This window comes from Eschrichtius robustus, chromosome 9 (assembly GCF_028021215.1).
Source record: "Eschrichtius robustus isolate mEscRob2 chromosome 9, mEscRob2.pri, whole genome shotgun sequence".
In the NCBI taxonomy this organism is placed as follows: domain Eukaryota; kingdom Metazoa; phylum Chordata; class Mammalia; order Artiodactyla; family Eschrichtiidae; genus Eschrichtius; species Eschrichtius robustus.
In genome coordinates, this window is record NC_090832.1 from 70,386,201 (window position 1) to 70,503,919 (window position 117,719).

Genomic DNA, 117,719 nt, shown 5'->3' on the forward strand with positions numbered 1-117,719 from the left:
AGAAGCCCGCGCACCACAACGAAGAGTAGCCTCTGCCCAAAAATAAATTTAAAAAACCCCACAAAACTGCAGATGTAAGAATCTTATTCTTTTGCTTGGAACCCAAATGTGAACCCAGGATAAAGTCCAATACAATTAGGTCTTTCTAAGACACAGTGTGATGTGGTCCTTGCTTACCTTTCCTTGCTCACTTCAAACGCTATCAGTTTTGTTTTGTTTTTTTTACCATTTCCTCAAAAGTTATTCCTACCAGTTCTTCAGTTTCCCCTTAGTCTGAAGCTTTCTCTGCCTTCCTTCCTCCAATACCTCCTTCTTTAGTGAAGTCTTCATTAACTGCTTCCCCTCACTACAGACCATGCAGTATCATATTCTCACCCTATTATATATTCTTACAGTACCCCTAGAACTAGTAATGATAGTAATTGTGTACTTCTGAGCTCCATGAGAGTTTGAGTCAAGTTTTCTTCAACTTCCATTTAAGCATTCAATAAAATTTTACTACTGCTAAGTACCTATTATGTTTAAGGTACTGGACTAGGTGCTTGGCATAAAGCAGTAGGTGATCTAACTAGAAAGATTTCTGCCCTTGTGCAACCTATAGGTTGGTTTTGCTGCAGTGGTGGTGGTGGCGTGAGATTTAAACACAGCAGAAAAAAAGCCATTACAACTCAAGATGAATGTTATCAAGGAAGTTGAGTGCTGTAATGGAGTAACTGGCCATGGGGCTAGAGAACCTAACTTGAGAAGCCTAGGTAGTGACTTCAGACAGAGTACTGGGAAAGGAATAGGTTGAAGGCGGGGTGGGGAAAATGACTTTGATATGACATGATATGCCTAACTATGAGGTAGGCAGCTGAACATGAAAGCCTGGAACTATAAAAAGTTTGGTCCTAGGGTTACGTGTTCAGGTATGACAGGTACACTGATAAAACTAAGCTCCACAGAATGGAGACCATCCAAAGAGACTGTAGAGTCACACAAGGAGCCAAAGGTCCAGGTCCTGGAAGAGCAACTAGGATTGGAGTCAGTGATGGAGCAGCCAGAAACGGTAAGGATAAGGAGAAAGCCAAGAGACAATGCCAAGAAAACCAAGAGAAAATACTTCAAAGAGGAAGTCATCAACCCTACTGAATGCTCCTGAGGCAGTAAGTGAGGGCAGAAAAAGAACCTACAGGTATGACAGCATGGAAGAGACTGGTGATCCTGATGAAAGCAATTTCAGCAAAGTTGTAGGGACACACAAAGTGGTAGTAAATGAAAAATGGAGGCAATTCAGATTAGTTATGATGGGAACTAAATTAAAGGGGTTATAGTTGGATGGGATCAAATGACCACTCTCCCCACCCCTTTCTTTCAAGAACAGTAGCTATTAGGGACATATTATGAGCTGTTGGAAAGGATCTAGTAAAAGACTGATGAAACAAGAGTAGTTAATTCCAAGTTTTTGAGAAGGTGAGGAGGGATTGGCTTCCAACAAGTAGAAGAAAGTGCAGATATAGATGGGTTTGTAAATTTAGTGATGAAATTTGAGAAAGTTCCTGTCAAATTTTTGTATTTTCTCAGCAGAAAAAAAAGTACATAAATCATTTAAGTTTGTGGAAACACGTTGTTACAATAAAACTGCAGAAAAATTGCCAGTTTTGAGCCTATTGAAGTTTTGAGATTATAAACCTGCCTGTTGTAACAATTTTCTCCCATTCAACTGCTCAAGAGTAGACAGAAAACTGCGATTTTTCCAGATCATGACATAAAGGGAGGTGCAGGGGTATGGTCTGAGGATATTTGCAAAGTGGGATCTAGTCTCTAAGCCAGACAAGTTGAGGACAGGGAGTGAACTGATGAATAGTGAGCAAGTGGTAGCATTAACTGTTAGTCGTGATGAGGTAGAAATACCTTTTAATGGAGGTATCTCGAGCAGATGAGCTGGAGAAAGATTGTGGTTGGAGAAAGGGAATCTGAATTCCAGATTTGGAAGTGATACAGGTTTCGATTATGTCAAAGCGTAGGGCTCCCATTTATGGAGCGATCACTGAAATGAGAGGTACCTCTAATGAGCAAGGTCATCAGGAAATAAAACAAATTTTGTTCACTGAGTGGTAGTGATGGGCGGCATAGATAGTGACAAATATAAAAATTAAAAACACTGGTATGGAGAATGAACATGTGACACTTCATTACAGAGTGATCCGGGTGGCTCTCTGATGAGGTGACATTTAAGCTTTACTATACAAATAGAGGAATAAGCATTCCAGACAGAGGAGTAAATATGTGTAAAGGCCTTGAAGTGGTGGTGGTGGTGGTGGTGGGGAAGCTTAGTATGTGCTCCAGGAGATGGAAGCATCTGGAAAATGGGAAGTAGCATAAGAATGTCTGGAGAGGTTGGCAGGGACTTTGAGTAAGGAGACTGGATTTTAATCAAAGTGCACTTAATGTTCAATAAATATTATTTGGATGTAGGGTGATGAAACATTAACAACCAATACAGCAGGGGAATCAATCCAATTGGAATGGATAAACTGACCAATCAGAATATAATCACCACGTGTAAACAGCTGGTACAGGTGCACTGGTGCACACCTGCTGATCAGCTCTGGCTGAATGAATGACATTTTAGATGGCTGTTTCCCAAAGCATGTTCCTTAGATCACTAACTTAGTGGGATATACCTAAGTATTAACATTAAAAAAATTTTTTTAATGTTCACGGTCATTTAAGTCTGAAAAATTCCCACTTTAACAGTTAACATCTTTTCTGTACAGCAGAACCTCTCAGTCTTCAATATGCTGATGTGCACTGGATTCTTTAAGGGGAGCTACAGCATGCAGTTTAGAAAACGTCTTTCATCACTGCCATCACCTTCCCACCCACTGATATCACACTACACTAAACATTTTGAAAAAGGCTGCCTTACTCCTCCACTTCTTAACACCTCTCACATTCATTAATCTCTTTCTCAACTCCAGTAACATTCTTTTTTCTGGCACCCATCAATTTTTGCACGGGCTATTTCAAGTCTCCCTGCTTTTAACCTCCAACTTATCCAACCTATCCTCTATACAGTGCCAATTATCTTTCTAAAATCGGTACCTGATCAAACTGTTCAACTGAAACGCATTCAGTAACCACTTAAAAAACAAAACATGATAAAGACTAAATGTGGCAAACAAGAACCTTCACGACCTGGCCCATCAGCCTCCTCAGCTTCAGCTTCTCCAACTCCCTATCCTTCCACACAGAGCACCTGCAATACTGCAAACGCACTATGCCGCTTCCTACCTCCTGCCTAGAATTCCCCTTTCCCCTCTGAGCAGCCGCCGACCACTCATTGATCTTTCAAGACCCATCTTTCTAGAAACACTCATAACCACCTATCTCTTTTTCCCTGAAAAACAGAGCATTCTCTCCTTGATGTCTCTAGCTTCCATGTACTTTTGTCTTAATAACTATAGCAACTGTTTGCTTACCTGATGATCAAAATTTGCCTTTGTAAAACTCTGTCCAGCCATTTAAAATAATTAATTATGCTGAATTTAACATTGCTGAAAATTTCTCAAACTGTTATATTTCACTTAATGATGTATTCTGAATAACATGTTCTGATCTGTAAGATTCAAATTCTCTGCATTTAGAAGAGGGAAAAAAATCCACGTTTCAAATGATGAAAACTTAGGCAAATTTACACTGTAGGAAGAAAATATCTCAAAGACAAGAGATTGCGGAAAATTATACCATGAAAAATACATACTTTTTGATACTTTTTTAATACTTAGGCATTACATTCTGTATCAAATTTTACCAACATGCTGTTGTTCTATAAATTCATTATTTATTTTATACCATAATTTGATTTTTCTGTTCCATGCTAAAAAGCCCACTATTCCATAATTACTTTTAGCATACAGTACCTGGAATATAAAAAAATTAACTCAATGTTGGCAAACTGCCCCCCCCCCCCACGACATGTAGGAGAACAATTACAGAAGTTCTAGTGGTTAATTTTCTTAAGCTATGAGCAAAAGAAAAGCCCCAGTACACTGGCATTTTCCTTTAACAGGCTCTTCACGACATTCATCAGAAATAAACCTACTTACTGCTGTACTACACAGGGCAGTTTGCCAAATGCCTACCTTTAAGATCTAGGTCAACTTCTAAGAAAACTGTACGGAAACATTCAGTTGTTAACAAAAATTTAATATTAAAATGACTCAAAGTTAAGTTATTATTAATTTAGAAAAAAACATGTATTAATCACCCATAAGAACAACTTTTATTTTAATAAATAACAGTGGGCTTACCAAAGGACAGGGATTTTAATGTGTCAAGTTTTATGCATATTGGTAATAAACCTTAAGGAGGTGAAACCAACTATTCAATATAACCCATTCGGCCCTAAAAATAAAACTATAATACTTTAATAATAAAACTTAAAAAAATATTTTCCAAAAGAAAATAATTCACTCCTTGACCATGCTTATTTATTCAGAGTACCAGCAATTTCAGTTAATGTTAAGTGCTTCATTTTTCCTGCAAGTCTGATGTTGCACAGAGAATATACACATTTTCATATCACAATATCTCAGGCTAATAATATTGTGAATGCAACTGGTTTATAACAAAGTCAAAAATCAATGCTACTATTTATGGCAAACAGAAACAAAAGTAAATTTGAAAGGATGTTTTCTTTTGTTTCCAGTACTGATTTTAATTGGAATTCAAAGGAAGGTCATAAACTCTCCTGAAATAACCTCTATCTCTGGCCGTAAATCCACAGTATAAATATGGTGAATAAAGCTAATCTATAAGAGCTAACTATATACTGAATAACCAAAATAATCAATTATAACAACTAATACTGCTCTGGAAGACCAATCTAATGAAAAAAGTATCATTAGATATGGTGGGAAAATACAGACAAATCTGTACAATCTAACATCTATAAACAGTAAAATCAAAACATCCAACTTCCTTATAGAAAGTGTTTCATCTATGTAATTATAAATGTTTAAGGACTCTTGCATTTTATAAACACAAGATGGGCTCACTTTGATGATACCAATTTTAAGATTTATAAAAATGTTTAAAAAAATCTTTCCACAAAAGTTTATACAGTTTAAAGCTATACACCAATCTATAAATCTCAGAAAATGGGGGGAAAAAAAACAAATAAAACCCAAAAACCTTTATAAGATCACATGTATAAAACAAGAAATGAAATGTGATTTTATTTAAGGCAATACTGGGCTACTTCACAAATCACCACCTCAAATATTTACACTGCTCCACACTACTAGTTTCTATCACATTCACAAAGGATTTTTTTTTAAATACCAAATGTTTAAAATCTTTGATGTAGTAAATTCTTTATTCACATTTCCATTATATTTCATGGAATCATAGTAACTATATCCAATTAGAAGCACTGGAAAGAAAACTGCAGCTATAGGAAATTGCTAAAGAATCTGCTTTAATTTCACATGAGTACCACCCAAAAAATCCTGGAGGGTAAATTTACAAAGCAGAGCAAGGTGTTGATATAATGTGCCTACTTCGTGAAAAGTAATTTTTTGAGATAGTCTTGTAAATAAATGTTTTATGTAAAAATCAATGAACTATGGCAGAGTTTCTAGTTTTAGTTAAAAAAATTCTTAATTTAAAACAATAAAAGAACAGTTTTAAAAACTTGATCACTTAGTTAAAAATTAAAATTCCAAATATAAATGTGTCATTTAATAGTTTAGACTTACCCACTGCTGGTGGCAGCAAATGATTTACAATAATAAATATATACAAAAAAGGTATCTACAAACAGAGTACTGTTACACATGAGCAGTGACCCGGTGAAACATATCAATCACACAGACAATTCAGTTTAGTTCATGGAAAGGGCAACTGGCTGATAGAAATTTGAGGTTTAGCTCAACTATTTACAGTAACTGAAATACTGATTCTGTTCCTCAAGTCCCATAGGGATAAAAAAAAGTTTTACATGACAAATGTCATGTTGATTTTTTTTCCTTTTCTTTTTTTCTTTTTTGGCCAGGTTAATTCATGTCAGCAACAACAAAAGAAAAACAAAAAAGTTACACAATTCTAGCATGCTTGATGGCTTCCTATTTAAAATAAAACTGTAAATAATGTATTAATAGCACATGAGTTATCAGTTCTGCCCTCTCCCCGTGGCTTTGCCCATACTGATTTCTTTCATAACAGACACATCTGGATCATTTGAATGCACTTCAAGTTTTTTCAGACTGACGGTAGGTTTCATTTCCTGAAGTTGCTTTAAGACAAGCTCAGTGCAATCTTTAAGAGTCTTGTCTAAAACAATTTTTACATTATCACTGCACTGAAGCTGTGATGGATTGGCAAACTGTACAAAGGTTTCACTTTCTTTACAAGAACATATATGATTTCCACTAGTCACAGCAGTCTTGTCAACATTTTTTCTTGCATTTGAATGGGATCCTTTTTTATTCCCACTATTTGGATGGTCTTTGTCAGTATTTTTCTTCTGCTTCACTGCAGACTCCTCAAGAAACTTCAGAAATGATACTTCGAATCCCATTGGTTTAAATGAGCTCCAGTCAAAAGATGCAGGATGCTCCTCAGTGGTTTGTATTGCAACAGCGGTTTCTTCTTCCTTGTGCATACTACTCAACTCAACTGCCAGTGCTGGTTCAGCTTTTTCAACTTTCCTCTTTTTATTTTGGGAGACATTTTTTTCTTTATTAACTCTCTTCAAATTACTTGCTTTTTGTTTTTCTGACTGGCAGGGGTTATCTTCCTGAAAATCTTTACTAACATTTGAAGAGGTCTGAGCTTGGGTCTCCACACTTGTGTTGTCTTCATTTATTAATTTGGTAATAAATAATTCTGTTAGCTCATCCACTTCATCTTTTTCATTTTTTTCAACTTCCTTCTGTGGAACTACAGTTGTTCTTGAGTTATCATTGCTCTCTGATATACCTGTGTCAGAATCTTTCACATCACCCTTTTCAACTTCTTGCTCAGAAGTTTCCTTTAATTGTGAGTTACAACACCGTTTGAAGACAATGAGAAGATTGCGGTGTTGTGATGTAAATGCCTTAGATAATTTATGGCATTTATAATGTCTAATTATATTGCTTTCGCTTGTAACAACTGATGTACACCCCTTTATCATACATGGATACTGGGTGACAAATCTGCTCGTACACTCAGATAAGGCATCATTTCTAGCCTTTATAGAATATACATGCTTTCCACGTTTCAGAGAATAAGGCTTATTTTCTTCAATCTGCACAATCTTTGCAGTCTTGTTTTCCAAATTATTTTTTTTCTTTCGTTTGGTCTTAGGCATTTTGGTTCCTTCCCTTCCAGATCTGTACTTTGTCCCGCGATGTTTAGACTTTGTCTTTTCTTGGTTTGCCTTGCTTGATATATTTTCCTGACCAGGTGTTAATCTTCTTGGCCGAATCAGATGAGCTTTATGTTTGTCATTATGCTTATTAAAAATGTGTCGGAGGAGATTAGACCGGGTTGCATATATTCGGTCACAGCCTTCACAATCACACTTGTATATGCCATCTTCTTCAGTTTTACTTACCCTTGCCCCAATTCCATGATCTGCCTCAAGATGAACAACATAGTTCAAATATGTGGTAAATGAAGATTTACACTCTGACTGATCACATGGAAATTTCCCAACATCCACCGAAGCAGTCATACTTTCAATTTCCTCAGGAGACATCTCGTGAAGTTTCATGTAGTGTTGTATTAGGCCAGTAATTGCTTGGAAAATTCGAGAGCAGTCACTCACCTGACATCGAAATTCTTTCACAGTTTGTTTAGTTTCAATTTCTTCACTTTCTTTACCAGCTTCGCTTTCCTCTTCAACCTCTGCAGAAAATGCAGGTAGATCTGATTTGTGCACAGCCTGGTAATGCAGAATTAAGTTTTGCTGTATTGTAAAGGCGGCAAAGCAACCCTGATGAACACATCGATAAGGTCTGTAGGGACTGTATCTTGTGGGAAACTCAAGAGATTGAGAAACTGGCTTCTTGCGTTTTCTCTCCTCCTTTTCTTTTTTATGTCTCCTAACTTTCCGTACTTTGGTTTGTACATTTGTGAGAGAATTTGTATTACATTGTTCTGAAGTAACTGTAATCACTTGTGAAGAACTTTCTGTTTTTTCAGGATTTTTTTTTTCTAAAAGTTGTTTTTCTGGGATCACTGCTATATTACTGAGGGTATTTTCTTTCATTGCTCCCAATTCTAAAGCAGGCTGGAATTCCCTTTTATTTTCCTCTGTCGTAGCTAGCTGTCTTTTTACTTGTGTAATTCGTGGGGCTGACGAATTTTCACTCTGAGATTTTCTTCCATAAGGCCTTTTTATTTTTAACTTTACCATTTCTTCTGTTGTAAAATGATGTACCAACTGACAGTGTGCCCGGAGATTCGAATTTCTTGTAAATGTCTTTGTACATGTAGGTACTACACATCTAAATGGAGCAAATTTCAACTGATTCTTCTTAATTTCAAGAATCATCTCTGGAGTGTATTGATGAATTTTACCATAGTGCTTAAATAGTGCATCTTTTGTCATAGCACTGTAATTACAGCCTTGGTTTTGACACACAAAGGGTTTATTAACTCTGTCATTAAACTGAATGTTGCTTATCATTTCAGAAACTGGCTGAACAAGTGTGACATTTGGAATTGATTTAACAGGAGTGGGAGTCAGTGTCACTGATGTATTTATCAGTACACACTGGGGTGCTGGAGAGGACAGGTCGTTTTCTAATTTTAATTTCTGTAAGCCTTCTAAAATCTCCTGTACTTGATCCTCCTTATGTAATATTTCAGACTGAGGAATGTTACTTTTTGTCGGCATGACACCTATGAAGGAGGAAAACTGAGAAGAATCAGATAATTTGTTATTTTGTACAGTGTTTACTGAAGGAAGCTGAATGTTATAATTTATTTGAGCATTCTGTGATGTTTCACCAATACCCTGAGATCCACTTTTTACCTCAAGTATTTGAGAATTCATAGCACTTTTAATAATTTCAAGAGTCTTTTCAAAGTTTTGTATAACATTGTCTTCAGAAATCTGCAAATCAGAAGTTATTGAAGGTGTGCATGAATTCAAAGCCATCATTTGGGAATCACCATTTTCAGTTTTTAATGTTAAGGGAGCTAACACTGTATGGGACTCAAGACTGGTTTTAAAGTTTTCTTTCACATCAGTTATAAACAACTGATTGTCAACATTATTTAATTTCTGTGTTAGATTTTCCACCAAACCCTGAGGTTCACAACTGGGAATTACAGTTGAATGAAGGTTAGTAGTTGGTATCTCAATCCTCTTTGCTATAAGTCCCATTGCCGTTAAGTCACTTGTTACCAAGTTTTGGGGAGCATTAGGGGCAATTAGTGGAGGAGCAACTTTCTTTCTTCTCTTAGAAGCACTGTTTCCCTTTTTATTTAAATGACTAGACCTTGTGTTCTGAGGACCACTTATAACGGAAACTCGTGAACTGTTACTGATAAAATTTTGTGATGGCCCACTAGAATTAGGGAATGAACTAGAGCACAGACCATTTTCAACAGTCTTCAGTAGTAAGTCATTTGCTGGAAAAACAGGCAAACTGTTGCATTCCTCAATGGAGGAAGTTTTGGAGTTTCGTGTCCTATTCTGGTCTGTCAGCAGGGGGTTTGCGTGGCATACAGTCTGCAGCAGGGATGGCACAGGTGGATTTGGCATCACCGTTGCATTTACTGGTGCTGGGTCTGAAACACAACCTGGGGGGACATGAGAGAGCACATCAGCACCCTCAAATGTACTGGGAATGCCGGCAGTTTCCAAAGCCTGTTTAATAATTTCACTTCCCTCTTGACTAACACTTGTATTAAAGTTAGTCACACCACTCCGAGGAAATGTATTTGGTAAAAATGCTGAGGAGCGATTTTCAGCAGCAAGAAGTTGCAGGAATGATGGATCTTTAAAACATGCTCCTGGACCGAAGGCAGACTGCTGCGGCTGCTGTGAGTTTACTGCATTTGTGGAGAGAATCATGCTGGCAAGAAGAGAAGGCTGCCCGTTACTCTGCAGAAGTTCTTGAGCAATTTCTGCCCCATCCAGTGGTTTACAGTAAGATCGCTTAGACAAGTGTCCACCCAGAGATCTGGGGTTAGTAAAAGCCCTGTAACACCTGCTGCAAATAAATTTCCCGTCTCTGATAATTGCCGGCCACTTAGCCCTTTTGTTGTGCTTGGGTTTTCTTTCCTTCCCATTTGGGCCCTGCCCACGGTCTTTTTTCACTTTTTCCAGTGCAGACTGTTGGGCACTGGTGCCACTGAAGGCATCTGCAACATTGACTTGTGAAGGAAAAACTGCATTCTCACCATTACCTCCCTTTAGAAAAGGGGAATTAGTGTTTCCTTCAATCTGTGAGGAAAAATGATTTGTATTATTTTCCAGCTGGGAAAAAACAGAATTAGTCCCACTATCTGCTGGTGAAGGGAAGAGAGACATTGAACTACTTTCTGCAGGTAACGGAAGGAAAGGATCTGAGCCACTGTCGATATTCAAAGGCAAAACTGTTTTGGTTAGATCTTCCATTTGTGCTGGCAAGGTAGTACTAGATAAATTTTCCATTTGGGAACATAACATACCACCTTGTTCATTTTTATCCTGAGAAGGTATATTTGGATTTATGACACTTTCCACTGAGGGCAACAGTGGAGCTGACACATTTGCTAAATGAGCTGGGAAAATGGAAGGTGAGACGTGCTGCAACTGATTAGAACAAGTAGGATTCCCATTGGCTTTGGTCTGTGGTGTAAAAAATGCATTATTAGAGCTGCTCACCTGTGATGGCAAAAAATAAACAAACTTTCCATTATTTGGTGTACTTAAGTTGTTAGCTTTCTGACCCCTTTTGCTTTTGCGCTGCATTTTGAATGCTGCATACTGGTCGGGGTGTGCTGTCTTCATGTGTTTCCCAATACTCTGTGAAGAGTTATAGGTTCGAGTACATCCCTCAACCTGGCAACTGAATTTCTGAACTGGTGCTTTTGGAGGCACTGATGGAGTTCCTAAAGAATTACTGAGGTTGGGCTGTGGTGGAACAAATGTGATACTTTCTAATGTCTTCAGAGGTAAATTATAAAGATTGGACGATGTTTTAACATTACCTCCACATTCAAACTTGGCAGTTGGTAAATTGTTTTGAAATCCTGCCTGATTTTGCACAGAAAAGGTCATCAGGTTGTTCACTTGTCTTTCTAAGTTTTGTGGAGTAAGGTCATCTATTTTGAGGGCTTCCGAATCTACTAAAGAATTCTGAGTAATCTGGGCTTCATTAAAACAATCCTGTTCTTTTCTCTCTTGGAAACCTGTATGACACAAATCATTACAAGGATCTTCAACTGGTGTATGTAAGTTTGTGACCAGTGATTCACCAGTGCCTTGCACAGCTGAGTTTTCTTGCTTTCCAAAGTTATCCTCGATCCCCTGATTGAGGGATACCTTAATGGACACAGCGACCTCATTGGCCTGAAGCAGAGGAGCAGGAGCAGGGTTTTCCAAACCATCTGGCAATGGTCCATCAGCTTGCCTGAGCTCTGAAGCAGAAATCCGGTCTTGTCTGGTCACAGGTGATTCTGCCTTGCTTTTATCCCAAGCATCACTTCTATCTGCTGGGAAGGTGTTTTCAATGTTATTTTCTGAAGGAAGCACAGATCCTCCTTTCTCAGTGTTCCCTTCTGCGTTCTGATTCACTCTGGAAGGCTGAACAGAATCTCCAGATGAATTAAGTTGGTCTTCAGGAGGCAGCACTTTTTCAGGAGTACTGTGATCATCCAGATGCTTTTCTAGTTCACTCTGAGAACGATAAACTTTACCACAACCTGTGAACTTACAAGTATAGGTATTATAATGTTGCGCTTCATGATCATATAGTAAATAAGCTTCTGAAAAAATTCTGCCACATTTAGGAAACATGCACTTTGCTCTAAAGACTTGATGTTCCTTTCGGTGGGTTAAGAGCTCTGCGTAACTATTAAAACCGGCCTTACATTTCATTTGTATACAGATATATGGTTTACTGCCACAGTGCATTTGTAAGTGATCATTGAGATGAGTAACACTTACAAAATGCCGTCTACAGTACTGGCAAATAACTTTTTTGCTTTGCATTTCAAGAAAGCGCTTGGCATCTTCATTATCCTTATGTCCCTTTACATGAGCAATTAAATTTTTAAAGTACTTAAAGCCCTTTTTACAAAAAGTTACAGGGCAATTGAATTCATTAACAGGTACTGGTTTCTGGACTGGGATCACCTCTGGCTCATAAGATTTGTCTTTGTCATCAGTTTCATCATCTGAACCATCATTATCATTAAACACTATGAAGTCTGTTGAATAGAGACTATTCTTCTTGATAGGCCGCTGTTCCTGCTTGGCCACAGCATTAGTCTTCTGATTCTCGTTGGTAGTTGTGATCTTAGGAGGCCTTCCCAACCTCCTTAATGGTTTCATAGCTGCTAGTCTCTCTTTACTAGATTGTTTAACATGCAATGTGACGTGAGGGACAAAAGTTTCTTTAGAATTAAAGTTCTTTGCACATATGGGGCAACTGTAAATCCCATCTTTGTAATGTTTTTGAGCATGTCGTACTATTCGATGACCAAGGAATTCTTTGTCACACAGCACACAATACTGCATGTAGGCTTGCCAGTTCCTGAACCTAGCAGATATAAATCCCCTCTCTCTTAGTTGTTTTATCTCTCTCTTTTTCTGCTTTTCATCACAAATGTCTCTAAGAAGGCCAGAATTAGCACCAATTCCACCATTCATGGAAGTTTCTTTACTCTCTTCCTGATAGTCCGCTACTTTCTCATAAACCTCACTGTCATTTAGTTCATCTATTGAAGACACAATGGATGCTTCTTCTCCCATTAATGCAAGACACTGTCGTTTTAAGGTTTTCCAATCCCAGAATTCTGGATCAAAGGGCCACTGAGTTTTCAATACAAGTAAGAGCTCACAGCGTAGAGAATTTGGTATTGGAAGATTCTCTTCATCATATTTCTGGTCTGGTTGGTTATACAACATTTCCACAGCATAATATGCATCTACTGTAGGCTCAATAAGAAATTCACTCAGTTGACAAGCACGTTTAACTTCCAGATCATCAGGCAACAAGCACGAAATGGTCTTGCAAATAGATATTTTCACTTCAGTATTTTCTGTAGATTCCAGGCGAAGAGCTTTTACACATAGTTCTATACAAGTGGCAAGTCCAGCCCCTTCAGTCTGTGAAAAAGCAAGTGAGAAATGTTATCTTAATTTACACTCATCAACACAGATTTGAGAATTTAGTAATTTTAAAACTGAGGTTTGCTTTTCTCAAATTTTGCAATAGCCAATATATGCAGATACCCCTTCCAAAGCATTGTAGCTTTGTGTGTGTGTGTGTGTGTGTGTGTCTATGTGTGTAATGAACTGTAGAGAATAGCAGAAAAAGCATAAACTTCGGGAGCTAAGTTAAGACATGAGTATAAAATCATCTAACGGCTAGGCAAACTTGGACATTATTTAACTTCTCTGACCTTTCATATCACAATATAAAATAGAGATCAAAACAACACAAACTTCATGAAACTGCTGTGAGCATTAATAGATATCGTGTATCTAAAGTAGTTGGTATAGTTTAGTATCATGTCTGGCACACAGTAAGTGATCAATAAATATCATTAACTTTATCACAAATTTCATTTCCTAAGTTTATATTTACAATCCTTCTGAAACAAAACCCTTAGTCCAATTACAAAACTGAGAATGTCCCCATAATTCCTAACTCATTAGTAATGAAAGGAGATTTTCACATTTAAGAGAATAAAGTTATTTGTTCCTTAATATTAGGAATTCTAGTTCTATCATAAATTTGAATGCCAAATCACCTACCTCATGGCTGGACCATCTTTTTTTTTTTTTAAGATTTTTTTTGATGTGGACCATTTTTAAAGTCTTTATTGAATTTGTTACAATATTTCTTCTGTTTTGTGTTTTGGTTTTTTGGCTGCGAGGCATGTGGGATCTTAGCTCCCTGACCAGGGATCGAACCCACGCCCCCTGCACTGGAAGGCGAAGTCTTAACCACTGGACCACCAGGGAAGTCCCTGGACCATCTTAAGAATTAGTAGTAGCAGGAGACACAATAAACTTTTTTCCTTTTGAATTAGCATCTTGAACTATTATTATAATATAGCAGTAATAAAGGTAAGACTCATTTGAAAGATACATGTAATGAAGAAATAAAAATGGGTTTTAAAAGGCTAAAAGAGAACAAATATATGAAAAATAAGCCAGTCACAAGATGTGGCCACATTCATGGGAATGAAATATGTGTGACATAAGATCAAAGGGCAAGAAAGTCAAAAAAAGTCCAAAAAAGCTGAGAGGATCTGTATTTTTACAGGTTAAGAAGGAAATAAAATATTTTACTAAAACAGAAGCTTAGATTTGTGGGCCAAAAGGAAAATGAGTAAAAGAGGCTGAGATGCTGAACTGGCCATCTTAATGTTATAAATACATTTGAAACCTTAAGAAATAAGGCTAACAAAACAAACTATGTTAAAATTTTTATTCTTCTGAGTTTTCATCTTTGTGTGTGTGTGATTGAAAATTAAGTTTATAGGTAATATTCAGATCATAAACTGGTTATGTAACAACTGTTTTTAAGAGTTGAGTTTGAATTCACAATTTCCCATAAGTACAATGTGATTAAACAAGTAATTAGCCCATAAAAACCTATTTAATAGTATCAGTTAATAAAAGTACTGATAGCACCAGCTTGAATTTATGAGTCACTGGAGCAGAAACCTAAGTGAGATCCATTCAGAGAAGGAATAGAGACTCATCCCCCTCTCTAGCACAGGCACAGCAGCAGGCAATCTTCTGAAAAATGCAAGGTTTTATCTTTGGTACCCCCCTTTTCTATTCCTTTCCTCTGGGCTGCCTAATATCCTTGACCCAAAGCTACCCAAGGCTTACATGCTGATATTCCTTCCCCATTAACATCCCATTCAGCTCTTCCCTATCCACCCACAGCATCATGGCTTACCCTGCTTTAAAATTCTTAAATGGTTATTACCCGTGTCTTTCAGAATTAAATATAAACTTCTTAGCACAGAATGAATACAAAAGGGCCCTCACAATCTGACCTATGCCTCATCTGGTCTAGCCTCATCTTTTATCTTTTCCCTACCCAAATAGCCTACACTCCAGGCAATGTGAACTGTAGTTCCCCAACTACGCCATTCTCTCACGTCTTGATACAACTTGTGATATTGTAATATACTGCTAAGAAATATTTTGGTCTTCCCCCCCACAGTTCCCACATAGCTCCTAAAACCTTTGTAATTTCCTAAGTAATAATAGCTATAGGGGCATCTTTTGTTCCCAGCTTTTGAAATAGGTGAAATGAGTGTTTTTTGGTTATTCATAATAAGGCCCTTTCGATCACACTGGAGTTTATTAATGAGATGATTTCTGAAAGCCCCTAGATAACCACAGGCTGGGGGCTGGCTGTCAGGGGAACCAACCTGTGATCAGAGGGTTGAAACTTTCAGTCCCCCTCCTCTCCCTCCAAGGAGGAGAGAGAGGATGGAGGCTGAATCTATTACCAATGGCCAAAGAAGTCTCTATAAAAACCCATAAAGAACTCGGTTCAGGGAGCTTCTGGGTTTGTGAACAAGTAGAGGTGGGGGAGAGTAGCTCACTCTCTCCCCCATACCTTGCCCTGTGCATCTCTACCATCTGGCTTTTCCTGAGTTGAATCCTTTTAAAATAAACCAGTAATCTAGCTGGTAAGCTGTCTTCCTGAGTTCTGTGAGCCACTCTAGTAAATTAATCAAATCTGACCAAAAGTTGTGGAAACCTCTAATTTATAGCCAGTTGGTCAGAAGCACAGGTGACACCCTGGACTCAAGACTGGTAGTTGACGTTGGGGGAGGAGGGCAGTCTTGTAAGACTGAGCCCTTAACCTGCGGATTCTATGCTATCTCTAGGTGAACAGTGTCAGAGTTGAGTTAAATTGTAGGACACCCAGCTGGTGTTCGGAGAATCAGAGGACTGCCTGGTGCGGAAAAAAGTCTCCACACACTTGGTGATCAGGAAGTATTCAGTGAGTAGTGAATAGAGGAGAAAACAGTTTTTTCTTTACACTACCTTTCATTCTTTTTCTGTTACTAGGAACACTCTCCCTCTCCAGCTTTGTTTGGCCATCACTATTTGAGAGTCTGAACAGACCAGTGGGTTAGAGGGCCCTCTTCTTTTATTCAATCAGCACCTACTTTATACCAGGCACTATGCTCAGCAATGTGCTCTCCCTCTCAGGAGTCTCGATATTCCACTATATTTGAGAGACCCATATTACATAGCAACTGTTAGTGTGTCTCCATCAATAAATATGAGATCCTTAAGGGCAGGGCTGTATTTTTCAACTCTCTGACTTCAGGGGTCTAGGAAAAAGCATAAATAAAATGATGAACCAAGCTATCTGCTCCATTTCCTTTGCAGATCTCAATTAGAGTTTAAGAAGGAAACAATTATTTTAGGTAATATGTGAGTAGCTAGGCAATAATTTTCAACAACTCCTGGAGTTTTGGGGAGAAAAGTGGGGGGGGGGGCACCAGTTAACTCAAATCATCAACCTTGAGGCTAAATTTCATCATGTTAAAAAATGAGGAGTTACACTAGAATGCAGTCACTACAACATAACTTTAAGGTCTCTTTCATAGTCCTAAAACAATAATCATCTATGATTCTACTTTTAAGATAAAACCTCTGTTTGATCAGATTTCAGAAAATAAAAACAAAGGGAGACATTTCATGCAACGGGAACCAAGATTTTGGGGCAGAGCAATTACCACATTGCACATGATCCTGCTCCCCTGGACAACTTTCCCAAGCTATTCACGCTTTAAGTGCTTTCTTATGTGCTTTACTTCTGAGCCCAAAGTCTCTCTAGAAAAGCACTACTCAATAGAACTGTCTGCAGTGATGGACATGTTCTTTACCTGTGCTGTTCAATATGGTAGCCACTAGTCACATGGAGCTACTGAGCACCTACAATGTGGCTACTGTAGCTGAAGAACGGAATTTTATATTTTACTTAGATTAACTAGCCATAAGTGTCTGATGGCTACCATAATGAACAGTGTAGCTCTTGTCCAAGATTTTTCCCCCCTCTCCAACAAGGTCTCCTTGTGAGCAGGGTGTAAGGTTGAGGGAGGAGAGTCCCTTTTACCTAACCTCCTCAATTCCACTGATTAAGAAATGAAATCCAAAGTGGTTAAGGTTACCAGGTGGTCAACAGCAAGTCAAGATTTATACCCAGTTTGTCCGGCTTCTAGTTTCAAGTTCCATCTACTTTGCCATGCTGCTCTTTAAGTTAGATACAAAGTAGTGGCACAACCTATATTTTAAAATTACATAGTAATTTTCTAAGAAACTTATTGTTAAGTTTATTTTTTAACTGCAGCGCTACGACATATAAAATGAAAAAGCAGGATGAGTTAACAAGGTCAATAAAGAAAAACTGGAAAGCAGAAGGATTCATTCCTGTTCTTTACTCCTGAAAATGAAGAGAAATTATTTCAGGAGAAAAAAAGCAAAGATGCATATAATATTTTCTGACCAGCTATAGATCTTAAAAGACATTTTTTAAAAAGAATAAGAATGTCTTTTGGTTCCTACTTTCAAAACAAAATTCAAGGATTCCTAAGACCTGTCTGGCATACCATTCCATGCAGTGCTAGCAACTTTGGAAAGTGACTTCCGTGTACATTTAAAGGGGAAACCAAGTGCATCCTACAAGGGTTACTATAAGAAAAATTAATTTTGTAAAAGTTGGATTCTAATTTTTGCTAATAGATAAATGGAAACACGCAATCTCTGCTCATCACTTCCCTTTTGAATTGTGTCTAATCTACTGTTTAATCCATCTATTAAGTGTTTTCATTTCTATGACTATGTTTTTATATTTCTAAAAGTTCTTTTGATTCTTTTAAAAATCTGCTTGGTCATTTTTATAGGACCTCTCTTTCTTATACTTCAATTCCTTATTTTATATCTTTAAATATATGTTTTATAATTTATCCATAACTGTATTATTTAAAGTATTAGGCAAATAATTCTATCATTCTTTCTGTCTACTGAAATTCATTCATGTCAGATTGTTTCATATGTTTAATAGAGCTTGAGGTTAACTTATTTATGTCTTTAAATATATGTAATTTATCGTTTTTATCCTTGCATGTTTAATCCTATTGTTAGTTCTCTCTGTTAAAATTCCCTCATGGCAGACTGTTCTATGTTTTGTAAATCTTGATGGTGAACCCATCTTAAGAAGGGTTTTATCTAAGAATCCTGTACTGAAGGTATGTCCCTCCAAAGCAGTTCTTCATTTGCTTCTGCCAGGGATCCCAGGCATTACCAGCCCAGGACTCCATCCTTACCTTCTTAAATACCACTTACGTAAGGGAGCAAAATCTGCCACCACCAAATGCATCTCTTTGACGTGAGGATTATGTTAGGCTGATTACTTTTAAGAAACAGAAGACTAAGGAAGTTCTTCCTGTTACCCACCACCCCTATCCGTTACTGCCTAAAAGAATTTAGACAGAGGGCCTGTTCCTGGAATAGAGCTGTCACCAGAGATCTCTGCAAAGAATATGGACTAGGGGTGGTGGGGAGAAACTCTGCAGGGCCGAGAGATCAGAGTCCACTGTGTTCGGTAGTCTCTGCATGGCCCAGCACACCACTGGTTTACCAAACATTGCTTTTCCATCTTCATGTGAATTGCCTTCCTCCCCTCTGAAGTCCTAAACCACTACCCCCAACATCCTCTTGTCTTTAGCTAAAGATGGTATTTAAGGTGAGAGTTTCGGCCATTTTGACGAGTTACTCAATTTTCCTGGGTCTCTCCCATGTATACATGTTATTAAACTTTTGCCTGATCTTCTCTTGTTAATCTGTCCTGTGTCAGTTTAATTCTTAGACCAGCCAACATAACTAAGAAGAAAAGGGAGAGGAAAAGGTCTTCCTCCCTGACACTCACTTGGTGTGGGGATTCCTGGTTATATGGAAGGGTAAATGTGGACCCCAAATCGTGTGAGGGCAGACCTATGGTTACAATTTATTAGGGAAAACATTTTCCTCCTCTGACCCACAGTCCAGTCGGACATGCACACGGTTCCCTATCATCATCTGTGTTACACAGTATAATATTTTTCTAGTCCACTTTTCAATGAAATTATAGTACTTCAAAAGTTGGTGGAGGGAAGAAGGGGAACACGGAACTCAGTTCTAACTCCCCAACTTGAAAGGGCCCAAGATCCCATCTCTTACCTTATCCCTGTGTGGATATAAAAACTCAACCCCCTTAGTAACATACCCCAATCCTCACCAGGTTAGGAGAATCCTAGCATCAGCTCAAATTTCTACTCCAGTTTTTAGGTTTCTCTTCTTTTTGAGCCTAGGGATTTCCCCAATATTCTTGCAATCTCAGCTGCTATACATTAAGAACAATGTTTGTTTTATTTTATCAAGTATTTTTGGGTCTTTTGTAGAAGGATTTTTAGATACCGTAATCTGCCAGCCTGCTAGCAAAGGAAGCTATCTCTATATTTCTCTTTACACTTTCTAAATTTCTATAGAGCCAAATTATCAAAATAGTATAACACCTGGCAGTAAAAATTGTGGAATGATAAAATGCAAGTATTAGGTATATTGCTTTTCTTCAGGCTAAGAGCAAGCCCCTGGCTCTCATTTGCATTTTTAAGTTTCTCTGTATCAAGTATCATCAGGACTAATAAGAAAATCAATGTTCAAAGCACTAAATGAAATAAACAAAAATCACTGGAAGAGGTGCCAAAATAATAAAGTTAAAGTCTTTTATTAAAGGTAATTTATGTATTTGAAATTAAGATACCTTGATCATTCTTACCTCCGAATTAATAACTTTAATCAGGAAGAAAATGTGATATACCGTCTTGGTTAACAAAGAAAGTTGACGACATCTTTCTAGGTACACCTGTATAGATGGTTCTACTCTTTGCTGTAATTTACTCCAAAAGAGAGTGAGTTCCCTTAAAAACAAAAAAAAAAAGTAAAAAAGTAAGCTGGAGCTATAATGTAAAATCACGAACATGTCAGGCTAGTAATTACATGTGAAATTAAAACTGGTTATAGATTCCAATTCTATATGTGGAATGAGGTTTAAAAGAAAAAAAAATCTCAAATTTCTGAAGACTTATTAAATAAAAATCAAGATATGACTTATCATTTTACTGATTAAGATTTCTGAATCTCAGAGAAGCACTCACTACCTTTTACTAGGAAAGCACCTGACATTTAAACAAGTTATACAAATGGTAACTTTGGGCCACATCTGAACTTTAAAGTAATAAGAAAGTGCAACATGTGTGTGTATATATAAAAAGCTTCAATGGCATAATGATTTTTAAAAAGCATTTAATTTTTACCTTCTAACTTAAATTTAAATTATTAGATAATGTTAAGAATCAAGGATGACACAGAACCCAGAAGAAAATAACTAATCTGTGCCACAGCAGTGGAAAAAAAAAGAAACTTTGAAAAATAAACTTTGAAATTTATTTCAAATGCAATTACACTATATTTTCTTAGAAAGTAATCCTACTGAACTGATGAACTTTCCTCCCTTTTACCTATTGTCCTATTTCTCTTCTGTCCTCCATAGTTAACTTCCACAAAATCTTCTTCCTTGCTTCAACTTCCCCCCTCAAGTATTCTCCTCCATACAGGCCTTTCCTATTAATTCCTCAGGTTCCACTCCTAGAAACTGTGCCCTTTCCACCATCAACTTGAATAACTTGCTCATTTACTGGATTTTAACCTTCATACTGAGGACTTCAAAATCTGTCTCTCCAGTCTTGGCCACTTTCACCTCTCTAGTTCTTTATAAGACTTCCCCACTTTGATCTCTTCTGAAACCTGAAACTTAATATATGAAAAAGATGATTAACATTCTCTCCAGCTCACCGTTCTTCTAATTTAATGCATCATTATCACTGATCCTATCTATCAGCCTCTGCTTTTTACTATCCTCAAGACTGTTATCTTCATCATTTCTCTCACCCCACCCCACATCCACAGGAAACCTTCATAACTTCCCAGCTGGACTATTTACTGGCTTTCTAGTTGATTTTCCTATCTCAACTCAATTACCTGTACTGCCACTTCCTACCCCCAACTGGCCCTCACTGTTCAGGCTCCAATCCATTCTCAACTGTTAGTCTTAAACAGTGTTTCTTGAACATAAACTTCTATTTTGCCCTCCTTCTACTAAGGGCTTTTAATAGACTGCTTTTGCTTTTCATATAAAACCCAGACTTTGATGCCTTTTGTAAACCGATATAACACATTAATTTCTTAGTCATCATTAATATTTATGTTATATAGAAAACCTACTTGTCCTCAATAAATACATGTTATTTATTCTCCCTTCAGAATCCTTCTACCTGCCTTTTATCTCAATCCTCTCTGTATCGCATATACAATTTTTCCTTCATAACTGAGCTCAACTGTTCAGAAAACCTTTATAATTATGAACTTTAGTCTTTTTGATTATACAACCATTTATTTAGCTTGCCTGTTCTATATTGATTTATATGACGTGTGTCACTTGGTAAATATCCTTAAATATCAGAACGTTGTAAACTAAATTTTCTTTTGTTTTTCCACAATACCAACACAACACTGAAGACTAATAATGCTGTCGACTGACCACATAAATTGTCAGTTTTAGCTAACACTAACTTAAGACAGTTGATCTTAAGTTTTTTGAGTTAACTGAAGTCATCATCTCCGTTAGCTGTGTCCTCCCAAAGGATTATATATAACACGTTTGCCCACTAGGAAATGTACTATGAAGTTAGTGAAGTAGAATGATACCTCACAGAAATGAACTATATTTCTATACATAAATGACTAGCAGCTAGTTATGTAGTAAAAAAGTCTGCAATATGCAGAGGAAAAATACAAACATTAAATCAGAGGTTGCTTACATGTCTGAAAAAATTTTTATTGTGGCATTAGACATAAGCCCTTCTTTCATCTTCCAACATTTAAAAATTAATCATAATTGATCATTATATGATCATTGCTGGTATGCTAAGGAGTTGTGTGGTCCTTAATATAAAGTTTTTAAAGTTACAATATGAACTACTTGATAATCAGTTTGCACAGCATATAATATCTGAAAATAAGCTTTTTGTCTTTGTAACACTAAAAAGATTTTTAAAAATGTGTTCTTAAGCTATCTGCACAACCTATCCTGTAATCTTATTGAACAAACTTCTCTCTTCAAAATAAAATCAACTCACCAAGCACAGTACATATCTCCCTGTTGAAGCTGACGTGATAAAAATGCAGTGCATAAGACAAGAGCATTTTTTTCATCACCCTCAGATTCTAAGTTACAGATCATTTCTAGGGCATCTTTGCAATCAACTTCTGAAATCTACAGGGAAAGGATATAGAAATATGCCATAAAATGGTTTTATGTTAGAATATATAGTAATATACTTTACAATTTTTATTAGATATTTACAGATCATGTTCATCAGTAAAACCTCATTAACTCATACACTATCAATTCACAGTTTGTCATGACTAGGCTGCAGTTTAAAGAAATAATCTTTCTTCAAGTCAGAGAACCAACGATTTTCAAGACCTTTATAAGCATTCATTTACATGTAAATAACTAATGCTAATTATAAGCAACCTCTACCCATTAAATCAGGTCTATAATACTGAAAAAGAAAAGCTGCTACTTGTATTTCTTCCCCTTTACCCAGTAATTTAAAAAGCATTAGAGGGCTTCCCTGGTGGCGCAGTGGTTGAGAATCTGCCTGCTAATGCAGGGGGCACGGGTTCGAGCCCTGGTCTGGGAGGATCCCGCATGCCGCGGAGCAGCTAAGCCCGTGAGCCACAAATACTGAGCCTGTGCGTTTGGAGCCTGTGCTCCGCAACAAGAGAGGCCGCGATAGTGAAGAGGCCCGCGCACCGCGATGAAGAGTGGTCCCTGCTTGCTGCAACTAGAGGAAGCCCTCGCACAGAAACGAAGACCCAACACAGCCAAAAAATAAATAAATAATAATTAAAGGTGCTAATAATTAAAAAAAAAAAAAAAAGCATTAGAATCAGCAAAAAGACAGAAATGTCTACTGGATATAGACTAAAAAAACAAAGTGTCTATTTATTGGAGGGGAAAAAAGTATAATATGAAACATTTTATGTAGCTATACCACTTTTAAATGAAGCTCACCTCAGTTTTCTATAAATCTCCATTATTTTTCTTTTCATATAAATTCATTCCATCTCAAAGCTTGTCAACAGTCATGCATGCATAAGTATAACCTAGATGAAGGCAACTTGCTTCATTTAACTTACATCTTATGCACTTACATCTAATGCTTTTTTTTTAAATTAAAATTTATAACCTCATTACAATGATTTACTACATAAAACAAACAGAATTTACCTATGATCTCTACAAGTATTTGCTGTAAGATAAGGATTTGACAAACAGCAAACAGTCACAAATCACTGGTGTTCCACAGAATTAGAAAGATTAATTCCAACATGGTACAACTGACAAATGGCAAAAAGAATTGAAGATTAATACAGGCCACTAGCACCCATGTACCACAGAGGTAACTATACACCTCCTTGTTGACTTTCTATGTCTCCTCTCATTACTTTTTGAGTACAGGAAAAGTGTGTGTATGTGTAAAATGTAACGTGTTTAGGATTAAACAAGTGTCTGAATGGGAATGAGGGTAATCTTGAGGTTGATCTTTGATAATGAGGATAAAGATTGCATGGGGATAGATTCAGAGGTTCCATTTTTTACATTACACTGAGCTAGAAAACACTAAGATAAGAAAAGACCCAACTCCGAGTCTATGTGTTTAACAACAATGATTTCTTAAAGGAAGTATGAAGTTAGTGTCAGAGTTACGACTGAAACCTAAGTCCTGGAACTCCCTGGCACGGTACTCTTTCCACTACTCCTCTGTCTGCCTCTTTCTTACAAATCTTTATCTCTAAGTGACCCTATGTAAACAAACACAAAAAGGGCTGAACAATATATATTTATACAATTAATATTTTCAAATATCTACAATAAGTTAAATGCATTGTTAGACATTTTATATATGTATGTAATTATTATTTAATCGTAACTTTTCTACTAGGTAGGTATCATTAACATTTTATACATAAGATGTCAATAAACACAGTAAACAGCAGCTACTATTATTCATTTGTGTCAGCTTCTTCAGAAATAGCACTGTTAATCAACATGATAGCTTGCCTGGTAAATACTATTTCTTTTTAGAGATAAGGCGCAGAGAGGTTAAGTTACTTGCTCAAAGTTACATCCTTAATTAGCAGAGTCAAGATTTCAACCCAGGTCTCGCTTCAAAGTCTGTGCTCTTTCTAGAATTCTACATGCACAAGCATATTGAGGGTCTTTCTTGCTAGATATTGATTTTACATGTTCAGGTTTAACAAAAATTCTTACATCTTGTAAGTCTGATTTATTTTGAATCAAATATTTTTTTGTTGTTCTTCTAAAACCTAAGCCATTCTTACTGAATTCTCATATAATGCAAAATGTGTACATTATATATAAGGAAAGAAATTTATTTTCCCAATGATATTACCTACATTAGCTTATACTTAATAGTTAAAAATATATATTTGTATCTATGTAAGGTAGCCTCTATAAATTTATCCACTTATATACAACATACCAACTGAAACATCTGCTATATTCAATAATACAGAAAACCTCACTTTTTATAGGTATACTAAGGAAACAAGTTTTACTATGTGCTATTTGATAGCCTTCATTCCCGATTTGCCACTAGATGGCCCACTTGAAAAAAATAGGACACTAAAGCGAAAATGAAACCTAAACTAATAAATGGCTTAATTAAAATTGTGCAAGTGAAATACAGGTCAAATTTAGCCATCAGTGAGCAAGAATTATTTTTTATAATCCAAGGCAGCATAAAGTAAGGATTACCAATATATTACCTATATAAGAACTATTTATACATTATAGATAGCTATTTTGTATTGCTTTGAAAAATGAGTAAAAATCTAATACCAGAAAATTTAGAAATATGAATAAAATTTTTAAAGCCAATTAAAATGATCTGTTTGTTAAAGATATACTATGCTAAATCCCTTTGTAAAGCATAAAAATCATTTCAAAAATGTGAATAATGACTTCCATGTCTTAATATGGCTCTTTCTGCAAGATATTCAAAAAATAAAGAACACTTCATCAATATTTTACATACATTTACCAAGTGTACTTTTAAAATGTATTAGCTTTAACATATTTTAGGAATAGTCTTTTGCTTATCAAAATGAAATTGCTTTCCGTCTAGAAAAGGACTTAAATGGTAAACCTGTCACATTAAAATAATTAGCTAATGTTTTTTTTTTTATACTCTCAGGGTAGCAAAATCTTAGGCTAGATTTAAAAGACGAATAATCTATAGCGTTAGGAAAGAAAAAAACTTCATATACTGTTTATGGGAGTATACACTGGCATAATCTTTTTTTGGATGGTAGTACGGCCCTATTTATTAATTTAAGATGTGTAGGTTCTTTGATCCAGCAATTCCACTTACAGAAATTTACCCTACCAGTATACCCCCAAGAAGAATGAAAGGATGTATGGACAAGGCAACAATTTAAATGTCCCCTAGTTTGGCTAAGATATTATTACAAATCTATACTATGAAATTATGCAGCCATGAGAAAGAATGAGGTTGATCTATAAGAAATGATATGGAAAGATGTCCAAACTAAGAGGAGGAAAAGTGAACAGCAGCCAGGGTATGTGTAAGTATGTTTAAAGTGTGTGTGTGTATATGTAAAAATATCAGAAATATCAAATTTCACACTTAATGATTAGTCAGAGGAGTATTAAATGGGGAAATAATGGTTAGAGAGACAGAAGGTAGAAGATTTTACTTTTTTAACATCTATGTGTTTATTTTGACGACAAAACCAATAGAAATACTGGATATAAAATAAACAATGCTAACTTCATTTTTACACCTACACCAAGAATCCAGGCCAAAGTCCATTCCTTCTATAGAGAAGCCAGATAAACATTCATCTCAGTCCCATTCCTCTGCTACCTCTATCACACTGAAAGGGTCCTGAGAAATAGTCAATCCCTTGTCTACTGGCTCACTTGGACAAGGATTTCCTCAAAAGGACTACAGATCCAGACCATGGTTGACTCTTTCCAATATCTATTCCTGCCTACTACTCTAAGGAATGGGTAAAAACCTCAAATGTTTACAAGAACCAGACAGGTAAAGTGAATGTTTGAAGTGGGTCATGTAGCACACCTCTTCTGAAGGGGGCAATGTCTGGGCAATTGTTCCAAAGTGATTACCTTTCCTTGGGGCAGAAATAACGAGACAACTTACTCCACTTGCAACAATGAAGAACCAGTTTCTATATGTTTGTAATAGAAACATAAAAGAGTAATCAAACAATCTCTAAGCAAAAAGGGATTTTTAACAAGGAATGTGTAGACTTACACATATCCCATCCCGTTCTACACTATGTGATCTAGTTTTGTTCCTGGGGTGGGAAAGAGGCTTTAGTGAACTCTGCTTAAAGAACATGAAATATCTTAATTCCACCTGCTTAACAAGAGAAGGAAAAAATAATTTCATATGACATCAGAGATACCCAGGGTCCTCAGAGAGAATTTTTCTGAGGCTCTCCCAGAGCAAGCTGGGCTGCTGCTACTTAACTCTGGATAATTAGACCAAAAGGGAATTTAGGTTCAGTATTGCAAGATTTTTTGATTATTCAAGACAGCTAGAAATAAAGATTTTTCCTGGAGATTACAAATTCATAGTCTTCAACTTCAAACAGGACTTTCAAAGTTAACCTAACCACCCTGTCTTTAGATAGATTCCTACTAGAAGGCATGCTTCTTTAGGGTAGGACCTATGCCTTACTTTTAAATCCCCTCAGTGTTTAGACAGCACACATCTAATCTCTTACTTAATAAAATCTGCTGAAGGAAGGATGGACGGATGGACAGATTGACTTAAGGGCTGGGACTGAACTGATAATGAAAACTTTAGTGGAGCTGAAAAATATCTAAGATGCAGCATCACAATAACTAATTTATTTAAAGACTAAAAAACAATGTTACACACATTTCAAAGGCTGTTATCCCAAGAAATTTGATACATCTGCCAATGAACTTGTCTACAAAGTTATCCTGAACTAATACGAAAATTTCAATCTTCTATTTAGCTCCTGTTATACAGCGATTAAAAAGCCATTACCTGAGACAAAAGAGAAATATTAAAGAAAAAAACAGCTAAGGTCTAAACTAATGATATCTCCCCTAAGCTAGAGCCCTTGGCTCTACTCTACCTGGCCTAGAAATTACCAGGCATCACTCTCCCAGTATCCTCATTATCCTCAACATACACAACAGGCTTATTTCTAATCTCAGTCCAAGGCTATCATCTTCCTCTTTATTTTCTATTCTCAAGAAAAGTCAATCACCATTATAATTACAACCTCTAACCTCATGTGGGCATTTAGCTTTCTGTCCGAGGTTATCCTTCTTCTGGACTCTGATTACAATCTCTCTCTGACTACTCAGGGGATCATGCATGCTCTGTTAACTGTCTTCTCTGTTGTTTATCTCAGCTTTTCCCTTTGTATATCCTAAAATCTGTCCCACAATCCCTTTGTTCTCCATTCTCTATTGCTCTGGAATCGAAAGATACTTATATTAGAGATATAAGACACATGTACATTAAATGTTCACACAACACTGTCCAATGTATTATAGTTTATCTATACTCTTTATATACATATTCCCTGTTTTTTGATCAACAGCTTTCAATTCTCCTACCCTGTCTCCAACTTCATTTTGGAATTATGAGTCCTCCAATTGCAAAATTCCCATTTGGATCATGATTCTACTTTTTGAATTCTGTAGTATAAGATACACAAATACATGAATACTATGCTTTATGCCAACTAGAAGTAAAAAAAAAAACCAGAATCACCTGTCTTACAAAGAAAAAGTTTTACATTAAGTATGCAAATAAAATATTTATATATATAGATAGATAAAGAGAGAAAGATATATATAGAGAGAGAAAGAGAGAGAGAAAGTACTCCTAGCGGGAAGTCATATAAATTTTTTAAGTTACTTAAATTAGCCAGTTAGAAAAAAATCTGCAAGTACCCTGAAGTCAGGTAAAACTGAAATTAAGGCCCAAACACTAATAAATATAAACATCCTAACTAAATTAAGCTACCACCATCTTTCCCATAATTTAGCCAAAGCAGTTAAAAGAGCCAAATTATTTAAAATAGAAGCCAGATGAAACGTTTACCTATAACTCTGAAAGCTGCTTAGAATCACTATCTAAGAGCACACCCCAGATTTAAGACTGACAACAACGGCTCTTCACTAAGAGAAAGAGAAGTCAAAGACATTCTAATCTAATTAAAAATTATTTTCTTGACTTTAAAAAATAATTACTAACAAAAAAAAAGATACTCACCTCTTCGATTAACTTTTCATTTGGTGATGATGTACAAAGACAGACAAGGTAAGTTTGCTTAAAACTACCTTTTGTACCAATCTCTGGATGGTCAGAACACAGCTTTGCTAGAGCAGTTGCTTGACTTAACTGATCTGTTTTGATTAGATGTTTAATTCTCATATCCAACAAGATGGGACCCTCAAAAGCTAAAAATTCATTCACTTTAAAAAACAAGACATAATAGATTATTAACATTTGGTAATAGTTCATTTGCAATACAAATACTTATAAGGAATATTTTTTTAAAGCACAGAAACTAAAACTCTTTTTTGTTGTTGTTGCAGTTTCCTATTAGTCTCAGGCTATCACAAAATATTTGACCTTATAAGCAGAAGGAGTTATGCTGCTAACTTTTTAGAGCTGCATTAAATATTTTTGCCCCTGAAAGTACCATTTACAATGAGGTGAGTTAAATTCCTGATTTTAAAAATAATTTTGCATTGAATTCTGAAACTCAGTGTTATTAAAATTGTACTAAATTCTTTTCCCCACAGCATTTATTCTTGAATACCAGGCGTTAGCATTTCTAGAAATTTGCAGAGTTAGGACATTACACACTTACATGGGAAACCACAGAAGGATGTTTGGATATTCAAGAAGATGAAATTCAGCTAATATTGTGTTCAATACTGTTGATGTATTTTTCATTTTACAAAGGTGAAGTCTATCTTGCCTTAATGAGTGTTTCAGAACAAATTTAAATATCTACAGAAAAATAAATAAGGGGGTGGGGGTAGTCTGCTGAAAGTTCTGTGGGTTTTTAAAATACCAATCAACAAACCTCAACACTTGCATAATAAAATTCTATTCTGTTGAAATCTTAAATCTCCTAGTGCTTGTTTGATCAACTACAAATAAAAATTTAACTTTTTTTTTTTGGTGAAGGAGATTTTAAATTTTAACAAATGCAAATTTAAACTTTTCCCTAAGTTTTCTTTACCAGGATGAAAATCGTGTTTAAAAACACGATTTACTTGGTGATGGCTAGCTGGAAACCTTTGGAAGGCTTTCAGTAATAAAATTTTAAATGCCCTATAAATACTATAAAATACACAATTTCTCACTTGTGAACAGACTGGAAGACATGCCTAGTAAGTAAGTTGTGGGTTAGAAGATGGAAAATAAGAGATGTTCTTCCCTTCTTTAAATATCCTTTGCTACCCTCTAGTACCTTTATTATTTAGATCTAACTGTACTCCACTATGAAAATGCTCTTCTATAAAATAGTATAATTACGGCTCCTCAGTATTAAAACCATGAGCATGTAAGCAATTTAACACAGGATCACAAATTTCATCCTTTTCTTGAAGTCTAGACCTTTGTATCTGCTACTCTCTATTCTTTACATATTAAACTAAACCAAAAAGTATAAAGACTGAACACAGATAAATAACACTATCTGCATAACCCTCTGGTGCCTCTGATGATATGTCTGACATATACAGGGCATTACTTTTCTTTTTTTAATATGACACGATCCTGGTTAAGACAGTTATATGGCAAATACCTTTTCACAGTTTAGTTCAATGGCCAAAGTAAAATCTGTAAAGATTTTCAATGACAACTTTAAGGAAAGAAGAGTTAAAACAAAGTTATTCCGGCTATAAGTCACAGACTTTAAAATACAGCTTGAGTTTCCAGGAAACTCTAGCAATAAAAAGTCTGGGAATTATTTCAAATACTCCCACAAAAACTCATAATCAACAAACTCTGAAGATCATGGCAAAGACATTATTTAAAGGTGGCAAGATTTTTAACAAAACTAATGACAATCTTAATAGGAGGAATTTCAAATAGTCCCTAAAATCTCAAAGAGCAGCATGTATAGTTAGAACGACAAATTATACAAAATAATTTCTGTACTAACAAGTATAGTAAAATATATGCTATTATTATACATTCCAAAAACATACTTGTGTGTGTGTTTTTTTAAACAATGGGAAACCTTTGCCACACTTAGGGCAAAATTGATTTCAAAGAAATACAGAATATTAGAGCAGAAGGAACTTGATAGATCATTTTGTCCAGCTCCATCATTTGGCAGATGAGTAAACTGAGGCTCACAGAAGGCAAGTGACCTTCTAGGGTCATAAAGCCAGTTAATGACAGAACGAGGACCAGAATAATGGGGTCTTGCAACTTCCGCCTTAACACATTGGTGTGATGAGAAAAAAAAAAAAAAATCTTATTTAACTAGTGTGTCTACTAGTTATCAGAACAGCACTACACAGCAGTAAAGAGCTGTGAAGTAGCATTAGCTTTTAGAGGAAAGTAATAATGTATTCTGAAGCTCATGTTTCAAACAGATCAAAATTAGATTACATTCAACAACACTCAATTCAGAACTTCTCCCTCAGGGGAGGGAAACTCACTCCCCTCACTCCCCCTCTCTTTTCTCCATTTTTCTTTTACTGCTTTCCTTGTCCCAATTCCTCTGTATCTTTCTCTATTTCTCTCTACTCCAGGACATGTTTTCCTTACAGAGTTATAATAGCACATCAAAGACTACCAGACTTATGAAACAAGTTTTGTTATCTTTATCCTTGAGTACCTAGTCACATAAAATTTCACTCCCTACCCTGCTTTACCCATCCCCAACCCAGAAAACGAAAAAATACTTTGAATTTTACTTGTGTAGCCTTTTTATCTATTTTGTCTGTATTTATGTACTTGGGGGAAAAAAGCAGGTTTTACTACATTCAAGCCTATCGAGAGCTGGATGACATAAAATGGCAATGTAAATGAATGATACCCAGCCAGTTCAATTAAGAAAGTAATAATGGCCTTCTTCCCATAAAATGCTACTTACATAATAGTAAAAAAGAAAAACATGGAAGATAATTTTAAATATATTACAATATATAAGTTGAATATTTGTGATAAATCTTTATCCAAATATTAACTGATCATGTACCATGCACCAAAACTTAGGACTAGGTCCTGGATTCCCCCCCCCAAAGTGGAGTCAACCTGTTTACTGGGTATATATCTCCACACTCAAGATTTGCTCACAATTCCCCTTGCAGTATCTCCGGGTAGCAGTTTCACAAGCACCTCAAACTCTGCATACAAAAATCTCTATACCACAGTATGTGGTATCTCAACCCAGAACTAAGAGTTGGCATTAAAATTGTTCTCTTCTGCCTCCTCCTCATCCTAACCTACAATCCACCATATAATCCTGTCACTTCTAACTCCTAAGTACTCAATCCTATTCATTTTTCTCCATCCCTACGCCAACCACTCACTGACCCCCACCTCCCAGCCCAAATCATTTATCTATCAGACCACTTTGTTGCACTCTACTAGTCTTCTGCAGCCACTCTTCCTCTTTCCATCACATCTCCACTAGGACTGAGGGTGCCTTTTCTTTTTCCTAAAGCACACACTCGACTGTCTTCTCCTAGTTAAAACCCCCAAGTGGCATCCCTCTGCCTTCAAAGGGTAAATTCCAAAATTACCATCATGGCCTACATGAATCTGCATCGCCTATTTCTTTTTAAAAATACAATTTATATTTTCTTTTAAAATTTATTCAGCAAGATTGATTGGGCAAGAAATAAAAGGCATCCAAACTGGAAAGGAAGAAATAAAATCATCTGATTGCAGATGGCATCATCTTATAGGTAGAAAACCCTAAAGATTCTACCCAAAAAACAAAAAACTATTAGGACTAATAAACGAATTTAGCAAAGTTGTAGGATATAAAAATCAAAACACAAAAATAAGTTGCATTTCTATTCACTAACAATGAACAATCTGAAAAGGAAATTCAGAAAACAATTCCATTTATAATAGCAACAAAAAGAATAAAGTACTTAGGAATACACCTAACCAAGAGAGTGAAAGACTCGTACACTAAAACCTACAAAACATTGCTGAAAGAAATTAAAGACGACACAAGTAAATGGAAAGATCCCCATGTTCATGGACTGGAAGACTTAATACTGTTAAGATGTCCAACTACCCAAAGCAATCTACAGATTCTATGTAATCCCAACAAAACTGCAATGGCTATTTTGTAGAGATAGAAAAATTTATCCTAAAATTCATACGGAATCTTAAGGGACCCCAAATAGCCAAAACAATTTTGAAAGAGAACAAAGTTGGAGGTCTCACACTTCCTCACTTCAAATATACTACAAAGCTAATCAAAACTGGCACACAGATAGGCATGTAGGCGATGCAACAGAATAGAAAAAACCCAGAAATAAACCCTCACTATATGATCAAATAATCTTCAATGAGGTGCCAAGACCACTCAATAGGAAAATGATAGTCTTTTCAACAAATGGTGTTGGGAAAACTGGATATCCACATGCAAGGGAATGAAGCTGGACCCTTATCTTACACCATATAAAAAAACAAACCTGAAATGAATTAAAGACCTAAATATAAGACCCAAAACTATAAAATTCCTAGAAGAAAACAATGGGGAAAAGCATCAAGATACTGGATTTGGCAGTGATTTACTGGATATGATAACAAGGTATAAACAACAACAACAACAACAAAAACAAATGAGACTACATCAAGGTTAACTTTTACATATCAAAGGACAGAAGCAACAGAGTGAAAAGGCAACCTACAGAATGGGAGAAAATATATGCAAATCATATATCTGATAAGGGGTTAATGTCCAGAATATATAAGAACTCCTACAACTCAACAACGACAACAAAAATCGAATAATCCAATTGAAAATGGGCAAAGGATTTGAATAGACATTTCTCTGAAGATTATATACAAATGGCCAACAAGCATATGAAAAAATGCTCAACGTCACTAATCACCAGAGAAACACAAAGCAAAGCTACAATGAGATATCACTTCACAGCCAAAAGAATAGCTATTATCAAAAACAAAGCAAAACAAAACAAAAAAACAGAAAATAAGTGTTGGTGAGGATGTGGAGAAATTGGAACCTTTGTACACTATTGACAGGACTATAAAATGATGCAACCTCTAAGGAAAACAGTATAGAAGTTCCTCAGAAAATTAGAAATAGAACTACCATGTGGTACAGCTATCCCACTTCTGGTTATGTACACAAAAGAAGTGAAAGGAGGGTCTCAGAGAGATATCTGCACTCCCATGTTCATAGCAGCACTACTCACAAGGGCCAAGAGGCAGAAGCAATCCAATGTCCATCAACAGATAAATGGATAAACAAATGTGGTATATACATATGATGCAGTATTATTCACCTTTAAAAAAGAAGGAAATCCTGTCACATGCTACAACACAGTTGAATCTCGAGGACATTATGCTAAGTGAAATAAGCCACTCACAAAAAGGTAAATACAGTATGATTCCACTTCTGTGACGTATCTAAAGTAGTCAAAGTCATAGAAACAAAAAGTAGAATGTTGATTAACCAGGGGCTGGGAGTGAAGGATGGGGAAAGGGGGCAGTTGTTGTTTAAAACAGGGCTTAATTTTGCAAGATGAAAAAGTTCTGGAGATCTGTTTCAAAACATTATGAACATACTTAACACTACTGAACTGTACACTTCGAAATGATTAAATGGTACATTTTATGTTGTTTTTTTACCACAAGAAAAAAATGCATTAAAAATCAATTCAGCATTGTTAGACAAAAAATCCAAATTCAGAAATTTAATAAAAACATAACACTTGGGGCTTCCCTGGTGGCGCAGTGGTTGGGACTCTGCCTGCCAATGCAGGGGACACGGGTTCGAGCCCTGGTCTGGGAAAGTCCCACATGCCGCGGAGCAACTAGGCCCGTGAGCCACAACTGCTGAGCCTGCGCGTCTGGAGCCTGGCCTCCGCAACTGGAGAGGCCGCGATAGTGAGAGGCCCGCACACCGCGATGAAGAGTGGCCCCCACTTGCCGCAACTAGAGAAAGCCCTCGCACAGAAACGAAGACCCAACACAGCCAAAAATAAATAAATAAATAAAAATAAATTAAAGTAACTTTCATCTTTAAAAAAACACAAAAAAACACATAACACTTTAAGCTCTACATCAGTGGTTCTTAACCCTGGCTGTACAATTATCTTGACTTCTAAAAAGTACTAATACCAGGGGCTCAAAGCCAGAGACTCTAATTTAATTGGTCTGTGGTAGGCCTCCAGCACAGGTATGTCTAAAAACTCTCCAGGCGATTTAAGCACTGCCAGGATTAAGAACCACTGCTCTAAGGTAAGTATATTTCAGCGTTCAAATTACCAGTTAGGGACAGTCTTAATCTTCACCTGACCTCTCACCTTTTCCTGGAAGAACAAGCTACATACACAAGAAATAGAATTTTCACTTGAAGATTTCAGAATTTCTTAAATCATGTTGCTTGCTTTGTCATTAAGTCTGAAACATTATGATCATAACTGATTCTTTGACATGACTGATATAAATCAGAATTTTTAAACATTAAAAAAAGTTCCATAATATAGATGAACCTAGTAAATATGTAACCCTAAAATTTGTGTGAAATAAGATTGAATTATTACTATTACATTTGATTAAATTCTGACAACTTTATCCATGTAACATCATTATGAAATACACTCATTAGAACAGAAATAATGAATTTTTCTAGGATGTTTAGAAAAGCCAATTAGTGTATGTTTTAAAATCATTTTTAGTAAAAATAAAATCTTGGTGGTCACTATATTATATCTCATTATGTAATAGTAGAATATTATTAAGGTTAACAAAATGCAAAATAAAGCATCAGCCTGAAATGGGAGAGTGAACACTTTCACAATTTTACTGCAGTTAAGTTCTATCAGCTTAATTCTATCCAGAGTCACTGATCCTCAATGATCTAATAAGGGTTATACACAAGTAAAACCTAAACACAAGGCAATCTAATTTAGCAGTGATTTTTAAAAATAAAATCTAAAATGCTCCACTGATTTATTTTTTATAAGAAGGTCAGTTAAGAGCAAAAGGGAGAGACAAGGCAAAAAAAAAAGACAACCAAATAGAAACAAGTTAAGAAAACTGTATTTCTAAGAGTACTAAATGTATATAGTCGATAAGGTGTTCTTTTTAGTGACTTTCTATAAGAAATGTCCTAACACACACAGAAAAAAACCATCAACAGATGTAAGTCTAGGTCTCAGAATCACCCCTTTTGGTATTCTCTACATAGACAGGTAAAGATATAAACACACACATGAAAAATATAGGAAAAGTATCAATGAGCAAAAGAACTGGAGATTTACTATTAGAAAACAAATTCAGCTGCATGGAATCAGATCTGGCCTCACACTATTTACCTGGAAATTATTAGTTATCATTTGTTCTCTCCTCCCATCTCCTCTCCCTTTAAAATATTATTACATTTTACGTATGTTAATATCAGGTAAACCTAGCAGCACTTTTTCCCTGCTCATTTTAAAATGCAAAGTTTATTACTGAAAAGAAGACATTTTCTCACAAAGCTCTGGAGGATTTATAAGTACTGTGGAAAAGCTGAAGCTTTAGAAATTTCCTTTGAAAACCAAGGGGTTCAAAAAAAAAGAGAGAGAACCACAGGGCTTAGGATTCAAGAAAGAACGGGCAAGCTGATAAAAATACAATTTATGCAATTGCAAATTATTCCACAATGGAAGTGGAAGGGAAAGGGCTGAAGGAATTCAGTGTGACTGTTAATAGGGAGCTCTTTCAGAGCTTAGATTTTACAATAATGACATATACAAAAGAAGGAAAAGCAGCAGGCTCAGGACCAAGGATGCGTGCACCATGAGTGTCAGCACCTGGTACTAACCTATGCGAACTGTTATTACAGCTAAAACTCAAGATGACCCCTAGCTCACCAAAAAAGTTGAATGTGATCAAATTGGTGGAGATGGGTAACTTCTTCAGAAGGGCCTGCTCCTTGGGTTTGATTATGTATTATTTATGATGACAGAGAAAAAGAGGATTCCTTTATTCTTATGGTGGTTCTGATAAAAAGCTTTAAATTGAAAAGGTAGAACAAACAATGGAGAAAATGGAAATAGATGGGAAGATGTAATTTTCAAAATGGGGCTTAAGGTACATTTTGCAAACTGTAGACTAGAGGAATAGATATATTCCTAAGAGTCTCAAAATTAATATATTAAAAACATGGCTTGTGAGTGGTCAGGAAAAAAAGCATGACTGTTAAGAGCCAAGACAGATTCATCAAACATAAATTAGGTTACACTTTTATAAAAGTTAATTCAAAATGTATCACAGATCCAAATATAAAATGCAAAACTATAAAACTTCTGGGAGAAAACAGGAGAAAAATCTATATGACCTTGGGTTTGGTAATTATTTTTAGATAAAACACCAAAAGCACAATCCATGAAAGAAAAAAATGATAAGTTGGACTTTATTAAAATTTAAAACTTCTGCTCTCTGAAAGGCACTGTAAAGAAAAAGGACAAGCCACAGAGTAAACTGAATATATCTGCAAAACTCCTATCTGCTAAAGGACTTGTATCAAAATATAACAAAGAACTGTGACTCAACAATAAGAAAACAATGGATGGACCTAGAGATTGTCATACTGAGTGAAGTAAGTCAAATATCGTATGGAGAAAGACAAATATCGTATGGATACGCTTATACGTGGAATCTAAAAAAATGGTACAAATGAACCTATTTACAAGACAGAAACAGAGTCACAGATGTAGAAAACAAACTTATGGTTACCAAGGGGGAAAGGGAGAGCAGGGATAAATTGGGAGATTGGGATTGACATGTACACACTACTATATATAAAACAGATAACTAATAAGAACCTACTGTATAGCACAGGGAACTGTACTCAGTACTCTGTAATGACCTATATGGGAAAAGAATCTAAAAAAGAGTGGATACATGTATATGTATAACTGATTCACTTTGCTGTACAGCAGAAACTAACACAACATTGTAAATCAACTATACTCCAATAAAAATTTTTAAAAAATAAGAATACAACACAATTAAAAAGCAGGCAGAAGATAAATGGATGCCTCTCCCAAGAAGATATACAGATGGCAAATACTCATGTGAAAAGATGTGCAGTATCACTTGCCAGTACAGGAACACAAATTAAAACAACAATGGGATATCACTACACACCCATTAGAATGGCTAAAATTCCCAAAATAGACAACACCAATTGCCAGTGAGAATGTAGAGCAACATGCAGAATGGTAGTTTGGCAGTTTCTTACAAAGCAAAACATAGTCCTACCATATGACCTAGCAATCTTACTCCTAGGTATTTACCCAACTGATGTGAAAGCTTATGTTCACACAAGAACTTGCATGCCAATGTTTATAGCAGTTTTATTCATAAATGCCCCAAACTTATAGCAGTTTTATTCATAAATGCCCCAAACTGGCAGCAAACAAGATGTCCTTTAATAGGTGAATGGATAAACAAACTATGGTACATTCACACAATGGAATACTATTCAGCAATAAAAAGGAACGAGCTATTAAGCCACACAAAGACATAGATGAATGTTACATGCATATTGCTAAGTGAAAGAAGCTAGACTGAAAAGTCTGTAATTATATGACAATCTCGAAAGAGCAATACTATAGAGATAGTAAGTGGATCAGTAGTTGTCAGGTGTTCTGGAGAGGGCTGAGTCGGTGAAGCACAGTTAATTTTTTTTAGGGCAGTGAAACTATTCTGTATGATACGGTAATGGTGGATACATGATACTATGCATTGGTCAAAACCCATAGAACTTTACAGCATGAAGAAGGACTCAAGGTATGCAAATTAAAAAAAATATTTAGGAGGTTGGGAAGCCCAGGATAGAACGTAGAATATGGCAAAAGAATCTGTCTTACAAATGTAATGAAAGAACTTCACTGAAAGAGGTGAGAAAATGGGGTGCTCACCTAACTTTGGATGAGTGGAGTCAGCAAGAATAATGGAAAGAGGAACCGTACCCACAGGGGTAGAGGTTATCAATTCTGAAACCACTATACATGTATACTAGGATTGATTAAGTATATGGATGGCCAATGGTAAGAGAAGTAAGTCTGAAAAGGCTACATACTGTATGATTCCAATTATATGACATTCTATTGAAGTGAGAGGTTACAGGTAAGCAAGAAGAGAAGGCTAGAATGATACATGTGATATAGATTAGAGTTGGAGACATCAGTATAAACTCTCACATTTAGTTTAATATAGATACAGCTGGTTACATATAGAAACATTTATAGATATGTGTACATACACAGATTAGTTATACTTACATATATTTTCTTACTTCGTCTGCCGAGAGGTCCTAGAGGCAATGACATCTCAGCAGCAATGAGCACACCCAATTGCCAGGTCTTGGTTTCTAATATCAATACTATTCTCCAATAAAAGGAACTAGGGTTCCTTGGAGAAATAGCTGATTCTAGGATTAGGGCAGGAAATATGCACGATAAGCCTGGAGCATCTTCTAGTGCCAGAAAACAAGGAAGTACTCAAACAAAAAACATAACTCACAATGATGGGGATATGTCAAAGGGTCACAGAAGTTAACTCAAAGAGTTCTTGGGGGCCAAAGCTGAACTATTTGAGCAACAAAATAAAGTAGTACTGGATTATCACCAAAGTATAAAATAAATATTCATGAGTCCATATTGACTAAACAGATAGATAGACAGATAAGGAAGAAAAGACAAATCTCCTGTGGAGAACTCCAAATAATCTGTGTAGATACTGCCTCCTCGAGGAGGTGGAGCTTAACTCTCCACCTCTTAAGTGTGGGCTGTACAAGGTAAGTTCTTTCCCAAGAGTACAGCATGGAAAGGGGGGGAAAAAAGTAATTTCACAGTGGAGAAACCTGACAAACACACTGCCTCAGCCAGGTGACCAAGGTGAACACCAACAGTGAGAAATCATGTTGATTATATGTACCTTTGGTATGATGTGATGACAATGGCACTTTACCTCTGTGGTCTTTCTCCCCTAGACCCATAAGCCCAGTTCTAATCATGAGAGCAGCATCAGACACATCCCAATTGAGGGGATACAAAATACCTGACCAGTACTCCTCAAAACTGTCAAGGTCATCAAAAACAAGGAAAGTCTGAAAAACTGTCACAGCCAAGAGGAGCCTAAGGAGATATGTCAACTAAATGTAATATGGTATCCTGGGTGGGATCCTGGAACAGAAGAAGGACATTAGGTAAAAACTAAGGAAATGTGAGTAAGGTATGGACTTTAGTCAGTAACAAAGTATTGATATTGGTTTATTAATTGTGACAAATGTATCATGCTAATGTAAGATATTAACAGTTGGGAAAAATGGTTGTGGATTATTTGGAAACTCTTCACAATTTTTCTGTAAATCTAAAACTATTCTAAAATAAAAAGTTAATTTAAAAATTAATTAGGTCAGACTAACCTCAATATTAAACAATCTTACTTTAATACAACTCTAGCCAAATACCTCTTGTGGTCTTTCACCAAATCCTGATAGACAAAAAGGAGAGCCATGGACCAGACATAAGGAAATAGGTTTATTTGATGAAACAACCATAATCAAAGGGCACTGGCTAAAAGACTGAAGGCAAGCAAGAAGATTTCTATAAGTACCCCATAGGGTAGGTTTTTGGATATGACCTTTTTAATGGTTATTATCAAGAACCTGGATGCCAGGCTTCCCTGGTGGCACAGTGGTTAAGAATCCGCCTGCCAATGCAGGGGACACGGGTTCGAGCCCTGGCCCAGGAAGATCCCACATGCCGCGGAGCCACTATGCTCGTGCGTCACAACTACTGAGCCTGAGCACTAGAGCCCGCGTGCCACAACTACTGAAGCCCGCGCTCCGCAATGAGAGAAGCCACCGCAACGAGAAGCCTGTGCACCACAACGAAGAGTAGACCCCGCTCGCCGCAACCAGAGAAAGCCCACACACAGCAACGAAGACCCAACGCAGCCAAAAATAAAAATAAATAAAATGAATTAAAAAAAAAAAAAAGACCTTGGATGCAAACAGAGTGTATGCTAATAAGATCTGCTTAAACAGGGAAGGACAAAAATCTTGAATTAATAAAACCAAGATTTTAAATGATATTGACAAGTTGCAGAGGCAGAATGGATCTAAGACAGTGAAATTAAGAAGAAAAAAAAAGACTACTTTGTGTGCCAAAACACAACATATAAAAATGTAAATAATTTAAGAGCAGTTTTTTTTTTTTAAATTTTTGTGATTTTAGTAACCTCATTGAGTTGTGAGAGTAAGGCCACCCAAAAAGGTAACGTCATCTTAAGTCACACTAAGATGAAGGGGATGAGAGTACCAATGACTTCAGAGCCTGCCAGATAGCATTTGGGGTACACATAAGTTTTGAGAACTACACATGAGTGAGAACAACAAACAAAATGCACTAAAAGGTCAGGAATCATGACTGTAGATTTAAAATCATGCCACACCAGGACGGCTTTTAGTCTTTAGAATAAAAGAAGACTAAGTGTAGACAGGATGACGATCCTTAAGCATCTCAATTGCTATGGCACGAAAGAGGGATTTGTACTTTGTTAGGTATGGCTTTAGGGGTAGCACTAGATCCAAAGGATGGCAACTCTAAGAATGTAGTTTTTCACAATTTACACAGTGAAGATTATCTAATAGCAGGCTATGAATGGACTGAATTACATAGTTACCATTCTCTAGAAGTCTTCAAGCAAAGGCCCATTTATTTATCAGTGATGTTTTAGAAGGGAGTTAAAATTGGGTAAAAAGTAAATGTGCATTCAGTGCCTTTCCAATTCTGAGATAACTAAAGAAAAGCAAAAGTAATATGTAAGCCTAAAGATCCTGTGATATTCAATGGACATCTACTTGAATTATGCTGATTTAGTTACTAGAGTTATCTTATTCTAGGATACTAAAACCTTAAGGTGAAACCAGCATTTTTAATTTAGTCCCACACACCGTCAGTCCCTAAATCAAAGAGCATTTCCTGGTTTATCTGGGCTTTAGTAGTTCTAAAATTAGTCAATAAAAATTAATTATTTAAAACAAATCAAGATTAAGTGGATCATCTACTGTTCAAATAGTACATCAAAACTTCAAAGGCTTTGCTATAAACAAACTAATGAGCACAGCTTATTACGGTGTACTGATTACTGTCTGAGCTCTAGCTCTTCTCATCAAACTTGCTATAGCCTAGTGTAGGTTAAACCAAGGGGCTGGATATATCATATAAAAAGCTAAAAGTTCCACATGCTGTAGAAGCATCCAATTTGAAAATATAAATCAATTAGCATGTATGTGTAAAATGTTAATTCCCTTCAAGTTTTTCAAAGGAGGAAATAAACATACACTTCTAGTCTATGTGATTACCCACAGACTAACTCCCATCAAAGAAGTATTCTAAATAATGGAGGACCAAGTAAAGATTATGGCTGCAGAGTCTCTCAGTCATGTAACATCTCTCTGGTTGCTTCACGAGTTGTATTGAAAGCTGGCTACCTACAATCCATCTGTTATTGTAGAAACTCCTTTTGCCTGCACAGTCCAAATTATTCCAGTAGCTATGCCATGTGAAGACCATGGAATAAAGCAGCACAGAGATAGGCAAAGACATTTGTTAACAGAAACAATGTTAGGCACATTTAAACAAATAAGGAAACTGAGCACATATTCTTTTAAGGTAAATTTTAAATCTCTGCTAAGGTAAAGGTTCCATTTTCCTGCGTTAGCATAATGTGTGAGTTTGGCAAAGACAGTCTTCAGAAACCGACAACAGAAAAAAGGATTTAATTATTTAAGCTAGGTGCAATTTTATTTTATTAGGCTGGGTGCAACGTGGCATAATATAAAAAGGAGAGAAGCTGGGGACCTCACTTCAATTCCTGGCTCTACCTCACATCACTGACAATGTGATGTAGAAATGACAACTAATCTTTCTGGCTCTACCTCACATCACTGACAATGTGATGTAGAAATGACAACTAATCTTTCTGAGCCTCCATTTTCTCACCTGTAAAACAGGGACAGTAAAGATCCCACTTTTTCCCCAGGATCAGTGTGAAGGCTAAATGAAACCATGCACATAAAAGCACATTTCAAACTGTAAGGAACTATACAATGTAATTTGATATTATTATTAATATATTATACGTCCAATATTTCCAAAGCTGGGAAGACTAAAAAGTATAATTTGGTTAAAAGAATAAAAACATGGTGGTGGTAATATATTGTAGATAAAAAACTAATATGCCAAAGGCAAAACAACCTCTAAGATTCTCAACTTTTAAATGTCGTTGTTGTTCTTCTTATTTTAAATAATGAGGGTCTGAGAACAATGTAGCTAATCTGTGGATATACACAAAGGAAGGGAGGTAATAAAAATAAACTTTCGGTGAAAACTAAGAAACAGATAACACTGCTAAAACTATCCAGAAATGCGGAGAAATGTTAAGAGGGGAGTCAGGTAGGAACAACCAGCTTGAAGAGAAGTTTCGAGATTAGCTGAGAAGCCTTTTGGTAAATATCAAAGTACCAGAAGAGTTAACAAACAATGAACCTACACTCCTTTCTCAGAGCCTTCAGAAATTGCTATCATACAGCAAAATACCTAGAGTTTGCCATCAATCAACAAGAAAACATCAATAAACAATGGAAGAAGCTTATTTACTTCTCTAGTTAAATACCTTGGGAAAACTTGGGGTGAAATCTGGGCACTTTCCTAAATAATCTCAAGAAAAGTACCAAAGACAATAATTGTGCTCTTCTTCGTAGCACATACAATTTTTGAATTCTGAACATTAAGTGTTATACATATTAGTGATTTAGCCATCTAATTCTGATAGGCTACCTGCCAGTTTTGAGTTTGACTGGGATCTTTGTTGCCTAAGCTCATACAATAATAACAAAGCAGGATAAAGTAAGTCTGAGAAAAAAGCTGTTTGAGAAAGACTACTAATCTCAGAGACAGAAGACTGGAGAGTTCCCGCATTAATTTCTTATTCTGAGGAAAATCATTTCACTACCCTGTTTCTGCTTCTCCATCTGTCAAATAAGTTAGTTATCAAATATAAGCTGGATTGCCACCTGTCAGGATGTTGCAGAGGGAATTCCTCTGATAAAATAATGTTGAGAAAAAAACTGTTACTCTAAGATTATATAATCCTATAAACACATCTTCCCCCAATAAAAAAAAGGTGAAGGGCCTTAAGCACCTCACATAAAATTTAATTAAATGGTCCTTCTTGGAATATCTTGAGATGAATTATATCAAAACAGTTTTAAGTACTTATTTCTAGTCTAATGATTCTTTTTTTTTCTCTCTGCTCTCTAGAAAATTTACCTTTATCCTTATCCAATGGTTCCTGGGAAAGAATAGTGCACAGTACCGGGTTTTTCCACACCCCAGTCTCTTGAGCTAGAGTAGCTAAAAAATGCAATTCACAGCTGCCATTCTCCATCAGCTTTTCATGAGCTACCTATAAATATTAAATAAACATCCAAAGAATTACAACAGATTTTCAAAAGCAAGCTTATCAGGCTTTAAATATAATACTAAACTTTTGAAAAATAAGACTTTTATCTTAAAATTTTCATGTCACATTACAAAGTGCTGAATCCTTTACTTCTGATTTTTAAAGATGAATCTCAAGGATAAGAATTACATTAATTATAAATTTTAAATAAATAAAATGTATTTCTAGAAATAAGTTCATATTATTTTCTCCCCAAAATCTAAACCAAGAGCAAAGTTATTTCTCAAGGAAGCTATTAGAGTATCCATAGCATGAAAGACCTTACACGTTTTATATCCTCTGTGTTAGTAAAAAATTTTCCAAAAAAACTTCTATCATTAACAAATGACAAATCTGCATCAAGGCCTAAGTGACAACTTGTATACACATATTTCAATAAAAGGGACTTATGAAAAGAAAACAACTAAATGTATGATTTTTCATTTATTCATGATATAGCCTTACAACATCCTATTAAAGCTGACACTGAACCTTGCTTACTTGTTGTTTCCAAGTGTTCATGCAATTAGCATATTCTTCAGGTCACAAAAGACCAACAGTTTTAACTCAATTCAGAAAATGTTTATTGAGAATTTCTATGGGCAAAGTATCAAGGAAGAGAGCAACTAGTCCCTGCGTTTATGGGGCTTGTCCTCTAGTGGGGTAAAGAGATGCTTAAAAACAGTTAAAACACAGGCAAAATAAAACAAATGCTGTTAAGCAGGTAAAAAATAAGCCTGAGGAAGCTCTGAAATGAAAGCAAAGTGTCATGGAAACTCTTAAAGCTGCACGCTGTGTTTGTATAAAAAGTCTATTCCTCAAAACCATAAAAATCTCACTGAACAAGTTCAAGTGCTTTAAGAAATTTTCTCTGAGCAACTGCTGAGAGCTCCATACTGGGATTTAAAGAGTTATTTCCTCCTCATTAAACCATATGAAAAAGCATCAAGTAGTGCTATTGTTTCAAAAAAGAAAGTTGAACAGTTTACCTTATGTTGACAAACAAAATTAATATGAGGAATTCAGTATTATATTTGTATATAAACTATTTATATAACTAATTCTGTGGTAGAGTGTATCTGAGTGCCAAACAATGAAAAAAAGTTCGGAGATAATCATTTACCTAAAAATAATCACTTGCTGGAAAAAAATCCTGAGACACGTTACTGATATGCTGAAGTACAAATTGCATGATCAAAAAAGTAAGCTGCAATGTGACAAACAGGACAAGACACTTTCAACAGTTATTAAGTATCTACTATGTGTAAAACTCTATGTTGAATCTTTTGGAATAAAGATATGAATCCTATCTTCAAGAATTTTGCACTTGATGTAATTTTAATATTTAATATTAAAATAGGAAAGTTGATTTCTCTGCCTAACTATAGTTTATTTCACATGCTTCTAAAATTTGAAACTAATCCTCTTTTACTATCTCTTCTATGGAAGAACATAAGGCCAAAAGATATTTTAAGAACTCTGGCTAGAGGAATAGAGAGACAACTATACTTTTTGAGACTAGCTGGCAGGAACATTCTTTTTAACTAACCAATTAATCAAAATTTACTTGAAGCTATAAAATATCCAGCACAATCTAGTGCTTAACAAAATTTAACATTCTTGAAATACTCCAAAACAACTAAGTGCTAAACTATGTAGTACTTTTATAAGTAGAATAACAGCCCTAAGTAACAGAGATAAAGCATGTGTTTTCAGATATAGGAGAAAAAGTATGGCCTATGGGGCAAAGAATCTTGGTTCAAATAACTACTCTGATATTAGCTATACAAGTTTGGGCAGATAAGTATTTTAGAGTTGAGCCTCAGTTTCCTCACCTTTAAAATGGGAAAAATATACCTACCCCCACAAAGTTTTCATAAGGATTAAATGAGATATGTTAAATTCTTATAAAGCATATTGCAATTTTCAACAATTAGTTAAACTGTTTCTAAATACAAATGAGGGCATTTTCTTTTGTGTTCCCTTACTGCTCTGGCAAAGTTCTAATTATCTGATCTTAAAGAACAGTGCAATATTCAACCAATCTACTTAAATGTACATATTCATTTAGCAAACATCTATTGAGCACTGACTATATGCAAGACATTAATGTTAACAAGAACAGCAATTAATGTTTGTCATTACTTAAATCATTTAAAGTTTAACCAAATAATTTATTAAGAATAAAGAAAATCACCATAAAATATACCTATATTAAATCTAGTAGGTAAATATTCTCACCTGCACCAGTGTCTGAAATTGTTCCCACTGTTTATCAGATAACTCAACAGGCAGACACAGTAAAAGTTCAACACAGCTTCTAAAAAACAAAATGTTGGTAAGGATACAATTAATTACTAAAATTCAAAGTAAAATAAGATGAATAATTCTAATATCATCAGTATACTGTCCATAACTAAACTATTTAAAATTAAACTATCATAAGATCTGAGATACAGAGTTAAAAACAAAAAAGCTAAATCTAATTTTTTATTTACTCAAAGGTCTACTCACAATGCCAAGCGTTCCAGAACCAATGCTACATTTTCACATTCAGAGGTAAGATAAGGTCGGGCTTTAACATAACTTTGGATAGCCACTGTGTATACCTCCAATAAAGGTAAAGGATCTTCTGAAGTTTTCCATTTCTCTGCATATTCAAGGAGTGTCTGTTTGGAAGTAAATAAAAATATATATTGATTAATCAACTGTTTTTCTTTCCTCCCTAAGAAATTTTGAAAAATAACTTTTATTTATAAAAACAAAAAGTAGTTTATACTGATTAAAATATTGAAAGTAATAAAGCCGTAATCTTATTTCCAGCAGCTCTTTGTAGGAGACAAGGTTAGTGTTAATTCATCCAACAATAGCATCTTTTCATGAAGTCTGGTTTTAAATAGTGAAAGCATTATCTCCTCTCTTTCCAAGTCAAAATCCACCCTTTCACCCACAAATTTCTAAGATTTAAAAGTTATTTTAAAAAGAAGACACCTGGGCAAGTAATACTTGACCAGGCATGCAGTGAAGAATTTCATATATTTATGTGTTCTATTTTTCATGCAAGGAACATAAAATTCAACACTTAACAATAAATTAACCACATACGGTCAGAAAAGACATGTAATTTTTTCAGTTAATAAAAAATAATACTACATAGTATATTACTGGTTTTTATGACGAGCTTTATCATTAAAAATATCATCTAAAGATGTTCAACACACATAAAATCACTATTAAAGAATGATTATAAGGTCAAGAAATTTTTGTAATAAAGTGTTTGTTTTTTTGGGTTTTTAAAAATTTGTTTATTTTATTTATTTTCATTTTTGGCTGCGTTGGGTCTTCGTTGCTGCGCGCGGGCTTTCTCTAGTTGTGGCGAGCGGGGGCTACTCTTTGTTGCTGTGCGCGGGCTTCCCACTGCGGTGGCTTCTCTTGTTGCCGAGCACGGGCTCTAGGTGTGTGGGCTTCAGTAGCTGTGGCGCACGGGCTTCAGTAGTTGTGGCTCGTGGGCTCAGCAGTTGTGGCTCGCGGGCTCTAGAGCACAGGCTCAGTAGTTGTGGCGCACAGGCTTAGCTGCTCCGCGACATGTGGGATCTTCCCAGACCAGGCCTGGAACCCGTGTCCCCTGCATTGGCAGGCGGATTCTTAACCACTGCACCACCAGGGAAGCCCCTAAAGTGCTTGTTTTTTACAATAAAAAACTCTTCATCAAGAAAAACAAAATGCTGTTTATCCTACAGAATGAAGAGATAGAAGAAACTGGCAACAGTAGTTAGACACCTATGCGTTCTACAACTACTAACATTGTGAGTTACTAAAAACTATCTAAAAGGTTCTACTATTATGCTAAATGAAGTAGAACTCTAATTAAATGTTTTCAGAATAAAGAAGACTGCCACAATTAGTCTTTCTCACTCTTCAAGGTTTAAGACTCATCAACATGTGGCAAATTCAGGTGTTATTTCCTAGAAAAGAGGTATCCTGAAGGAAAACTCCATAAGGCCTTGCTTGTATCCTCTGGTATACAGAAGCAGCTTTCTACAAATGTGCAGGTAGGAAAGTAGGAAGGGAGGAAGGTAGGAAGGTAGGAATGAAGGAATTATATTCTACTATCAGACACTCAAAAGAAAACACTTATTACCTTCTTCTCTCTACAACCCTCTAACTACTAGAAGTAGTAAGTGATCAAAGAGAATATGGAAGAAAAGAAGGATAGAAAAGGTAATCTGGTAAATTAAAGAGCAACATAGTAACAACTTACTCTCTGAGTAGTCATATATTCACAAACCCTGACTCTCTCCAAGTTGGACTGAAGGCCCAGTACTTCCAACTGGCATCTGAAGTAAGGGCAGTCTTGTGGGACTGAGCCCTTTAACCTGTGGAGTCTGAGCTAACTGAACTGTGGGACACCTATTTGGTGTTGGAGAGTTTGAGAAGTGGTCCTGGAAAAAACACCATGTGTTTGGTGTCAGCAGTACAAATATCTCTCAACAGGACTTAAAGAAAAATCTAAACAAAACCTACCAACTGAAGGGAAAAATCTGCATTCTGGAATTGTTTTGGGATTATCCCTCTACTTCTAGGAATAAAACTGGTGATATGATGGAGGATGACCTCACTCACATCTTCAAGGTTTTTGGAATTAACACCAACTATGCATACAATTCTTACTTTAGCTAGCACCTGTCTTTCTACATAAAATCATTAAATATTATTTTCCTTTTTCTGGAAAAAGAAGTTTAGGTGTCTGGGGAATTTCATGCTTGGCCAATGTACCCAATTTCACGTGGGTTCGACTGAAAGCTTAGGTTTCCCCTATTAGTACTCTTGCAATAATGAATCAATTTCCCATAATAGTTTTAATTTTTCCTGAAAAAGAAAATGTATTGTAGTGATTTCCAAAAAGCTTTGAAATTAGAAGCTTCTTCCTTTCTTGGCTCCCAACACCCCCCAAAAAAAACCCTAAATGTTTTAGATACCTCTTATATACTATTGCAGATCCTCTAGGACTCACTTGTCTCATTTCACCTCTATGCAAACCCTCATGCAGGCATAACCTAGCAGCTTCATCTCCTGTCATTCTGCAAGCCCTTTGCTACCTGCTGCAGGGCTTCCATGTGACCACTGCTCTGGGGTCCACTCAGTGCCCAGACCCACACATTTGCAACCGGGAAGAATAGAGGAGTTAAACGCAAGTGTAGGGGAGTTAGTGCCCTTTGGGGAAAGACTCTGATCAATCCAAGATGAGAACCAGTAGATAAATTCTTCCTCTTCCTTTCCCAGCCTCCCACCCCCGAACCCTAGGGGTGATCCTGAAATGCAGTTCATATAGCTTCTAAGAGGTTCAGTCTGATAGATTTAACAGGTGGCCAGCTTGATGATGCATTGTCATATTGGCTGACATATTCCTGCTTTGCTTTATTCCCCTATTCCCTCATTCCTGCTCATTGTGATTGGATTTCTTATTAAAATAATATTACATGAAAAAAAAATCACATATATCTACATGTATGTACATATATCTACATTTTACCCAAGCTCTACATTTCTTGATATGTCTAGCTCTGCAAAGGGTACTTATACATTACTTCTTTCCTTTATATAATTAAGTTCTACTGTCCTCAGGTGAAAAAGTTTTTTTGTTTTTTCTACTAAATTTATTTATTTATTTAATTTTGGCTGCGTTGGGTCTTCGTTGCTGCACACAGGCTTTCTCTAGTTATAGTGAGCAGGGGCTACTCTTTGTTGTGGTGTGCGGGCTTCTAATTGAGGTGGCTTCTCTTCTTGTGAAGCATGGGCTCTAGGCATGCGGGCTTCAGTAGTTGTGGTGCGAGGGCTCAGTAGTTGTGGCTCGCGGGCTTAGTTGCTCCGCGGCATGTGGGATCTTCCTGGACCAGGGCTCGAACCCGTATCCCCTGCACTGGCAGGTGGATTCTTAACCACTGCGCCACCAGGGAAGTCCGAAAATGTTTTTAAACTTACCTTTAATTATAATCAAAGATGATTTCTTTTGGGTATAACAGAGTCTGAATTGATGAGAAAAATAATTGACAAGTCGCAGAATGTGAGAACCATAAAGCACCTTAAAAATGATATACTTTCACCTCATTTTATAGATGAGGAAAGAGGAGGAGAAAGCAGATTCTAGTGAAAAGCACACCTTTTAGGTGGCTTTTTAACGGTCTGGGAATAATGTAACTAGGGAAAGGGTAGAAGAAAGGGATCACAGCAGATTATAAGAGATGGTAGAAAAAGAAAACTAATGACATGCTCATACTGACTACATATAGGAGAATAAGCTTAAAAGTTGGGTTAAGTATCTATTTTTATAAAGGTATGAGTTGATATTCATAACCAGTAAGTGTATTGATAGTAGAGCTTCCCTTGTTTCTCAAGACACTAAGATTAGTAGAACCATTGTGAAACTGGAAGCATTCCTAACATGACTAGTTAATAAATTATGCTTTCTTCAACTAAAAAAGCTACTTATTTATATCTACTACCTTAATCTATACAAAGGCTTTCAGGCAGGAATTCCAGAACAATCAGACTCATATTTTTTACACAGAATCAGAACAGACCTTAAAGATCACTTAATTCTGTTTTACGAAGTCCAGTGACCTGCAATTCGAATATTAACTGAATTGTTAATCAGCAAAGCCAGGCAGCCTCCTCACTCTCTGTGAAACATTCTGTCCACTACAAATACTGTTTGTGGTAATGTCACAACTATAAATCTGTAGATTACTTTATTACTTCAATTATTCCTCATAACTCTATGAGGTTATGTACTATTTATCTAGTTTGCCAGCCATAGTAGAATTAAATAACTTGACCTCTTTATTGGTTAAGCTTATTTCAGCTGAAAGTAAGAAAATCCAACTCAAAGCAGCAGAAACAGTAAGAAAGGTTTCCCACATAATAAGAGATTAAGAGGAAGAGCAAGTTCTGGGATTGGTTAGTTTAGCGGCTCAACCACGTCCTCAAGGACCACCTCTGCCTTCACTCTGCCGTCCTCAGGTGGTGCCCCACCCAGTCCCTAGGTCTCAGCAATAACCAGAGAAAAGATGAGACTACCACTTCATGTACATCTTTTCAAGCAACAAAGAAACCCTTCCCAGAAACCATAAACCCAATTTCTATCAGTAAATTTCTCCTCAGGTCCCAACGGCCAGAATTTCATCAGACACCTATGTCAAAAATCACACAGCCATAAAGGAACTCCATGGTTGCCCACTCTCCAAGGTTTCTCCGAAGCACAAAGCCATGCTGAAGAACGAAAATGTGTGAATAAAATCAGGGTTCTATTAGGAAGGTGGGGGAGGGGCCTAAGCCTCACACTTTGGTTGCCTCTTCAATGGTTTTTACTCCCACATGTGTTCAAGAATGAGTAAGTTAATGTGTGTGTGTGGGGGGGTGTTTTTATATTTAAATACACATACACAAATGAACAAAAATAAAAGTCGTTGTGATCTGGTTTGGAGAGGGATATGCGAGGGGATGGTATAGAGGATAAGATATAGGAAAAGAAACCTATAAGTCTTCCTATGAGGCACCAGATTGCTTCCATTAATGAGTAAACTGTAAACTAAGTATAGTAAGAAAAGTTAAAACTGTGTTCTATAAAGAATGATTAATGGAACTAAGGACGGGGTGCTTAATCTGGACAATAAATAACATTTACTGAATATTTACTATATGCTAGGCACTGTTCTGCAAGCTTTACAATACCTATTAGCAATTAGATAAATTACAGTAATATGCTTATATTAAAATGGACAAAGGCATAAAATAGTTAAAGTAACAAATAAGCCCCAAGAGCACAGAACTAGAGGCAGAGAGGAGATTCAAACCTTAATAGTCTGACTTCAGAGCCTGAGTTCTTAAATACTATGCTCTACATTTCTAGAGAAATAAAACTTTGATTCACAGCCAAATTAACAAATCTGAAGACTTGTCACATAAAACAAGAGTTAGTCTTACTCTGTGTGCTCTCACAGGACAAACCAGCACCACTAAGTTAAAGTTTTAAGGAGATACATTTCTGCTTCCTATGAGACTGCATCAAGCAATTACAGTTAACCAAAAATTGAACAGGTTGGCCTCCATCACTGAAGTTACTCAAGCAGGCGCAAAATGGCTCTGAGTTCAGAATGCAGTAAAGCAGTCATATTTGGGAGACACATTCCATCCCACCAGAAGAGACTACGCTAGTTGGGGTGGCTCAGAGAGGTTTTGATTGGTGGGCATATTGTTAAAAATTATTTTAATTAGTTTCTAACACTTAAAAATCATAAGTTTACACAGAACTTGTATTTCTGACTTTTTTTTTTTAAATTTGGAAACCTTGGGTCCGTATTCCGGCACTGAAATAACTGGCGGGAGCTGAGGCATGGGCTCTCTGTGTGTGGGAAGCCTTACCTAGCTGCCTCCCTCTTTAAGGGGCCTATTGTATTCCTGCGAGTTATCTGTCATCACCACCTTTCCTATAGTGTGTATTACGATCAGAGAAAGAAATACAAGCAAAAGAAAGGTTAAAAGATCATATTCCAGCAGGATCTCTACAACAGTGTTTCTCAACCTCTTTTTCATTTTCATCCGCTCCTCAGGAAACTTCTGACTTTTTTCCCTAACTGTCCCCCACCCCCAATGAAATTTTAATACCACAGATGTACTGTCTATCTGTTTATGGGTCACAAGCTATTGTAATATCCAAGATTCTTTTTGCTCCTTAAGAACCAATTTTCACCCCCTTGGGAACAAAAATGCACGTTTAATATTCTGGCTGTTAAGCTGATTTCTCATTATCTAAATCAGCAGAGACTAGGACATATATACTCTAGGGAGGAAGACAGTATAGATTAACTTCCAGAAGCTTCCTTTAGTTCCTCTAAGGATTATTAGGAGAGAAAACGAAAGAAGAATAAAAGGGGAATAAAACCACAGGGGTGTTAAATTTAATAAGCATGAGGATTAAATGACATTATTGTCCTACATAAAGGTAAGACTGGAGTGTTTGATATGTTTATACTGTTACACTCATGGTCCAATTCCAATTTATAGCTATGATTCTCTAGACTAGAAGTTCTCAAAAGTTTTGATCTCATGACCCTTTCTTAAAAATTACTGAGAATCCCAAAGCGTTTGTTTATGGGGATTATAACTATTGATTTTCACCATGCGAGAATTAGAAATGAAAACTGAGATGTTTAATTATATACTTATAAATGAATTTAAAATAACAACAAACCCATCACATGTTACTATAAACAGGGTATTTTTAATGAAAAAAATTGTTTTCAAAAAAATTAGTGAGAAGAGTGGCGTTTTTTACATTTTTCAAATCTCTTCAATGTTTGGCTTAATAGAAAAGAGCAGGATTCTCATATCCCTGCATTTAATCTGCTGCAACATCACAGATCATGTAACCTCCAGAAAAACTCCACTGTACAGGAATGAAAGAAGGCGAATAACAGAGTTTTGACTTTTTTGTACCCACTGAGCCTTTGGTGAGTGATACTCTTTTATAATTTCAAAGTTACTAAAATTTATTTTAAGGTTTTGCGTGAAAATGGTGGATTGGACACATACATTTTGCACCTTGTTCTCTCCAAACCTCACTAAACCAACAGTTATTTTTTTTTTTTAAACTGGCATAAACCCACAAGGACTAAGAAAATAGGAACAGAGGAAAGAGAAACAAAATTTTAAACACTGGAAAGCATATGGAAGATTGATTGGCACTCTATGGAAAATGACTCCAAAGTAGGCTTTAGGTAAAGACCTAATTCTGAAGAATCACGGAAGGGCTCAAGAACTGGGAGCACCAGGTGCCTCTGGAAATGGGGGCAAAGGTGAGACTGAGAATGAGAGGATTGGCTGAAAGTCTATTTAAGCAGTTGGCCTCTCTTATTTCTGCATCCCTCTCCACAGCTAGGTGACCAAAGCTGGGCACTACTCCTCTCTTTCCCCAGCAGTTTATTCTGGAGAGAAGTATAGAAAAAAAGGTGTCTGCACAGAGATAAGGGGAGCATTAAGTCAACTTTACATACTGACTATAGAGACAGCTTCCTTTCTCATGTCCTTTTCCCTCCAAAATTGCCAGAACCTCCTTAGCTGAGTCCTTCTCAGGAAATTCAAGAGAAAAGACCCAAAGATTCTGACACCAGGCCTTCCCCCATGAAAAGAAAACAGCTAGGTGCCCCTATAGTGAAGACCACAACAAATCCCACTCATGAGCTTGGAGCTCTCAATCAGTTTTTCAGTGGTATACCTTTAAATATGGACAGCCAAGGACCACTCAAGGACCACAAGGTTGAAACAAATTAGTTACAAAAAAAAAAAAAAAAAGAAAGAAAGAAACTTGGAGCAAGCAGAGACTATACAGGGAGAAGACAAAATTCCAAGAAACTATCATTAATATTCTAGAGGGGGTGTGTGTGTGAGAGAGAGTCTATTAGACCTATGAAAAAAAATACCATATCATAAAAGAATATTTATTTTAAAAAGATTCAAATTAAAAATATAATAGCAGAAATGAAAACCTCAGTTAAAGAGGTGAAAGATAAACTGAGGAAATTTCCCCAGAAAGTAGAGTAAAAGGGAAGGAAAGAAAAGATAAGAAACTTTGGAGAATAGTGCTAGAGGTCTCAAAATCAACAAGATGAATTCCAGGAAGTTAGAGAAATGGAGGGGAACAAATCAAAGAACTAATTCAAGTTAATTTCCTAGAATCTAAGGACACGAATTTTAGAATTGAAAGACCCACTAAGTGCCCAACACAATTACTCAAACTAGACCTATACCAAGGTACTATTTCATAAAATTTCAGAGCTCAAGGACAAAGAGAGGATCAAAACAAGCTTGGGGGGGACCAGGGAGCAGACTTCTCAACAGCAACACTGGAGCCAAAGGAAAATGAAGCACTGCATTAAAAACTGAGGGGCGATTATTTCCATCCAACTATCGTAAGTATTAAGACAGAAAAGTCATTTTCAGACATGCAAGTTCTCGAAAATTTCAACTTTTAGGCATATTTTTTCAGGATGCTACTGAAGAGGGAATTTCACCAAAATGAGGGAATAAACCAGGGAAGGAGTGAAAATGATATCTAGGAAAAAGGGAATCTAACACAAGAGACAGGAAATGAAGAAAGATTCCAAGAAGACAGCTGTGCAATGGGCCTGAAAAATAACTACAGCATATCAGATGGCTCTAGGACAAATTTATTCAAGATGAAATTGACAAGACTACCTAATGTGCCTGAATAAGCTGAGAGGAGATTTATACAACTGAGGGAGAGTTTGGATTGAATTAGTGATATATACATAGAATATTCAGCTAAGGAAATAAGATAATTTAAGTACATTAACCTGCACTCAGCAATTAAAGAATGCACATTCTTTAAAAACACAAAACACAAAAACTGACCATAAACTAGGTCACATAGTCACAAAAAATAACAAAGAATTAATATCATACATTTCACATTCTTTGAACATGATGCAATAAAGTCAGAAACTATTAACAAAATACCCTTACAAAGAAAACTACAAATTTAAAAATTTTTAAGCGTATTTTTAAAAAATTTTTATTTTATATTGGAGTATAGTTGATTAACAATGTTGTGTTAGTTTCAGGTGTAGAGCAAAGTGATTCAGTTATACATATACATGTACCTGTTCTTTTTCAAATTCTTTTCCCATTTAGGTTATTACAGAATATTGAGCAGAGTTCCCTGTGCCATACAGTAGGTCCTTGTTGGTTATCTATTTTAAATATAGTAGTGTAGATTTGTATGGAAACACAAAAGACCCCGAATAGCCAAAGCAATCTTGAGAACAAAAAATGGAGCTGGAGGAATCAGGCTCCCTGACTTCAGACTATACCACAAAGCTACAGTAATCAAGACAGTATGGTACTGGCACAAAAACAGAAATATAGATCAATGGAACAGGATAGAAAGCCCAGAGATAAACTCACGTGCATATGGTCACCTTATCTTTGATAAAGGAGGCAATAATATACAGTGGAGAAAAGACAGCCTCTTCAATAAGTGGTGCTGGGAAAACTGGACAGCTACATGTAAAAGAAGGAAATTAGAACACTCCCTAACACCATACACAAAAATAAACTCAAAATGGATTAAAGACCTAAATGTAAGGCCAGACACTATCAAACTCTTAGAGGAAAACATAGGCAGAACACTCTATGACATAAATCATAGCAAGATCCTTTTTGACCTACCTCCTAGAGAAATGGAAATAAAAACAAAAATAAACAAATGGGACCTAATGAAACGCAAAAGCTTTTGCACAGCAAAGGAAACCATAAATAAGACCAAAAGACAACCCTCAGAATAGGAGAAAATACTTGCAAATGAAGCAACTGACAAAGGATTAATCTCCAAAATTTACAAGCACCTTATGCAGCTCAATATCAAAAAAACAAACAACCCAATCCAAAAATGGGCAGAAGACCTAAATAGACATTTCTCCAAAGAAGATTTACAGATTGCCAACAAACACATGAAAATATGCTCAACATCATTAATCATTAGAGAAATGCAAATCAAAACTACAATGAGATATCATCTCACACCGGTCAGAATGGCCATCATCAAAAAAATCTAGAAACAATAAATGCTGGAGAGGGTGTGGAGGAAAGGGAACCCTCTTGCACTGTTGGTGGGAATGTAAATTGATACAGCCACTATGGAGAACAGTATGGAAGTTCCTTAAAAAACTAAAAATAGAACTACCACACGACCCAGCAATCCCACTACTGGGCATATACCCTGAGAAAACCATAATTCAAAAAGAGTCATGTACCAAAATGTTCAATGCAGCTTTACTTACAATAGCCAGGACATGGAAGCAACCTAAGTGTCCATCAACAGATGAATGGATAAAGAAGATGTGGCACATATATACAATGGAATATTACTTAGCCATAGAAAGAAATAAAACTGAGTTATTTGTAGTGAGGTGGATGGACCTAGAGTCTGTCATACAGAGTGAAGTAAGTCAGAAAGAGAAAAACAAATAGAGTATGCTAACACATATATATGGAATCTAAGAAAAAAAAAAAAAAAAGGTCATGAAGAACCTAGGGGCAAGACGGGAATAAAGACACAGACCTACTAGAGGATGGACTTGCTGATATGGGGAGGGGGAAGGGTAAGCTGTGACAAAGTGAGAGAGTGGCATGGACATATATACACTACCAAACGTAAAATAGCTAGCTAGTGGGAAGCAGCCGCATAGCACAGGGAGATCAGCTCGGTGCTTTGTGACCACCTAGAGGGGTGGGATAGGGAGGGTGGGAGGGAGGGAGACGCAAGAGGGAAGAGATATGGGAACATATGTATATGTATAACTGATTCACTTTGTTATAAAGCAGAAACTAACACACCATTGTAAAGCAATTATACTCCAATAAAGATGTTTAAAATAAATATATATATATATATATATATATATATATATATATAGTAGTGTGGGACTCCCCTGGTGGCACAGTGGTTAAGAATCCGCCTGCCGGGCTTCCCTGGTGGCACAGTGGTTGAGAGTCCGCCTGCTAATGCAGGGGACGCGGGTTCGAGCCCTGGTCTGGGAAGATCCCACATGCCGCGGAGCAACTAGGCCCGTGAGCCACAACTACTGAGCCTGCGCGTCTGGAGCCTGTGCTCCGCAACGAAAGGCCACGATAGTGAGGCCCGCGCACCGCGATGAAGAGTGGCCCCCGCTTGCCACAGCTAGAGGAAGCCCTCGCACAGAAACGAAGACCCAACACAGCCAAAAATAAATAAATAAATAAATAAATAATAATTAAAAAAAGAAAAAAACTTTAAAAAAAAAAAAAGAATCCGCCTGCCAACGCAGGGGACACGGGTTTGATCCCTGGTCTGGGAAGATCCCACATGCCGCAGAGCAACTAAGCCCGTGTGCCACAACTACTGAGCTTGCGTGCCACAACTACTGAAGCCTGTGTGCCTAGAGCCCGTGCTCCGCAACAAAGACAAGCCACTGCAATGACAAGCCCACGCACCAAAACGAAGAGTAGTCCCCACTTGCTACAACTAGAGAAAGCACGCGTGCAGCAACGAAGACCCAACGCAGCCAAAAGTAAATTAATTAATTAATTAATTAATTAATTAATTAATACATACACACAGTAGTGTGTACATGTCAATCCCAAACTCCCAATCTATCCCTCTCCCCCCTTAAGTCTATTTCTAAATCACGGGTGGAAGAAATCATAATAGAAATCGGGGAATACTTAGACTTGAACTATTGCAAAAGCACATCAAAATTTGTAGGACACAGCTAGAACAATCTTAAGAGGAAAATTTATAGATGCAAATGTTTATACTGTTATGCTATAGCTTTGAAAAAAACATGCAAATTTGTTCCAACACAGTATGAGCAAAACATTAATTTCCCATTTGCCTATGTGTGATTTTTTTGGTGAGAAACATTAGGTGAAAGCAGAAAACTATACCCAGCTGAACTAAACGTGCAGGAAAATACAAAATGCACACACCTCAAAAACATGTTATCAGCTACATCAGTTCACCAGGTGTGTGATGAGCCACACCCATCCACACGTGGTTTTACAACCTTCTGTCCAATTTCAGAGAACTCTCCTTCCACCACCTCACAATAACTCACAAACTGCATCCCTTCTGGCACCCACTCCTACAAAGAAAGTACAAGTCTTTTCCAAGGTAAAGCACCACATTTATTTTAATAGTTATGTACGTCTTAACCACTAAAGGGGTATAAAATTGTACTACAGTTTTTATAAGGTTCTGTGTGTGACACTGATGAAGTTTTCGAGTGTTGTGCCTCTAACCCCATTTTCCCCATAAGCCTTGTGATTTTTGTTGTGCAATTTTGCATAGCAAGGTTTTTTGCTAGGGATACTTATGCTGTGATAAAGCAAAACTGGCTGCATTAGAAAAAGACAAAATGAAAAAGTCATAGAGAATATTACTGGGACAAACAGAGAAATCTGAACATATATTGTAATTAGATAATATTATTGTGTCAATGTTAAAATTTCCTGAGTGTGATGCCTGTATTTTTGGACTTAAGTGATAAATACAAGTCCAATTTTTGGACTGAGGCAATGTCATGATGCCTAGCTCTAAAGGATTCACGGAGAAAAAGAGCATTAAAGCATGAGACAAAGCAAATATAGCAAAATGTTAACACCGGTGAATCTTGTAAAAGGTACATGAGTATTCAGTGTACTATTCTTGTACTTTTTCTATAATAAAAAGTTTGGAAGAGCAAAATATTGGGGATGGCAAGTGTGGTAGACTGAATTCCTCACTCCTCCTTGTATCCACGCCGTTTTTCACATGACTTTGGAATACTTCTCATAGTGGTAGAGAATATTTTCCTACCCCATGTGACTTGTTTTGACCAAAAGAATGTGTCAGAAGTGATGGTAGGTCATCTATGAGTTTAAGAATCTTGCTCCTTCGTATGCTTCTACCATCAAAAGGAGAAGATATATCCAGATTAGCCTGCTGTTCCCAGGAAGATGAGAAGATGCCATCCCTGTTGCTCTAGTTGAGGCCAGCCTATACCAGGCAACATCCAGCCAACCTTAAACCTGTGTATGACTGCAGCCAACACCAGCAGATTGCCTAGCCAACCATGCCCTGACTTCAGATGAATGAGCAATACATACTTGCTATTAGATGTCACTAGGGTTTTGTGGTTGTTACACAGAATTTTGTGAAAACAGCTGAGTTAAGTAGCTAACTTAAGTTAGACAAAGAGAATAAATTCAAAGAGAGTTTAAAAATTTTAAAGTAGTAAAAACAAGAGCAGATATATTTATATATGAAATAGAAAATGAAGATACAACAGAGAGGATCAACAAAACCAAACACTGGTCATTTGAAAGACCTAAAAAAAAAACCCAAAAACCTTTGGCAAAAATAATCAAAAAAAAAGAGAAGGCACAAATAAATAGAATTAGGAATGAGAAAGGGACCAAAACTACAGAATACAGATTTTTTAAAAATCTTAAGATAATACATTGAATAACCTTATTCCTTATTTGAAATAGCTTTAAAATCTTTTTTTAACTGTTTACTTGTTTTTTAATGAAACAGCTTAAAAATCTGAATGAAATGGGTAGAAATTGTTACTAAAACTATCTCAAGAACAGAAAAAGTCCTTTACCCACTAAAGAAACTGAAACCAATTTAAAAAAAAAAGAGAATCAAGTTGGTTTTCTACAGGAAAATCCATTAAACGATCTTTGAGGAAACAGACTGTCTATTATAGAAACTTCTGGAAGAAAGGAAGGGAAAAAGGGAGGGAGGAAAACTTCCCCCAATTCATTGTTTGAGGCTACTATAAACTTAAAAACTGGGTAAATGTGATATGAGAAAGGGAAAATCACAGGCCAGTCTCTCTTAATAAACAGATTTTAAAATCCCCAATATTACCAAACCAAATACGGCAATAAACTTTAAAAAAAATTTTAAATATTTTGAAACAATCACAAAGTTACAGAAAGTTGGAAATACAGTATAGAGAAAATTTTTTGCTGAACCATTTGGGAGTTAGTTGCCAACCTGGTGCTCTACTGCCTTCAAATATTTTAATGTGTATTTCCTACAAACAAAGACCTCCTACATGATCAGAGAGTATGACCACGAGAATCAAGAAAAAAATACTGGTACATACGCTACTACCATTTAATCCTCAGACACCACTCAAGTGTGCCAATTATCCCAAAGATGTCTTTCACAAAAAAGGATACAGTTCAGAACCATGCCTTGCATTTAGTTGTCATGTCCCTTCGGTCTCCAAGTCCTAAGTGAAACTTTAAAGACTCATTTAGGACCCTTACAATATCAAAGATTACAGGCCAGTTATTTTGTAGAATAACCCTCAATTTAGGTTTGGTGTTTTCTCATAATTATACCCATGTTATGCATTTTGGCAGGAATACCACAGAAGCAATGATGATTTCTGCTCACTGTATGCTATCAAGCAGTACATGATTTCAATTTGTCCCATTATGGATGTTCATTTTGATCATCTGATTAAGTCAGGGCCTGCCCTCCTCACTCCGCTTGGGCTCAGCATGCTGGAACTGGCTGTCTCTCCAGGTAGTTCCCCCTTCTCCCTCTGCTTAGGCGCTGACATCCTCTGCCAGGCTGCCCCTCTGTGGAAATGCCCCCCTTCTGAAGCCCCACACCAGGCTACTCTCCCCTCCCCCACCCCATGGGCAACCTACTCATCTCACTTGGGCTCTAAATCCCCACATGCAGCCACCCCTGCCAACTCCCTATGGAGCCCTCCTCACCCTAATTGAGCTCTGACTCCTGCACCACAGAGCTGCTACTCATCCAACCTGGGCTTTGACCCTCACTCTGGGCCTATGCAACACTCCTGCTCCCACCATAGACACCTACTTTGTCCCCTCTACATAAGGAATCAAGGACGGAATTATTCAGGAAGGGAAGAGGAAGGGCTGCAATGTATTTTTTTAAATGTATTTTGGACCCAGAAGGATTTATCTTGGCAATATGAAGACAGTAAAAAGATTTCTCTAATTTTAAACTAATTTATCATAGTAACAGATTTAAAGGGGAAGCTATATGATTACCTCAATAATTACCAAAAAAAGGACATGATCAAAATAAAAACCCATTCAACGTAAAGAAAAAAAACAAAACCTTTTTAAAAATTTATTTATTTATTTATTTTTATTTATTTTTGGCTGTGTTGGGTCTTCGTTTCTGTGCGAGGGCTTTCTCCAGTTGTGGCGAGCGGGGGCCACTCTTCATCGTGGTGCGCGGGCCTCTCCCGTTGCGGAGCACAGGCTCCAGACGCAGAGGCTCAGTAGCTGTGGCTCACGGGCCTAGTCGCTCCGCGGCATGTGGGATCTTCCCAGACCAGGGCTCGAACCCGTGTCCCCTGCGTTGGCAGGCAGACTCTCAACCACTGTGCCACCAGGGAAGCCCAAAACAAAACCTTTTTGCAACAATGAATAGAAGGAAAGCTCCTTAACTTGATGAAACATATTCAGTAAAACCCACGGCAAACCTCATACTTAATGGTGAAAAGTTAAAAGCATTTCCCTTTAAAGTCAGAAACAAAACAAAAACATCTGCTATCACTGCTTCTACTCAACACTGTAGGCCTAATCAGCACAATGAGAAAAAGAAATGAACACAATAAAGGCTGCAAAGGAAAAATAAAAATGTCATTACTGCAGAAAATGCATACATAAGTCCAAGAGAATTCAAATTAGCTGCAAGATATAATCAGGATATAAATCAATTCTATTCACAAGCAAGTAGAAAATATAACTGTTAAAAAGATACCACTCACAATAACTAAACCCATGAGGTACCTAAGAGTAAATCTAACGAAATATATATAAAATCTTCAGAAAAAAATTATGAAACTTCACTTAAAGACATAAAAGAAGGCCTGTATTAATGGAGATACTGCATTCATGGATGTTAGAAGACAAATTTTTAAAATGGCAATATGACCCAAATTTGATATATAAAGTCAAAGCAATGCCAAAGAAATTCCCCATAAGGATTTTTCATATAACCTGACAAGTTGACTCTAAAATTCACACAAAAAGCCAAACCAATTTTGAAAGAGCCAGGTGGGAGTACATACCCTAATCAGATAGCAAGACTTAAAGAGACGGAAATTAAAAGAGCATGATATTGGTACAGGCATAGATGACAGAAAAGAATTAGAGAGAGCTTTAAAACAAAGCTAAGTATATATGGGAACCTGGGTATATAACAGATGTGCCGTTAGTAACTAGTGAGAAAAGTACAGACCATTTCATAAATAATGCTTAAACAACCAGCTCTTCAGGAGAAAAAAACTACAACTATTCCCAGCATACAACAAAATCATATTCCATATGGATTAAATATCTAAATATCTAAATGTGAAAAGCAATACTTTAAAACTTTAAGAACACAGGAGGAGAAGATCTCAAGATCTTGAGAATATTTCAAGGGACAATAAAGGATTTCTTAAAACACACAACCATAAAGGAAGACACTGACAACCAAAGCTACATTAGAACTTAATATCTGGTTCACCAAAACCCCACATAAAACCAAATGAAAAGCTACAAACTGGGAAGAAGTATTTGCAACCCATATTCCCAGGAATACATATTAACGTGTCCATAATAAAAGTTTCCTCTGACTAGAATTGGTGAAGGAGGTTACTCCCAACTACCAAGCTAGTCAGAAGCCTGACTTCAAAGAACTGATGTTCATCTGCATCACTTGCACCTCCCAAGTCTGCCTCAGCATCTCAGGTTTGAGCTTGTCCCTTACTGTACTTTCTTCTGGGGCTGCTGCTTTTGTATCATCTTTCTCCCGAACAGTGAGAATTCAATAAGTCTCTCTCACTTGTGATGAAATCCAATATTATTTCATAATCTTACTTCCACATTATTCCAGATACTTTGTTTCCCCATACCTTAGTCTTTTGTCCTTGGCAAATGGCCCACTGTTGTAGTTATTTCAGTGGCACTTCAGCATTTTCAAAGAAAATCAATTATGAATTTGACATAATTTGCACTCTCATACACTCATTCTAGGATGTGAAGTAATCATTCAGAAACTGAGCTTCTGATAGCTTAAAATCCTAAATAATCTCCGATATGGATGCTATAATTCTCCAGAATTTCTCAGAATCCAAGGCCTACTTTCTTTGCAGCATTTTGGTGGCATGAATATCATGACCCCAACATTTTCTCTTCCCTACCTTGACGTGGTGTGGCCCATTAATTTCTCTAGTTCTTATAATATATCCTTTGCTATAAACAAGTTTTACAGAAGCAACCAAATGAGTTCCTTAGTGTAGAGCAGGGGTCCCCAACCCCCGGGTACCCCTGGTACAGTTCCGTGGCCTGTTAGGAACTGGGCCACACAGCAGGAGGTGAGTGGCAGGTGAGCGAGCGAAGGTTCATCTGCCGCTCCCCATCGCTCGCATTACCGCCTGAACCACCACCCAACCACCGCCCCCCCAACGCCCCCCCCCCCCATCCATAGAAAAACTGTCTTCCACGAAACCGGTCCCTGGTGCCAAAAAGGTTGGGAACCGCTCGTGTAGAGGGTCTCAATCTTGGACTAATATGAACATGTTTGACACTAACCTGTTCACAATGCCCACAGGTGATTCTAATTTCCTAAGAAACCTGATGTAATAGAGATAAAAAGTAACAATGTCTAGTACATTGTAACCTAGAGAGGAAGTGTTTTTAGATCCCATCCATTGAACTAATTCTCATAACACTATATAACTGTTTCTGCATACAGGACACCCTAAAAATGACAATTTTTTTTAAAAAAATATTTATTTATTTATTTATTTTTGGCTGTGTTGGGTCTTCGTTTCTGTGCGAGGGCTTTCTCTAGTTGCGGCAAGCGGGGGTCACTCTTCATCGCGGTGCTCGGGCCTCTCACTATCGCGGCCTCTCTTACTGCGGAGCACAGGCTCCAGACGCGCAGGCTCAGTAGTTGCGGCTCACGGGCCCAGTTGCTCCGCGGCATGTGGGATCTGCCCAGACCAGGGCTCGAACCCGTGTTCCCTGCATTGGCAGGCAGACCCTCAAACACTGCGCCACCAAGGAAGCCCCCCAAAAATGACAATTTTGACTTCAGTTTAGTCTCCACAATATTTCTAACTTTGTACGTATACTCTAAAAACCATGACAGCATGTGTCTGGATGACCTGTACCTTTATATTGTGACTCCAAGAGTGAAGCAGTCATAGTGAAGGTAAACACGTGGTTCAAGTCTAGAGTGATAATTTTATTCCAACATACAGCTGAATATCACATGGGAGGTCCAAAATCCTAGAGAGGAAAACCTCCACAAAGACTGTAACCTTAATATCTCCAGGGACCCACACGCACAGTATATATACATAATCATACTCAAATAAGCATAGTCAAAATCCCAGAAAGAATAACAGCATGAGTCTCAATCTCAACTTGCTAGGGTTCAGCAGAAAAGGGTACCATAGTCTACTGGGTATGTCTCTCTATCATGGGCCAACTGCCACAAATACAACATTCCTACTGATATGGACTAAATATGTGTGTGCCCCTCAAAATTCATATGTTGAAATAATAACCCCCAGGTGATGGTATTAGAAGGTGGAGCCTTTGAGAAGTGATTAGGTCATGAGGGCAGAGTCCTCATAAATGGAATTAGTGCCCTTACAGAAGAGGTCCAAGAAAGCTCCCTTGCCTCTTCCATCATGTGAGACATGGTGAAAAGGTGCTGTCTATGAACCAGAAAGTGGGCTCTCAACAGACCAGATTCTGCTAGTGCCTTGATCTTGGACTCGCCAACCTCCAGAACTGTGAGAAATGAATTTCTATTGTTTATAAGCCATACAGTTTATGTTATTTATGTTATAGCAGCTCAAACGAACAAATACATCTACTTTAGACGTGAAATATGACAGCAGGAAGCCCAGCTTAAAAGGTGATCAATTCCCTTCAGTTCTATAATTTACAACTATCTTGGATGGTAATAAAATTCAAAAGAAACTAGTTTTTCCTTGGTCACTTATATCCACTGATCCACAAAAACTTTGATTAAAAGCAAATGAAAAAAATTACTTCTTTTCCTAGGAAAAATGTTAATACAAGCTGAACTATGAGGGGATGTGATCCATTCTCAACATAACAAATGGTACTGGGATAACTGGATATCCACACACATAAAAATGAAATAAGACATTTACCTTATATCACATGCAAAAAGTAACTCAAAATAGACCATATTTAAATAAAGTGCTAAACCTGTAAAACTTCTACAAAAAAAAAAAACACAGGAAGAAATTTTAGTGACACTGGATTAGGGAAAAAGTTCTTAGATACAACACTACAAGTATGATCTATAAAAAGAAATTGGACTTCGTCAAAATTTAAAACTTTTGCACTTCATAAGACCTCATTTAGAAAATAAAAAAAATACAAATTCAGTAAAGTTGGAAGATACAAAATCAACATAGGAAAATCAGTTGCATTTTTATACACTAACAACAAACTATAAGAGAACAAACTATAAGAGAAATTTAGAAACTATGAGAGAACAAACTATGTGTCTACAAAAGAACAAGCTGTAACAGGAATTAAGGAAACAGTTCCAGCTTTTAAGAAAAGCTTCAAAAACCGTAAAAACAAACAAACAAAAAACACTGGAGTAAATTTAACCAAGGATGTGGAGAACTGTACACTGAAAACTACAATATTGAAAGAAACTGCAGAAATCACAAATAAATGGAAAGATATTTCATGTTCATGGATCAGAAAAATTATTATTGTTAAAATGTCCATAACTACCCAAAGCGATTTACAGATTCAATGCAATCCCTATCAAAATTCCAATGAGGTTTTTCACAGAAATTGAAACAAAAATTTGTACAAAACCACAAAAGACCCCAGTAGCCAAAGTAATCTTGAGAAAAAGCAAAGCTGGATTCCTGATTTCAAACTATATTACAAAGCTACAGTAATCAAAACAGTATAGTACTAACATAAAAACTGACATATAGACTAACAGAACACAACAGAGAACCCAGAAATAAACCCATGCATATATAGTCGACTAATCTCTAACAAGGGTGCCAAGAATACACAATGGGGAAAGATGGTCTCTTCAGTAAATGGTGTTGGGAAAACTGAATATCCACACACAGAAGAATGAAACTAAACTCCTATCTTAAACCACACATAAAAATTAACTCAAAGCAGATTGAAGACTTAAATGTAAGGAAGACTTGAAACTGTAAATCTCCTAGATGAAAACATAGGAAAAATAGGAAAAAAACCTCCTTGACACTGGTCTTGGCAATGATTTTTTGGCTATAATACCAAAAGCACGGACAAGAAAAGTAAAAATAGACAAGGAGGACTACATCAACCTGAAAAGCTTCTATACAGCAAAGGAAATAATTAACAAAATTAAAAGGCAGCCTATAAAATGGGAGAACACATTTGCAAACCATCTATCTGATTGAGGGGTTAATATCTGAAATATATAAGGAACATAAAACAAGTCGATGGGAAAAAAAAAATTTTTAAATGGGCAAAGAACCTGGATAGATATATTTCCAAAGACAACATACAAGTGGCCAACAGGTACATGAAAAGGTGCTCACCATCACTAATCATCAGGGAAATACAAATCAAAACCATAACAATGTATCACCTCAGACCTCTTAGGATAGCTATTATCAAAGAGACCAAGTGTTGGTGAGGGTGGGGAGAAAAGGGAACCTTTGTGCGCTGTTAGTAAGATTGTAAAGTGTACAGCCATTATGGAAAACAGTATGGAGGAGCCTCAAAAAATTAAAAATGGAATGTATGATTCAGCAACTCTACTTCTTGCACATATACCCAAAGGAAATGAAATCAGTATCTTGAAAAGATATCTGGACTCCCATGTTCATGCAGCATTTTTCACAACAGCCAAAATACGGAAACAGCCTGACTATTAACAAATGAATGGATAATGAAAATGTTGTGTATATACACAACAGAATATTATTCAGCCATAACAAAGAAAAAAATCCTGTTCTTTGCTGCAACTTGGATGAACCTGGAGGACATTACGCTAAGTGAAATAAGCCAGACAGAGAAAAACACTATGATCTCACTCGTACGTAGAATCTTTAAAAAAAATAAAAAGTCAAAATCATAGAAGCAGAGAGTAGAACGGTGGTTGCCAGGGACTGGGGGGTGGGGGAAACAGAGAACTGTTGGTCAAAGGATACAAACATTCGGTTATAAGATAAATAGGTTCTAGGGATCTAATGTACAGTATGGTGACTAGAATTAATACTGTATTGTATATTTCTAATTTACTAAGAGAGTAAATCCTAAGTGTTCTCAATACATGTACTCTCACACACACACACACGGTAAATATGTGAGGTGATGGATATGTTAAATCAACTTGATTGTAGTCATTTCATAATGTATATGTATATAAAATCGTCATCTTGCACACCTGATATATAATTTTATTTATCAATTCTCAGTAGATGTGGAAAAAATTAAGCATTCATTAAAAAAAAGAAAGAAAAAAGAAAATGAAAAGACAAGGCTTAGGCTAGGAGAAAATGTTTGGAAATAATATATCTGATACAGGACTTGTATCCAGAATACATAAAAAACTATTACAACTCTATAATAAAAACACAAGTAATGACCTTCTCCCAAAAATGGACTAAAGTTTTATATGGACAGTTCAGCAAACATAACAAATGGCTTAAAAAGCACATGAAAAGATGCTCAATATCATTAGTCATTAGGGAAATGCAAATTAAACCACAAGATACCACTACACATCCACTAGAATGGCTGTAATTAAAAAGACAGACAATACCAAGTTTGGTGAGAATATAGAGAAACTAGAACCCTCATGCATTGCTGGGAAGAATGCAAAATAGTACATACAGAATGTAAAATGGCACACACAGTCACTTTCGAAAAATAATCTGGCAGTTTCATAAAAAGTTAAACATAAATTCACTATCCAATTCTACTAGCAAAGCACCCCAACAAATATAAACATGTTGACAAAAATAAATGTATAGGAATGTTCATAGTAACACTAACTGGCAACAAGCCGAATGTCCATTAAATGGAGTGGATGGATAAATAAAATGTATTATATCCATATGGTTGAATATAATCCAATAAAAATAATAAAAAGGAATGAAATACTTCATAGCTTTTACTCCACTTAGTGAGAATACTCATATATCTTGCTATGTGTTTATGGGATGCAACCCAAAGCCCCTCTGAAGGTATTGTGTAAAATACAGTATATGCACCATATAGCTTTTCAGAAAGCCATAAAATTCTGAATTCTGAATCACATCTGGCTTCAATGGTTTCACATAAGGACTGTGGAATTCACAGAGAATTAATAACTTTCCCAAGCCCTCCTAATACATTCAAGTATTTTATACCTTATAATAACCTATATTAAGCAACATCCATTTCCCAACTACAAATTATTCTTGTTTTAATATTTTCTAAATGACTGAACATGAAGCACACAGTTAATGTGTACTATGTAACAGTGACTTATTTTAGAATTTAAATTTTAAGCAAATTAGTGTCATTTAAGACATAGATCTCTAGCTGTCCGAATTTCCTCTGATTTAACCCATCAAATTCACAGAATCAATTTGAAACTAATGAAAAAGAAAATACCGATCAATATATATTAAACATTGCTTAAAACATTAATGGCTCAAAATCATGTTACTTTTTCCAGAAAATATTAGCTACAATTCAGAGATACCTGATATAAAGGTTTAAAAAATGCTTCTAAAATAGAAACTATCTGAAAACCACTTTAACTGTAGTACCCTAATAACCCAGAATCAGAGATGGAAAACAAACCTTCTGAAAGCCTTTTCCAAGGCAAAGCATAGTCTATGAAAAAGGAATTTTCAAACCTCCCCAGCTGTCAGGAATATAAGATTAAAGGCAGCAAGGAGCCGCCAATTCACTCTGCAAGATGGCAGAAATTCCAAAACCTTAAAAACAACCAGTGTTGTAGAATGTTTAGTACAGTCTTTTGGAGGTCAATTTGGCAATACAAACATTTTACATGGGTATACCACTAAACTAAAGATCCTGGTTCCACAAAACAATCCTAACCAAATGCTGCCACACACATGCAAAGACACTGATACAAGGGTTTTCTGACACTTTCTGTAATCCAAAATATTGGAAACAACCCAAATGTCACTAGTAGAAAATTGTTTAATAAATTATGGTATGTGCACACTATAAAATGTTTTATTTAAAAAGAATGAAGTAGGGCTTCCCTGGTGGCACAGTGGTTAAGAATCCGCCTGCCGATGCAGAGGACACGGGTTCAAGCCCTGGTCCAGGAAGATCCCACATGCTGTGGAGCAAAAAAGCCCACGCGCCACAACTACTGAGCCTGCGCTCTAGAGCTGGCGAGCCACAAATACCGAGCCCAAGTGCCACACCTACTGAAGCCTGCACGCCTAGAACCTGTGCTCCGCAACAAGAGAAGCTACTGCAATGAGAAGCCCGCGCACCACAACAAAGAGTAGCCCCCGCTCGCTGCAACTAAAGAAAGCCTGCACGCAGCAACGAAGACCCAATGCGGCCAAAAATAAACAGATAAATAAAATTAAAAAAAATTTTTTTGAATAAAAAAATAAGAATGAAGTAGTTCTGAATTTACCGACATGGAATGATGATCAGGATATATTATCAGGTGAAAAAAAATGTACAGCACAAAACAATACGTATTACATGATTCTGCTATTTAAATTTGAACATATAAATGAATTACATTTATGTGAATGCACAGGAAAATGTCTAGAAAGATACTCAATTTTTGTAACTAGTTACACCTCTGCAGTGAAGAGTAGAACAGGATAGGGAGGATGACACCTTTGTATTGCTTGTATTTTTAAATAAAAAGAATGCCATTTTTATAACTTAAAAAAGGAAGTAGTTAAAAAATGGAAAGAGACTATTAATACTATGTTCTGGAGAGTTAAAAAAAACTAATCACATAGAAGTGTTTTATCTATCTGACTTAAAGAATGTTCCTACTACATAGAAAACTGTATTAGAACTGACTTTCAGGGTATGCTAAGGACGATTATATTTGTATGGATAATTAACACCAGTGACCCCACCCCAAACAATGACTTCACTGGCTCCTAGTAAATCAAACTCTACAGAGAGATTATATATTAGAGTCCAATTTCTAGAAATGAGTTTTATATCACCAAAAAATATTAAAGTTGATCAAAAATAAAATAAACATGTTTCAAAGATGTTTATTAGCTATTTAAATATTCCTTTGAAGGAATTTTTCTGCAGTCTTCTTAAAAATATATATCCACTGGCCTAAGAGACCTCCATTTTCTGGTAAATTTTCCTGTAGCAAGCATAGGCATTTTTCACTGCTTCAAGAACTTCAAAATCTTCTAGGATCTTCTATCTTGACAATGTTTACTTCCAAGATAATGTTCACCAATGCCTCTGAAAGTACCTGAATAAAGAAATGCTGAGAGTAGGGCATAACCATAATAGTGGAATTTTGTTAGTTATGGAGTTTTAGGGTTAGCAAGAGAGTAAAAATGGAAAGATTATCTGTATATAAAACTTAACCTAGGGCTTCCCCGGTGGCGCAGTGGTTGAGGGTCCGCCTGCCAATGCAGGGGACACGGGTTTGAGCCCTGGTCCAGGAGGGTCCCACATGCTGTGGAGCAACAAAGCCCGTGTGCCACAGCTGCTGGGCCTGCGCGCCTGGAGCCCGTGCTCCGCAACAGGAGAGGCCACCGCAGTGAGAAGCCCGCGCACCACAGCGGAGAGTGTCCCCCGCTCGCCGCAACTAGAGAGGGCCCGCACGCAGCAACGAAGACTCAACACAGCCAAAAATAAATAAATGAAAAAAAAAAACTTAACCTCTATTTAAAAATTTTTCTTCTAGATAGAAAGACTTACTGTGCTAACACACAAACACACACACACACACACACACACAGAAATGGGGGGGGCAGTAATCCAAAGGAGTCCGTCAACTGCAAGAGCTCCCAACAGCCAAAACAGGAATAATTTGGGCAACAAAATACAGTAGTGTTAAATTATAACACAAAGTAATGTGTCCACATGAGTCCAAACTGATGTAAATAAATGACTGAATAAATAAATGTGGGAAAAGAGACAAACTTCCCATGTAAAAGAATCATGAATAATTTATCTAGACACCACGCTCAAGGAGATAGAGCATAACTTCCCACCTCTTAAGTGTAGTGACTTCCTTCCAAAGAGTACATCATGGAAAGGGTGAACAAAGAGTAACTTTACAGTGGAGAAACCTACAAACACTACTGAGCCAGGTGATCAAGGTCAACATCAGCAGTGTTCGGTCACACTGTTAACAGGTACCCTTAATGTGACTGTGATGACAACAGCACTTTACCTGTGAGGTCTTCCTGCCAAAAAACCTTAGCCCCAGTCTAATCAAGAAAAAATCATTAGACAAATTCCAATTGAGGCATTTTCACAATACCTGACCAGTACTTCTCAAAACTTAAGGTCACCAAAAACAAGAAAAGTCTGAGAAATCATTACAGCACAAAGGAGCCTAAGCAGATATGACAACTAAGTGTAATGTGGTATTCTGGATAGGATTCTGGAACAGGAAAAACACTAAGATAAAAAAACTGAGAAAATGTGAATACAGTATGGACTTTAATGATACTATATCAATATAGGTTCAATTAACTGTGACAAATGTACCACACGAACGCAAGATGTGACTAATGTGGGAAACTGGCCCTGGGGTACATGGGAATTCACTGTACTGTCTTCACAATGTTTCTGTAAATCTAAAACTATTCTAATAAGAAATTTGTTCTAAAAAACATTTTTATTTGTTAAAATCTTTCATTAATATGTTAATTTTCAAACTTGATATTTGGCTATTTTTAACAAGTGAACTTTCTAAAATAAAAGATAATACAGCTGGCCATGTATTAATCTAAACTTCAGAATTTTTCTTAGATAATGCAAAAAATTAAACAAGAAACTGACCTTTTTTTTTATAATGTGATCTGTGTTTTTTTTTTTAATTTAATTTAATTTATTTATTTATTTATGGCTGTGTTGGGTCTTCATTTCTGTGCGAGGGCTTTCTCTAGTTGCGGCAAGCGGGGGCCACTCTTCATCGCGGTGCGCGGACCTCTCACTATCGCGGCCTCTCTTGTTGCGGAGCACAGGCTCCAGACGCACAGGCTCAGCAATTGTGGCTCACGGGCCTAGTCGCTCCGTGGCATGTGGGATCTTCCCAGACCAGGGCTCGAACTCGTGTCCCCTGCATTGGCAGGCAGATTCTCAAAAACTGCACCACCAGGGAAGCCCAAGAATACTGACATTCTAAAACCTAATTTAACATAAGTATATTTTTAACTCTTTAATCACTCAAGTTTCAAATTAACACGGTTGCAAGCTAGTATTATCTGATTTGTTCTCCTCTGTCTTTCCACTGATACACTGATATAACCACCCTTGGATATATACAATGTTTAAACAGTTCTGGAAACTTAGAATACTGGTTAAAAATCTGTCGGGCCTCAGGATAAATTAAACAATGCATAGAGTCCTATAGCAGAAATACAAGACCAGGAGGATGGTAAGAGATTTCTTAGGTATCTGCCAATAGGAATCTTTACCTCAGAGAGCTCTCTATTCTAAAGAAGGTGCGAAAGTAACCTGAGTTGTTTCCCTCCTCTTACCGTATTAGCCATCTGTACATACCTCTTTCCAGATGCATTCAGGAGACTAGTTTCCAGAGATGCAAATGAAGAAGGAAAACACATGGACAGTGATGGAATCATAACCAAATCTCAATCTGGGGTAGGAGTTTTTCCATGTACTGTTTCTGGCAAGCTACAGACCGCTCAAAATATCCAGGAATAAATTTAAATTCCCTGGACATGTTTTGCTTGGCTCACACAATGTTTTTCGGGTTTCCCCACCTCCCTCCCCTGACATTTTGAATTAGATGCCAATATTTCAAAATTGGGACAATGCACATAAAAATCTGGATTTCTAGTTCTTCTTGGAAGACTCAGAAGATCTAGTAATACTGGGTCAAGAATCCCACGTAGCAGTGATAAGCAGGAAGGTAGCAACTGGGAAATCAGGGAGGAGCTCTCTGGTTCTTCACTGCTCCTTCCCTACCCAAGTGCTTCATTTATTTGACATTCCTGGGGTTTATAGGCATCTAGTGTTGTCACTGCTAGCATAGACAAACAGTTAAGTAGTGAAAGCAGTTTTTAACGCAGGAGCACCAAACTACATTAGGTCATCAGTAAATATCAAACATTTGTCCACAAAATAGGTTCATCCAACAGCCCTTCAGCTGAAGATCTGGCTACGGACATGTATATTTTCCAGTACTAAGTGGCCACGCCTCGGAATCCAGAGATGTAGTCAAGAGAGTTATTGGACAAGATGATTTTTTCCTTAAATTTCACTGGTATTTATCATGATTTATCTGGACCCATAATTATCTGTATATTTTATGTATTTAAGTCAGAGAAGACTGACAACTTGCTACATTTTTTTTTTTAAATATTTCAGCTGACTTTTTTTTTTTTTTTTAACTTTTGGGTTTTATTTAATTAATTAATTTATTTATTTATGGCTGTGTTGGGTCTTCGTTTCTGTGCGAGGGCTTTCTCTAGTTGTGGCAAGTGGGGGCCACTCTTCATCGCGGTGCGTGGGCCTCTCACTATCGCGGCCTCTCTTGTTGCGGAGCACAGGCTCCAGACGCGCAGGCTCAGTAATTGTGGCTCACGGGGCCTAGTTGCTCCACGGCATGTGGGATCGTCCCAGACCAGGGCTCGAACCGGTGTCCCCTGCATTGGCAGGCAGACTCTCAACCACTGCGCCACCAGGGAAGCCCTGCTACATTTTTGTAGTTAACTTTTCCCTTAAAATTTGGACTATTACTCGTATTAGGATTAGAAAAAAAAAGTAATTTATTTGCTCGCATAATAACTGGAAAAGATTAGAGTGTCTGATGACACAACTGGAATCTTGAATTTACAAAACCATACATACCAAAGGCTCCCATCTTACCCTATTCATCTACCCCATGAACCTTTGCTGTAATGTAAAAGTAGTTAGGAAAAAGTTTTTTGAGTTCAAATTTTCAGAGCAACTATGAGTTCAGGAGTACAGAAACAGCTCTTAAAAAAAAACAAAACAAAAAAGACTGAACTCAGATAACAGCAACAGTGTGGTCTGTCTCTTTGAAGACCCTTCTTTTCCAAATTATCCTTCCCCAAATTACCCATATTTCCCCATTTTTATTTATCTACTCAAAATCTTATCTTCTTAAGATATACCCACACATTATCACATATTAGTCTAGATGTTCCTTAACAGGTAGTTGCATTTTCCCACACTGAAGAAATAGGGGGTTTGAGTGAGGATGCAAAGTGGGGCTCACAGAAATATGAGAACAGTGGCTACTTGGGAAAGAGGGCAGGGAAGGGAGAAGGAATGAAAATGAAGTGTTAAGGAGCCCTCCTCCCACCCTCCCCCCAAAAAAACTGCTCACAACTATTATTTCTAAATTGGACAGCAAGCTTGCCTACTACTCAGAAAAATAATAGGAAACCCTTCTTTCCTCCATGGCATCCTGTTCCTAGAGTACAAAATAACATTAAAGCATACTCTGTGAATAAAAAGACTTTTTTGATTAGCTGGGAATTTACCTCCACTAACAACACAGAAAAGTATGCTTAAAGTTCTAAAAGAATACCAAGGGTACACCAACAAAATTAAAACAATTACTGTGTTAATTAAATGGCCATACTGTTGTCACCTGAAGGGAGCTTTTAAAAACAGTAACTTGTCAGTAAGTTACAATATATACAATATACTTGAATTTCATTTTAGTAAGATACAACATATACTACATATTTCAATTTCATGTTATATTTTCTTGCAGGCGCCTACCAGCGGAAAAAAAAATGTATTTGATAGTAATATATATTATAAATTTTTTTCCTATTATTTTTACTGTTGCAAAGAATTCTATTTTCCTTTAAGATGACGAGACTCACCTCTTTGTAATTATAATCTTTCTCTAGTACGTCACACCTTTACTGAATGTCACGTCAAAGACTTAAAGTACCATTCTTTCCACTGCAGGGGGAAAAAACTCCTATTTGTAACTTTATTAAAAAGCACATTTTTTTCTTTTCAAAAGCACTCACTGTATACATAGTAATTATAAGCTAGATTTTTTTAAGAAATCGGCTCCTCTACAGGAAATATGATTTGCTTTTAAAACTTTACTTAATATACTAACTGGATAAATGTTCCACTGGGAAAATCATCATCTACAGAGTCAGGGCCATCAGTTTTATCTTCAATAATATCTCTACTCAAAGCTGTCACAAACAGTGACGTTAAAGCAGTAGGACCAGGAAGTAAGAAACCCCTCAAATAGGATTCTGGTGTCCTACTGTTTTATTAACTTTTAAAAAGTAATGTAATTTATTTAATACACTATGCAGACTCATTACTTCCATACCAGTGTAAAGGTTACTGAATATAGCAAAATTATTTCCTATAGAATCAATAATCTGATCATTAACTTTTATTCTTTTCTCCTTCAACTTCTGGAAACATTATCATCATCCATTTTAAGTACATATCACTGCTTCAAAGAAAAAGCTAGAACTAGGGCTCACAAAAACCAAAGTGGAAGTCAGAAATCCAGCAACTGGAAAACTGAGAAAACTTCCTGGGAATGAATGTAGTATTAATAGAACACTTTAGTCAACTGTACAGCAATAGCTGCAGACGTGGTAAATGTTATGAAAGACATGAGAGGAATCTTAAAATCAGCAAAGCTACTGATTTTAAATATCCACAAGAAAACTCAAATATGAAAGTATTAAACAGAATCAAATTCAGATGTCTACAAATAAACCATTTAACAAGTGAGCACGACGAAGAAATTAGTCAAAATAGCACTTCTTTGTCTCCTTGTCTCAACAGCTCCACGTCCTCTGGGAGTGTGGGTGTGCTTTTCTTTTAACCCAACCTCCTACTTGGGGAATTTTTTTTTAAAAGATAACTCATGCCTGTCATTTGCTAATTTACCAAAAAAAAAAAGACCAGGTGGAAATTTTTTGAGCAATAAATATGCCAACAACTTAATAGGATAGAAAAGTTTTCACTTGATGTTTCCTGACTGTTTAAAGTATGAGAGATATTTAACTATGAAACACAATCACTCCATTCCCTTACCTCAACAATTTTTGGGACCAATGATTTTTAAGGACCACTACTACATAATTATAATCCCACTAGAATGAAAACCTGAATTTACAACCATGGTATTTTTTTAAATACCAAAGCTAGTTTCCATGGACTAGCAGGTGAACCAAATAGGCAATGTGTATAAGGCAGAAAGTATTGATACTAATCTACATACAGTTTTTACGCTCAGTATGTACTTTATCTCATTTTAGCCCACTGCATCAGATAGGGTCAAACCAAAAAACTGGGAACCACACAGTAATTTGAACAGGGAAAGTTTCACATAAAGAATTATTAATTTTAACAGGGGAGTAACACATATAAACAGGTAAAGAGCACTCTAAAGCAGGGGTCACCAACCCCCAGGCCACAGACCGGTACCGTCCGCACAGCAGGAGGTGAGCGGCGGGCGGGTGAGCGAAGCTTCATCTGTATTTACAGCCTCTCCCCATCGCTTGCACTACCTCCGGAGCTCTGTCTCCTGTCAGATCAGTGGCAGCATTAGATTCTCATAGGAGCTCGGACCCTACCGTGAACTGCACATGCGAGGGATCTAGTTTGCACTCTCTTTATGAGAATCTAATGCCTGATGATCTGAGGTGGAGCTGAGGCGGTGATGCTAGCGCTGGGGAGTGGCTGCAAATACAGATCATCATTAGCAGAGAGGTTTGACTGCACAGAGACCATAATAAATCAATTGCTTGCAGACTCATATCAAAACCCTATCAGTGAGAGGCAAGTGAAAACAAGCTCAGGGCTCCCACTGATTCTGCATTATGGTGACCTGTATAATTATTTCATTATATACTACAATGTAATAATAACAGAAATAAAGTGCACAATAAATGTAATGTGCTTGAATCACCCCTCCCCACCCCCATCCGTGGAAAAACTCTCTTCCACGAAACCAGTCCCTGGTGCCAAAAAGGTTGGGGACCGCTGCTCTACAGAATACCCAAGAAGTGAGAGAGTACCAGAAGGAAAAAAACAAACCTGAAGGAGGGCTCTTCCCCAAAGCTAGGATCTGGACCTTGTTGGAGAAGGTACGGTTACAGTCTACTGGATCGCAAAGAAGTTTGCCAGGTTAGGTTGCCTGGGACTAAGTGGCCGGTAGGTGAGTCTGCAAAGGGAGTTGAGGACCTGCTTGCAAGCAGTACCTGCGTGGGGAGGGCCACAGGAAACAACCTTGTACAGCACAAGCAGCCGTGCAGGGAAAGTGGGGTGCTGGTGGCCGGGGTGTGCAATGTCCGTGGCAGGAGAACTGTGGTGAGGCAGTCACAAAGTCAGGGCTAGAGCTGTGAGCTCACGAAGAACCTGTCCACTCGGGGCACTCATCTGGAGCAGAGGACCACTGGATGTCCCCCTATCTGTGCCACTAGCAGTCATGCAGCAGGAGCAAGAAACACAAACAGAAGCCCCTTCTTTATGTAATGGCCCTTCAGCATCCTCTACTGACACAGCTTAACATCGATCAACAGAGAAATGCTTAAAGGGCCAAGCTCCAATATCACAGAGCAAGTAACAGGGTTGATTCAGAGCTAAGAGAGAATCTGGTAACAGGCACACTCAATACTCAGGAACGTTCATAAAGGGTAAAGCATGACAGAAACAATAAACTGGAAATACACAATACATTAAATTTGCCTAAAAGACCGTATGAAAAAAAATTCTGATTGAGTCACTGCTGTCATTTCTCCAGTACACTATGAAAATGGGGAAAATAAATCCAGCACTTATTTAATAACATATTTCAGAAACTTCAGCTACTCACAGCACTATAAACCAGAGGTTTCCAAACAGAGTGTAAAATGCAGTACAGAGGGGGAAAAAAACTTTTCCTATGAAATCTATCTAAAACAAACTTTATAATTTAACAGACTCAAATAACTATATAAGCTGAAATAATACGCATGTGCACACGGGTGTGAAATTTATGAGGCATTCCCATACTGAGAGTTCCTGTTCAAATGTTTACTGGTAGGATACCCAATTAAAAGCAGCTTAAAGACCACTGATGACCTACTTTACCCCATGGATTTTAGGTACTTCTTTACATCACATAAAAAGGCCAACCAAACACAACACAAATGCAGTTTTTTTCTTATTCCAATGAAATAAAGAACTGATCGTAGTTATATCCGGAGATTACTAACAGATTTCTTCAACAAGTTGCCCTCATTGTAATTTATAAATATGTATTGATTACCCTTAAAAGACCTATACATTACTCAAAGAAATTCAAAACTAATAAGATTCCCACTACTACTAAACAAATAACTTTACTTAACACACTCTTAAATAAAACTATTACTCAAATTCCACTACAATAACTGCTTATATTCATTGCTCTGCTTTCCCGAGGTTTAGTTTCAAATGATTAAATTTTACTACTGTAAATTCTCTTTGTGCCCTAAAACAAATTTCAACATTAACATTTATATATTCCTCCCAAAAAGAAAAAAAAAAATGTTTTACTTAGTTTGGGTTTTGCCTTTGTTTTTTAAAAATTAAGTCTGAGTTAACTGACTTGGGCAAGTTACTTTACTTCTCCGTGCCTCAGCAGTCTCTCATATATAGGGATAGTAACCACCTACTTCAGAGGGTTGTTGAGGATTACAATGAGTTCATCTCTCTCAATCTCTCCCCCTCTCAAACACACACACACTTACACTTAACAGTTCCTGGCACACAGTCAGCATTTAATGAACACAAGCTATTAAGAGAGCTACTACTTATCATTCATTCATGTTTGCTTTATAAAAACTATACATATTTGATCAAACTGAATCCTTGCCTTGAGCACAGAAACGCAATGTCAGAATTGAGATGAAACAACTGCGGTCAGAAGAAACCTAATTTCAGGAAGTAATGGCCTCTTATGAGCACAAAATTCACCCCACAATTAAAACCAGCCTATTCAAGCAAAAAAAGAGGAGACAACCATTTAACAGATTTAATCACTTATTAAGCCATGGCCCCTGCTTTTAAGGAGCTCCAATTTGGGGAGAGGGCGAGGAGACAATCTTAATATAGAAAAACTATGATAAAAGCCAGAAAAAATACAGTTCAATAAGAAGGATGGGGAATATGCCATTAAATCCATTTAGGAGTACAGGAAAGCCTCATGAAAAAGATAATAATACCTCATAATCTCATCACAGATTGAAGGAAAGAAATATGGAGAAATGGGGTTGATAAAAGAAGGAAATCCTAAAGGGGAAAGCTGGAGCCAAAGCACAGAGGTGAGGGAAGTTATGTAAACTGCAGTATAAGAACAGACTACAAACCCCTAAGGCTCTATATAAAAAAGAAATGAAGAGATATGGCTGCCAATCAGCCAGGCTGGCATGCTAGGTGTCATGTCATGGAAGTCCCTGAATGTAAGGCTAGTGAGCTTGAATTTTGTTTTTCATGGAATAGCATTTTATGTGGTGCTTACTAATGTGGTGGGTGCTGTGCTGATGCCTCATTTACCTCACAATACTACCATCCTCATCTAATATATTAAGAAACTGAGCCCAGTCAGTAAATGGTAGAGCTGGGATTTCAACTCATGGTGTCTGAGCTCTTCCACATTGTGCTACCTTCTAAAAGTCTTTAAAAATATGATATCCATGCTTTAAAAAGATAACATAATCTTAGCGACAATGTAGAAGAAGATAGATTAGTGGAGAGAATGGAGAACAGAAAAGTACCTTCATGAAAAAAAATGTCTGTTGAATTTTTTGTTGCAAGAAACTAAGTGGCCACTAATAGCATATCAGATCTAACCAGAGAAGGATACAGGAAAGAGTGCATGAATAAAATTGACAGAACTCAGTGACTGGGCTGTGGAGGTGAAAGGCGGCGCTAAAAATGACTCAAGATTTCAAAACCTAAGTTTGAGGGGGAGGGGAGGAATGTTACCAATACCAACAGGCTTTCTTTTTGGTGGGGAGTAGGGAGTGGAGAGGAGAGTAGATGAGTTCAACTTCAGATTTGTTTAATTAGAAGTACCTACTGAACCTCACGAGGAAGAGTTCCACAGGTGGTTGGAAGCAGGAGTCAAGAGCTAAGAGTGGCAAGGTCCAAGAGAATGGACCCCTGGAAATCCTATCCAGAGTGAGTGACAGGAGATGCTGTCAGAAGGGATGCCTGCTGAAGATGAGTATGTAAAGCACGGACTGTCAACCAGGGCTCACGAGCCCCCTTCTGATTAGAGTCCTGTCTCAGATACGTTGATGAGATAGGGAAAATGGTTGAGGGTCATTAATGAGTGAAAGGAAGAAAAGAACATTGAGGAAATGCCACAAAAAATTTCAGAAATGTTGTATCTACTCCGTTTAAATATATTAATACTAGCTAATAATTACCATGCATTTCCAGCGGTGAAAGGAAAAGTCAGTGAAGACGACTAAGGAGCAGTCACAAAGGTAGGAGAATCAGGAGAGCAGTATAAATAAATTGAAGGGAGATGAACTTCAGATGGGGTCACAAACACTTTTAAATGCCAACAGAGGCTGAGCAGGCAGCCACTTCAGCCTGTAGCCATGCATGAGTCCAATATTGCCTGATCTTCTGATTTTCCAGGAAAAGCCAAACACTCTCATTTCAACATGAAAGCTTATGATTTTTAAAATGTTAACAATTAAATTTTATTAAACACAATATGCAGGTATATGAAATAGTCTGAGCTGCTGGATTGTTACTTGGGTCTAAATTTAATAAAGTATTACAAATATGCCAAGCAGTGACCTTCAAAAGAGCGTCTTCTTTAGTGTGGTGAGGGGTAGAATCCAAACTGCAACAGAAGGTAAGAAATGAAGGCAATGTATAGGGTACTTTTCCAAAGAAGTCTGGCAAGGAAGACTAGAAAACAAGAGTTAGAGAAAGACATTTTTAGGATAGGAGACATCTCATATGTAGAGAGAAGGGGTTAAAGAAAAGGGAGAAATCTGAAGACACGATCAACATAGCAAAAAGATGAGAAAGACACACACACATCTCTACAGGCTAAAGGACAGAAGTGATGGAAAGAAAAATGTGAAGAAACAGGAAAGTGGAAAGGTATTCTGAGAAGGTGCACAGACGAAAAGATCCACTTGCCAGGGAACAGCCACTTCTTTGGAAACACAAGGAAGAAAATAAGAGATCTAGAGAAAACATGAGATGAAGATTTGAGGGAATATATAAGATGGCTTAGGTCCTCTCAACAAATTTTCAGAAAGAATTAAACATAAGCACTAAGTATATCTGTGGGACTGTTTCATGCATAAGTTTCACTATTATTTAATATTTATTGTTTCTCTGATAAGGTACAGTTTCTCTATTTAGACATATTCACATCAGTGTCATGCTTCCAGAGAAGCAAATTTATTTTAAATCTTAGGTACCAAAAAATGAGTTTATTTAGTGTGCCTTGGTATGTAAAACAAAAATAAGCAGCACAATTAAGAGTCTTTAAAGATAAAATATATTCAAGTCTTCAGTGATGGCTTTATTATGCCTCTAAGACAAGAACATTCATTATCTTTTGGGAGAGTGTAGAAAAGCAGTAGAATGAAGGAAAATAAGAAAAAAGAACCATTTGAGAAGAAAATAACAGCAGAAAAGAACTCTGCTTGAACTCCCTTTACAACCCCTGGCAATAGCGTTGTTATTTTCTGGATTAGTACTGTATTTGTCAAACTGTTCTGCAGCAGTAACTTTTCTGTTTTATACATAAGATTTCAAGTAAGACTTTGGGGGGGAAGGAAAAGGGAGTTCCCCTCATTTTTTTTTTAAGTTTGAAAACCACTAGATGATAAGAAACTAAAGAGTATTTTACTAAGATTAATATTCTTTTTTTTTTTTTTATAAATTTATTTATTTATCTTTGGCTGTGTTGGGCCTTCGTTTCTGTGCGAGGGCTTTCTCTAGTTGCGGCGAGTGGGGGCCACTCTTCATCGCGGTGCGCGGGCCTCTCACTGTCGCGGTCTCTCTTGTTGTGGAGCACAGGCTCCAGACGCGCAGGCTCAGTAGTTGTGGCTCACGGGCCCAGTTGCTCCGCGGCATGTGGGATCTTCCCAAACCACGGCTCGAACCCGTGTCCCCTGCATTGGCAGGCGGACTCCCAACCACTGCGCCACCAGGGAAGCCCAAGATTAATATTCTTTTATGAGGGAAAGTTTCAGACCTAGTCCCTGTAAATGTATTAATAGCTAACATTTGCTGTGTGCTTCCAGCATCATAATATGCAAAGTGCTCAACAAACATTATATCTTAGTCACAACAGCTTTAAGGCAGATATTATTCTTACCTCCAGTATACAGATGAGCACACAGACACAAAACCAAGCCTGAAATCCCACAGAAGTAAGGGAGCTGGAATTCTAATCACAGTTCAAAATCTACACTTTTAGTTACTAGGTAAATACTAGCTTTTCTCATCCCAGCCTCTCAAATCCCAGGTTTAAAATTTTGGACAAAGGAAAGATTTTAATTGCAAAGTCAATAATCTTCTCCTGGCACATTCACACACATTGAGTAATCTGCATGCCCCCCATGACAAAAAGACCTTTCATAAATTATAAAATCTAATCCTGCCTTCTCTAAAATGTAGGCTTTAAACAAACTGGTTAATCAGTAATCTAATGCTATTTTCAAAATGACGATAATAGATGGCTTCAAAATGATAGAATTATTAATGTAATAACATTATGCTAGGTCACTATCATGTATAAAACATCAAAGGTGTTTTCCAAGTAGTCTCTAAATGTAAATGAAAATGTTACTTTATATGACAACAATCGTTTTAAATAATCATGCCTTTGATCCATTCTTATACCAACAACCAGCAAAGTCTGTAGCATCTCCATGTCAAGGATAAAAAACAAACAAAAAAACCCCAGGAAAGTCTTAAGTAGCATGCCAAGGGTCACAATAAACAATTTCATGAAAATTAAAATCAGTGTCCTTAGAATTCCAACACTTTAATTCACAGTATCTAATGAGCTGTCAAGCAAAGTATATATAAAAGAATCTGGAGGGTAGGTTTTCTTCATCAAGTAAAACAAGATTTATAAAAGATAATTCGGTGAGGAGGGGCACCAAACACCACAAGTATTTTCATTCAAGATAGGTAAATCCTCAAAGGTCTTCTGGTGTTAAAAATAATTTCTCTTTAGGCAGCATTTACAACATCAGATTGCCTTTTCAGAAACACTAAATAGGTCACAATATTAAATATACTAAGTCTGACTCATTCTTGCCAACATATTCAGTTTTACATACTAGAGTTCATTCTGAATTACTAAGGAGCAATAGTTATGACAAGCACTCAGAAACCCTTCCTAGAAAATATCTTCACGCAGGGAATTCCCTGGCGGTCCAGTGATCAGGACGCTTTCACTGCAGGGGAGTGGGGCGGGGGAGGTTCAATCCAAAAAAACCAACAAACAAAATGACTGGGATGGTGATCAAGTCAATTAATTACAGCTTTTAAATTTAGATTACCTCTTTCTAAATGTAAAATCTGTATCTAGGAGTGATAAACTTAAAACATAACATTGCCTATACGTCAAGCACCAATAAGGATGCCAAATGTTCCACACGAATATATTATCCATATATTTGAAATTCATTTTTTAAAGAACTGTTTCATTTTAGCCATTTAACCATATATCTCAGTCTTCCTAAACAAATGCTTAATAAAACTGAACATTTTCTGATAAATCAATGTCATACTGAACAAGTATTATATAGCAATGATGAGGTCCTAAGAGGCAATTTGGGTAAACAGACATTTAAACAGACTAAACGCTTTTTAATCCTATGATCTCACAAGTCTTCAGATTAAACAATTCATTGTTAGTAAAGCGTAACAGTGCCTGTTTTGAAAATTAATTCTCTTCCTCTTCAATCTGTTTGGTCTAGACTAACTCCAAGGTTCACCCTCACCCCAGACAAAGCATGAGCTAAAATCTTGTCTTGATTGTTGGGGACCTCCTATTTGAACCCAAAGCCATTTGACTTTCCACTGCGTAACACTGCTCCTCTGAACAAAGTCACAAAGGCAGTAAAATGAGGAATGAACAATTTAGATGGAGCAGAAAGTTCCTGCTGAACAGTGAAAATATTAAAAAAAAAGTAAACCATAGAGCACGGAGACCACTGGGCTCAAGCTTAAATTTGGATTTGATCCTATGTACCAGTATTTCTCAAATTGATTCCATGGACATATGCTGGGTTTTTAGCAGTCATTTAAAATTGTATTTTAATTTTGATGCTCCTCATAAATAAAACCGTATGAATTTTCTGAATCAACTAGACTAGAAGGCCACCTTACAACTCAGGACTACCTATGTTTGTGCTTATTACTGAATTGAGCCCAATGACTCCCTATAAGCAGTGTTTTCCAATTTCTTGGTTATGACGTATTAGCGGATCATAAAATCAAGAGCAGCTTTTAAAAACAATAATAGTAAATGAAAATAGAATGCATCACACACAGTAAAGATAAGTTTTTTTTGTGATAATTTTGTTTCAGTGGACAACTAAGTGGTGATGTAAAAAAAGTTACATCTTAATCTTACTCTGAGCTGAGTAACTCTTAAAATCTACAGACTCTCTTGGGTTTCTGCAAACACAAATTTGAGAAACACTGTCATGAGTACTGGACTGCCACTGAGATAGAAGGATAAAAGCAGGATGCTGGGGGAATTTCACAAACTGAATGGAAGGTTAAAAACAAGTTCATCAGTTAAAAGGAAAAAGAAGTTCAAATATTAGGACAAGAACTAGAATGTTATTACTAAACTGTACAAGGTAGAGACAACACAAAACACTACATACAGACCAGGTTTAATATTAAGGTAAAGAACCACAGCAAATAAGAGGTTGTTCCACAAACTTTCCAAAGTTACAGTGATGGAGTGGGATGCCCATCTTCTATTTGGAGATTTAGATTAGAAAGCAGGATAGAAATGCCTTTTGCCAATCAAAGAGAAAAGGGGCAACTAGATGTGCTTTGATGACAGAATATGTGTGACAAAAAAGAAAGCAGAGGTGGGGCTATAGAAACAAAAAATTAAAATCTCACCCAAAAAAGTGCACGGAATTGCAGTGGAGAATAAACAGAAGTGGGATATGTCATAGACTGTTATAAAATTGGTCCCTGAAGAATCACATCTCCCTGTACCCACGAAGAGGCTGGGTATGACTATTTGTTGAGCCAATGGGACAATGGCGAACATGACACAAGCAGAGGCTTGAAAAGCAGTTGTGCTACAGAACTGGCTTTCCTGCTGCAAAGTAAAGAAATTCAGACTACGTTACTAGAGGGTAAGAGTGGAGCAGAGATGAGCCAACTTAACTGGGGCCCCTCAACCAACCCACCAACCACAAGACATATGAGTGAGACCATCTGGGATCATTCAGCCCCAGACAACCTACCAGCTGACTGCAGAACAACCCAAAACCCCCATAGACTTGAGAACAGTAATAAAAATGGCTGTTCTTTTAAAGCCACCGTGTTTTTGAGTAGTTTGTTACATGGCAGTAACTGACACAGGATACTTCAAGAAAAACCAAAGGCTCTTAACATTCTGAGCTTTTTAAAATTTCGATGCCTCAACCTTGGAAGGGTAAGTGTTTAAGAAATGTAACCATATATTATCTACGCTTACAGGATTAGTTAAAATTCCTTGGTTTGGATCTTTAACCCTTAGTCTGGTTCTAATCTACCTTTTCTATCCTATTTTTCATCCCAACCCATGACATTTTTCTCCAAGATGCCAGTTTGAAAAGTTGTTCCAGTTCTCTGAGGTTTATTCCCATCCTTCCCACTTTAGTTATCCACATTCAAGACCCAATGTAAATAGTGTTTTCCTTTCCTTTCAATTTCTAGCTAATGTAAGTAATTTTAAAATGCTCTAGTTTTCTTAATTCACACTCTACTTATTGTATTAATCACTAGATACTTTACTATCTAATAGTATTACTTAGCTATTAATATATGTACCAGATTTTGTAAGCTCTATCCACGCCATAATTCTCCATAGCTCCCTTAGTGCTCCCATATAAGAGGAATTTCAATATGTTTAAAATAAATTAAGATGTAACTGACTGAACTTTAACAAATCTTCTTGGCTAAATATATGTAAGGTGAGAAAAGGTAACATTTTTTCCTATGAGGTGCACTGTGCAACTCTAAATGATAAGAGAAACAATGAATCAAGAGGCTCTCCTGGAAAACAATACATAGCTAAAAGTTACACAGCATATCTGACAAACACATTAATAAAAAGTAAACTTTCCATTTTATAAGCAAGGCTACTCACACATTGATTGGTTTATTTTATGAACTGAATTTACGTGTGGGAGTTGGGAAAAATAAGGTAATTTCTCAACTTTGACAGAATCTCCAGGAAAATAAGTACAGCAGCAGTTTCATACAGTTAAGACCATACATTTTCAAAAATCCTTGGTTTTGCAGATTAGTCATATAAAATATCATGAATGGCAACTGCAAAATACCTCTTCCCTTCCCCCATTTTAATTTAGGATCAAGAAGTGTTAAGAACTCCTTCTTAATTTGTAAAGTTTTCCTTTGCTAAAACTGGTATAAGTATATTCTGGAAAGTAGAATTTAATATCTCCAGCATGCAATCATACTAATTACGAACACTTAATAAATTATTTCCCCTGAGCATTACCTAAACTTTTAAAGTTTAAATGACTTATTACTCCCTCAATACCTAAAGTAATTATCACTAATTAACAAGCAAGCTATCTTTTCTTCTGATTTGAAGTGACCTACAAATTAACTTAAGATAGTCTCTAATAATCAAAAGAAAGTCGAGTTTCTCAAGGAAAATATTTAAGTATTTTCAAAATTCTTGCCTCTGCAATTAAAGCTAAGCAAAACGCACAAACAAAAGAATCAACTTGTATCAAATAGTTGAAAGAAATATAAACAAAGATATACTGTAACTGCACAATTTAAACAGTAGCTCTCAACAGTTTTCATTTCATTTGTTTCTTATACCAATAAGGCACTAAACACAGTTAATAAAGGCATTAAGGTCTAGGTCAAATTCTACCTTTTTAGTAAAGCCTTCTGTCTGATACCCCAGCCTGATGTGCTTACTACCTATTCTGAACTCCACTGAAATTACTACACAAAAAATTAACTTACTCTTCTAAATAACCACCAACAATTAACTGATTAGACACAGCTGCAGACTAGACTTACTACACAGTTTAAAACAGAAAGCCATAGATTTAGGTGGGCAGCTACAGAATGATCTCAAAGATACCTTTTTTTGGTGAAGAAAAAGATGCAGTATACAGTATGTCCTGATTTTTTAATTTAAAAAAAAAAAAGAGTAAACAGCATTTCTGGGAAGATGCATAAAATACTATTAGGGGACTGTCTTTGTGGAAGGTGACTGGAGGCCTAGCGTGGGAAGGAGAGCAAGTTTTCAGTGTATGCCCTTTCTCGGTCTTTGAATTTTTAAAAACCATTTTAACATACCACATTTTCAATTTTAAAAAGGGGAATAAAAAATAAAGCAAATATATTAATGATACACAGCCTTTTGACATCTCTTCAGTTGTCATCTTGAAGTGATATTTAAATCTTATCTTATTAGTTTATATCCTACTAGAGTCTCCAGTATCTTATATTCCCTAACATTTAAACCTAGTCCTTGCATTAAATGCTTTCTTAAGAGCACAGAATTTCAATTTTTATCAAAAGGTCAAATCTCTGCTTTAATCAGGATAACTAAGTATGCTGACTTTGCTACCCTCCTTAACCTAGTAAAAGTGAATTGTTTTAGTAATTGTTTAAGTAATTGCTCGTAATTTCTGCTAAGAAAGTAGAAATTTTCAAGTTCAATGTGCACTGAAGCTCAGTGTGTGCATTTATATATGGTTGAAAAGCACTGACCTGGATCTGCTCCAGATTAACTGCATTTCTTAATATAACTATATTAACATGAAAAAGCATAAGGACAAAAAAAATCTTAATATATTCTTCCTTCTGGTCACTGTTTCTCAAAAGGGCACTTGTGGGTATTTAGGCAGAGGGGTAAATTTTAATGGGGTGGGACTGTCCTGGTCACTTCAGAAAATGTAGTATCCATGGCCCATGGGCACTAAATGCCAGTTATCACATCCCCAGTCACTGCAGTAACCGAACAACTGACCCCACGTGTTTCTAAATGTCCTTAAGAGAGAAATGCAGTGGGAAAAAGTATATGCCCAGTTGAGAAGCTGCTTCTATGAATTAATGTATGAACAAAGGTAAGAAGCGTGCGTGTGTGTATGATACACAACCATATTTCCACAACTGCAATTCTACCTTTTAAAATAATTATGTCACCAAAAGGTAAACAACCATAAACAGTCACAACTCATGTATTAATCAACGAGTCATCCAGTCCAGTATGTAATGCTGTCAACAAACACCATGCTCCAACAAATCATTCTTCAACTATTACGATGGCTTAACTTTTTAAATGAATAATCATTTTAAAATCCTTTTAGAACAATTTTCCTATTGGAATGCTTCTGTTCAAGCTCCCAGATAAATAACCTTCCATATAAAAGATATAAATCACAGTTTACTACAATTACTTGTCTACCTTCCTCCAGAGACTGTAAGATCCTTGAAGCCAGGGACCATGCTCATGGTTGCCTGGCCCTCGGTGTAGGTATTCAATAACAATGCTGAATGAGTGAGTGAATCCTGGCCTAGTCTAATACAATAAACGGTCCCAGAAGTTCCAACTACAATCTGTTTTTATATAATGATACTGAAACAAATACATGCAATAAATTATTTCTGGTTATCCTATATTCTTATTCTAATTTGCTTTTAGGAAAATTAAACATTATCCAGATTACGGCTAGCTTGTAAAGATATAACGAAATCTAAGTTTTTCTGACAAATACTCCCATATGCCCATCCTCTACCACCTTCCCTTCCTCCTACTCTTAAGCTTTAAGCAAATGTTCATATAAAAGTGGGGCATGCTTCCAGGAAGCAACCTAATATAAACAGCAAAACAATACAGTTAACAATAAAAAAAACTTAAATGTTTTTCATTTCTATTTTACTTCTCAGAACTCAAGAAATCTGTTACTATCCTACACCTCACTGAAAAGGAAAGAAAAATCTATAAACTAGAAAGAGTAAGCAACTTTATTTCTGTAGGTTTCACTACATTCTCCAGAAACTCACCTTTTGTTGAAGTAAAAATTCAGAATATAAACTAATTCACATTTAAAAGCACTAAGCATCAACACTTGCAGACTATTAACTCTGAAGCACACTAACTCTGACAAATATTTATTCATCTTTGCCTTCTTGAAGCATGTGAATATCCCAGTTTTACAGGAAAAGCTTAGATAGAAAAAGTTAAATGATAATCTCCAGGTTAGAAATGTAGATACAATTTCTAGCTCCTAGTATTTCTAGCACTGTTCTTAAACTGCTCCAATAAATTCTGTAATTGTTAACCACTGCTCTGCTCAACTTGTAGCAAAATGTTAATAATAATGGCTATGATACAATTTTAAAGAAACAACTGTTTCAAGTTACCTCCCATCTGGCAAGACCAAATTGGAAACTTATCATATATATATATATATATATATATATATATATATATATATATATATATATATATATATAAATGTTCTACAGGAGATTTTAAACATCAGATACACTCTACTATTCGAATAATGGAGATCATTTTTAAATGCATTTACATTATTGTGGGATTTTAGTGCATGCAATATGTCATTATTTTTGAAATCCACAAACCCAGCATTTGTTTTATTACTATTTCATGTAGCACTGGTCAATAAAAACAATTTACATGTTATAAGACTAATCACTTAAAACTAATACAGGAAATTACCTTCATGCTGACAAAAAGAAATACTGTTTCATACATTAAAAATAATTTTAAAGTGATAAATATCTGATGTTGCACACCCTCCAAATTAAGTCCAATTTGTATGAGATTCCACTTTCCCAGAATTATTAATCCTGATTATAAATATTGCTGGTCAAGACTATTTACAGCAATAAGCCTTAAATCCATCAGTGTAAACTGTTACCTGAAAAACGTCTTTCAGCAAAGCTAGACTTTAATACTTTTCACTGACTAAAAAGCTAACTTTAGTTACAAATGAAAGAGTTCCTTTCATGAGCATCTTATTAAAGTTTTTTTTTTAATCTACGATAAATTTTTAAATCTGAAAGACCAATTAAGAATGAGTGGTTACGGTCAGGATGGTGAAATTAGTAAATTTCAACAATTCTTTAAAACTAGGATTCAAAGGAATGATAGAATCTCTAATTATGCCATAGGTATTCACCAGACCTATATTACCTTAAGTGGGTGGCTTTCACCTTGCATTTATTCCCAGACAAGTCACCATGCAATCTCACAAAGTTTTTTTGTTTGTTTTTGGTTGTTTTGCTTTTTAAGATAATGAACCGCCGTCAAATAATCTGCGACAATAAGGTGCATGGAACAATGGAGAATTTCTGGTATGGGATCAAGTATCCCTGATCTTATAAAGAAAGATTTCAGAACTTGGAGGCCAAAAGTTAAGTGAAAATGTGATCTACTCTGAAATGCTAAAACGGTCCACCATTGTTCGACCTCAAGTTCAGTATCTTAATGAAACAACTTCTGTATCATGACATGTTCACAAGCTAACTCTAAATGTAACCCGTATAAATTCTTTCTCTTCCTCAAGAAGATAATCTAACCAAAATCTTGACCACAGCCAACAGCAGCACCTTGAAATTTCAAACGTAACTGGAGGGTAGGTAATCAAGTCCAAATGTAGACACAAACTCCCCGATTTCTATCAAGCAAACAGTGCTATTAACATTCCAAAACCTGGTTAGAACGCAGTTACTGGAAAGCAGTATCCTTGTGCAAGAAAAGGAAGGAAAGGCCTGAAACTGACCTGAGCACGGGTCCACATGAACCTCAGTCTTCTCTGTTCCACCGGGAGGCCAAACAGGGAAGGCTCCAAATAATAGGGGGGTGGGGAGACGGGAGAGGAAGGGCAGAGAGGAAACCACACTCCTCCAAGGGTGAAGGCAAAAGAGAAGCGGACTCTGGAAAAGCCGCTGCACAGGGACATCCGACCCTAGGATACACATACAGGGACAGCTTCTCTCCACCGAGGAGAGCAACCTTTACCATGGAAGAGGTGCTCCTAGCAAGTAAAGGCAGGAAGGGACAACCTCCACGCCGCCTACCCCCGAACGTCTCGCCCAGCTAGAAGGGGTCGGCGGGGACTGCTCCTCGGAACATCAACAAAGGCCCCTTCAGTCCTAAGGCGAAACTCGAACAACAAAGGCCCGGAGACAGCGAGAACGGGGCCGGGGGCGGGACGGATGAAAGCAAAAGGAGGCAAAGGAATCAAACCAGTGGGGGCGGAGGCCCGTTGGAGTGGGAAGCGGGGGCGCAGAGGCGGGGGGCGCGGTAATCCCCAGTGCACAATAAGAGGAGGAGGAAGGGGACCTGGCCTCCGTTCCCCCCTTACCCTCTCCTACAGCGGAGAGGGCTCCAGTCCTCGCAGTCTGCATCTCTCGGCCGCGGGGACCGCGCAGTCCCGAGTTCGGGGAAGGAAAGGGGAGGGGGGATTTTCCGCCCTGACCACAACTCCCTTCCCCCAGCCGGGAGCCGCCGACAACAACCGCCACAACGGCAGCCACACAAAGGCGCCTTCCTCGTACTCCCCCGCTCCCGCCCGGGCGGCGGCGCAGACGATGCCAAGGCAGCGAAGACCACCGCACGGCCGCCAAGCGCTCGCTCGCCCTCTTCCCCCTCTAGCAGGGGGAAAGGGGGAGGGGACCCCAGGCGCCCTCACCTGGCACAGCTGCTGACAGTACTCCGTGGCCGCCTCCACGGCCGGCACCCGGCTCTCCCGCAGCTGTCGCTCCAGCTCCTGGAGCCGCTCAGACAGGCGCTGCAGCTCCGCGGCGCAGCCGCCTCCGCCGCGACTCAACCTCTCCTGCTCGGCCTCTTCGTCCGCCATCTTCACACCCCGCTCCGTCGCGTACGCACCTGGGTCACGTGATAACACAATGCCACGTTCGGCGGGGTCACGTGCCGGGCGCGCTCGCACGCCGCCGAGCACGTACAAAGGGCCCGGTGGGGAGGATGGGGGGCGGGGAGAGTGGCGCGAGGGAACCCGAGGGAGGTGAAGGGAAGGGGAAAGGAGGAGGGCGGGGTTGGGCGGTGCGGAAAACCGCGGTTTACTTACCCCCAGCGGGAAGTGGGCAGCAGCGGACGAAATGGGCGGACCGGTGGAGGCCTGTTCTCGGTCACGTGAGCGCCGCGACGCGGGGAAAAGCCTGGGGAGGGGCTGTCTTCTCGACCGTCCGGATCCCGGCGTGGGTTCCCCAGTCTCCGAAGCCTTCTACGGACATATGCCCCAGTTCCCCAAGAGGACGGGTGAGGGAGAGCTCTGGGTGGGCTGGGGCAAGGGCTGCATTTGCGATTGGCCCGAAGGCAGGCCAGAGGCCGGGGAAGTGGGAGCAGGTAAAACCCACCCATGGACCAAGAGCGTGAGAGCCAAAGCGGGACTATGAACTGTCAAAATTGTCTCTGACTTCTCACCAGGAGGGGGAGGCGGGATCCAGTGCCTGAGGTACCAGATCTCGTCCCACTCCCCTCCTCGTCAGTCCCAAGAACGCCTCTCCCTTGGAAACACAATCTCTAGGGGGTTGAGGCAACAAAGAAAAATAACAATTGGGTCAGAGCAGAATCAGGTCCAATCCTCAGTCTGGAGAACGGAGCAAACTCATGAAAAGCATAGCTTAAAAGATTTCAGACTGTGAAATTGTGGACGTTGGAACCAGGTGATTTTTAAACCACGAAAACATTTCTGGAATAAGTGATAGCCAACTAATCTGTTCCGCCGCGATTTAAGACTCTCCTACACACAACAGAAATCACCGCCACATAAAACACGCTCTATATGAAAGCTCTTGAAAAGAAAGTAGGTCAAGAAAAAAAAAAGAGCAATAAGGACTCCATTAAAAATCACAACGGAGGGGAAGTTGTTAAAATAAAAGAACAGGGTTATCGAGAGTTATTACAAATGCAACAGCATTTTTTTCCTGGTGCTGCAAATAGAGATGGCATTCTGAACCATATTTTATTTACAACCTGGAAAGAATGAACACTTGGCACTTGAACAGAACAGTAAAAGTAGTACAAAAATTCAAGTGCTTAAGCCTAAAGTTCAGAATAAAACAAATATTTTGTTAGTAGTCAAAAATTAGACAAAAGGCTAATCTTTCTTACAACTTGTCTACAGAAATTCAGAAACAATGATAGTGATGAGGCATCTGGAGATTTCTAGTATTAATAGAAAATGTTCTAGACAGTATGTTGTCCAGAATGAATGTTTGTAATGCATCAGTGATGGCGATGTTTAAGTGCCATTATATAAGATGAGTGGGCACAAATGAACCCCTTATAAAAGCCATTATCAGCTAAAATAATAGTACAGCATATGTGTGCTGATATTACATATTAACAATACAGGTTCTTCAAATAGTTACAAATGGAAGAGGCTGGGGAGTACACTCAAGGGCTAAGGAACAAAGATATAAAAGTATCACTGAGAGCTTAAAAAGCAACGATTAAGGCAGCTAATGGATTTTAATATTTGCAGCTCACTCTCCCAAGTGAAGTATTTTAGATGTCCAAACAAGATTTCTCCAATGTATGTTATCTTAGGATAACCGTTAAAATATAAAAAATGAGAAATATGAGATTAGCCACATATACCAGTAAATTCAAGGACATCTAAGGCATCAAAGGCTAGCAAGACACATTTTCACTTCAAGTATAATGGTTTACACCACACCTGATCTATAGAAAGAAAGAAAAAAAGAAAAGAAAGGAAAATATATCCAAAGAGAAATGTATCCACTTATTGATTAAAAAAACAAGCCCGACTGTAGGTCATTTCCACTTCCTGCCCATGATAGCCCTAAAACCAAAAAGATTTGATTAGCAAATTGATTCTGAGCATTATCACTGTCTTGCAAATGTCCCTCAGCTTGGACGACTAAGTCCTTCACTTTTATTTGGTATCTTTCCCCCCACCTTCCCCTTCCTGCATTCCTCCGTATTAGAATCTATAGAAAATGTAACGACTAGGAGTGAGTGGTGTAATTCACGACCATTTATTGAGTATTTATGCGCAGGCACTGCTTGATATGGGGAAAATCAAAGGTGAATGAAAACTGTCCCTGCCTTGAGGAAGCTTACAGTTTTGAGGAAGAGTGACCTGCAATGGCAGTTCGTATGACAAGTGTTCTATTATGAGAATGCATGCAGATTCAATTCGCAACACCAAAGTCGTCTAAGGTGCTAGCTGGAATGTCCATCGAATCACTACGGAAGTGCAGGTTTAATTAAATGAGGGCTGGAAATACTTTCCCTTGACAAGTCGACCTTGTCTTCGAGACCTCAGAAATTTCATTCTTATCCATTAAAAAAGTGTATCAACAAGTACACATGACGTATTGTACTTACATCCATTTGTTCTTGTAATAACACTGTCAGTTCACGGGAATCATTGCACACACGCGCACACACACCCCTACTTACTGAGACGTTCCTGGGGGAATTCGGAGGCCCGTTCCATGGAGAAAACAAGCATAAGCCCCGGGGCCAAGAGACTTGGCGTCTCTGGGGACCTCAGTGTCTGCGCCGCGAGTGCTCTTGCCCATTTTGGACACAGCGCGACTGCTATGGACGTGATACAATCATATGGACCTTCAGTCCCAAGGGACTCGATTTCAGAGTAAATCTGGGAGACAGAAAAAGCCCCCCACCCCACCCCTGCGATCAATAAAGCCGGGGAGACCCTTAGGGGACAGAGGTCGCTGCATCCAGGCCGCGCCTGCCTGCCTGCTTCGCGAGTTTCCCGGGCTGCCCCGGCCCCCAGCTCGCTAGTGCACTTTTTTTTTTCCCCCTAAAATTCTTGAAATAGCAGGGCCTGGGGGCAGGAAGGGCGCTGGGCTGTGCCTGCTAACAGAGCCAGAGGGCCGCGCCAGGGATGCGGCGGGCGCGGCGGACGGCTCAGGGCTGAGGCTGGGCACGTCCTTCCGACCGGGGCGCCGAGCAACCCCAGCACGCGGGGAGAGAGCGCGGGCCTCAGGGGGCGGAGAGCGCCCCGCCCTCCCGCCGCCGTTTCTCCCTTCCCCGGCTGTCTCCCGGGGCCCCGGCCACCGGGAAGGTGCGCGGGGCTGGAGCCGGGCTGAGGCCGCCTCCGATCTGCTCGGCTAACCGTGTCCTCGGGCCCCCACTCGGCCGAGGAGGAACGGGACTCCCCTGGCGCGGCGCGGCGCGGCGCTCGATCGCCTGGCAGCTGCGCGGGTGCTCGCGCTCTTCGTCCGGGGGCCGGCGCTCAGCAGCCCCAGCCCCAGCATCTGCCGGCACGGCTCTTCCACCCGGCGCTGTGGATCGAGGCCACAGCGCGGCTGTGGCTCGTGGTTCGGGAGCCGCGGGTGCCCGGGGCCTCCAGGCCGAGGGATGCTGGAGCCTCTCCAGGGCGCGGCGGGGCTCCGGGGCTCCGGAAACCGACAGGGCGGGGATGCTAGAGTCTGTCCTGCGGAGGCCGCGACGCGGGCACGGCTGCTGGGTCTTGGGCGGGTTCTACCTGCTCTCATCCGAGGGGCTGGGCCGCCAGGCCCCAGACAGGCCGCCTGCTGGATCTCAGAGGTGAGGGCCGGAGTCTGTCTGGGGATCGGTCCAGCAGAAAGTCCCCCCGGAGTCTGGGAACCACTTCTGTGTCCGCAGACACAAAGAGGGAGCATGGGTTGAAGGTCTATTGGGATCGGTTAAAAACACACCACACTTTCCCAAGGAAAACATTTTTCCTGAGAGGAGCAGCGAATGGAGTCCAATCAAAGTTGAAAACACGAGGCAGGTGCCGTGCCACATATTGAAATGATTCCAAAGGCACCGGAAACGCTGGGCCCGCATTTAAAACGATTAATTCTAGTCCTTGCGTTCTTCCCAGAAAGAAGATAGCATGTATATTTAAATAAACAGGTAGTTAAATGAGGAGAGATATTTGTATTGCCTATTCGGATTTTTTTTTTTCTTTCCATGAGGAAAAGCCAGGTGCAGATGAGAAAGAGTAATACCATTCTAAGGAAAATGCTTTTAATAGAGCCTCAATTATTCAAACGTAAATTAACCGCGAAATAAAGCAAAATAAATCTTGGAAGCATAAATGTGGCATACGCTATCTCTGTAGAGAACCCCTGAGTTGATTCACAGCATCTCTCCCAAGAAGAAATACAGAAATTGCCTTTAGAAAGGCAATATAGAAGTGCCTTTTTCTTATATTTCTAAGTTTTCATCATTGTATCTCATTTACCTCATTGGAAACCCATCAGAGAGCATCACTTTTGTGGTATCTGGATTTTAAAAAATAGGGCTGTCAAAGTGTGTTGAACTTGGAAATGCACAGGTCTCTCTTCCCATTTTAGGACATCAACTTCTTAGGAGTTTTGCTGATTTCTGTGATTCTTTTTTTTTTTTAATTTATTTATTTTTGGCTGTGTTGGGTCTACGTTTCTGTGCGAGGGCTTTCTCTAGTTGTGGCAAGCGGGGTCCACTCCTCATCGCGGTGCGCGGGCCTCTCACTATCGTGGCCTCTCTTGTTGCGGAGCACAGGCTCCAGACGCGCAGGCTCAGTAGTTGTGGCTTACGGGCCTAGTTGCTCCGCGGCATGTGGGATCTTCCCAGACCAGGGCTCGAACCCGTGTACCCTGCATTGGCAGGCAAATTCTCAACCACTGCGCCACCAGGGAAGCCCCCAGGGAAGCCCCCTCTGTGATTCTTATAGACGTATTCGTCAATATAACAACAGTGGCAGTAATAATAATTCAATTAACATCAATTTGAGTGTTTAGTGTTCTATTCATATACTGGACCAGGATCAGTCCCACCAAGCGCTTACCCTCTATCGTACCTTTACAAAAATGTTCACTTGCTCACTATTCCTCACTCCACATCCTCACCCTCTTGACTTCCTCTCTAACCAGGGCTCCTCTGTGAAGTCTTCCTTTGTCTTCCTGGTGGAGTGAAGTCTGGATACATCTGTCACCAGAGTAGAGTTGACTGATTTGTTCTGCTTTCCCTTAGCCCACCACCCCCCTTCCCATACAGAAATAACCACCCTTTAAAACTCCTGTAGCTTCGATCTACTACTTACTGCATTTTATTTTTTTTAATGTCATACCATTTTTTTTATTGGAGTATAGTTGCTTTACACTGCTGTGTCAGTTTCTGCTGTACAGCAAAGTGAATCAGCCAAACATATACATATATCCCCTCTTTTGGATTTCCTTCCCATTTAGGTCACTGAGTAGAGTTCCCTGTGCTATACAGTAGGTTCTCATTAGTTATCTATTTTATACATAGTAGTGTATATATGTCAATCCCAAGTCTCCCAATTCATCCCACCCCCCACTGCATTTTAATTCAAAATCCCTCCTCTTGCCTTTTATTATAGTTAGTCTATAGATGAGCCTTGCTCATGAGCTTGTAAGCCCTTTGAGGGTAGACACTGTGTCTTATATCCAGGCTCCCTTCTCTAATATTCCTTGGCACATTTCAAGGTAAAATTAAGTAGTCAATAAATGCCCATTGAACTAAATTCAATTCAGTTTATTTTTGACCGTCATAGATATAGATTTACACTTATCCTCATATTATCTAAAATATCCTAGACTCTACAGGATGAGCAATGATGCTCTTTAAACTTTAGGAACTTATTTACAACTGCCTTTCAAATATTTTGGGGACTCTACTTTTTATCAACAAAATTATCTATAATCAAAAGTTATAGCAAGTAGACCCAAAAGAAGGCAAGATAGATGCTCAGTTGTTACACTCTATCAGATGAACTGCAAAAACACAGGCTCTAGCTTTCTCTTTCACAAACTTAATCTGTGCTTTAGATCTAATTTAATTTTGTCTTTTCTCTTACATTTTGTCACAATATTGATTTTTTTTACTGTCTTCTCAAGAGAGTCTAAATTTCTAGTCCAATTGTTTTCTTAACATAACTGAATCTTTTCTCAATTTCTTTACCACGAGTTTACCCACTAACATCTACTGCATGCTTAATATGGGACTTTACTACCATCCTAGAAATCTAAGGAGAAAATAAATGTAAGATTACCTCTCAGTCCAGGTAGGGCTTATCCTTCAGGATCTGAATTATCTTACAGCAGAACCTCTAAAACTTTAGTGTGCATAAAGATCACTTGAATAATTTGACTTAAAGGCAGATTCCCAGGCCACACCTCTAGAAAGTCTGATTAAGTAGACTGGAGTTGGGCCCTAGAAACCTGCTTTCTAACCATCACTTCGGGATCCTTCAGATCATACTGTTCTAGACCTGTAGTTGTCTAATTTCTGCCTTCCCTTCCTTCCCTCTGACTCATGGCCCTTGTACCAATTTTGTAAAAAAAGAAAGAAAGAAAGAAAGAAAAAAAAAGCCTAAACACCTTCCTTCTTGCTCCACCCACGATCAACGGGCACAAAGCACTTAAAAAAAAAAAAGTTCTAGCTAACTCTTCATAATTTGTTCTAATCATCCTGTTATCCAAAGCCTTTGTTTTGTGAATCATTTGACTCCTAAGCCCCTAGTTCAATGTGCTCCCATGTGCAGCACATGGGAGGTGTGTTCTCAATAAACGTGCATTTTTCAACCTGTTCCTCATGCATTCCCTAGCCAGGCTATTTGTTGAGCAGAAGAATATGATTACTTCTTAACAGCTCTATCAGAAGTGGTGTGAAGGGGTAGGGGAAGAGAGTTCAAAGTTTTGTCTGTATTGGACTTCCCTGGTGGTCCAGTGGTTAAGACTCTGCACTCCCAATGCAGGGGGCATGGGTTCAATCCCTGGTCAGGGGCTTAAGATCCCACATGCCTGGTAGGGGAACAGGCTGAGCGGCCAAAAAAAAAAAATTCTCTCTGTATTTATAAGTCTTAATGACATGTATTTTTTTATACATATAAGGGTAAGTGGACAGGGAAGAAAGACAATGTAAAATTTGATTTGTAAATTCCAAATATCCATGGTTCTGAGACTTCCTAAAATTGCTAATTAGGTGCCATTAATTTTAAAATTATAAATTTTATAAAATTTTCAAACAGCAAAGAAAGACATAAAATAGAAAATAAACGTCTTCCTCCATTCCTAACCTCCAGGATCAAGTCCCACCCTGCCACTTGACTCAGCAATGGTTTATTTATTCTTAAGAATTTTCTTCTTTTCCCTGGCGGTCCAGTGGTTAGGACTCTGTGATCTCACTGCCAAGGGCCCAGGTTCAATCCCTGGTGGGGGAACTAAGATCCCATGAGCCCCACGGTGGCAAAAAAAAAAAAAACATTTTCTTCTGCACATATAAGCAATATGTGCTTATCACCACTGCTTTCTTAACAAATCTACTCATACCACTCAGCTGGACAGTCTTCCACTTTACTTTTTTCTCTTAAAAATTAATTTACAGATTTTCCATATCATCATTCTTTGTAATGACCCTAAGATATTCCATGGTATAAATGAAGGTGATTTAATTAATTATTTCATGGATGAACAAGTTGGGTTTTTTCTCTTTTCTTTTTTTTTTAACTATAAAAATGCTGCAGTGACCTTCCTTGTGCATATATTTGATTATTTGAGCAAGTAAGTATGTATGGGATAAATTCCCCAATGAAGACTTGCTGAATCAAAGCAATTTGTGATTTTAATTTAGTCAGATGTTGCTAAATTGCCCTTCCAAAATATTGGACCAGCTTATAGTCCCATCAACAGTGTAGAAAAGGACCGGTTTCCCAGGAATTCTTAGTAGATCTATGTTTTGTCAAGCTTTTAAAACAATTTCATAATTTAAAAATAATAGCTCATTTCGATGAGCATTTCTTAAATTTTGGGACAAACTGAGGATCATTCTTAAATTGAAGTATAGTTGATTGACAATATTATGTTAGTTTCAGTTATACAGCATAGTGATTCAGTATTTTTTCAGATTATATTCCATTATAGGTTACTACAAGATATTGGATATACTTCCCTGTGTGATACAATAAATCCTTGTTGCTTCTCTGTTTTATGTATGGTAGTTTGTATCTGTTAATCCCGTACCCCTAAATTTCCCCTCCCCCCACTTTGGTAACTGTAAGTCTGTGACTCTATTTCCGTTTTGTATATACATTCATTTGTATTATTTTTTAGATTCCACATATAAGAGATATCGTATAGTATTTGTCTTTCTCTGTCTGACTTACTTAACTAAACATAATATTCTCTAGGTCCACCCATGTTGCTGCAAATGGAAATATTTCATTCTTTTTTATGGCTGAGTAACATTCCATTGTGTGTGTGTGTGTGTGTGTATAGCACATCTTAAGCCAATCATCTATTGATGGGCATTTGGGTTGCTTCCATGTCTTGGCTATTGTAAATAGTGCTTCTATAAACATAGGGGTGCATGTATCTTTTCAAATTAGTGTTTTCGGTTTTTTCCAGATGTATATGCAGGAGTGGAATTGTCAGATCATATGGTAGTTCGACTTTTAGTTTTTTGTAGGAAGTTCCATATTGTTTTCCATAGTGGCTGCACCAATTTACATTCCCACCAACAGTGTAGGAGGGTTCCCTTTTCTCCACACCCTCTCCAGCATTTATTGTTTGTAGATTTTTTGATGATGGCCATTCTGACAAGTGTGAGATGATACCTCACTATGGTTTTGATTTGCATTTCTCTAATAATTGGTGATGTTGATCCTCTTTTCCTGTGTCCTTCACTTTTTGGCAAAATTTTCCATTGCGTTGTGAGGTCTTGGAGCTTCCAATCAAGTCTATATCATTCTCTGCAGACTAAATAAATTATAAATTTAACTTCACTCAATATCCGTATTGCTTTTAGCAAACTCACGATAGAAAATTTCAGATCTTTCTATAAATATTTATTGAAGGGGGTCTATGCAAGTCACAATTTGCAAGAATGATGAGAAAATATAAAGATGATAAGACACTACTCATGCTCTAATGATCTTATTTTCTGAGACATTAACCATCTTTGGAGCATCCTACCCTGAATGGACTTGCTCCGAGAACTGCCTGGCACACTGTCCCAGAAATTTGGGATTGGAATGCAGGGTCATTTGATCTGTGTGTGGAACTAAATGGATGGAAATAACAAGGCATATCTCTTGGAAGTGTGTTGCTGCAGGGTTTAAGGAGAAGCAGAGAAAGCCAATGTTGGGGCAGGAAATAAAGCTGACGTGTAGAAAAAAGTGGAGCCCTTGTGGTCCCAAAATGCTTGTGACCCAGGGAGTGGCTTCCGTGAAACCTGACAGCCTTGTAGTCCCCACCTGGCCCACACGTGTGAGTTAATAATTTCCCTCCTTTTTACTTACCTTTACTGTGAAAAGAGTATAGGTCAGTTGTAATTAACAGAATGTTGACTCAGACAGGGAAATTAAATAAATAGCTATAAGACAAACGAGAAAGTAAGAAGCATCTTAGGTAAATGAAATGTGTAGAGAACGGTTCAGCATGCATGACTGAAAAGAGTTTGTGAAGGTCAGTAAGTGGGATTCAGCACTAGAAAGGTAGGTTAGAGCTGCACCATTTGGTGGACATTATGGCACCACTGACTGTTTTTCTTTTTGGCTGCGCCGCGAGGCTTGCGGGATCTTAGTTCCCCAACCAGGGATCCAACCCGGGCCCCAGCAGTGAAAACGCCAAGTCCTAACCACTGGACCACCAGGGAATTCCCACCATAGACAGTTTTGAACAGCAAAGTGACATGATAATAATAACTGTTACCATCTATTGAGTGCTAATAAAGTGCCAGGGAAAAACATTTTATGTGCATATTTTCATGCAATTGCAACAATTATAGTTTGTAGAAATTATTAGTATCCACAATACAGATAAGAAATAGGGAATGAAAGATAAAGTGGCTTAAATAATCCTCCACCCTTAGCTCACTGCAGATTTGGGGGCTCAGCTCTTCTAAATTACATTGCCTTAAAGTCAGTGTTGTCCTTTAGAAGAGCAGCTCTAGCTGGAAATCCTTAGCACAAAATAGAAGAAGAGGCAGAAGGTAAAGAGGCTAATTAAAAAATCTTTCTCTCGTGAAATGTCTATTTAGGTCTTCCGCCCATTTTTTTTTTTTTTTAATTGAGCTGCATGAGCTGTTAGTACATTTTGGAGATTGATCCTTTGTCCATTGCTTCGTTTGCAAATATTTTCTCCCATTCTGAGGGTTGTCTTTTCATCTTGTTTATGGTTTCCTTTGCTGTGCAAAAGCTTTTCAGTTTAATTAGGTCCCATTTGCTTATTTTTGTTTTTATTTTCATTACTCTAGGAAGTGGGTCATAAAAGATCTTGCTGTGATTTATGTTAAAGAGTGTTTTTCCTATGTTTTACTTTAAGAGTTTTATAGTGTCCGGTCTTACATTTAGGTCTTTAATCCATAGGGAGCTCAGCTCGGTGCTCTGTGATGACCTAAATGGGTGGGAAAGGGAGGGGGAGGGAGGTCCAACAGAGAGAGGATATATGTATACCTACAGCTGATTCACTTCATTGTACAGCAGAAACTAACACAACATGGTAAAGCAATTATACTCCAATAAAAAATAAAAATAAAAAAAAGAAACCCTTCTCTAGGAGAGATTTATGACAGCTGCTGGGGGATGACATTGGGAAGATAGAAGCTATACAAAGATTTCTTTGGCCAGTCTGAACAGCTGATGGCATGTAAAGAAAAGGGGAAGCAGAAAGTCAAAGCTGAACTCAAGGCTTGGAACCTAAAACTTGGAAGAGCAGTAATGCCCTGAACAGAAATAGGAAAATAAGAGAAAGCTTAGCCTGGGACTTCCCTGGCGGTCCAGTGGTTAAGACTCCGCGCTTCCGCTTCAGGGGACACGGATTCCATCCCTGGTCGGAGAACTAAGATCCCACATGCCGCGCAGCGCAGGCAGAAATAAACAAAACAAAACAAACACACAAGAGAAAGCTTAGCCTGGGTGAGAGCAAGGGTGGGAGGGGACCTTGATGAATTCGTTTTGGGATGGAGATACCAGCAAAACATCTAGGTGACGCTGTCCGTCAAGCAGGTCGATGTGTGAAGGGAAAAGTTCAGATTGGAGATATTGATTTGGGATGAGATTGCCAAAGTAGAGGATATAATGAGAAGGCTGATGGCAGAAACTTAGAAAAATATTTAGCGTCCAAAGGGATTTCTAAAGAGGTCTAAGATCCAATATAACAGAACCACGTTATGTCGCTGGAGGCAAAACAAAGAAAATAATTATCACTCAATATCAAGAGCAATTAAGACACAAGGTCTTAAGGATCTGAGAATATATACCCCCAAACCAAGAAGTAGAAATTTAACAGTGACAAAAGTGTCAAAGGAAGTTATTTTCCAAAATAATTGTGCAGAAAATGGCTTTATGAGATCAGAGGTGGAAATGAAGAGCTTAGGCTTCAGTTCATGAAGGTCATCACTGCAGATATTCTGGGCATCCTGCAGACACACTGCAAGGCACATGTATTACACTGCAGTCATCTTTAACAGAACAAGGGAACCTAGTTCCCCGACCAGGGATGGTACCCGTGCCCCCTGCAGTGGAAGCATGGAGTCTTAATGACTGGACTGCCAGGGAATTCCTGGGCCTTTAGTTTTATTACTATGTTTTGAAGGGAAAGTATTTGGAGTAACTGAAAATTCTTAGTGCAAAAACCTTCTACAGAAAAGTAATGGTGGGGCCTGGGGCCTCCCTGGTGGCGCAGTGGTTGAGAGTCTGCCTGCCAATGCAGGGGACACGGGTTCGAGCCCTGGTCTGGGAAGATCCCACATGCCGCGGAGCAACTAAGCCTGTGAGCCACAACTACTGAGCCTGGGCGTCTGGAGCCTGTCCCCCGCAATGGGAGAGGCCGCGACGGTGAGAGGCCCGCGCACCGCGATGAAGAGTGGCCCCTGCTCGCCGCAGCTGGAGAAAGCCCTCGCACACAAACGTAGACCCAACACAGCCAAAAATAAATAAATTAATTAATTAATTAAAAAAAAAGAAAAGTAATGGTGATCGGTTACCCTTTTAAAGTAGCCTTTTGCATCCTATATATATATAGTTCAAGTATATGAAAAATACAAAATACTCCAAAAGCTTGTTTGTCATAAAACTAGTTTTCATAGTTATAGCCCTACAACCTCAAATAAATCTGTACAGAGTAGTCTCTAATAATTCTGTGAGGAGCGATACATATTGATCATTTGGAAGTTAAAAAATAATGTTTTGACTGCAACCTTGAAAGTTTATTTGAAGCACATTTGATTCATTTTTAAGTCCTGCTTTTACTCGTTTGACAGGAAACGCAAGCAAAAAGAAAACATAAATTTCTCATGGTTTCTCTTTTCAGCTTTACTCCCCTGCTGTGTTGTGCCAGTCAGCACTCAGTAAGAAATGATTCTTACTTTCTAAATGATGCACCAAAGCTGCAGACAGTTGAGTGCTTGTAAGTGTTCAGTTACTTTCTACACTTGACATAGGGCAGAGCACCAAAGAAGGAAACCCTAGAAGAATGGAAATGACAGCAAGACCCTGGCATCCTGAGGCAGAGGTAAAAGAAGTTGCCTCCTTGGTTCACTGAATATTTCATATAAAACGAGTAACTCTTACTAGAAATCAAGCCACTTATCATTTGTCACTAATACAAAAGCGGAATAATATACCAGAAAGCCATTCTATCAGCAGAAATATTAAATAAGAAGGAAACATTAGCTCAGTCTTAATATTCCTTTATTGATGTAAGAGAATAAGTTTTCCCCTTAAGGGTATCTTTTAACATCTAAATTAATAAACAATTTCAAACATAGTATATTCATGGAATTTCATATTAATATTATACAGAGTTAACAATTGTTTAAAACTGTGTCTGGGGCTTCCCTGGTGGCGCAGTGGTTGAGAATCTGCCTGCCAATGCAGGGGACACGGGTTCGAGCCCTGGTCTGGGAAGATCCCACACGCCGAGGAGCAACTGGGCCCGTGAGCCACAACTACTGAGCCTGCGCGTCTGGAGCCTGTGCTCCGCAACGAGAGAGGCAGCGACAGTGAGAGGCCCGCGCACCGCGATGAAGAGTGGCCCCCGCTTGCCGCAACTAGAGAAAGCCCTTGCACAGAAACGAAGACCCAATACAGCCAAAAATAAATAAATAAATAAATAAATATTTTTAAAAAACTGTCTGATTTAATTGAATAAACAAAATAAGAAATGAAAGAGGAGAAATAAAAACCAATACCGCAGAGATACAAAAAATCATAAGAGGAACAGTTATATGCCAATAAATTGGACAACCTAGAAGAAATGGACAAATTTCTACAAACATACAGCCTGCCAAGATTGAGTCAAGACGAAACAGACAATGATATCACTCATATGTGGAATCTAATTTTAAAAAATGATACAAATGAATTTATTTACAAAACAGAAACAGACTCACAGACTTAGAAAACAAACTTATGGTTACCAAAGGGGTAGCATGGGGAGGAGGGATAAATTAGGAGCTCGGGATTAACATACACACACTACTATATATAAAATAGATAACAAACAAGGACCTACCGTATAGCACAGGGAACTTTACCCAATATTCTGTGATAATCTATATTGGTAACAGAATTTGAAAAAGAATGAATGCATTTATATGTATAACCAAATCACTTTGCTGTACATCTGAAACTAACACAACATTGTCAATCAACTCTACTCCAATTAAAAAAAAAAGAAGAAACAGACAAATTGAACAGACCAGTTGCTAGAAATGAAATAGAATCTGTGATTTTAAAAAATCCTTGCAAACAAAAGTCCAGGAGTAGATGGCTTCACTGAGGAATTCTACCAAATATATAAAGAAGAACTTATACCTACCCTTCTCAAACTATTCCAAAAAATTGAAGATAATAATAAATAATAAATGCTGCAGAGGGTGTGGATAAAATGGACCCCTCCTACACTGTTGGTGGGAATGTAAATTGGTACAGCCACTATTGAGAACAGTATGGAGGTTCCTTAAAAAACTAAAAATAGAGTTATCGTATGATCCTACAATCCCACTCCTGGGCACAAATCCAGAAACGATGAAAACTCTAATTCGAAAAGATGCACGCACCCCAATGTTCATAGCAGCACTATTTATAATAGCCAAGACATAAAAGCAACCTAAATGTCCACTGACAGATGAATCAATAAAGAAGGTGTGATATATATATATATTTGAATATTACTCAGCCATAAAAAAGAATTTACAGCAACATGGACCTAGAGATTATTATACTAAGTGACATAAGTCAGACAAAGACAAATATCATATGATATCACATGAATGTGGAATCTAAAATAATGATACAAATGAATATGAAGATTGATTCGATGCTAGAAAGACTTGATTAGCCATTGCTGGCTTTGAAGATGATAGGGAGCTACCAGCCAAGGAAATCAGGGCCCTCTAGAAACTGGAAAAGGCAAGAAAATGGATTCTCTCCTAGAGCCTCCAGAAGGAATGCAGCCCTGCCAAAACCTTGATTTTAGCACAGTAAGACCCTTTAGGACTTCTGACCTCCCGAAGTGTAAAATAACAAATTTGTATTGTTCTAAGCTACTAAGTTTTGATAATTTATTACAGTAGTCATAGGAAACTAACACAAGTGCTAATGTCATAGAAGGAAGGAAAATAGTTTTTAAACTGATTAATTTTAATATAATTAGGATCAACAACTTGAAATTTTAAAGTAGACATATTTAAGATAGATGTTAGAAAAAATAACAGTAATTTGACTTAGATACAATGTATCAAAGCCAACTGCTAATGTGTTAGCAGTTGGAGGGAGGTCTATTTAATGTAAAGGACATTATATTAAATAGACTCCAGATTCTTGATGCAGAGGGCGTTTCCGCGTTTGTTCAGTGGCATGATACTCAGAAGCCGAGTAAGCCTTTCAATCACGTTATTTGTGCTTTGTTCCCCTTTACTAAAATAAAGCATACTAAGAGGAGTCATATGCCCATTCGAGTGTGTTGAATTCAATCAACATAGCTGGATTTGGAACTTTAATTTCACTAGCAGTATCAGAAGGTTCACCTGTACCCATCTCTCTCTGGGGAAGATTGCCTTCCTGCGTAGTCTGATTTCCATAGTTACATAGAATGAGAACCTGGCCCCCTGAAAACAAGGTATTGATCTGGCCAGGATCTACCTTGTTCTTATTCATAAAAGCTATTTTCAGTTATAAGCATTTAAGGCTCTGAAAAATCACCCTGTTCTAAAGGAATATTAACTAAAGCTTGGAGTGATGGTTGTTGCCCTCATTTTTCTTCTCATATTTTATAGATTACCACATACTCAAGTATCATATTCTGCAAAAAAAATATTAGCCTTAGAGAAGTTGAGAAGACTTGGACCTGACCAGAGGCCCTGCCTTCTCATAAACTGCAAATTTTAAATGGGCCTTATCCCATTTTTGTTTTTTTAAATTTATTTTATTCATTTTTTATTTTTGGCTGTGTTGGGTCTTCGTTGCTGCGCACGGGCTTTTCTCTAGTTGCAGCGAGCAGGGGCTACTCTTCATTGCGGTGCGTGGGCTTCTCACTGCGGTGGCTTCTCTTGTTGCGAGCACGGGCTCTAGGTACGCGGGCTTCGGTAGTTGTGGCACACGGGCTTAGTTGCTCCACCGCATGTGGGCTCTTCCCGGACCAGGGCTCACACCCGTGTCTCCTGCATTGGCAGATAGATTCTTAACCACTGCGCCACCAGGGAAGCCCTCCCCTTTTGGTTTGCTGGTCCTTTTCAACAAAATACCCCTGACTCCAACTTATAAACCAAAAGGTGGGAGAAAGGGCAGCAGTAGACTTCTGAGAGCTTTTATGCAGAGGACAGACTGACTACAGAAGGGCCCAGAGATTTTATGGTTAGACTTACAATATCCCCAGTTTCTTGCAGAGATTTATTTCTAATTGCTAAATTTTATTCTCTACAAAGTGTTTACTCCTTTACTCCTTTCCTTTCTTTTCCTTTTCTCAACAATCTAAACATTCCCCTGTGGGTGGTGGGATGAATTGGGAGATTGGGATTGACATATATACACTACTATGAATAAAATAACTAATGAGAACCTACTGTAGAGCACAGGGAACTCTACTCAATGTTCTGTGGTGACCTAAATGGGAAGGAAATCTAAAAAAGAGGGGATATATGTATACATATAACTGATTCACTTTGCTGTACAGCAGAAACTAACACAACGTTGTAAAGCAACTATACTTCAATAAAAATTAATAAAAAAAAATGGGAAAAACAAAACATTCCCTAAGAAGTTTCCTTTACAACCGTATACATGCATATACATACAGCATTGCCATTTCAAACAATACTGAGTTCAATTTAGTGAGGATAACGTGTAAAAATAATGGCTACAAGTTTCTCTAGGTGGAAGGAGAGTGCTCCTAGCCCTGTTGATGCTGTGCCATGTTAATATAAGTGAGAATTATTCTTTGGTAAACACTCAGCCATCAAATTCCTCCTGACAGGTGGCAGAAACCCACAGGTGGGTTCCAGAACCCAAAGAAGTACTGCAGGTTGGACTGTGATAGGCTACGATAAAGGAAGAGGTAACCAGATGACGGAGGATTATACGAGGAAACTGATGTACAAAAAGATTGCGGTTCTGGCATGACATCTCATTTCTGTCATCTCTGGATCTTTATACCTGGAGTTGTCTGGTTTTCAGTACCTGCACCCTTCATTGCTAGCTAGATTCTTTTGATCTGTAGGTCCATCCGTACACATATTTTCAACTTTCCTTAATGTTAACTATATATTTTCCCTTCTAGTAGTATTTAGTGCTATATTCTAACTCTAAAGTGCTACAGTCATTTTAATAATTTGATCCTTATGTTTTTGACTTGTTTTAGTTTCATGACTTGGCGGTAGGTAATATAATCAGATAACCAAAGGCAACTTCATGGGTTTTTTTTGCAGCTTTTCCTCAAATATATTAGTTTGGTTTTGCCTTCCTGGAAAGCAAACACTCTATCTTCAATCTCCTTTTAAGTGAAGGTTTGCTATGTAAAAATTACATAAAACCAAATTAGTCACAAAATATCCTCCTCTACTGTATTACCAAGGCAGAATGAGTGTGGAAGAAAAGGGTTCCAAATTTTCATGTTCCAGCTATGTGCAGTAAATGATTTTTTTTTCTGAATTACATTTCCTTAAATCTTCTGTCAATTATTATTGAGGAGTGCATCATTTTCTCAGTAAAATAAACCAGAGCCTCTGAAAGAAGTTTCACAAAATACAATAGCAAGGATGAATTCAAACTCAATTTTAGTAAGTGCTGTGTTAGGTCCTTGGGGTTTTTGATTGATGATAAACCTGTGTATAGTACTTGTTAAATGTCTATTGATTTTTTCAGCCTCATGGTAAAAATCATTGCTTAGTGGAAAAACAATAGCAGTGAAATAAAATGAAAAGCAATATAATATTTATTTTTTTAAAGATTAATGGGAATACAATGAATGTAATAAATTCCTCTTGTAACATAGTTGAGTAGCAGTACTAAGAATGTAGAAAATATTGGGAGAAGAATGTAATATTAACCACTTAATAAAAAGCTTTATAACATATATATCTTCAGCAGCTAAATTTACTTTCCTGCAGCTCTTTGGATATAGATAATTTTCACTCATACAAACCTTTGCATTATTTACAATCAATTCAAAGTATTATGGTGATATAGAATTCAGCAAGAATATATTAACTTCCTCCTCTGAATCTCCCCTGAGATCAACAGCTTGCAAACACATTCTTTGTTAGGGATGCACAGTCTCCATTTTTTTAACACCAAGATAACAGCTACTCACACAGCTATTCCCTTACTTGATTAGGGGCAAAATGTCACCTTTGCTGAAAGCAAACCACTGCTTTTCACAGCAGTCAAATGATCAGAATTGCTCCTTACAGATATAAATTGTTAATGGATTTCTGTAGAAAAAAAAAGTTGTTGATAGGGTAAGTTGTGGCTTGAGCTAAGAAATGGAGAAAACTGCAGGAATCTAGGACAAACATAATTTTATGATTCATTTTAAAATAATTATTTAAATTTATTACTAAATCCTGTTTCTCAAATGTATTCTTTTAATAAGTCCGTCAATGATTATTAGACTACCTTAGATATTGAACCAAATCACCATAATCTGCACCCAAAAGATGTTTCAAAATAGGAATGGATGTGGTCCCCTCTGTTTTCTTTTGTTTCCCTAGCCCATCCCCAATAGTGCTGTGGGATGGAAGTTAGGCCAGCGACATCCCAAGGATAATGGAACTAGAGAACCAAGGCAGCAACTTCCTTTTCTTTTTGGCCACGCCCTACGGCTTGCGGGATCTTAGTTGCCAGAGCAGGGATTGAACCCGGGCCCTTGGCAGTGAAAGCACAGAGTCCTAACCACTGGACCACCAGGAAGCTCCCAAAGCAGCAACTTCTTGTTTTTGTTCATTTGTTTCCTTGCTTTTAAAGTTTGAATCTCCAGGACCAAGTATAAGGCAGAAAGGTTGGAAAAAATACTTGATAAGTGAGTTCCACTTTGCCCTGACCTCCTTTCATTCCTACCTGAGAGCTGTGAATGAAAGACATTGCCTGCCATATCAGTAAACAAAGGATGTCACAGCCATCAAGCCATCCCATTACAGCCACCAGGACGGTGAGCCCTGAGGCAACTCAGGATAGAGGCAGGGTACCCCCCAATCCCCCAACTAGCAGTCAGCCACTGCAGCCACTCCCAAAGGTACACCCTGAGGACACTCAGGATGCGAAAGCACAGGATACTGGCCCCAGATAGCTTGCATATCAAAGGGATGATTTCAGTGAGCCCAGACTTTGCATCTTCCTGTACATAGAAAAGCACTAAATTCCTTAACTTGAGATAATCTGGTTTTCCTTAATTCCCAGTAATCGTTTGATGTTCCGACCACCTGGTCTTTGTTGCAAAAACTCCTGTCTATCCTGGCTCCCCCTCTCTTGCCTCCTCCGAGCAGTCTCTCAGAGTTATCTGACATGCTGTGTCCCAGGTTTAAGTCCTCAGTTTTGTCCACCAAATAAAACATAACTCTCACCTTTTAGGTTGTGTATTTTTTTCAGTCAACAGAGCAAAAAGTTCTTTAAAAATTTGTTTTTTATCCTGCACTGGGAGAGGAAGAGTACATCGGAAAGAAAGCAAGAGTTAAATGTTGGTGAGTGGTCCCTTGAAAGGAGGCCTCACCTCTCCAAAGAGAAGTCTGGGTTGGGAGAGGGATGATGTTGATAGACTATCCAGATCCATGTGGGCATCCAAGAGTGGGTATGTCTGGTGTCCTGCTTTCTGCCAGGTGGCCCTGTGGATCAGATGAGATGCTTTGGGTGGCATAAACCATGAAGAGACTTCCAGGAAGAAACTCAGTGGCACACAACTTGCTCTCTCTCCTGTTCTCACTCTCTCTTTTTAAGAACTGTGTAATGGATACCTAATTAATAGACTAGAAATATTTATAAAGAATATCAATGAATCCATCAAATGTTTATTGAATACTATGTGTGACCACCTTAGAAAACTATTGAGGAAGTGATTGTGCAGCCCATACAATACAGGTTTTTTGTTGTTGTTTGTTTGTTTTTAATATTTTATTTATTTATTGGCTGCTTGGGTCTTCATTGCTGCACACTGGCTTTCTCTAGTTGTGGTGAGCGGGAGCTACTCTTCCTTGTGGTGCGTGGGCTTCTCATTGCGGTGGCTTCTCTTGTTGCAGAGCACGGGCTCTAGGCGCCCGGGCTTCAGTAGTTGTGGCATGCAGGGTCAGTAGTTGTGGCGCACGGGCTTAGTTGCTCTGTGGCATGTGAGATCTTCCCGGACCAGGGCTTGAACCCATGTCCCCTGCACTGGCAGGCAGGACTCTCAACCACTGCGCCACCAGGGAAGTCCACGATACATGTTTTAAAAGCCAGAAAAAGGAAAAATTCAGAGTGGAATGAAATAAGATTCATGGAGGAGGTAGGTCTTGGGTGGAAGGCAGAGACATATTGGTTATTAGTAAAAATAAAACAAACCCAAAACACAAAAACCAAGCAAGGAAGGAACAGGTATTCGAAAGGATAATCTTTTATTTCTGGAATTCCCTCTAGGCTAAATCCAATCACTGCAGCATGGATGCATGCAGAAACTGAAAAGAATTAAGAACTAATGATAAACGACAACAACTCCTTTTTTCCTTAACTGATTCAATCGTGTAATGGGCAAAGAAGTGCTCTTTCTGAAGGTTCAGTTGTGGATATAGATATACAAGGAGACTTTCCCTTCAGCAGGCAAAAGGGCCAGGGGAGAATGATTGATCCTTACTTTTGTTTCTCTGGCTAGTCTTCAGGTGCAATTGTCAAAAAACACCCCAAATTATTCTGAAATGTAAATTTCCCAAATAGAAACAAACAGGAGAGTGCATTGCTGCTTATGTTCAGAACCAAGCACTGCAGTTTGGGCAAATTTTTCAGATGTCATGTTGTGAAATTGTGTGTGGGTGTGGTGTGGGTGGGTGCATGTGCACGTAAAGTTTACGATAAAGCCCTTGCACCTGTACCTCTATTGCTACATCACTTCTTTCGGGTGCTTTTCCCATGGAACTTAGCCTCTGCATAACTATTTCATTGCTTGCTTCGAAAAGGTATTATGAAGCTGTCATGGACTGAATTATGTTCCCCCCAACCCCGAAATTAATATGTTTAAGCCCTAACTTCCATTGTCATGGTATTTGGAGATAGGATCCTTGGGAGGTAATTAGATTTAGATGAGGTCATCAGGGTGGGACCCTCATGATGGGGTTAGTGACTTTTAGGAAGAGATGCCAGAGCTTGCCCTCTTTCTCTCCACCACGTGGAGACATAGCAAGAAGGTGGCAATGCGCAATCCAGGAAGAGAACCCTCACCAGAACCCAACCATGATGGCACCCTGATCTTGGATTTCTGGCCTCCAGAGCTGAGAATATAAATGTCTGCTGTTTAAGACCCAAAGTCTGTGGTATTTAGTTATGGCAGCCCCAGCAGACTGAAGCATTGGACTTGCCAGCATGAGGACGTTTTCTGAATGTCAAGTGGTTATTGACTTTTAGTCTGCAGCAATGCATTATGATGAACATAACTATAGCTTCTTGCTTCTTATGTGTCATGATGTCAGGACTGGAGCTGGGTCTAGTCATAAAGTGCCAGTGACGAAGAGACACCAACTGTTACTTACTTGAGAGAGTATTGCTGAGAGAACAGAACTATTCACAAATGACAGAGAAGCCCTTAATGTTACCTCAGGGATTAGGGGTCTCACATCTTCCTCTGTTAGGGCCATGCTTTTACAATTTGTACAGATCACAAACTTTCTCTGCGAGTCTTGTGGAAAAATCATTTTGTACCCCTAATTATTGTCACATACACAGAGCTTAAGATTTTTTACTTGATGTGTGCCTAGTTTAATAAGTAGAGAGTCTAATGCTTATGATTTGAACTATCTACCACAGCAAAGGCCACAGTCTTGCAAAGTGTGGTATAGAGAAACTTCAGGATGATCAGCCTGAAAGATTAAACTAATTCCAGGTTGGTCAACAGTTTGCTTTTTGTTTTTTGTTTTTGGTCACGCCATGCAGCTTGCAGGATCTTAGTTTTCCAACCAGAGATTGAACCTGGGCCACATCAGTGAAAGCACGAGGCCTAACCACTGGACCGCCAGGGAATTCCTGGTTTAAATTGGGTCTGAGGGCATGTGCAGGAGAGAAACTGCTTGAGTTGTTAAGCCATTTATTAACTGGGAATACGAATTATCAGTCTCATCTTTTGGGAAAAGTCACATTATCCCATAAATTATTGTGACTGTGGTGCATATATAGAGAATCAGGGGCTGTCTGCATGAAAGTAATGGCTAGAAATTATAATCAAAGACTTGTAAAGCCAGCAATCCTTCCCTAAGTGCAAGTTCTCTTTATATGAAATTCTAATATACTTAATTTTATTTTTGCATGCATTTTGGTTATTATGAAAAATTTATTTCCAAGATAGGTGAATGATTATTTTGGGGACAATTAAGGAAAGGAGAGAATTGGAAATAGAAAAGAGGAAAATGACAAAAGTATTCATGGCAAATTACAGAAACAGGATTCTAGAAATTTTGATCTAGAGAAACAAAGGTGAAAAAAAATGCAAATGTTGGAACCAACCTGTTACATCTGTTAGAAAAGAGGACACTGAGATGCCCCTAAGGGGTGAATGAATCAGAAACTCCCTTCAGTGGGATTCTGGGGGCACAAGTGAAAGTCCTGGGTAATAAAAGGAGAAAGGCTTTAACATTTGGGTAAAGAAGCAGAAACATGAAAAGGATAACTTTTAGGATCTATATTATTATCTCCAGAAAAGTCAAGCAAGTTTATCAGCATTTCCTTGAGACTGTAAGTGAAGGAGATTTTAAGAAGTTTCTAGTAAACAGGAAATGGTAAATGGAAATTAGTTGTATGGTGCCCATTATTACTCATTTAAAATGTTTCCAAGACCCAGCTTCAACCCCAGACCCTACCTAATAGGTCAAATGCATGGTGAAAGGAAAACTGTGTATGATAGATGTTTTTATATCTCTTCAGGTTCACAATCCCTTGGGGACTGATGTGCTTCAGAATTCAAAGACTTTTTTAAAGTCTTAATTTTAGAAAAATTGTATCTATCTATGTATATACACATATATATGTTTTGCTGAGAAATACTGAAGTGCTTGATTACTTGATTATGAGTTACTTTCCCAAACTCCACCAGAGGCCAGATAGATATAGAGAGAATATAATAATTATACATATTATATATTCTCTCTATACATATTATATATATATATATATTTTAATAAATTTATTTATTTATTTATTTTTGGCTGTGCTGGGTCTTCGTTGCTGCACATGGGCCTTCTCTAGTTTCGGCGAGCGGGGGCTACTCTTTTTTGTGGTGCACGGGCTTCTTGTTGCAGTGACTTCTCTTGTTGCGGAGCACGGGCTCTAGACGCACAGGCTGCAGTAGTTGTGGCACGCAGGCTCAGTAGTTGTGGCGCACAGGCTTAGCTGCCCCGCGGCATGTGGGATCCTCCCTGACCAGGGCTTGAACCCATGACCTCTGCACCGGCAGGCGGATTCTTAACCACTGCGCCACCAGGGAAGCCCCATATCATATTTTATATATAATAATTATTTACATACATATTCTGTCCCTCTCTCTCCCTCTCTCTCTCTCTCCAGATATATAAAGTTAATGATAAAGAGGCTAATGGAGCAAGAGAGTGAGTGAGCCGGTGGTACAGAGTGAATGGAAACAAAAGACAGAGCTCCAGGGCAGTGGTCTTCATGATATTTTCATAATAGACTTGCCCAGTCTATTTTTTAGGTTATAAAAAAATTTCGTGGTAAGTTTAAGTAGTTGCAAAGTGTATAAATTCCTCCATATTCTAAGTTAGATACATTTATTTATTAATAGTTAAAAAATTGAAGTGTAATTGACCTACAACACTATGCTACTTGCAGGCACGTGACATAGTGCTTTTTTTAAAAAAATTTATTTATTAATTATTTATTTTTGGCTGTGTTGGGTCTTCGTTTCTGTGCGAGGGCTTTCTCTAGTTGCGGCAAGCGGGGGCCACTCTTCATCGCGATGCGCGGGCCTATCACTATCGCGACCTCTCTTGTTGTGGAGCACAGGCTCCAGACGCGCAGGCTCAGTAGTTGCGCCTCACGGGTCTAGTCGCTCCGCGGCATGTGGTATCTTCCCAGACCAGGGCTCGAACCCGTGTCCCCTGCATTGGCAGGCAGATTCTCAACCACTGCACCACCTGGGAAGCCCAACATAGTGCTTTGATATTTCTATGTTACAAAATGATCACAGGTTACTTTGATATTTTACATTAAAATGGTTACATCACTCTTTAAAATGTATCATAATCCAAATACTATACCACCTTGATATGTATCATAAGCCATTTAAAAAAATACATAAACAATCTCTTCTTTAACTTCGGAGTTTTACATTGCTGCCTTTTCTTTTCAGACTTATTTCTCTTGCACTTCCCCACATACTTTTTATCCTAATGTAATATATCCTAATGTTTGAAAATCTTTAATAGATAATTCTAACATACTTCTCTGCCAGAAAAATTATTTTCAGGGCCAATTTACCAAAACATACATATATTATGATTTGATAAATAATTATTAACATAAAACATTTTGGAAGTGCATGTGGAAACAGCTGTGATTCATATGATTGTCACTTCTATGCCAACTACAGGGCTAATAATGATAATAATAATAATAATAATAATAGTTAATGTGTATTGCTGTTGATTTTTTGCCACACATGGTCTGTGTCCTTTTTGGTTAGTTTATTTACTGTTCACGGCGGTCCCATGATGTGGCGACCCTTACTGCTCACATTTTACGTGCATCTATGGATAACTAACACATCATTAGAAGAAGGTGGAATTTTCAACATCAATTCTATTCAATTTCCAAAAGAAATTTAATGAT

The 117,719-nt window shown here is 37.8% G+C and overlaps 2 protein-coding genes across 4 annotated transcripts; one reads left to right on the forward strand and one right to left on the reverse strand.

Moving 5' to 3' along the window:
- Positions 1–5,044: 5,044 nt before the first annotated feature.
- ZNF292 (zinc finger protein 292) lies at positions 5,045–94,268 on the reverse strand. Of its 3 annotated transcripts, XM_068551498.1 has the most exons (9): positions 93,309–94,268; positions 92,913–93,109; positions 46,666–46,820; positions 46,393–46,471; positions 43,980–44,115; positions 28,678–28,880; positions 22,417–22,553; positions 19,998–20,139; positions 5,045–13,300 (listed from the first exon to the last, which is right to left on the reverse strand). In XM_068551498.1, the coding sequence occupies exons 2-9, from the start codon at positions 93,078–93,080 to the stop codon at positions 6,158–6,160; spliced, it is 8,163 nt and encodes a 2,720-aa protein (XP_068407599.1). In that variant the 5' UTR covers positions 93,081–93,109; positions 93,309–94,268; the 3' UTR covers positions 5,045–6,157. The 3 variants fall into 3 exon arrangements, with proteins under 3 accessions (XP_068407599.1, XP_068407598.1, XP_068407600.1); XM_068551497.1 differs by lacking the exons at positions 92,913–93,109; positions 93,309–94,268 and adding an exon at positions 92,001–92,056 and having other exon boundaries at positions 5,046–13,300; XM_068551499.1 differs by lacking the exons at positions 43,980–44,115; positions 46,666–46,820; positions 92,913–93,109; positions 93,309–94,268 and having other exon boundaries at positions 5,046–13,300; positions 46,393–46,469.
- LOC137769153 (uncharacterized) lies at positions 93,206–106,278 on the forward strand. The gene is made up of 5 exons (XM_068550850.1): positions 93,206–93,586; positions 96,198–96,787; positions 105,523–105,559; positions 105,653–105,723; positions 106,089–106,278. The coding sequence occupies exons 1-4, from the start codon at positions 93,206–93,208 to the stop codon at positions 105,692–105,694; spliced, it is 1,050 nt and encodes a 349-aa protein (XP_068406951.1). The 3' UTR covers positions 105,695–105,723; positions 106,089–106,278.
- Positions 106,279–117,719: the final 11,441 nt, after the last annotated feature.

Coding starts and splice junctions, on each gene's coding strand:
- ZNF292 (XM_068551498.1), bottom strand. CDS start 93,080: ATGGCGGACGAAGAGGCCGAGCAGGAGAGGTTGAGTCGCGGCGGAGGC. Junction 46,472..46,665: donor GTTCTGGAACGCTTGGCATT/GTGAGTAGACCT, acceptor TTTGTTTTTTAG/AAGCTGTGTTGAACTTTTAC. Junction 22,554..28,677: donor ATGAAAAGTTAATCGAAGAG/GTGAGTATCTTT, acceptor CTTTCCCTGTAG/ATTTCAGAAGTTGATTGCAA.
- LOC137769153 (XM_068550850.1), top strand. CDS start 93,206: ATGGGGGGCGGGGAGAGTGGCGCGAGGGAACCCGAGGGAGGTGAAGGG. Junction 93,587..96,197: donor GGCCGGGGAAGTGGGAGCAG/GTAAAACCCACC, acceptor GAGCAACCCCAG/CACGCGGGGAGAGAGCGCGG. Junction 105,560..105,652: donor GTTGTGCCAGTCAGCACTCA/GTAAGAAATGAT, acceptor CACTTGACATAG/GGCAGAGCACCAAAGAAGGA.